The sequence below is a fragment of the Leguminivora glycinivorella genome, chromosome 12, assembly GCF_023078275.1.
Source record: "Leguminivora glycinivorella isolate SPB_JAAS2020 chromosome 12, LegGlyc_1.1, whole genome shotgun sequence".
In the NCBI taxonomy this organism is placed as follows: domain Eukaryota; kingdom Metazoa; phylum Arthropoda; class Insecta; order Lepidoptera; family Tortricidae; genus Leguminivora; species Leguminivora glycinivorella.
Window position 1 is genome coordinate 9,196,373 of NC_062982.1, and position 144,179 is coordinate 9,340,551.

A 144,179-nucleotide genomic window follows, 5' to 3' on the forward strand; every position below is an offset into this window, starting at 1 on the left:
GTAATTTCAAAAGTCGTCTAATTTCGAAACTTACATAAAAAATCACCATTATTTCCATCATATCAAGATTCCCCTTTCGAAATTACCCGTGCATTTCTGTGCTTCCAAGTTACCCGAATGCACCCCAATGCAAAAGGCATAGACGTTAAGTTTTCGTGAGACATATTCAAATTTCAAATATTTAGGAATATATGAAGAGGAACATAGGTATATATGAAGAGGGGCCTTCAAAATTGGCCCGAAATATGTCGCAGCAGTAGCGATGTAATAACGTGAGTATAATGCAAAAGTCATTTTAAGAAAATATACCTATGAACATTCCTTCAATGAGGAACTGGTCTGTAAATGTGCTGTAGATAATACTACCTACCCAGTTTATGCATAGTGTAGCAAACTGGATGTTTGCGGTCATTCTTCTAATGCCTTGTAATAGAAACAATAATATTCTTCAATGTAGGACAAATGTAGGAGCTCTCTTAAGCTGTTAAATATTAGGTACGCAGTTTATCAGAAATAATTACTAAACATGATGATTTGACAATGAGCACCGTAATTTTCAACGAGTGAGAAAATGAATAAATTTATTGCATTCGCTGTTTGTGAGTATCTCAGTTTACTTATATTTACAAACAATAACATACACTAAATTATTTATTTATTTATTTATTATTTATTTATTATTTATTAATAGCCTACATGGTGTCCCACTGCTGGGCAAAGGCCTCCCCCATGGATCTCCATCCGTCACGGTCTTGAGCAATCTCCGGCCAGTCGCTAAGATATGCGTCCAGGTCATCCCGCCATCTCCGCCTTGGTCTGCCAGATCCTCGCCCGTCTTGCGGCACCCAGACCGTGGCAATTTTTGCCCACCTCTGCGGATGCATGCGACAGACATGGCCGGCCCAGTCCCATTTCAGCTTGGCGGTCTTAACTCCAACATCAGTAATGCCTGTTTTAGACCTGTACACTAAATTATGTACTTATATAAAATAACTACCTTCACGGTCGCACATCTCCTTTATATTTGTTAAAAACTTATGAGAAAGATACATTTTTGGAGACAAATTTGGGTTTAATTTTAATATAGGTATAAAATTTTACAAAAAGTATTTCCTTTGCGTTTGTGTGGCGAGAAGTTTCGTTTCTAGTATTTTAGCACGTTCCATGAAGTTTAGGTACGAAACGCATAAAATACACTTTGAACCGTTCACGTTCTTGAGTAGTTAAATTATTTATAACTTTGCCCATCCCCCCTTTTTTAAAGGAATATGTTACGTGCTTACTTACTTCAAATATTCTTTATTTAATAAAATTGCAGGTGCAATATGTATCACAATATACCAGACTAATGGTCTAAACCTGATCGACGTACCAAAGGAATACATTAGCCGTTTGGATCTCCGACATCAACTCTACAGGAGATACAGGGTCAAACCTTTCAAAGCCTCCAGGTCTCTGCACCAGATCCAGGCTAGAAGACAAGGTGCTAACATGGAAGAAATTAATAAAGCTAAGGATAATACGTTGAAGGAAAAGATTGGATTTCTTATCGAGCAAACAATTAATGACGCGAAAAAGGAACTCCTTGCTGTAGATGAATATAAATCGCAGCATAATCGTACGGCGGAGTATCGAATAGGTAATTGGTTTATATTTATTACTCGTATAATGTAGCTACTGCCTGCTACTATCGTATCCGACAAAGGCGACTCCATCCAAATATTGTCCGGATAATGGATTGTTCTGATGTGACTCGCACTCGCAATTTGGCAGGCAGGCATGGTCGCGCGATTAATGATAAAACATCAGGCACAGGCAACTACACGCACTATTAGTAAGCGATAGAGACGGCCAGCAGGCCTAGCACATGATGGCCGCGGGAGTATGTCGCCGCGAGATAGACTACCTGTCCTTATGTCATTAATACAATTAGACAAAGACGTGGCATCTATCTCGCGGCGACATACTCCCGCGGCCATCATGTGCTAGGCCTACTGATGTTTTATCATTTATCGCGCAACCATGCTTACCTGCCTGACCTGACATAAACGATGACAATGACCGTAAAGTTTTTGATACGTAATGAAGAGCAAAAAAACTTTGTAGCTTCGTAAACGTGTATCGCAAATTTGAAAAAAATCAAACAGGGAATTTGCCATTCTTCTTTGTTACTGGTTCTTATGTCATTTCCATGTATATTATTCTTAAAGGTTTCCTCATGTACATGGTAAAGCGGTCTCGGGACGTGATGAACGAGCTGTTCACAGTAGCCGTAAACCACAAGGACGACTGGAAGGCCCTGGACCAGCTGAAGATCTTCGAGCTGATCATCCACACCAACGTGGACACCAGCAACCTCCTGCGGCAGCTGCTGGAGATTGCTGTACAGGAGACGCCCAAAAAGGACCAAACTGAAGAACGGCTGAGGAGATTGAGGGTCGCCTTGTTGTAACAAGTTTATAAATAAACGATAGACTTTATTCTTTTACTAACTTCTGTTTTACAGTCTGGCAAAAGAGAGTAAACGTCTTCAATTACTAAATTGTTTCGACATAAAATTACCTAGTCAAACATTTGAATACTCAATTTAGAGGTGTGTAAGCTCCTAGCTCTAGCTACTGGAAGCATGTGAGTGGCTATAAGAAAACGGGATGCCACTTCGATGTCACCTGTTTCACCTTTTTTTGCCAGGTTGGACTTTCGTACTAACTTTAAACCACCATTTTTTAAATCATTCAAAAAGTAGTATGCTGTCTAGGCGGTTTAACACAATTTGCGTTGACGCGCGCGAGTCCATAACGACGAATACGACGATCGATGATAACGACTTAACCGCCAGTGACCCATTTCTCAAAGCTGCAAGTTTCAAGTTTAACCCAGGTTTAGTTTTAATATGGCAGCCTCGTGGGCCTTTGCCAATAACAAGTGTATTACAGTATAGATATAAAAAAACACCGATGTGCGTATGTAAGTGATTAGGCCTTCACGTTGCACTGGAGGATAGCTGGAGCAGCAGTACAAAGCACGATGGCGGCCGGAACCACGAACTGCCGAGTGATGTCCGTAGAATTGGATATTCGCATCTCCAAACGAATTCTTCATCAACTGCACCCTTTGCGTAGGCTATTTACTGCATAATATCCTATCAAACTTATACATTAAACAGCAGAATGCAAAAATAAAAAATACATATTTGGAGAACGATCCGCCATGTCCCATGGATCAATCGAAAGTCCAAGTTTCAAGTTACAAGCGGACGTTTCTTTTCAATTTGTCACATTAGACATTGACTACCACTTTTAACTTGTAGCTTCGAGAAATAGGCCCGGTGTCCGGTGCTGACATGATCATACTTTTGAAATCGATTCCTTATATTTTGTACCATTTGGGACAATATATGCTTCAGCAGACAATGCTTCAACAATATCAACATGATGTATACACCGTGTGCAAGAGCCATTAGTGAGCTTTTCTAAATAAATAGGTTAGTAGTGTACCTACCTTTTTATATGGATATTATATGCCTTTATGCAATCTTTCAAAGTGACAACCATAGGTGACAACAATGTCTTGAAATCGATGTGAATAATAGAAGATTGTCCAAAGCCACCTTAGCCAAATTACTGTAGTTTTTACACCGAATGTCTACCCAAAAGCTAACGAAATGGTTACCTTCCGCCTTGAAAAAGTTTCGAGCGAACAGACGACCCATCGATTTGGTTGGTCACAATGTGCTGGGCATTGAAGACCTGATGCAACGAGAAAAGGTAAAAGGAATACGTAAGCAGTAGGTACTTAATAAAGATTAGATACTTGTAGTAAGTAGTAAGGCAGAACACAGACAAATCTTGCTCAGCGCGCAGCGTCTCTAGTAAGTCACCTAGCGACTAGATTCGTAAAAGGCTTGCGTCCATCGAAGTAAATAAACGTGTTTGATTTTTACAAGCTTTTATTCTACTTGCCTTGTTTGTATGTTAGTGTGCGTCAAAACGTAGAAGCTAAATTTGACCCACTTCCCGGTTTCCGATTGAGCTGAAATTTTGCACACATATGTAAATCACGTGACAATGTAATATTATGGTATCATGGAGCTGATCTGATGATGGATCAGAAAGGTGGTCATAGGAACTCTGTCATGAAACATCGTATCCCCATCGAGTAAGAGGTTTTTAGAAACGTCTCGGAGAGCAGCACTGTTGAAAGAAAGGCAATAAAAGCTTGTGCCAAAAATGTCATTTTTGCAAAAAACTTATTTGGGTACAGTTGAGTTCATAAATATGTGTACATTTTTACCGTATTGCAACGAGTTAAGGTGAAGAAATGTACACATATTTATGAACTCGACTGTATATACTGCAAGCCACTAGGTCTTATAGTAGGTATATAAGATTGGCGAGCCGGGATCTTAGTAGGCATAACCTAGCTAAGTTGATCCAAAAAAAATCTTAACTAATTTTGAAGCATGTGCCCGATTCTGATATTAAACCTGGTTATGGTTTTGATAAGAAGGCTTACGCTGATAAGAGCTCGCAAAATAACGTGAACGTGGATGAGTGTAGCTAATATGACGCGCGTCAATCAACAAAAAAAATATTAAAAGGTGATGTAGTCCGTAAAAGGTATTCCAGCTCGTGTCTGGTCCATGACGTCCATGACACATGTCATTGTTTAAAAAATGTATGTTACGAACAGAATAGGCCGTGAGCCTTTGTTATTTAATCAGAGACAAAATAATAAAAAACAATTATTATATCAAAAACATATTGAATCTGTGTTTCAGATCAGCAAGATCCTTATCGAGCCAATGGCAGTAGACCAACATCACCAAGCAGTACAAATACTTAAAGAGCATTACCTGAGAGAGCATGTTCTCATCCGTGCACATGGCATGAATGTGATGCATGACAATGCGCTTGATGAGTACCTCTACAATCTACTTAGGCAGGGTTCGTAGTATATTTAAAATAGGTCCTAAGATACAGGCAAGGAATAAAAAAAACCGGCCAAGAGCGTGTCGGGCCACGCTCAGTGTAGGGTTCCGTAGTTTTCCGTATTTTTCTCAAAAACTACTGAACCTATCAAGTTCAAAATAATTTTCCTAGAAAGTCTTTATAAAGTTCTACTTTTGTGATTTTTTTCATATTTTTTAAACATATGGTTCAAAAGTTAGAGGGGGGCGGACGCACTTTTATTTTTTCCTTTAGAAGTGATTATTTCCGAAAATATTAATATTATCAAAAAACCATCTTAGTAATCCCGTATTAATTTTTAAATACCTATCCAACAATATATCACACGTTGGGGTTAGAATGAAAAAAAAATTTTAGCCCCCACTTTACATGTAGGGCAGTGTACCCTAATAAAACATTTTTTTTCCATTTTTTATTTCTGCACTTTGTCGGCGTGATTGATATACATATTGGCACCAAATTTCAGCTTTCTAGTGCTAACGGTTACTGAGATTATCCGCGGACGGACGGACGGACGGACAGACAGACATGGCGAAACTATAAGGGTTCCTAGCGGGCAATTATGGTCGCTCGATAAATGATAAAACATCAGGCCGTCCCTATCGCACTATTTGTAAGTGCGATAGGGACGGCCCGATGTTTTATCATTTATCGCGCGACCATGATTGCCCTGCTGGTTGACTACGGAACCCTAAAAATGCTAAAGGGACTAACACGTAGACTAAGTGCGTTTTCACATTATCCGATCCGATATCGCATGTAGAAAGGATTTCAAAGATGGCTTCAATATATGGGATATCGGCCCAATCTGTTGAGCTCTGGCAGCCTTATACTCACCGGCAAGAACACAACACGATGAGTAGGGTCTAGTGCTATTTGGCTGTGGTCTTCTGTAAGGCGGATTTGAAGTCAAACCTTCTTCAACCTAGCGTTTTCCCGGCCTAGCGCCACGGTCCGCTTTCCTGGCCCCGTAGCCAAATGGCATTTCTCCGACGCGAAACGAACACGAAATTCTGTCGCGCCAATACGCAAGAGCGATAGAGATAGAAGATATCTACGAGCGTTTCGTTTCGTGAGCGTTTGTGCCATTCGGCTACGTACCCTGCTCAGTCTTCTCCACTTCACCTGGTCTTCGGTCTTCGCCAGGTACTATTTAAAGTTAAATGAATACAGATATTATAAGTAGATTATAACGACCATTCTAAGCTTACACGATTTACTATCATTTCAAACAGGAAACACCATATGCGCGAAAACCTATGATGGCACCCCGGTGGGCATTTGTGTGAACACCGTCAGCAATTCCGTCGACCCTAAGATTCTGAAAGACTATGCCCATTACAGACAGGTTAGTCTTTATTTAAGGCGATACACAGGAGGGTTCAATTCTCCATACAAACGCTCTCGACTATTTCCTCCCTGGTTTTTGAAGATAGAGCAATATTTTTTTCAACACAGATTATTATTATTTTAATCTGTGTGGAAACGTTTTGATGTTTTTGATATTTTTATTTCTAAAGACGATAGAGCCCATCAAAAATTTCCAAAAACGGCGTTATTGATTATGGCTTAAAAGGTGTAGTTTTCAATTTTTTTTCGATAAAATTAGTTAATAATACTAGTATATTAAAGTAGAATTCCAAAATTGAAAGGGAGGTTCCTTTCCATTTTAGCATTTTCGCTCCTGTAGCGTCTTAAAATTATGGAAAATAGGTCAACGTTAAAGCAATCCTTAAATTCTATTACTATGAGAAGTTCCATAGACGGCTGCTGCGTGACGATGATGTGTCTGTCCACAGATGTCATATATACCATAGATCAAGCAAACGTATCTACTTAGCGTGTCAAATGAACTCAGTGAAATCCACTGAGTTGTCCGTCTTTACTCGCAGCTTGCAGCTTTCGGGCGTCAATTTTTGTAAGTTGAAGTCAACCAAAACATAAAAAATGCCTCGTTACGTGATATTCAATTGCAACAACACAAAAATTATGAACAATCAAGAGCCTGAGACATATTTAAAATTACAGACAAGAATCAACTTCAGTACAAAATTTGACACGCTCGGCCCCTATACAAATATATGAATTTGTTTCTTCTATCTAAATTAAGTTCTGTGTGTCTGTCAAATGTGATTGACGCAACTGGCCCTTATTCTTAGAATGCCCGCAGAAGCATCAGTACCGATCAACTTGTAAACTATAAAATCTACAAATGAATATAGGTAGTTTACTCTATACTTATATGAATAAAAATATTTATAAGTATTTCTATATGCGCCATCCTTTCTTTTATAAATAGGCTTACTCTTGGCCACAGACTAGTCAAAAGCAACGACGTGTGATACTAAAATAATCAGAAATGTGATATACATACAGTCTGTTCAAAAAGAGTAGAAATTTTAAAGTGGCAACATTAGGGGCATCCCTTTCAAATCAATGTGTGAGAAAACAAGACGAAAATACGATGTTGTCACTTTTTAATTTATTTATACTTTTTTTGGTCAGACTTGTAGTATGTATGTAGCCGGTGGTTTATTATCGCTTACATCCTTTTGTACCATTTCCCACATTTCAAAACAAATCTAACCACTCTGTTTCTACAGGACCCCGCTACGAAGGAGTTCTTGAGCTTCATTGCCAAATTACAGGAGACCCCCAACCTTTGGGACGTGTTTAAGGTCCCCAAAATATTCGAGGTGAGGTTGTATAATGTGAAACTTTTTTACTTGAAAATCCCGTAAGTACCATATTATGTGACACATTATCTGGGTAAAGGGACCATATTGTTGTCGATGGCGCTTACAGCGTTATGAGCAATGTTAGTGTACAAATACGACGCCGCGGGGCGTAAGCACCATCGAAAATGAGGCAACTTTACCCAGACAACGTCACATATAAGAACATCAGCGATACGAACCGAGCGCCCACCTGGCGGGTTTATAGTACTGAATGCGTAGCACAACAGTAAATTTGGTATCATGAAAATTACACTATTTGACTTAAAACGACTTTTCCAGATTAAAATGCTGACAGTTATCCCAAAATACCGCCGACGGGGGTTAGCCACGATGCTAGCGGAGAGTTCCAATGAGATGGCAGACACGCAGGGCTATGACGTCGTTCGGATGGACTGCATCAACCCTCACGAGTAACCACCATATATTATTTTCTTACAACATAACCTGAAAGTTTCCATCCATGGTCATGTTTTTTTCTCTCAACCACAAACATACATAAGTCCCGAGTTGTGTCATTTGAGAAAGGAAATTTTCATTATAGGCTATGGGTCCGTACCCGTAGCCAAGGGTAGGTACAGTCAACCAATTGGAACCCTAGGTCACTCTACAACCATGTCAAAATGACAAACAGTAAGAGATTTCTTACAATTCGATTTATAACGTCACTATGACATAGTTCTACAGTGGCCTAGGGTTCCAATTGGTTGACTGTACACTCGTAAACGCTTCATAACGTATCTTAGCTACTGGAATCTCTCTTTCTATCGCTCTTCCGTATTGGTACATCAACATCACAGACAGTTACGCATCGTATGCCAGAACGCCTGAACGATTGTACTCTACCGGTCGCGTGATAAACGGTATCAGGACGTCCTTTACGCACTATTTCTAAGTGTGATAGGGACGCATCGATGCGATAGTTTGTCATACTAGAGTGCTACGCTGCGGCCGCAAATGTCAACGTCATCATCATTAACGTTTTTTTCAGTTACAAGATAGCGGAGCGCCTCCTCTTCCACTGCATGGCGAAGATCCCGCTAAAGGTTCTGCATGCACGCAACCAAATTGGCCACGGGTGTGTACCTACTGTGCCTATTAAACTCGATTGTGTTATCATTACATTATTCATCGATAAAGGTAACCTAAATACCTAAGATACCAAGTCAAAAATGTAATAAGTATTAAAATATGGGTGAGACTGCTTACTGCTTAACTAAGCGAGACTTGATCCGCTTTTTATACAGAGGCCGTGAGCTCAAGTTTAGGGCCGGTTGCATCAAACTGTCTGTCATCGTTCAAGCGTTAGTTAAATTTTATTGTATGGGAAGTTCCATAGACGTTTGCTGTATGACGATGATGTGTCTGTCAAAAGCGGTTGATGCAACTGGCCATTAGTCTCACTCACACTACTTAAGAATACATTACGTCAGATGCCGAGAAAGAAGGACTTACAGATAAATAAAAAGGTTAGTTTTTTAGCCTACTTCAATGCAAGGGAGTGTAAAAGTTTCTAATGGGTTGGCAACGCGCATGTGACATTTTTTTTAGTTGCAGGCGTTCATAGGTTACGGTGACCGCTTTCCAGGCGTACCGTATGCTTGTTTGCCACCGAAGTAGTATAAAAAAAATGTTAGAGAAAAGCACTATACGGCGAGCCGTGATAAGGGCTTACAGGCTTCATATCACTATCCTATAACCCCTTCTTTCCCGGCGTCTGACGTAATATACTATTATATCAAGCTAAACCAGAGGGCCGATTTCTGAAGCTCGGCCATTCGATTTCGTGAAATTCGTTCAATAATATCTCCACTACTAGCGATTTAATTTCTACTAACAGAATCGAAAACGAGTGGTCATTACCGCTAGTTTTAAAATTACTAGCCTTTTTTTTCAAAAATAGCATTACTTACGTCGTTTTCAACAGACTTTCGAACGGCGAATTCGTGCGTTCGAATTTCAAAAATCGATCCCCAGATCATTTGATGTTACAGCGATCATTACACACCCGTCGGTTACGTACGGGTGTACGTTGGCGCGCGCTCGCGCGACCATCCTGACTCCGAGCTCAAGAAGAAACGCAGGTACATACCGTAGTTACTTCGAGGCGTGCCTGGCTCCGGAGCCGAATAGCATTTCTGCGACGCCAGACGCCGCAGAAATGCAGTCTGGCTCTGTCGCGCAATAGCGATAGATTTGACAGAAATGCCATTCGGCTACGGGGCCCGCGTACAGTCAGCCAAAAAAGTGGTTTACCACTTTTCGACCTTATGTGTTTAAAATAGAGTCGAAAAGTGGTAGCTTTCTTAGCTGACTGTACCTATGCATGGTCGCGCGATAAATGATAAAACATCTGGCCGTGCCCATCGCACTTACAAATAGTGCGATAGGGACGACCTGGGCCCCATTTCTCGAAGTTACAAGTTACAATTTACAATTGGAGAGAGACTTCCGCTTGTAAAACTTGTAACTTTCAGTTTTGAGAAAAGGGCCCCTGATGTTTTATCATTTATCACGCGACCATGCTTGCCTGCCTGTTCGTGATCAGGCAAGCAAGCATGGTTGAGCGATAAATGATAAAACATCAGGCCGTCCCTATCACACTATTTTTAAGTGCCATGTGTGACCATGCTTGCCTACCAGGTTTCCATGACCACTCGCTCGATAACTTCGTAATTACAGTGGTAAATGGCCATGAGTATGAGGTAGAGGTATGTAACTGTGAGGCGATGGCTGAATTTTCATTTTTTGTACATGTTTTGGTGGGTCCGATTCCTCAACCCAGCAACAAAGCGTCAGCTGACGCTAATGAGGGTTAATTATTCAATCGTTAACCTAACCCTTAAAAAATGCATGACCTTGACAAAGATTTATTCAAATTTGAATTTTGGTATGCTGTCAATAAAATCAAAAATACATGATGCATATCAGCAGTTCTCGAAAAGTTTGTACAAAAATTAAGAAAAAAGTTAGATTTGTTTTTATTATTCTTATTTTGTTAGTGTACCAAGTTTTTTTGATGAACTGAGATTTTAGTAAGTTTTATTTCGTCATTAAGGTTCTCTAGTATCTATATTTTCTTAATTATAACAATTATCCTGTATATATCTTACGAAAGTCGACTTATATTACTAAATGTTGGTAACAAAATAGGATCAATTAAAATTTGCAGATATTTGTTTCTGAGTCATGGATGTTTTCTATGTATATAAAGTATTTGTATATTATATATATCGTTGTCTGAGTACCCACAACACAAGCATTCTTGAGCTTACCGTGGGACTCGGTCAATCTGTGTAAGAATGTCCTGTAATATTTATTTATTTGCTAACGTGGCTATGTACAAAGTATTCGGGAACTGCTCATATACCTATACATCACTATGCATTTAAGGGTTAACCACCATCCGAAGTATCACGCAGTGGAGACGATGGTTGGCGTTTGGCCCGCGGTCTTTTAGGAATAGTGCCATATTTATTTAGGTGCTATGATTGATAATTCTAACAGTGTTTTTTGTTTTTTTTTTTGCTTGTGTCGAAATTCTATACTGTCTTGAGTTAAGTTGGGTTATTTTTAACCACCGACGCAAAGACGACGGAGTGTTAGAAGTTTGACGTGTCTGTCTGTCTGTGTGTGTGTCTGTCTATGGCATCGTAGCTCCCGAACGGATGAACTGGTTTTGATTTAGTTTTTTTTTGTTTGAAAGCTGAATTAGTCGGGAGTGTTCTTATCCATGTTTCATGAAAAGCGGTCCACTATGTCTGGAGTTTTTTTTTTCAAAATTTTAATTTTGTGGTTAGGTTATAATGTAGGTATATTTTATTTTATTTTCAGGGAACTGGAGAGCCTCGTCGAGTAGCTATAGATTGTGGAATATTTATGAGTGATCGGTTCAATGGGTAGTTAATAAAGTAACGAAACTCGTATGCAACTTACATCGTCAATATTAGACACTAGCAGAGATCTGTGCCATGCGTCGACGTTAAATGTTAAAGTAGAAATTTATAATTTGGATGTTACCTATATTAAACACTATGGCAGCATATCTTTTGAAGTTTTACTGTGTAGTACTATACTGCTGAATTAAGACAGGTTTTAACTAGTATAGTCACAGAATTAGATTTAGAAGAAACAAGTTCATCTATTTGTATGGCGGCCGAGCGTGTCAGATTTTGTACTGAAGTTGTTACTTGCCTGTGATTTTAAATATGTCTCAGGCCCTTGAGTGTTAATAACTATTGTGTTATTGCTATTAAATATCACGTAACGAGGTATTTTTAACCGACTTCAAAAAAGGAGGAGGTTCTCAATTCGACTGAATGTTTTTTTTTTCTTTTGTATGTATGTTACTCGATATCTCCGAGAATCATGGACCGATTTTCAATTTTTTTTTTAATCGGTCAGGTATAACCCTGAGATGGTCCCATTGGCACCAAGTCGGGGTCTGATGATGGGATCTTGGAGAAATCGAGGGAACTCTTCAAATGTTATAGGCACATCTAATGTTTTTAGTGTATAATTTTTCAAAGGTACACCAGTATTTACGCCTGATGGTAATAATTTTATGTGGCTGAGCTGATGATGGAAGGTCAACTCCTCAATGGTTAGGAGTTAAAGGATAATTATTTCACTACTGTACATATATTCGGACTGATACATATAATATCAATATAAGGAACCACTAAAAATCAACAAATAAATAAACTTTAAACAAAAAAAAAACCGCCTTCAAAAATAAGCACGTTACAAAACACGGAAAAACTAAAAAGCAAAAAATAATAAACCTTTGAATTTAGATTTCTTATAGGATTGCAATAATCTAAACATCCAAATTATAAACAAATCAATTATTTTTGGAGTCGGGGCCAGCCTGCGTATGGTTAGGCCGTTTTCACATTATCCGATCCGATATCGGATGTCGGAAGGATATTTCAATAGAAAAAATCCAAGATGGCGCCTGTAATGTATGGGATATCGGTCCGACATCCGATATCGGATCGGATAATGTGAAAACGCACTTAGGTGGGGCAAACAGGAAATAGCAAGGCGACGAACAGGTCTGGTACCGACTACAAAAATAATTGATTTGTTTTATAATTTGAGTTATTTCCCAAGATTCCCAAGTGACAGCGTTAAACGTTTAACGTTCAGTGTTGCCAGCTCGAATTTCGAAATACCCCATTCCTATTTTAATTTCCTAAGTACGAAGTTTCACTTTTTTCCGCGAGGTGGGATTCCCACGCACTATTTTTTATGTACATAATTCTAAAATACCAGTAAGCTGATAAAAGCAGGTTACTTTCCGTTCATGGGGTCTCGGATAAGGGTATAATTGATATCAATGCATGCATGCATGATATACCTACAATTTATACATATATGTATGTGTGTTTGCCGTGTGGTGACGGGTTAAGAATTTCACCACCCCCTTTCTTCCCGTGGGTGTCGTAGAAGTCGACTGTGGGATATGGGTTAAATGTGGAGTAGGCGAGAGGCTGGCAACCTGTCACTGCAATGTCACAATTTGGATTTCTTTCCACCCCTTTTTGCCAAGAGTGGCACTGAAACTTAGTTCATGTGCTCTGCCTACCCCTTTATGGGATACAGGCGTGATTATATGTATGTATGTATGTATGTATGTATGTATGTATCTATCCAAATTAGGCCGTTTTCACATTATCCGATCCGATATCGGATGTCGGAAGGATTTCAATAGAAAAAATCCAAGATGGCGCCCGTAATGTATGGGATATCGGTCCGACATCCGATATCGGATCGGATAATGTGAAAACGCACTTACGCTTAGTCATCTCATATATTTATATGAAACTAGCTTTTGCCCGCGGCTTCGCTTGCGCGTTAGAAAGAGACAAAGTACCTAGCCTATGTCACTCTCCACCCCTTCAACTATCTTCACTTAAAAAAATCACGTCAATTCGTCGCTCCGTTTTGCCGTGAAAGACGGACAAACAAACAAACACACACACTTTCCCATTTATAATATTAGTGTGGATGACAATTAAGCGCGAAAATTACTCTCTACTAGTGGTAAAACTACCTAATTAAAACGAATAAAAAACTGGTAGGTTAACCATACATTATTCAACTCTTTTTAATAGCTAATTAAACTGATTCATTAAGAAGCTTATCTTATTCCAGATAAATTAAATTGTCAATCTCACCACAGATTACTCATTACCAGCTCCGATTTGTGCTCATTTAGGCTTCAATTGGTATCAATTTTGATATTAATTAATACATCGGCAGAAGTTCCATTATTTCGCTTATCAACGAGATATGGCACTATGTTTTCAAGCAACCATAGCTCGTCGAATTCAAGATGTTGGTTGGGGTGGGTTAGGAAAATGAGCTTGCCGGCTTTATCCATTTCTTGAAGTCCTAGACGATCCTAAAATGAAAATTGTCATTTTAAACTTAGGCCGATAGTCCACTATCATATGTTTATCATAGAAATATGATCATTGATCATACAGACCTATGATCATATTTATATGATAAACATATAATAGTGGACTATCGGTCTTGGAGTCAACCCGAATAAGGTGGCAACGATTTTGACAGACTTGTACTGATGAGCCTATCAACATCGCTAGTAACTTAGCCTGTGTGCGTAGCCGAATGAACAAACGCTCACGAAACGCTCACGATAATATATCTTTCGTAGCTATCTATCTCTACCGCTCTCGCGTATTGGCGCGAAAGAGCCAGACTACCTTTTTGCGGCGTTTCGGTATAACTCTCGTCGCCTAACTTTTAACGAATAGATCCAAATTTTTTTCAACACATGCCGTGCCAGCGCGTGCTACGCGCTACACTACGAGCGTAGCTGATGAAGTGATGACATGGGGAAATGCATATGTAGTAAAAAGCGCCCACGAACAGATAACCCGATAGCGGGTCAGCGGAAGTGAATGTGTTATTACGAAAATCCCAATATGGACTTCACTATTACCCGTGTTTGAAGTTAAAAAAAGCGACTTTGGCCACCAGCGCTGGTAGCCAAATGCACAAACGCTCACGTTATCGCTTTCGTAGCTAAGCTATCTCTTGCTCTTCCGTATTGGCGCGATAGAGCGCGACTGCGTTTCGATACGTGTCTGCCGTGAACGATTGCCATTCGGCTAGTCCGGTAGTTTCCTTCTAGAAACAATTGACCAAGTAGCTTACCTCCAGATAAATGCTAGACTGTTGTAGCGTCTGCAACTCCTTCTTCTGTCCCGGTGTGTAATATCCGAACCACGCCGACTCTGGAGGTTGAATCACACTTTCGTTCTTAAACTTCACCATTATGAAGCGCTGCAGCTGTTTGAGGTTCGACCTGCACGGGCAAAGTCAGATAGGAATTAAACATAGCATTCATGACGTCTACTGGCATTTTCAGAAATAGGACCCCCCAATTAGCGTAAGTTGTTAACAAAAATTAACTCGCTGTCAGTTTTGTGACGACAATTAAGCATAAAATCTGTCTAAAAATTTACTGTTTTCACATTCTGAATGTAGATTATTGCTTAAAGTTTATATACCTAAATTAACACAAAAACAATATTTTTATTGAAATTTCATGCTTAATTATCGTCACAAAACTGACAGTGAGTTAATTTTTGTTAACAACTTTCGCTAATTGGGGGGTCCCAAATTCTGAAAATGCCCATTTACTTGGGCAAAGTCTGTGTTCGACTGAGTCGGGAAGCGGTAACTTCGTTTAGCGCAGCGACCTGAAATTTGAAGCTTTCCTGCCGAAAGACAGAAAAAAATATTATTTTCATCTGATTGTGTGGATTTCTGCAAAGAAACGACATCCCCTATTATTTATTATAGGTTACCTATAGGTACTATACAAGTATACAATAATTATTTACCTGTACAATTCATTGATGACCTCCTCATTATTAATATCGGAGAGGAATGTGCTTCTCTTCTTATAGTCCTCGTTTCGAAGAGGGTCGTGCCAGTATGTCGCTGGTAAAATGGCGTGCTGGGTCATGCTGTGAATTGGGAAATATTATTGAGTAAGGTACAGCGGGGCTCATCTCGACTGGGCGGCCATTGTAGCTAATCCATTTTTTCCATTTATTACACTATGATGTTGAGTTCTACATGTATCCACTGAACACGCCTCCCCATACATAACTGGTGGACACTCTATTTAATAATGCAAACATTGTAAAACATGGAAAAAATGGACCAGTTACATTTGCCCGCCAGTCGAGATTTACCCCGCTGTACCTTACCTACTTACAAATAGAGGAGAGATGGCAGGCCCAACACAAGATGGTCGGACGACCTATGCAAAATAGCCAACTGTGGCAAAAACCAGAGGCTGGAGGAAACCTAAAGCTGGAGGAGGCCTTTACCCGAAAGGGGTCCAAACTAAATTACTTTTTGCAAGTATTTTTAATTTTTTTATATTTTAAGAGCATATTTTTCTGTAATTGTTGGTTCGGAATAAACAGGCTTTTTATTTTATTTAATTACACATATTTATTTGTAAAATTGTAATTGATTAACTAAATTGCTGGTTTTTGATATACATACATGAGTACTGAGCTACTGAGTAATACTTCGAAATGACTTTAATGGTGCTCCCACACTGGGCTGTCATAAATTTTATATTGTATAATAATAGGTATGGTGTGACAGAGACAGCGCGCAATCTCCCCATCGCACTGTCATTGCCAGTGTGGATGCACCATTTCTGATTCTAGGAAAGTTAAGGACTACTCCACGAAGTCAGAAGATTGTTAGGTACATCCCGAGGATGGTACAGTAATCCACTTAGGGAGGCAATCGCGAACACCGAAGTTCACTAATTGGGGGCATCTACCTCTGTCCCATAATTGGAGTAAAGAGGAAGATGCCCGCATTTTACCAACATCGATATCCACGATAGACTCTTTCAAATGACAAGCAGGCAATGGGTATAGGAGGTGCAAGCATCCACAGCTCGCCCTTAGTGCGTTTTCACATTATCCGATCCGTAATCGGATGTCGGCAGGATTTTAAAGGCAAAAATCAAAGATGGCGTCTTCAAAGTACACGATATCGGTCCTACATTCGATATCGGATCGGATAATGTGAAAACGCACTTAGAGTAACGCCTTGTAAGAGAACATACACCAGAGAATTTTCGACGGGTACCACGGCGTGAGCTGCAGACCCGGGTTTGACTCCCGATTCGGCCACCGGTGGATTTAGTCGCTTTTTTTTTGTTTACGGTATCTATTTCAATTGACAAGCAGGCAAGTTAACCTAAGTATTCTAATAAACTTACTAGTGATACGGTGCGAATTCGAGGAGCTCCCGCATAGAGCTGCAAGTTTGGTGAGACACCGCAGTGCAGTAGGGGAGGCCTGATATCCCCTGCTGCGGGCCTCCGAAGGAAATGTAGTTCTTGATCGGCGGCAGCTTGTGGCCACAGCGTTGAATTACAGCTCGTCTGCAATTATAGAGAAAAATTAATGCGTCGCCGCGTGTTCGTCTGAACTTAGCCTAAGGTTCACCTTTACTGCTGCAAGCATAAATACCGAAAACGGCAACTATACGGAAGCAGTGACGTGCCGTAGGTGGACTTTTTATAAAATAGAGGAGGAGAGTATAACACTTTTGGGTTCGATGAGAACGAAAGAAAGAAAGAAAAAGGCATTTATTCAGTACAGCACACATACACAGGACGAAATGGTGAAACTAAAAAAAAGAAACAGAGGACAGATGAGCTCTAAATCACTGATTCAACTCTAATGATATGCCATAAGCGTACAGAGGGCTCATGGGCATGAAAAAGTATAGCTACATACACCTACGTCTAGTACAGTCACCTGCAATAATATGTTACTCTTTGAAGGCCTTTTAAATTATAACATCTTTTTAATAAATAACCCTATTTCACCGGAATTCATAAACTGTTTCAACTCTCCTTGACGTCTGTTTCAAATTACCTCGGTATTAGGGGAGTTGAAACAAAATGACTTGTCTCGTTTAAGTGAATTTTTCATAAAAGTATTAACAATTACACTTTTATTATTCATCAAATATAAAAGTGAAAGAAATGAGCTATCGATTAGTACTAATTTTGAACGACTCTACGAATTAGATTTTTGTGTACGATACAAAATGACAAAATTGTTTCAACTCCCCTCGGTCACCCCTATGGCTCTACAAATAAGATCGTTTCAGAAGTCAAAATTAAATCTTAAGACAAGTCAGTGTCCATTTTACGATTTAACCCACAAACCGAATACCCTTTTGAAATATCTTGTGGGTGTGGGTGTGGGGAGTATCTACTTTTTAAACACATAGGGTACAGCGGGTCAAATTTCGACTGGGGCACAATTGTAACTAATCCATTTTTTTCGATTATTAGATTATTACCTACACTATGATGTTGAGTTCTACATGTATTCACTGAACACCGGTATACCATATAAGTATAACCGGTGGACACTGTATTTAAAAGCATATTCTTCAGTCACAGATTTTCTGAAAGACAGTTTTATTTAAATAACACAATGCCTATCTCATTTCCAAAAACTATTGTTAAGTGTATTTCATCTAACATATTATAATTTAATAATTGATTAAACTTAGCTTAAGGAAATATTTGCTATACCCTTATATAGGGTCCATGAGAGACTGCATGTACTACCTAATTGTAACATCTTTTGTATATTTACCATGGTGCAACAAATATTGATTGATTGATTAATGCAAACATTGAATAATGGACCAGTTACATTTGCCCCCCAGTCGAGATTTTCCCCGCTGTACCTTATGAAAATTCAAACTTACAGAAACAAACTGCCTTGCCCAAGCCCAATGACATTGAAACCGTTTCTCAAATTCTTATCTTCTCTCAGGACCACACAAGCATAGTCCACCTGCTGGTTAGGGTTCAGGAAGTAGCTATCCTGCAAGGATATTATGCTGTCGGAGCTGGTGTCTATGGATATGACGTGTATGTTCTTTATTTTTCCGTACAGGAAAAGTCTTAGGACCCCCGTACTGATGGGAAGGCAGCATGTGTCTCCTGTTACATGAAGAAAATTTGTAGGTATTTACATAATTATTTTAGGGCGTTATTAATTGGACTGTTAAAATGTTATAATAATGCATGCATCGTATTCACCAAGTTTGTAGCTATTTTTAAAGTTAAGGTATAAATGGCTTTTTTATTTATTTATTTATTTATTTATATAATATTTAAAATACTTTGATTAGTTAAATCTTAGTGAAATATAATTTACTTATTTAGATTTTTTTTATAAGGATCAATAACAAATATTTCGACGGCAAATATGACGCTCTAAAAGAAGAAACAAAATTACATTTAACCATAATAAAATCCCGAAAAAATTAAATATGAAAAACTTACCCAGTCCATGCCACAAAACAATAGGCAAAGCAGATTCATTCCTTAGTGCAAGTAGTGCAACTGCAATATGGATACATAATAATGAAACAAACAGTTTCATTGTAAAAAAATCAACCGTTAGAAATGTCGCACTACTATCAAAGGACAAGTGATTTTGTTCGTCGCTTGTTTGAAATTAAATCTTGCGCCGAATCGCATGCGCATTTTATGTCAAGAGGAAAGAGGACGATTCTCCACACTAAAACCTCACTAAAAATAGGTATTATGAGTATTAATGACTACGCTCCATGTCTCGCTTTTTTTTTGTCATAGTAGGGTGCGTTGGAGTAATTTCGAAAGGGGAATCTTGATATGATGGAAATAATGGTGGTTTTCATGTGACTTTTGAAATACATATGAGACTAACAGCGGTTTCTTATAACAATGCTCATAATAATATTCCTGGCCAGGCTTTAGTTCTCATTTGCCTCCCTGGCGGCCTGGATATTGGTATAACGAAGTATTTTTTTTTTTATTAAATTATGAGGCGATAGTTATGAACGTAGGTTAGGTATATAGTATATATATAGTATTTTATGCAACCGATGTTTAAGAGGCCAAACAAGACAAATTTGACCTCTCTTAAACATCGGTTAAACAACGTTGCATACAATAGGTATTTTTTGTTCTACAATGCACTTACTTTTATCAATACTTTTATAAAAGAGATTTCTTAAAATAGGTACATACTACAACACACTGAAGCGCTGGTGGCCTAGCGGTAAGAGCGTGCGACTTTCGATCCGGAGCTCGCGGGTTCAAACCCCAGCTCGTACCAATGAGTTTTTCGGAACTTATGTGCAAAATGTCATTTGATATTTGCCAGTCGCTTTTCGGTGAAGGAAAACACCGCGAGGAAACCGGACTAATTCCAATAAGGCCTAGTTACCCTTCAGGTTGGAAGGTTAGATGGCAGTCGCTTTCGTAAAACTAGTGCCTACGCCTAATCTTGGGATTAGTTGTCAAAGCGGACCCCAGGATCCCATGAGCCGTGACAAATGCCGGGATAACACAAGGAGGATGGATGGAAGTACATACTACACACTGTTTACTAGATGTTGCCTCGAAGTGTCAAAAAAACATGTATATTATTCATAGTAGGTATTTTTTTCTGGGTTGCAATGTAAAGTGGTCACATACATGGTCACATACACGCAGTAAAAGGTTAAAAGGTGCCAAAAATATACACTCAGCATACCCAAATGCGTTTTTGGGCCATTTTTTTTTCAAAGTTGTCCACCCCATTTTTTTTTTGAAGAGAAGAAATTTTGTACGGAACCCTCGGTGGGCGAGTCCGACTCGAACTTGGCCGGTTTTTTTTAACATTAATTGCTAGGACAATTTTATTTAGTCAAGCGTCGTAAAGGTCGAATGACATTAAATTTTCCACATTTCACATATCATATGACGTTGGGTAGGTATCTCATCTACCTTAGATACCTAACTAGTTTCAGAACGGAATTTAGATTGTCTACTTCAGCGGTTCTCAAACTTATTTTCTCATGGAACCCTTTTAGAAAGCAAACATATCTGACGGAACCCTCAAATTAAATTTAAAAAAAAATTGCAATCTTTATTTTAATAACTACATAATCATAATAGTAAAATCTAATTATAAGATTCTAATGTGAGGTTATTACATGAAATTGTTTTTTTTTTTACACTTGGTTTTATGCATATCAGTAGGCCTAGCACATGATGGCCGCGGGAGTATGTCGCCGCGAGATAGATCACACGTCTTCTTCTAACTGTATTAATGACATAAGGACGGGTAGTCTATCTCGCAGCGACATACTCTCGCGGCAGTCATGTGCTAGGCCTACAGGTAACCAAAATGCACACGGAGCCCCCAGAGAGGCTTTGCGGAGCCCTAGGGATCCGCGGAGCACACTTTGAGTATGGCTGGTCTACTTAGTGAATCAGGCTACAAAACGCGAAACGGAAACTTCTTTGTGTACACTACAACTTCAACCATGTAATATTAGAATAACAAAGAAAAATGTTTCATATTTATGTATATTTCGATTTTCTCAAGCTCACTTTATATTTCCTCAACGTTACCTTACCTCAGCTGTTCTCTAAAAGTTTGTAAGTATACAACTTCCCTTTTTTGAAAAGTGGTAGATCATGCTCAGCCGACGTACTTTACCAGCCTCCCAATTTTTATCCATATCTAAGACGTGATCAATATATAAAAACTTTTTGAGAATTGCTCTCCTAATAACCAAAGTTAATAGCATAGGGCTCATTTAGAGCGCACGCATTTACATGATATTATTGTACACATTTGACTGTGATATTGACATGAATACATTCGGATGTTGTCAAAAAAATATTTCGCATGTGTTCAATTTTATGTTTATATGTACATTTATAATAGGAAATATGCACGTAACTCCAAAATGGCCAAAACATTTTTATTTGTAATCTTTATTCCTAAAAAAAACATACGTTTACTAAATACTTTTGAAGTTTAAATATCGTAAGTTAATAGTGAAATTAATTTTTAAAAAGTGGCCTCTTTAAATTCCCGCACAAATTCTCAAAACGCAACGTGACAAATGCACATACTAGCATCATTTTATGGTGAATAAAACAATTCAATACATTGCGGACTGTTGCGGTTACATACAATTCAGTAAAAAAATACCGCAATGTAATGAAACGCCCGTGCACACACTGTGTATTTGGGCCCTTATTTTATTTTACTTAGGGCAACTTGCACCAACGAAAATGAAGGGTTAACCCGAGGGTTAACCCACCATTTTATATGGAATTTGACAGATGACAGCCCACTAACCCTGAGTTAAGTGGTTGGTGCAAGTGGGCCTTATAACATTAGTAGGAGGTGATTTTGACAGATAAGTGATAAAATTAAAGAATTACTTTTACTTACAAGAAAGTTTTAATCATTGATTAGATTTCATAGCTTTATCACAATTTTCTACATTTTATTTACCTACTTAGTGACACGATTGTTTTAGGACACGTTTATCTGATATCCTCAATGTCTACAAAATCTGTTTGCAAAAAAGTTTACATTTACAAAGTTCTTTTACACGTAGGTACGTACTTTAAGTTTACGATTGACAATGTGCAAATTGCGGAAACTTTCCAAAAAAATCTTTTGAAAAATTCACGAAACTTTCACGAAAAATAAAGGAAATTTAAATTTATGAAATGGAAAGTTTCCATCCATACAATTGTCCATACAAATTATGGAAAGTTTCCGAAGTTTTCCTATGTCAAAGCTTTCCGTCGGCACGTCAGTAGATCTGAGGCTTTCTTATTTAGCGAAAACTTTTCACGCTTTCCGACCGGAGGACAGAAAACGGCCTTCTTGCATTCGAAGCATTAGAACCCTTCTGAAAAGGATTCTTCTTTATAAAACAAATTATCACTGTTGCAGTACATCACAATTACAGTAGCTATTCATTACTTTACACTAAAATTTACTAATATTAATGCTTCAGGCAAACATCACATTTTGTTAAAAATAAAGTATTTATTTTAAAGTATATTCCTTACCTAATACATATTAAACTATGAGACAATAATTCGAATAACTCTTTTGCTACAGAAAAGAGATTCAGCCGTTCAGTCTCTGTTACCAAAGACATATATAACTCCGTATAGACAGATAAAGTCTAAGAAAAAAACGTACCTCAGTACCATACAGAAAAAGGTATGGTGGCCTAGATGGCATTACACCTTTGGGGTACGCTCAGCTAGATGGCGCTAATACTAATATTTGACATTTTAACACATATTAAGCTAACAACATGGGCCAAATTGTCAAAACTGAGGTTCAAAAGTTTTAAGCCTGTGTCAAGAGATGGCAGTCTATGCACTGTGATTACACATTTTACTTCGACAGTAACTCTCTATAATACTCGATCCTCTTTGCTGTTACTAAGGACACATAAGTTAGTAAAAATTTAATAGGTTATCAAGAGTTGTAGAAACACACTGCCCACTTAATGAAAATGCACACTGAAAGGTTAACGCATAATTGTGCCATTATCTGGGTAAAGGGACCTTGTTGTCGATGGCGCTTACGACGTTATGATCGACGTTAGTGACGTTCGTGTACAAATATGACGCCGCGGGACGTAAGCGCCATCTACAATAAGGTCCCTTTACCCAGATAACGTCACAATTATGTATAGTATATCCTCACTGCAACGTACATTATATGTACGTAAAAATCTTCGATAACACTTTTGTGATTTTTCAGTGACACAGTAGTCGGGTAAGTGGTACCAACTGCCTTAACAAAATGACAGTCATTAGCATTTAGAACTCTTCTTAACATATTCACTACCAGACAAAAAATGGCGCACAACGTCAGAAACCGGTCGTAATTTATAACCGGCCGCTTGTGAGGCGAGAGCCCGCTCAGCGGGTATTCCGGAATCTGAACAAAGTTTACGAGTGTCCACTAGGCGCGTTCTTGGTTCCGAAAGTGTTAAACTAATTGGTCGGTAAACACGGTCAGTAAATTTACTTAACCTCTCGTGTGCCGGAACGTGGATCCGCGTTCGTAGGTATTGAACTCTAATTTAAAATTAATTAGAATTCAATATCTAATTATCTACGAACGTGGATCCACGTTCCGGCCGATACGAGAGGTTAAAAAATCGCTTTGTTTCTTGGGAAAATATATTATTATTATTTATTTAACCAACTTACATTTACAGAGAATCCAGAAAAAATATGCTAATCAATGAAAACTATAGAAAGATTACTTTAAAAGATTATGAAGAGGGGTCAAATCGAGTTGTCTTATTAGTCAAGGGGATAAAAGTATTGAAAAGGTTAGGAATCACTACAGTAGTTGGTTACAGTAGCGCCACCTAGCGAGGTAAAATGTCAGTTTGCCATCTCATTAATAAGCTGGACGTTGTTACTATTTTTCCACTTGAGCGACAACTTCATTCAGCGCAGTGAGCTGAATGTTGACACTTTCCGGCTAGAGAGCAGAATATATACTCTTAAAGACATATATAACTCCGTATAGACAGATAAAGTGTAAGAAAAAAACGTACCTCAGTACCATACAGAAAAAGGTACGGTGGCCTAGATGGCATTACACCTTTGGGAGACGCTCAGCTAGATGGCGCTAATATTAATATTTGACATTTTAACACATATGAAGCTAAGAATATGGGCCAAATTGTCAAAACTGAGGTTCAAAAGTTTTAAGCCTGTGTCAAGAGATGGCCGTCTATGCACTGATTACACATTTTACTTCGACAGTAACTCTCTATAATACTCGATCCTCTTTGCTCTTAACTAAACAAGGTATTTGTTGATGATGTTATCGATGAACCACGTCTCGTCGAATTGTAGATGGTCACCGGGCTGGGACAGGAATGCGAGTTTGCCGGCGCGGTCCATTGCCTGCAGCCCAAGCCGGTCCTGGAATGTAACAAGCATACATCATTAGCGCGGGTGCAATCAATCACATAAAGAGCACATAAAACAGAATGTCTATTTGGTAGAAACGGACATATTATGCCTACAGCTACTAAGCATCTTAGAAGGTATATATGAAAAGTGTTTGACGGATGTATGGTTTTCCGAATTGAAACGTCGTTCCATAGAAGCTTTTCTTTGGGGAAAACTAACGTTGCACTTAGTGCAGAACAATTTTGCACCGCGAGCCTGTAATTCACAAATTCATCGAACGCTTTTTTCTTTGTGACATTTTTCAAATCACTCTGCAATAACTATTTTGTGAAAACAGTTTTAAGTAGGGATACATTGATCGAATGTCCTTTCTAATACGTGACAATGTCAAATAGGAAAAGTGAACAAGCAGTTTTGTAATATATGTAAGCGCATCACCCTGTCAAAACCAGTAATAAACTAGCTACAGAGCAGTACGGTTGTTTACTTTCCGACCCCGCGACATACCATCTGGCGACGAGTCCGTTCTACCTACATACGTAGTGCATTATTAAAATTAATTTTCGTTAACATAATTACGCATAATGGCTAACTTTGTCGGAAACATAGGAGTTTTTGATCATTAAGTGCAAGAATGGGACGTTTTTTTCGGAAGGTTATCGCAGTTCATAAAACTGAATAAGATTTCGGACGATAATAAGAGTGCAGTGTTACTAACTCATTTATCGGCATTGCAACAGCATAGTTAATGTGAATTGATACTCAAATCAATCATAGAAATAACTAATGTTGATACATTTTTAACTTATTATAAATATATATAGACTAGCTTTTGCCCGCGGCTTCGCACGCGTTAAATTTGAAAATTCCGGAGTGCTCCATACAAACTTCCACTCCCCATTTTATTACGGAAGCAGGAGCTTAGAAAGAGACAAAAAGTAGCCTATGTCACTCTTGATCATTTCAACAATTTCTACTTAAAAAATCACGTCAATACGTCGCTCCGTTTTGCCGTGAAAGACGGACAAACAAACAGACACACACACTTTCCCATTTATAACATTAGTATGGATAAATGTAAATATAGGTACTCATCAATAAGTACGTAAGTTCTACCAATATTCTAGAGCTCGGGTTTCCTAGGATAGCGGTGCAGTCATACGAGTAATAAAGTCATAATTACTCCATACTAATAGGTATAGTCAACCAATTGGAATTGTCAAAATGACAAGCAGTAAGAGATTTCTCACAATATGATTTATATCGTCACTATGACATAGTTCTACAGTGGCCTAGGGTTCCAATTGGTTGACTGTACGAATATGGAGACGGCCACTATACCCAGCCTAAGTGCATTTTCACATTATCCGATCCGATATCGGATGTAGGACCGGTATCTCTTACATTTAAGCCGGCATCTTTGATTTTTGCCTTTGAAATCCTTCCGATATCCGATATCGGATCGGATAGTGTAAAGACGCACTAAGACTTATTGACATGCTATGTGGCAACTTCACAACCGTATTGCGTTCCGGCTTTTTATTTTATTTTATGGGTTTACATACAATTCATAGTATCATTTCCTGGCTAGCGTAAGTTACCTACATTCTCAACGAACCAATACATGTTGTGCAATTTCGATTATGAGACGAGAATGCTGCTCGTGATAGACGGCCAGGGAATGCTTAACATCGTGTTTCTTACCTTAGGATCCTGGACCGCTGAAGAGTCTGTAGTTGAGACCCTTGTCCAGGTTTATAAAATCCGAACCATTCCGACTCAAATGACTTCACCACGCTATCGCTGCCAAACTTACGAAGTTTTCTAACTTCTTCCTTGAGACTTTCTTACCTCAGTATAGATTTTAGATTGCTGCAGCACCTATGTTTACAATTAGGGTAAATCTACGTAAAAGTAACGTGAGTCACGACTTCGTTTAGTGTTAATTTGAACTACAGCTGCAAATGAAAGGATCTATGCATATATCGGGGAAGTAACACTTATTTAGAGATAGATTATGACTTGAACTTGCATCGTGAGTAAATGGAACATGCCCTGAAATCGTGACTCATGTTACTCTTGCCGCGGATTACGAAGTTTTGTAACTTCTTCCCTGAGACTTTCTTACCTCAGTATAGATTTTAGATTGCTGCAGCGTCTGCAGCTGAGAGCCTTGTCCAGGTTTATAGAAGCAGAACTATTCGGATTCCTGGGGCTGCACCATACTGTCTCTGTCGAACTTTCCCTTTATGAAGTTTTCGTTTCGTTTATAGCCGAATAATTTTGAAACTAACAAATATCTACTATAAATTTAAATAGATATCATACACGAAAGAAAAAACGACCAGGCCCACTGGTGGCCGAGCCGGGAATCGAACCCGGGTCTTCAGCTTACGCCACTAGACCACCCGCCCGCCCGCGGCTAGGCGGGCGGGTGGTCTAGTGGTGAAGACGCTAGCCGCGTAAGCTGAAGACCCGGGTTCGATTCCCGGCTCGGCCACCAGTGGGCCTTGTCGTTTTTTCTTTCGTGTATGATATCTATTTAAATTTATAATTTATATATAGTAGTGTGACTCCTAAAAAAAAAAAAACAACTCAAAAAATATTCAATAAAATAATTTGATTTGTTCCCTAGTTGTAAATATCTACTAAGTAGAAGCATTTTTTTCGATAGTAACTGTTAAATTTACTAGCTTCCCTGGTGTACATCCTCACCTCAGTGTAGATTTTAGATTGCTGTAGAGTCTGCAGCTGAGAGGCTTGTCCAGGTTTATAGAATCCGAACCATTCCGACTCTCGCGGTTGCACCATACTGTCTCTGTCGAACTTCACCATAACGAAGCTCTCCAGTTTTTGCAAGTTTGATCTGTAAATACACAAAATAGGACATTACGTTTCTGGTATCATTTTTATTCTTCATGCAGGCTTCTATCGCTAATTATACCTACTTTTCGTTACAGGCAGTTATACTCATTGAGATATTTTTACCAACCCCAAATAGGTACCTACTACCGGTGTCGTGGCAATAGACCTTTAGGTGTGACTGGTGTGAGTCGTCAGCAATAGACCCGAAGATAACACATTCTGACAAAAAATGGCGCGCTACGTCAGAAACTGGTCGTAATTTATAACCGCTCGCTTGTATGCCGAGAACCCGCCCAGCGGGTTGTCCGGCATCTGAGCAAATTTCACGAGTGAGTTCTTGGTGTCGAACGTGTTACAAGGTCCATCCCATGTTTCTGTAGCTTGCTCTATTTGAATAAAGAGTTTTCATGGGTACCTCGCCCATTTACATTTTATGTCATCACTAGCTTCTGCCCGCGGCTACGCTTGCGATAAATTCTAAAATTGCGGAATGCTTCATACAAACTTCCTCCCCCCAGTTTAGGGAAGTGGGGGTTAAAAAGAGGCAAAAAGTAGCCTATGTCACTCTCTAACCCTTCTACTATCTCCACTTAAAAAAACACATCAACACGCCGCTCCATTTTGCCGTGAAAGACAGCCAAACAAACAGACACACACACTTTCCCGTTTATAATATCAGTATGGATATTGCTACTTTGTCATCCAATCTACATTATATGCAAAATTTCAGCTCAATCAGATATCGGGATGTGTTATGTGGGTCACATTTTACTTCTACCTATACTTTTTCTACATCTACACAAACACATCTACTGCTTTTGTAATAGGCTGAAGAAATTCAAGCCTTGGACCATTTGCAGAGGCGCGGCCCACGCATTTGCCCCCAAAACCGAACCCTTTGCCTCCGATATTTCTACATTTCTATTGACACGAAATCAGATTCCAAAACTTCCAATAGAAGCGAAATTTCATAACAAGTTAACATCTTTCGACATTTTAATATACCTACCATAAAATGAATTATTAAGCACGGACTAAAGTGTCATTCGTTTATCGATACTTAATCGTAAATTAAAAATATTTTTGAACTAAAAGTTTCACATTCCCACATTCCCAGTCATGATTTTACCTTTGAAACAGATCGCCTATTACGTAATATAGAGCAATAGCTGGGTACATTTTTTTGTTTGTTTTAAGCTTGTGTCGAGAGATAGCAGTCTATGCACTGTGATTACACATTTTACTTTGACAGTAACTTTCTATAATACTTGATTATCTTTGGTCTGAGTTATAATTAGGAGTTAAGCCTTTATTATAAGGCAGAGAGATTATAATTGTAAGAGAATGTAAAGGAACGGGTGCCGAGGTATCAACAAAAATGCATAAGATATGAATACACTTGCGTTTACTGTCACGGTTAAAATAAGAATGTGAATACAAATGATCTTATGATTAATTACAACCAGGTTATGTGGGAAATTGTCATGTGTATGCAAAATGACGTTCTACTTTTGGACAAAGTCCAGATGCATCAATTGCATTAAGATGTTTTTTTGGGGCACTAGTTTCAAAAATTTGTACAATAATATTTCCTATGTTGAACTAAAATTTCTGGCACGCTTATGCTTTTAATAAAATCTTGTAAACTAACAAGTAAATATTTCTTTTAAATGATGAAAAAGATATTACGAAAGAATGTGGAAGGTGGTGGAAGTAAAGGGAGAGGAAAACCGAAGAAGTGGCGGATGGACTGTGTGAGACATGATATGGAACTTAAACAAGTTAATGATGAAATGACAAGTGATAGAGATGTATGGAAAAGGAAGACATGCTGTGCCGACCCCAAGTGACTGGGATAAGGGCAAGAGAATAAAATAAAATAAATCCATACTAATATTACAAATGGGAAAGTGTGTGTGTCTGTTTGTTTGTCAGTCTTTCACGGCAAAACGGAGCGACGAATTGACGTGATTTTTAAAGTGGAGGTTAGAGATGGGCGCTGACGGGTAAATACCGGGAAAATACCCATATCTACCCAATCTACCCGGTATTTACCCGTATCTACCCAAATGAGCGGGTATAAAAAATAATCTAATGAAATTAAAGATTATTCTTAATTTACATGACTGAAATATATTTTTCTACTAAAATAAATATATATATTTGACTAACTAATATTAAAATGTTAACAGAGATTCCAAATATTCCATATATCATGTGTAATTTACCACATTCAATTAAAAAGTTGTATTCCCCAGATGTTTTAGGCCCACTAAATATTCAAATAACTTACTTAACTTAAACACGGTGGACAGACAAATTCAAATTCATTAGCCAATTAGGTCACAGCTTTGCAAAACGCCAGGTAGTTGCATCCGTATTGAAAGGGTGCAATAAGTCACTTGACCGGTCAGTTACTTTTTTTTATTTTTATTTATGGGATACTTATAATTTAGTTTGTACTTAGTTAAACAAGCGTCACGTCCATGTGTGATTTTAATTAACACTTGCTTTGAATTCGGACTGTAATAATGCCTTCTATGTGACTTCGGCTAGATACTGGACTTCGGCTAGATAGTAGGCTTTACCAAACAAACAGCAAGTAACATTTTAGTGCTATAATTTTGGTTTTCGACGCTAAAAGCTACTATAGATGTCGTATAAAGGTTTTCGGCGTGACCGCCTGTCGTATAAAAGCCTCCAGTCACACCTTTTAGCTCTATAAGCTTGTACCGCTAAAAGGTGTTATTAGGAAGTGATGTAAACGTTTATATCACCATTTTATAGAGCCGCTATAGTCCTGGTCTATAACAGGATCAAATATGACTACTATAGGTCTATATTATTGTATAATAGTGTTAGGAATCACTGCTATGCAATCAATTTGCGCTACTAAGGTTCCCGACAAGCCGCTATAGTTGTTGCGTTATACAGCTAAAAGGTGTTATTAGGAAGTGATGCAAACGTTTATATCACCATTTTATAGAGCCGCTATAGGCCTGGTCTATAACAGGATCAAATATGACTATTATAGAACAATATTACTGTATATTGGTGTTAGAAATCACTGTTATGCAATCAATTTGCGCTATTAAGGTTACCAACAAGCCGCTTATAGTATTTTTAGTAGTTGTGTTTTAACAGATTTAAAACCTAACTATACCACTATTTTGGGATATAGTGGCTTTGGAAAACACTGCTATAGTATTTAACACTGTATAGTGGTGATATGAATACCATTATAGAGCTATTTTTATAATGAAGTTTTCAGGATACGTTTATATAGCTTTGAAAAGGTTATAGTCGTTTTCTAATGCCTTTGATATCTCATCGCCGTATACGCCACAATGACTATTTAAATATCACAGACCTGTTGAATAATGATTTCGGTATCTCTTTTAAAACACAATAGCGTTATAGCTGAGTTTACTATATATTTTATAAACCAAATCAGATATATAAGAGTAGAAAACGATTACTTTTAAATGACAATTTTGACCTTAAAAGGCTGCTTTATGGTGTTTATACATCTTAATTATGAAATCAGGCCAAAGATGCGGTATCTGGTTCCGTACAGTGTTTTTCTAGAAATTAACTTTAAAAATACACATAGCGACCAATTGTAGTTTAGATTTGTCATACTAAAAAGAAAACAACATTTATTAATACTGTTTAAAAGATCTTTCTACAGTAAAACATTGAAAACAAGTATTGTTTTCTATATAAAGAACTTATAAGTTAAACTGAATCATAGTTAAATTCTCATGCAACCCTAATTGAATCCACGATGGCGGGCTCATGGCAGTGAATGCGTATGATAAGTGATATAGTCGAACTATAAAAGCGTATGTTTTACTTCTTGGATCCATAGTAGAAACTATGGTGCCAATAATTTTATTGTATTAAATTATATTTATTTATTTTATTCAAAACATGGTATAAATCGAGGGCGCATTTAAAATACTCCATTAAACTAATATTCTTTTAACGGTAAAATTTCCATCGCATACCTTTTTGCAGTAATGATGGAAGTATACGAAATCCAAATTATGTTAATTGACACTAAACTTCACAAGTTCACACGCCACTTTTCGTTAAGTTCCTCGTTTAGAACAGTTTTTGTTAAATATTACACACATTAAATTATTTTAGAAATTTCGCATTAAAAGGGACGGCAACTGCTATTATAGAACAAAATAACCTGTATAACGGAATCTCAAATGCTACTATAGCATACATTGATACTATAATAGCGTTACTGTGTCCTCTATGTCAACAAATTAGCACAATAGTCATCATTCCTACAACAAATTATAGCACAATAGTCATCAAAACTAGAAAGTCTGTGCATGTAATGGGTATCAGACTTTACAATATACTGCATGATGACATAAAGCAAGCTTCTAGCGATGCAATATTTGTCCGCAAACTAAAATCCATCCTACTTGAAATGGCTTGCTATACTTTGGATGAGTTCCTTGATACCTACGGGTCATTGACTGGATCGTGTACCTACTAATGTAATATGTGTGTCTGCATTACTTAGAATACCCAATGTGAAATGTGATTTTTTTTTTCTAAATAATCATTGTATGTAAATAATTGACGTGTAAATGTGAATAATTTACCAATAAACATCTATATCTATATCTATTACATCACCATTATAGACCTTAAACGTCACTGATGATACTGCTATTATAGGCCTATTATATCACTAAATGGCTGCATAATTGCGCCAAATCGGCTCTACAGTACCAATATAGACTATTTATAGGACCATTTAGTGTGATTTAATTTGGTGTCCTCGACCACTATAGGACGAGAAATTGTTACTTGAGAGGAACTATAATAAGCACACAAAATTTCATCCCCATCGGTTCAGCCGTTTAGGAGGAGGAGGTAACAAACACACAAGCATGTCAATGATATTTAACAAATTCCTTATTCAATACAAATACTTCGATATATGTTTATAGAACTATGTATATTAATAAAATATAAATATATTATACAATACCAAGAAAACATTTTTTCACGATTAAATTCAATTTATGACCCATTTTATTACAATATTTATTTATACCCACCCATTAGGGTAGAAAAGGTAAATATCGGGTAGATTGGGTAAATACCCGGTAAATACCCGATAGATACCCCGGGTATTTTCCCGCCGCCCATCTCTAGTGGAGGTAGTTGAAGGGATGGAGAGTGACATAGGCTACTTTTTGTCTCTTTCTAACGCAAGCGAAACCGCGAGCTAGTAATACATAAATAAATATTGGGGACACCTTACACAGATCAACTTAGCCCCAAACTAAGCAAAGCTTTTACTATGGGTGCACGTGCTAAGCGACGATATACATACTTAAATAGATAAATACATACATATATACATAGAAAACATCCATGGCTCGGGAACAAATATATGTGCTCATCACACAAATAAATGCCTTTACCGGGATTCGAACCCAGGACCGCGGCTTAGCAGGCTGAGCCAGACCGGTCGTCAAATGATTTCGAATGACGATGATGATGATACCTGTATGTCTCGTTGATCGTCAACTCGTTGTTGATATCAGCGAGGAAGATGCTCTTCCTCTTGTATTCTTCCTCACTGAGCGGATCGTGCCAGTAAGTAGCTTGGACCAAAGATAACTGGAGCCATCTGAAAGTAAGATATGAAAATGTAAGAAATAAAATTCTGTATAACCTAACCACAAAATTAAAATTTTGATAAACCCCCGACCGCGACATAGTGGAACGATTTTCATGAAATATGGTTAAACACTCCCGACTAGCTCAGCTTTCAGACAAAAATAACTAAATCTAAATCGGTTCATCCGTTCGGGAGCTACGATGCCACAGACAGACACACACACACAGCCAGACAGACAAACAGACAGACAGACACGTCAAACTTATAACACCCCGTCGGTTTTTGCGTCGGGGGTTAAAAATACATCATCAGACTTTTAGTCGCAAAACAATTAATCAAGTTAATTCGACATATCATTGGTACCTAAATAAGTAAGGGCCCTATAATACTAACGAGACGCAAGTGAGTCGAAACGAGGCGAGCGCGCAATGAGGTATTTTTCAACTAGTTAGTATGACAGGGCTTTAGGGCGCTATCAATCTCCACATTGAATACATTTTAAAGGTCTAAGCGTGAAGAGGTATAGATATACAGAATTATCTCCATTTGCATCCATACTAATATTATAAATGGGAAAGTGTGTGTGTCTGTTTGTTTCTCCGTCTTTCACGGCACAACGGAGCTACGAATTGACGTGATTTTTTAAGTGGAGATAGTTGAAGGGATGGAGAGTGACATAGGCTGTTTTTTGTCTCTTTCTAACGCGAGCGAAGCAGAGGGCAAAAGCTAGTTTATACTATTTGTAGATTAAGGACACACGACACGAGTAGGTACCTACTTTGAACTTTCTCCAAATCTTACTTGTTTTCATCAACTTATCTGCTTAATTGTTTCATAGCTTACTAAAAGGTCAAACGGTCGTTTTCCCCGCTTATCTTATCTTTAGGTACACAAACCCTCGTGCCCGTTCCAGTAAATAATATAGCAGTAGCAGTAATAGCAGCAAATAAATCCATACTAATATTATAATTATAAAAATATTACAAATGGGAAAGTGTCTGTGTCTGTTTGTTTGTCCGTCTTTCACGGCAAAACGGAGCGACGAATTGACGCGATTTTTTAAGTGGAGATAGTTGAAGGAATAGAGAGTGACAAAGGCTAATTTTTGTCTCTTTCTAACCCCCCACTTCCCTAAAATGGGGGGGTGGAATTTTTTATGGAGAATTCCGCAATTTTCGAATTTAACGCGAGCGATGCGAGCAAAAGCTATAGTAATGTATAGTATTTGTTTATATCCAAGGTCTGTGTACTGATCGTGATCGAGTATGGAAATCAAATGCAAATACTGGCGGCTAATACAAACATCGCCTAGTTAGAAACAGCATCTTACAACAGAAGTGTACCTAAAGGTAAGTAAATAATAGGTATTTCGTGTTTGGATACTTGTCACTGAATATCTAAATACTAATTGCGAAAAGATTACGTTTCGAAACTTTTCAAGGCTGAAATCGTAAGCACGGAAGGATATGGCACGCTAGACGGTAAGCAGTCAACATAGTCTATGGACACCTGCAACTCCAACATGAGCGTTGCTGATGCTAATACACTCGCTAATACCTTCGTTTTGTATAAATAAATAAAAAGTTTCAGTAGCTACTTTGTATATATAAAAAAAAATTGTATAAAATCTCAACCTATACAGGGTTTTATTTATTAGGTATGATCAAAGAGGATCGAGTTTTATAGAGAGTTACTGTCAAAGTAAAACTTGTAATCACAGTGCAAAGACTGCCATCTCTCGACAGAAGCTAAAAACTTTTGAACCTCAGTTTTGACAATTTGGCCCATATTGTTAGCTTGATGTGTTAAAATGTCAAATATTAATATTAGAGCCATCTAGCCGAGCGTTCCCCAAAAGTGTAACGCCATCTAGGCCACCGTACCTTTTTCTCTATGTATGGCTATGAGGCACGTCTTTTATTCTTAGACTTTATCCGTCTATACGGAGTTCCATATGTCTTTGGTATGATCAATGGGCAAGAACAATCTAGAGCTAGTGAGACCAATAAGTAGGTAGTTAGGGAGTAGGTAACTGTGTAAGTACCTAATAATAATCTATTAAAACTGTGCCTATTGTCAAGTAGCATCGCACAAGCTGTAATTTAAACTGGATATGGCAATAAATAATAAAGTATTACGAAGGTCACCCAAGGTCAACCTACACTGAAGGATCAATAACAATTCCATATGTACTTCCATATCCATATTGGATGGCAGTTGCGTGACAGGAATGTTAAGTGAGAATGAATTAGTTATAGTGGTGTTGGTGATAAATATCGTCGTTAAATGTGAACCTCGTCCCTAACCCCTACAGATACATAGGCTAAATACAACAATATATAATTTTTAAGAGAAAAAAAACCGCCTTCCTTTGGGGTTCTGGTGATAAATACTTTCAAATGTTGGATTATGTTATCAATTCGTCTGTATATTTTTTAATGTTTGTTATTCGATATCTCCGTCATTTCTGATCCAATTTTGAAATTTGGATGATTCTGAAGTACTTACAGATGAGAATGATTATCAGAACGGAACTCTAACCAGGGGCGGCTCACTCTTCATCAGCAGTTCCACTGCACCAAATGTCACTGTTCTGGACGTAAGTGCATGCTGTTCTTATAAAAATACCAAAGTCACTATAAGTGTGCCGTTCAGATTTGAGGAGTTCCGTTCTGACCATCATCAGCAGTTCCACTGCACCAAATGTCACTGTTCTGGACGTAAGTGCATGCTGTTCTTATAAAAATACCAAAGTCACTATAAGTGTGCCGTTCAGATTTGAGGAATTCCATTCTGACCATCATCAGGAGTTCCACTGCACCAAATGTCACTGTTCCGTACGTAAATGCATGCTGTTCCTTTAAAAACACAAAAATCACCATATGTATGCCTTTCAGGGGACCAATCTGAATGCATATACATTCAATAAAAAAAAATTTTTCAAAATCGGTCCAGTAACGACGGAGATATCGAGGAACAAACATAAAAAAAAACAGACGAATTGAGAACCCCTTCCCTTGAGATTTGGAAGGCGGTTAAAAATATAAGCGAATAATACCTATTAGTGATTTTGTATGTAATAAATATTATGTGACTAATCGCGTCATCAGCGCGATACCTGTTCGCCACGGGCACACTACACCTGCCAGAGTTGTGGTCGTGTTTGTCGCTCCTGTATTGGCTTACACAGCCATGAGAAAGCCCCACTTGACACTGCTTGTATAGGTACTCTGTTATAGACTTAAAGGCCAATGATGATGATGACTAATATCATTCACAGGAATCACAGGTTTTATGTGACAAGGCCGTATGATATGAAGATCTTGCCTGCAGATAGTTTGTGACGGGGAAAAATCGTCAACTTACCTCTGATAAGCCGCATAGTTTAGTAGCTCTCTGATATAGTCACAGGTTTTATGTGACACCGCCATGCAGTGAGGAAGTCCGTAGACGCCTTGGTGTTGCCCACCAAGGGAAATGAAGCTCTTGATTGGAGGCAACTTGTGGCCGCAACGTTGGATCATGCCTCGCCTAAAATAGGAAATAGTTGGAGTTAAATTAAAACCGATTTTTGTCAACTGAAATAGGTAGATACCATAAAGTAATCAAGTCTAGAGATTTGTATAGCCTACAAACGTGTTTTTTATTTCTGAATTTCTTACGTATGAAAACAAACAATAATAATAATAATATGTCTAAGCTTTTGATTGATATTTCAAAATTGGTCTCTTAATGCACCGCCTACAATCTTCTCTGCTTTGCCCAAAGGTTGACTGGTAGAGAATGCCTCATGGCATTAAGTTCACCTTTTGTACATTAAGTTGTTCTTTTGTGCAATAAAGTTTAAATAAATAAATAAATAAATAACACAATTTAACCAAAAGCGATATACCACTGTAACTTCTGTTTAGTCTAACGACGTATCAAATTTAATGGAAATCTAAATCTAATATCTGGTTTTTTTTTTTTGCGATTTCAGCATTGGTCCATCTTGTTCATTATGACCTCAAAAGTCACTATTATCTATACAATATAGAAGCGTGACTAGGAACAATTTCAAAACAAATAAAAATATATTACAAAATAATTTGTTTTATTTACTACTTAAATTAGGTTTTTGTGCTCCACTGTGTGTAAAGAAGGGTAATGTGTTAGTCAATTTTAAATGTGTGTTGATTAGTGGCACTCCAGATACCAAACGCGTGGGTTCGATTTCGATGATTCTTGCGTCAATCGATTAGTCGTAATTGCCCGTTACAAAAAGCATGTATATTAAAGGCTACATTATAAAAAATAAGGTTTTTTGTACGAATCCGCTGTATCGTTCGCGATAACGTGCCAATTTGTTAAATCTTACCTTTAATGGTATAACAATTAACAATACGAACCATGACACGATCCATGATTTGTAGTTTGTATCATCAACAACACAGCTCTGAATATCTACAGATAAAGTGCCAAAAATATGTAAGTATACAGAACTTTATTGCCTGTACATTGAGATGTGCATATATATTTTTGGCATTTTGTATACAACTCAGCTGTGTTGTTGACTGTACCTACACTCGGTACGCTATACGCTTGACACTGCGGCAAAATAGGCACATAGCCAGCGATTAGAAATTTACTTTTACTTGTACTATTATATATTCTGTGCTTTTACTGCCCAGGAAAAATCATTGTACCTACATACTACAAGCTATAGTTATCTAACATTCTTGCCATTGCTGGTTTTATGTCTGACATTATCACTTGACTAAGTTTTATGACTGTGATTTTTGTTGAGTGTGTTAACAATAAAAAAAGTTTTTTTGGCTCAATGGTTGACTGATTAAAAATGCTTTTCGATATTAAGCCTGCCTTCTGCCATTTGTGCTTCCTAAAAGTATATATAATAGGTACAATAAAGGCAAAATAAAAACCAAATATTGCCAGCCATCCAAAGATCTAAGACATATAAAATGGGACTATTATGTAATTAATGTATTTTGTTTGAAAAGCAACTATTCTTGATAATAGTAATGGATGTGTTGTGTCATATCATTGTGGTCAAAGAGCAGACATAAACAACAGATAAATTGAGGACAAATAATATTTACCTCTTTAATTAGTATTAACATAAATTAATCAGCAACTTTATACAATTCAACCTATAGAGCTTAGTAATTTTAGTACTTACCACAAATCCACAATACAGAAGTTCTCAAAAAGTTTGTACAAAAATTAAGGAAAAAGTTAAATTTGTTTTTATTATTCCTATTTTTTTACCAAGATTTTTTTGATGAATTGAAATTATAGTAAGTTTTATTTCGTCATTAAGGTTCTCTAGTATCTATATTTTCTTAATTATAACAATTACCCTGTATATGTATATCTCATGAAAGTCGACTTATATTACTAAATGTTGGTAACAAAATAGGATCAATTAAAATTTGCTGACATGGCTATGTACAAACTTTTTGATAACTGCTCAATAATTCAAAAAATTCTAATATGGCACAGTCTACATCAGACATCTCTATTAAAACTTATTGGTAACTTGTAGGTAATTTATGGGTGGTAACTTTACTAACTTTTAACTCATTGTTTTGTGATAATTTTACAATTGACAAAATTATGAATCTTACAAAAAAACCAACATACTGCTGTACCCAAAACATCCATATAGGTCAACTATAAAAATACTTACAAAAACTGGCATCCCTGTGAAAAACCAATCACATGAAAGCCCTTTTCTAATTTAGGGTCTGCCGCAAGTATTCTGCAGGCATACTCCACTTGGTCGTTAGGGTTCATGAAGAAACCACTCTCCCGGTCCTCAATAGTGTTGTTCCCAAACCGTAGGGACGTGACATATACATTTGGTATCTGTTTTTCTAGGAATGTTTTGAAGCCACCAAGACTGTAGTACGCACAGCAGGTGTCACCTAAAAATAAATAAAAAATGTAGTATCCTCAAAGTACTTTAATGCACAGTTTCATATATCTCATATTTGGACTGAAATTGATGTTTTATATGAAAGAAAAGTAACCATTGACCAGCACTGTACTGAAATCAATATGCGTGCTACAGAGCGCATGCACAGAAGCATTTTTTTTAGTACCCAAAATAAAACTAACATCCCACCAAAAACATTCTGGGTAGCGGTTTTGGCGACAGATTGGTGCAATGGTGTCATGGAGCACCTGGTTTTGTACCCTTGTGTACCCTTCAACGGCCAAGTCACACAACATTAACTATAATAATAAAGAAATTGCAGTAAGGAACCTTACACTTGGCACAACTTTGTCTAGATTTCATTACTTTTTGAGATATACAAGCAGCTCCATCGAGACTTGGTTAGCTTTTTACAGAATGTTTTTGGTGGGATTTCACTTCTTTTTGTAGAAACGTGGGCATGAAATGAAGCGGCCCACCAAGTTGAATATTTTTTGTAAAGGCGGCATGTCAATCTCTAATAGTTTGGTAGGGCTCTTGTGTTTTCTAATCAGAGTCACCAGGTACTCCTGATCTATGATTATCCTAGTTTTTATAGTTTTCCCTATATGTGGCCATTAAACCCTAACCCCCTTATTCATAAACGTAAATTAAAGTTATCAAGCCAATATAGTTTGTTTGTCCCTTTCCGACGTATCAGTGTTATCACACTTTCTATCAAAAGGGACAAACAAACTTTATCGGCTTGATAACTTTAGTGTACGTTTATGAATAAGGGGGTAACTCTGTAACAAATTTCTGAGTTGTTGTTGGGAAGTAATAGTTTTTATTCTGATGATCATGAGTGAGTGTCATAATTGCGAAACTTTGGTTTTGCTTAACTTCGGAACTAAATGACCTACAGACTTGAAATTTTAATTTTATGTATGTGATTATAGCTTAATTACTGGATGACGAAAATTTCTGCGTTCTGGTATTATCCAGAGGTTCTCAAATGCCTGAAAATGCGGCGAAATGGTTCCAGTAAAGGATGGTACGGCAGTGTTTGCTTCGCGCTCGACTTGGCGGGGCACTACCGTGCCCCCTGATATGATTTGACAATAACTCATATTGCACGGAAAAAATCTTACCCATTCCATGCCATAACACAATCGGTGTCGGTGTTTGACCAGCTCCAACAATTATAACGTGAATTAAACTAACTAACGATATCAACAGCTTCATTGTTTATAGCAGATCGTGACACCAAAATACCAAATAATTTTATGAAACCGCTTTGGAACTATGCAATCACAGTCACATTGAATTTATACTGAACTGAATTATACTTAAACACGGATTTTATTCGAAATCAACAGTTTTTCTTATTTATTACATTCCGAAAGACACGAAATAAGACCGGACACCACAAGCGTAATATTGAAATGAATAATTTAATAATAAATTCAATAACAAAGAACTGTCATCGTCTGTCAGTAACGTGCCAAAAATTGAAAAAAGCGCCATTGCGCGCGCATGTCTTGGGGATTGACTCCAAAACAAGTAATAAAGCTTCGTAGTCTTATGTCAAGTACGGTTTGCTAAAAAATCTATAAAATATGTTATACTCTGGCACACGTACTTTTTCAGCACGAAAAGCTATAAATGTAAAAAAATGTAGGCGCAAAAACAGAATATTTAACAGGATATGTCTGAATATGAACATTATAAAAAAGACGAGCTTAAATGTGCATTTAAAAAAATCATGATCAAATGCAAAAGCGATTTAAGTGTGTACGAAGTACGAACAAGCACGAGCCGCTATGCTTTACTTCATTCCTTAGGAACGATACCCTGTCAAAGTTGTCAGACTGTTATGGCGGTTTCGTCAAATCGCCATTATCTGTACAAAACAGAACGAAATAATTGAATTTCTCGTATTTAATATGTTTCACGTAATTAAATATGTTGATATCTGTACCTGTGTTTATATTATTTCAGATAGGTATTTCACATAGAGGTTGTCCATTAGCAGATCTCAAGGGAAACTGTTATGCCTGAAGTTTTATTGTAGGCGTTAAATTGGTAAGTACCTTTGTAATTATAATTATCTTTTCCTTTATTGCATTTTGGTAATTATCATTTTTACTATTTCAATCAATAGTTCCTAGGTATATTTTCTTCGTCGGGCACTCTTTTAGGAATCAGGGAAGGCAGATGACTTTTCCTCAAGTTGCTGTAAACTACACGCCTATAAGAAAGTACCTACATAATAGTGATGCTTCACTTATTCACCAATTCGGAACACCAATGAAATACCGTAATGTATTGAAACTCGCATGTGAGTTCTAGCATCGGATAATTGAACACTTAGGATAAGGGATACCTATTACAGTAGTACATATTACCTACTCAATGGCTTGGGCAAGTCAATGGTGTCAAAGTCGAAGAATTAATTACAAAAAATAGTACGAAAAAAAAAACAACTGAATAACATTTTATCAATTTATTAATCGTTTAAAAAAACAAATTAAAACTGAAACTGTAGCCTTCCTAATTCGTGTTAATACAATCTTAGGTCTTTTCAGATCAAAAAAATTACGAGGTAACATTATGTTCGTTTTTAGGGTTCCGTAGTCAACTAGGAACCCTTATAGTTTCGCCATGTCTGTCTGTCCGTCCGTCCGTCCGTCCGTCCGTCCGTCCGTCCGTCCGCGGATAATCTCAGTAACCGTTAGCACTAGAAAGCTGCAATTTGGTACCAATATGTAAATCAATCACGCCAACAAAGTGCAAAAATAAAAAATGGAAAAAAATGTTTTATTAGGGTACCCCCCCTACATGTAAAGTGGGGGCTGATATTTTTTTTCAATCCAACCCCAACGTGTGATATATTGTTGGATAGGTATCTAAAAATGAATAAGGGTTTACTAAGATCATTTTTTGATAATATTAATATTTTCGGAAATAATCGCTCTTAAAGGAAAAAAAAAAGTGCGTCCCCCCCCCTCTAACTTTTGAACCATATGTTTAAAAAATATGAAAAAAATCACAAAAGTAGAACTTTATAAATACTTTCTAGGAAAATTGTTTTGAACTTGATAGGTTTAGTAGTTTTTTAGAAAAATACGGAAAACTACGGAACCCTACACTGAGCGTGGCCCGACACGCTCTTGGCCGGTTTTTTTATAGAAGGCCAAGATATATTTTGCATGACACAGATCATATTCAATGTCATCAAAATAGATATTTGTGACCTGTAGCAAGCACAACTTGCGTTCTTGCCCTAAAGTCCATACTACATCAAGCGCGACTGCAAGTATGGACTCGCGGGCGAAAGTGCAACTTGTGTTAGACTGCCTGATATGCATTTTTTGATATGTTTATTTTTAGAGTCCTTATAATAAGGCACAAGCAGAAGTCAATATTCCGAAATAATACTTCTTTCACATGCAATTTTCAAAGTTTGGCTGGAATCAGTGTTGGAAAGGCATATAAAGGGCTAAGTACCTCATTTTTGTTGCTCCAACACTCACTTTAATGTTAAACGGCGCTCCCTGGGCTGTTATAAATGTGCCATTGCGTCATCGCGCTGTCCCTGTCACACCATGTTATATGTAAGAACATTTAGAACGGCCAAGCCAGTGTGGGAGCACCATAAGAAAAAGGCAAAGTGAAAAACTTATTGTCTATTTTCCTTGGGCCTTCAATGGGTGAGAGTTAAATCTACCACCGCGAAACATCGGCCTTCCGGGATATCAACTAAGCTGTTTGCAATGAGATTTTCCGCTTTTCCTTTCTTCCAAATACAAAAGCACGGGTCATAGCTAAGTGTGGCAGCTGACTATTGAGACTTTAGCTCAGAAATCCATTAACACAATATCAGGGATAAACCTCTTTATAATAAATATATCAATCCATCTTTCGTAAATAAGACTCGATAAGTTTCAGCATAACGTTACCTCTTCATTTAAAATATATGTATAGGATAGGTAGCTGCAACGGCTGGTCCATACAAGCCGATTCCCAACGGTTTGCCTAAAATAGATTACTAGTAAAGTAGGTATCTAATGTTAAGGTAGGTTCCCTTTTGCTCTCTTTGCTTAGCAGAAATTGTCACCAGCCGCCACTGATAGGTAGGTAGTAGAATAGTATTAATATCATCCAAACTCTTATCCTACAAGGCACGTGGTCACTATTTTTCATATCTTTGATATACTTATCTAGTTTATAAGTACCTACCTATCACTACCACGAAATAATATTTTTGTTATAAGTAGCTATATAGATAAAAAGATTAGAACTTCTGAATTACACAGGTAAATTTAATGATCTAGATATAATTAGAGATCTTAAGAAAACAAAATCCTTTATTATGGTCGTCTTGTTTTTGATGAACTAATGACAATCAGTTCGGTTAACACTAATTAAATAACTTTATTTCAAGATATTCGACTATACAGTCAGCTGCATATAATTCTGCTTCCGTTCTGTGTAAAATATTTTAAGCCTGACTAATCCATGGCACCATACAATTATTCGCTATATGTAGCTGACTATACCCGATAATACCATATTTTTTGGCATGTAAACATATTATTTAAGGGAGCATTCAAAAGAAAACTGTATCTAAGTAAGACATTGCTTTAGCAAAACAAACATAAAATTATTTCACAGAAGTAGGTACATACCAAACGTTTTGAAAATTATATAAAATTGTACATGGCACATTAATCTAAAGCTTCCATCGAACTTTTAAGATATGAATTACAATCCGTCTAGTATTGAAATAACCAAGTGAAATGAAATGAAACTTTTCAGTTTATCTCATTTATGAAAAAATATCTAAATTTTTAGAGGACATCTGTGTTATGTATTAAACTTCTATACAATCATTTGATTTAACACCATCCTTAAATATTATCATCATAAAAAAATGGTATCACTATCATACTCCCTAAATCACATCATCGGTATTCTATTAGAATACTTATCCTTACTGACTTAACTTAGAACTAACTAGTCTACCTCATCACAGTCTCATAAAAGGAATCACAAAAGTCTATTCCATAGAATCACGCCGGTTTCGTTTGTGCAGCACATCTATCCAGTCCTATAGAACACAGTGCGTCCGACATGATCCCAATCTAGTGTAACTAGACGGTACAGCCTCAACGTAAAATTAATCAGATCCTATAGGATTCTCATCGAATCTGTGTGCTTAAGTATGTTGTGTTCTATGCTTCGGAGTTTCCTCGGTTCCACATAGTCGCTGGAATCGGAGGACTCCTGCTGTTTGTGGAGGTTGTAGGAGCGGATCCGCCGCGCCCTTGTGTCGGAGTCGTACATGAGAGTGTGAGTGCTGCCCTGTCTCGACCTGAAGGCTAGCTTGTAGGGTGTACTGCTCTGCACGTCGGACATGGACCGGATGTGACGTCTGAATTTGGACTCCTTTGTGAGAGGTGCCACTGTGAATATCGTTTCTTTCTTCGAGTCTTCTACGGATCTGGAAAGAAGGAAAAATAAGATTAGTATTTTGCGTGGATACACAATCGCGAAAGAGTTTCCTTTAAAATAGATAACGATTGTCTGTGTCATAGATGTAAATGCGGGTAAACTATTAGATATCGATTAGATGTAGTGCAGCCTCTAGAAGCATAATTTCTGTAGAAATCGGCTGAAGTGGATAGATTCGGATTTCACAAGGGATTAATAAATTCAATAGGTAGGTATATTTTACACGAGTTTATTCAAATAGAATAGAACAGCGTCACTGTTTACGAATTCGAGTTGAACCTGTCATACACGTGGGAGACATTTGTTTGAATCGATCCTCGGACTAATAATATACTCGCTACACGGACAAGAGTTCAGTAATTGAGACAAGAAATAGATACCTATGCATTTAAAAAATTGGAGTAACTTATAAGTACCTTTGTTTGCCAAAAAAGGGTCATATTTTATTCGGCTATAAACTGCTTTAACAGTTGCCTAAAGGAATGGATACCTATCTATATTAATTGTTTCAGTCACTTTCAGCTGAATCCATCGGATATAGCTAGTAATTAATTGCCAATTTCCTGCAAAATCGGAGGCATGCACAAACAAACCAGCAGCATAAGTAACTACTGTTTAAAATTAAACATGTGGCTTAAAATAAACATCATTTATTTGAAGCGGTAATAAAATCCTTGCAGCGAGAGTAACTATCTAACCTAACCGCTTTGTTCTTACAATTTTGAACTATATTACTTTAAAAAAAGTGTTTTAACACTTAACCCTCCATTCGTCCTTTGATAGCATCAAAACCGTTCCCGACGCCTTCAATGATAAAGAACAGTTCAAGGCTAAACCTTGAAATAATAAGATAATTGTAAAGTGCACAATATTAATGACTTGTAGGTAAAGTTGTTTTGATTGTTAACGACGGACATTGTCAATAAAATATCCATTAAAGATTGTGCTGATCATGTTGCAACTGCCAATTAATTGTAAGTAAACCCTGGCGAGGTCATATGCAATGTTTCCTCGGTCGTCTTCATTTAAATGTTTTCTTGTTTGTTTGCTATTCATTAATTATTTGTTTGCCCTTACACACTGTCGCTTGGGGTCAGCGCTGCACATGTTTTTCTTCATACAACATATACCTACTACGTCTATCACAGTTACATATATAAAGTAGGCAGCGTCTTTCACACAGAACCTTTTGATTTCCTTGAATCGTTTATTACTGCACTTAAGATCAATAGTTTCGTTCCACGATAAGATTTTTTTTGTTAATTCGTTTAGATACAATAAAATTTGCAAACAAGATTTTAACCACTTGGCGAGATATCAAAAGATCTGAGATCTGTATTGATTACCTTATAAATATTACCTTATAAATTATCTACATATAGCCAGAGCTCGTTAAAATTGTTTTGATCAGTAGCAGACATTAATCCTAAAATATATTTTACCAAGATTTTACGATATTATCCTGTACCTATCTACGTCATTGTAAGTATTCCGGACAGCCCAACAACAATTACTTAAGAGGTATATCTCCTCATTGTCACATAACAGGTACCTAATATGTTTTCCCTATTACGGGTATTATGACACAAAGTAATTAATAGTATTATGATTCTTTGTTCTCGTCGGATCTACATCTGCAGTCGATTCTTGCGCCATTTAACTCGCTATACCTATAACAGCTAGGTACTTAGTAGATAAGTTACTTGTCGCCCGTCGTTGAACAAGCACCTCAATACCCAACAGTTCTAGAAACAGAGAGCCTTTCAATGCCAACACATGTCATCATATGATAAGACTTTCAAACATGAAACTAGCTCATTCCAAATACCGATGACAGAATTAGACTGACGTCGACATCTCATTTCAGTCCCACTATTTATAAATAGATCATATAATATTTGTTATCAGTCTGCAAATAGTTGCACAAGAGTAATTATCTGTGTCGCGACTTATAGAAATTTTCCTTTACGCAGACCATCGACCCACTGTGATTAAATATTGCGAAAGACTTCAGTTTATTTAATGTTTAGTTATGAATTATTGTAGTAGTACGAGGTTACAACTCTTTTGTGCCATTATCAAATAAGAAAAACTAAATATTTCCGAGTAAAATGGCTGACAGACATTCATGACGACATTGGCAATACATACCTATGAGTTATTATTATTAATCGTAAGTTGGTAGCAATTTTTGTTGCCTCGAATGTGCAAGGGTTAATTGTCATATGTAATTTCACATAAGTTTGATGTTAACGCTTAAATGCATGGTGATGTATTTGATGGCCCATGGCTCGATATGAAGCTATCCACAATCACATTGATTGCTTAATTATTATTCATTATTTTTTACTATTTAATAAACAATTAAATAAATTAAATAATGGCGGAAAAGTGTAAAAAAACAGGATCATGGCGATTTTTAGTATGTGATTTAGGCTGATTTTTTCGAAGTTAATAATTAGTTTATGTTTAAACATTTTATCATAGGGGTTTCACAAATAGTGTACCTTTTTAATAGTAGTAATTTTTTTTAAATAAAACTTACCAATAACGATATATTTATATAAATAAGATTTGGCCTATTTAACTTCTAACACTGATTTAGTATAAAAATCGATCTTAAATATTTTTTTTATTATTTTTCCCAGAGTCAGAAAACCATTGTCTATAGCATATATATTCATATCTCGTTAAAATTAAAATTCATGCATTTAAGGGTTAAAATAGTTACTGTCAACTTAATTTGGGGCGACTTTCACACTCTTTGGATATCGACAGTACATAAGTTTTGAAAAACAGGTCATAGGGTTCATAACAGAACCCTTAATGTTTCTAGTATCTAAGTGGAGTATTTTCTTAGTCATACATCTTTCTTTCAGAATGTTTTCATATAATAGCACTCTGTCAGCACGTTCAACTATTAAAATACCAGCGATTGCGGATGTGAGGAAGTAAATATACAAACACGGGCAATATGTTTCCTATCAAGCTGAGGAATTTAGTCTACTCATATATCTAGTACACTTGCGTACCCGTCAGCGGAAACGATGCGATATTTCAAGCGCGTTTTCAAATGGTTAAGCAGTTTTTTGATAATAAATAATTTGCTGACAAAAGTGATAAATAATAACTAGTTTTTTGGTTACAAATTGCTCTTTGGAAATGTCTTACCAGGGTTTTTCTCAACGATCATGACAAACTAAAGGTATCGTATCATATATTATAGAAATCCCTAGATGATGCACCACTTTTTCATTACGATAAGATAAGACACAGTTGGTCACCAAACATTCATGTAGTAATGCTCATAATCAAGTAGGGGGGAGGGGGGCAGTTTTAACGGGTATAGGTTAATACCAATACACCTAAACTACACATGGAAGAGTACCAATTTCAAGAGTATCTATTACTTCGGGAGAGGCTAACGAGCAACTCTGAACTAGCCAGATGCCCGTCAATATTTATTATTTTTATTAGGTTATAGAGAAGCTTTTGAGGAGATTTGAAAAGTGCGTTGTAACAGAGGAAGAATATAAATAAAATTGTAAAGATATTTTTATGTATTAAGCCCATTTCTTTGTTAAGCCGGAAACTTTTGGACCGCACCTCGTATATGGCATTTTTCATGAGAGTTTACAGGTACAGGTGACGTAAATTTATCACCTGCTTAAAATGATAGGTATACCTACTGGCATGTTTACCGACACTAGAACATATGGTACCTACTAAGTAAAATGAAATGTACTTATCTATTATCTATTATAAGTAATAAAATTTAAAGATGTTCAAGCCTTGCTTTGATTAACCTTCTACAACTATATGTCAATAGAAATGAGATTACACAGGAAGCAGGCTAAATTTAATTTTAACTTATTATTTATCAATTTCATAATAAGTCGGATATTTACACCGACGCTAAAGTAGAGTTTGGAGCATATATAACATAAGTACATACATCCATTCCATACTAATATTATAAATGGGAAAGTGTGTGTGTCAGTTTGTTTGCCAGTCTTTCACGGCAAAACGGAGCGACGAATTGACGTGATTTTTTAAGTGGAGATAGTTGAAGGGATGGAGAGTGACATAGGCTACTTTTTGTTTCTGTCTAACGCGAGCGAAGCCGCGGGCAAACGCTAGTATATTATAAACGTTTTTTGTTACTTTGATGGAATCAGATCAAGCTAAATTGACAACGACTTTGATACCACAAACTGCGGAATGCTACGATATATCTTATGAACACGTTCATTCTTGACTACGTTACTGATAGAGTTAACATAAGGAAAATGATACCTATGTAATTTTTCAGTCACTAGGGGTGCTCTTTACTTTCTCCATACGATTATTGATTATATTAATATGTAATATAATAAAAAAGTGACGTTTGCCCTATCGAGTAATTGACGGCAGCCACAGAGCGTACCTAATTGAAATGAATGAATGAATGAATGAAATGAAAATGAAATTGGAAATTAGGCCTACATTTTAACTCGATTTGCTTTTGTATGTGCGGGTTTTCTCCTCTACAGGTCGCAATGCTCAACCTAATCTATGATTAACGTTTTTTTTGTCGATCCACTTTTGGGAGATTTTTGACATGCGGAAATTTCCATAAAGGGCTTAAGTGCCACCAGCGTATAGGGCGCTTGACTTAAGGACAAAGTATTTCTCACTTTTGCGTTTTCTAAGCATGTCGTGAAGGTCTACAGCTCCCCGAGCCACTAGTTAACGTCAAAGACTCGTCATAAAGGCTCGCGCTTGGTGTGACTCTACATTTGTAGAATATTCGTATTAACATTGTTATTTTCCTTCCCAAATGTTTAATGACGTGAGGGCTATTTCGAGATGTAACCACCATTTGCGCAGTGTGGGCGTAAATAAGTGTATGTAATAACCGTTCTTATAACTAGCATATAACGGGTACGTGCCAAATGGAACACCGAGGGGATTTAATTAAATACATTAGCTGGCTGGCTGTAACAAATATCTTCATAAAATGAGTAAAGCTAATTTAGCTTAAAGCTGTATAACAGTTACAATTTATTATTCAGAGCAAGAAATATATGTTTGAACATTTTGCCAAGTACTGACAACACCGATTAAAGGCAAATATTAATTAGTAATTAAGAATAATTTATGAAATAAAACTATGGAAACGGATTAAATCGCGTATAATGAATTTAAAATACATCCCGACGTTTCGAACTCTTTACAGCGTTCGTGGTCAACGGGTGACTGAGGAAAAATTAAAATGTGCAAAAGCTACCCACTTACAAGAAATATTAACGAACCATAACCACAAATAATATAGATTTCTAAGGCAGGTTCACACACTATTAATAAAGCTAGAAACGTCGTTCGAAACGTCGGGATGTATTTTAAATTCATTATACGCGATTTAATCCGTTTCCATAGTTTTATTTCATGAGTAACTATCGCGGTAACCGAAGACAATATTAAGAATAATTTATTAGATTTTTTACTATAAATATAGGTAGGTAACGAGGAGGCACACTCAAAGGTTATGACTGATGGCGCCACCCTATTAGTCCATACGTGAGAGCGAGAAGATGATATGTTTTTTCTCTCTCACACATATGAATGACAGTGACATGCCTAGACACTTGCACCATAGGCATCCATCGATGTCTCAGTTATTGATAAAATACAAAGATTAGGAATAGTAGGACAACGACATACAATATTGTATAGGTAAGTAACACATTAATTATCTCTTAGGTACCGTCAACCGGGGTGGCTTTAGGAAAATTTGGGGTTACTTTGATGGTATTTGAACGGCTTTAAAATTAACATTATTCATTATTTACTGAAACTGTTCATGTAACTACCTAGTTAGATTAATAAATATTGTAGTAAATCTACCATAGAAAATCGCGAATTTACTTACGATATGACTTTAAAACTAAATTTTCAAAGTCGCCCCTGCGTTTTAAAGCTACCCTGGTTGACCGTACATGATAAAGTTATGCCTAATAATAACCCTACACGAGAATAGAAAAGGCATATACACTTTTTATTTTGTGAAGTCAAACGTCATTAATTTTAATTTATTCTTATTTTTATTTGGGTCATCAACAGCAATACAAAAGAGAAATTTATGACATAAGGAACAATTAACATAGCCAATAACAGATGTCCACGAGTAGGTTTTAATTACTTTATACCATTAAGTTTTAGCGAGAACTTTTAAGGGGCCTAAGGGGGTTTGATCGATACACACTCGAATTGTAGAATTTTATTGTTTGTTTTATGTTATTTTCATTCCTGTTTGTTTCTCGAATAAAAAAACATAATATAAATAAAAAGAGAAAAGATGATAGGGTCTCCAAGAGAACGTATACCAAATTTTTCTCCCACAATTCTTTTTATATATTTTTTGGATTTTTGGTAATTGTAAAAATTAAGACTGCTGCTATGTACAATTGCCACACACCACAATGAAAATAAGATTAAATATAAATGCGCAATTAAGTAAAGTATGTAATGAAACACACGTTCTTATAATATTATCTGACACGTGTTTAGTCTAGACAAAGACTATTAACTGGGAATATTCGTATTTTCTCAGATGACACAAGTTATCGGGTGATGTCGCGTTCTTAGCATATAGGGTTACCAGTAACAGTATAATATGGTAAGTTTTAATATTTACGTCTATATTTGTACGCATTATCTCCCAAATTTAAAAATAAATATTTATTTTAGGTAGGTAGATGGAAGGAAACTTACGTTGCAGGAAAGTGTTTTTTCCCCTCACTCGCTCGGAAATACGCGTTTTGTCCTTTAATACCAGCGGGTAAAAACGCATTTTATCCACTAGTGGGTAAAGTAATTTGACCTTGAATAAAGTCAAATTAACTGCATTAAAATTGATAAAAGTAGGTGAATCTAGTAATAAAGATGATTTACCACCTGTGGAACTACTGGAAGCAGTGATAAACGCATTTTTTGCGTTGTAGCTTCCTCGCCATAGTGAGGAGAAATGTTTTGTGTTACACTTGGGTGCAAATGTATTTTACTTCTCGTGTGTTAAAAAACAACTTTGCCCCCTTGTATAACAAATAACTATACTGTATAACAAATAAGTTACTCGAGCGTGTCAATATGTTGTAGTTACCTACTAAATATTCTATAGGTACTGTACTGGTTTTATTTTGAGTTCCTTAAGTACTCGTAGGTACCTACTGAAAATAATAATAGTTACATGAAAGTTTAAGTGACAGGTGGATGAGCCACCTACAACTGTTAAAGACGAATAAAGATTGTAGACAGATCACAAATACTTACGTAATACAGTGAGTGAAATATAATACAGATGATAAGAATAGGAGACCCGCGATCAGGAAGACTCGATAGATAACCCTATTAGCCCCAGGGCCTAGGGCTTGCATTCCGGAATTCCGGAATCTCGAAATTCCGGAATTTCGGACAATTTTTCCGATATTACAGTTCCGGAATTGAAACACATAATCTCGAAAATTCCGGAATTGAAAAAAGATATATTTTTGAACGAAAACGTGTAATATCAGCCTAGTTATTTTACAAAACTACTACCGCGTCTATAAAAGATATGTAAATTCATTAAGTTAGACACTCCTCGGATTCAGGTAGTGCCTATTTTATGATCAAAGGGTTGCATCCAGGGCTAGTTAGAGCGAGATAGTGTAGTTTTAACCCGCTAATATTATACCATTGTCACTTTCTAGTTTTGCTCTCAATTGTTTTAGCTAATAAGTGAAATATATAATCATTTTAAAGTAAATATTTGTTGTAGAAAGTTTTGTTTTGTGATAATTTAAAATTACTAGCCGGGAGTTGAGTGTTATGCTCGAATACTGAAGGACAATTAAACATAAATAACATTAGGTACATTATTAATATTATTATTTTATTGTCGTTATTTATGCTCAATTTATTAGATCGAACTTATATTTCAGTAATAATCTAAATTAAGGGTCCCCCACATCTAGCGTCTCGCGAGCGTCGCGTCGGGCCAACTGTATGGAAAAAGACGTCGCGTCGACGCGACGTCGACGCGGCGTCATGCTTTGCCCATACAGTTGGCCCGACGCGACGCTCGCGAGACGCTAGATGTGGGGGGACCCTAAAGCGGCATAAACTCAAAAATTTACTTTTTTTCTCATAGCACTGAATATTTTAGGCATACAGTCTTAAGTTCAGAAGCAAATCGTAGTATTTAGTATTACATTCATTCACAAGCATAACGTCGTAGTTACTTTATACACTTTTCACAAAGACGTGTGCATAATTTACTAAACTCTATTTAAGTCTATTACCACTTACCACAAAATCAAAAGATTTGAGAAGCAAATGTATGGAAAATTATGTATATAAAAGAATGATTTATTTTTTTACAAAAAATTAAGGTGTAGGTACATGTAGGTACCTAGGAATAAATCATAAAATCTGTCTTTTTGGGCTAGCTTGGATATCTTTTGTCCCTACTCGAGTCTGATAAAGGTAATTCAATATTTATTTTATTATAGTTATGTGAACAAGACGTTATACAATTCTTGTAAATTATTATTTTTATATTATTTCGATGCTCAATGGATAAAAAAATAACTTTAACGTTGACCACTATCACAAAACTGGCACTAAAACCTCGTTTGTATCGTTAACTGTATTAGTTCGAAATACCTTGCAAGACCGATTTTGACGCAAAATGGGCTTTCCTGTAAAATTACTAAAACTAAAACAAATTTCAGTTTAAAATTGTATTATTCATCAAAAATCCACCAGAAAACCAAACCAAAAAAAATTGTTCAATTCCGGAACTAGTTCCGGAATTCCGGAATTGAAGTCCAATCTCGAAAACCAGTTCCGGAATTGAAAACCGTCCGATATTGCAAGCCCTACAGGGCCCCAAAACCTTTGCTTGACTCAAGCCGCTGTATATTTATGTATCTTTATCGCCTTATGGGACGATTTCATTCCGCGTATGGCCATCACACACGGATCTGAAATGGTTGTAATCAATGTATTTAATCACTGAAAAATAAACATGCATATCAGAATGTCACACCAATCTTGAATCAGGGCCGTAGCTAGCGGTGACAACGTGGGGCAATGCCCTACCTTAAAACCTCATTGGCCTACTCTTAATTAATGTAGTGCTACATTATTGCAGTGTTACAATCTACCTGTAGTACCTAATTAGGGCGACGGCCCTGTGAAAAATAAGTAAAAATCAGAGTTTATTTCTATTTAATAATTTATTATCAGAGGCATCCAATTTTTCTCACATCAGGACTCCCGTAAAAAATATTTTAGTAATACTGCAGGATTGCATGGGAGTCTTGGTTTTTTTTACGTGTTCGAGCGTATCAGGTATATCTACCGAAGTCATTAAAATGATATGAAATATTTTGCTACTTGTGGAGTCTAACATAACCATTTTTAGCCAGCTACGAGTATGTTCATAGGTTTTAGTTAGTTTTGTCCATGTTGACTCGTTGACGCTCATTAACTCATTGTCTGAGATTTTTATAGAGTCAGAACAAGTTCCAACTATTTTGACAGCTTAGACCGTGAAAGTAATATTTTCATAGAAGTTTGACGTTCAAATAACATTTGCATATTCTGCTCCACCAAGATCGTGCAATACTTGTTTTTAATAAAATGTAAAATATGTTTATGATTGTCATCTTAGCTTGGTCTGAAGCATTTTCTAAGAACTATAATTGTATTTCAAAGCTATAACCCTCAAGGGGCTCCAAGTATACCTACACTCTCAATTAGATGTAAATCGCACCCGATCCCATGTCCCCACACGTGCCTTTGAAAAAACATAGCGAGTGTAATTTTACAATTCGAACACGACGTGTTAACGTGAAACATTTTTATGCCTGTTTTGTTCCAATGGCAGATTTTTATCAGTTTCATGCCGTCATGGAACGTGGCCGCATTCAAGTTGACTGCAATGAACAGCTATATCTATACGCTTTAGAATCTTTTTCATTCGGGAATAAAACAAATGAAAAATATACGATGTAGGTATTGTACTCGTATGTTGGTACTTGTGAAAATCAGAAAATATTCTGCATAAAGTATCTGTAAACTACGACTAGACAAGACAGACAGACATGATGAAAGTAGCTATAAGGACTTGCTTTTTTTACGGTCTCTAATTATTAACATACGTATGTATGGAAGTAACGAAAATACATTGACGAGACATATTATTGCATAAGTATTACCTACAATTAAAAACTCCATAAGTATTTATACGACTGTTCTGTAATAAAATGTTACTTATTTTACATAAATCTAATGCAGTAATAGCTACGAGTACACAAGTACAAGTGCAAATTATTTATAGACTAGTTATAATGAGTGCTGTTTTGATACGAACAGGCACTTACTTAAGATATGCCCATACTAATGCACTGTCAAGTAGATACAGTAGCGATTGAATGCTAATATCCTATACGGAGGTTACGTTACTTTCAGCGCTCGCGTTCTAAAAATGTAGACCGTACATTTTAACATCAATACTATCAATAGCATGAACTTATGTTTGACGACCGGTATGGCCTAGCGGGGTTCGAATCCCGGTAAGGGGCTTTATTTGTGCGATGAACTCATAATTTGTTCCTGAGTCAAGTGTTTTCTAAGTATGTATATAATTAAAATATTAAGGTAAAATACCCCATAATGGACGGTGATGCCATTATGGACAAAAAAAACACAAATCCTTAAAAACAGGTATCTAAAATAAGATCCTAAAAACTGACGGCTATGTACCATAAACTAGAGTTGTAGAGCTGTTTAATTTTGAAGTTTCAATTAATTCGGTTATTTCTGAAGGATTTGGAGACAAGATAAAATTCACCAGTTTACTGAAAAAAATATCAAGACGAATTCTTAGTAATGTTGCTAAGAGAGATGAGTTCATGTATAAAATAATAAAAAAATAACGCACGGTGTAATCTTGAATGCGTTTTACTTACTGCATTAAGCATGAGATAAGGTATAAAACATACTAGTTTGTTGCTCCAAAGATATAAAGAAATGACGTTATTTTGCGAGTGTCCATTACTGGACCCGAAAAACTGCCTACCTCCTATTATGGACAAGGAACAATTTACAAAACCAAAATTTACAAGAAACAATCCTATGTTAAAATAACCCAAACTAATTGTATTTATGGTGTATAAAATTGACTCATTGCGTATCAGTTGGCTTTAAAAGTAAAATTTTAAACTTATTTCACTGTCCATAATGGGGGAGGGGATCCATTACTGGAGAACTGCCGTCCATAATTGGAGAAAAAACACCTAGTTTTAATTTGTTGACTATGAAGAAACCAATAGGAGTATCTATTCTGCAATACGCTTGAAATGTAGAAGAAGGATAGGACATTCAAGATTTAACACGCTTGGCGGTAGAATTTTTACATTTATCAGTGAAATATCAAAAACAGGCGAATTTTGTTCTTAAACTGTCCATGATTGGGTCCGTCACCTTATGTATCGTTGTTTGAGTATACCCAAAACACAAGCGTTCTTGAGCTCACCGTGGGACAATAAATCGGTATAAGAATGTCCTTTACTATTTATTATTTATGTTACCAATTTGAGAATGTTATGTATATTACAGCGACTTTTTCATGGGATTCTTATACGAAAGAGTCTAAGGTTTATTTTCTTACGTTTTAAACTGTACATTTGTAAGCTATTGTATTCTGGTTATCTTATCTTGTATTTTCTTTGTTCTTATTTACTGACAGACTTGTTTGACAGAGTATATTATTATTATTTGGGACATTTGAGCCAGGTAGGGAACAATTCGGGGGTAGTCGGTAGTCCTTGGCGGGATTATTTGTAATATTATTTTTCTCAATATTTGTTTAATTATACTGTTTATATAAGTATAGATACATTTAGGTTTACTTATTTAGTTTAATTTGTTATTTTATTTTAAGATACCTATGTAGTTCTTAATAGTAATTGTATTTTTTCCTGTAATAAAATATTAATAATTATTATTATTCATAACATAATATAATAGGTAAGTAGGTTAATTAAAAACACAATTTTGTATTACGTATTTAGGAAAACACGTACCGTACCTACTGATTCATTTTCTTTACATCAATGTTACTTAGTCATTGTTTAATGACGGTGGTTGCTTATTGTTTTATCAAACTTGGTGTGCAAAGACAATGCCAATTTTTGTAATTTACCCACGCTCCAGTTATTATTTGCCAGCCATACAATACATACTTGCAGCCGAAAGACAAATAAAAATTTAAAACTTTTAAATAGTTTAGTTTTTGTTATGCTTCAAATATGGATCTTCATCCATTATTATCTGCTCTTCACTTTACTTAGCTCCTTTATAAATATTTTTAGCTAATTTAAAGTTAAAAGTTAAATATTTAAAAAATGTCGTGGCATAAATGTTTCGGTAATATTTTCGTTGTCATATTATGAATGCACAAACAAAGTGAGCTCATCGGTAATTGTATGTAAAATACCTATTATAAAATGCCTGAAATCAACTCAAAAATCAACATTGCGCAATCTGTGGTATCAAAATCTTTAAGTCTGATTGTAACTAGTCTCTGATATAGCTAAAGTCCAATCAATCGCGTGTCAGTAATGCTTAAACAACATTTTATCAAAGACTAACCGCGTTGATTAAGTACCTATCAGTTTCATAACCTAATGTAAACAAACTTGAATTGTACTTTGGACTGATCAACCTACGCACGAGCCAACATTCTGTGGGTGAATCGAATGCAAATCTAATTTCAATAGCTATGAATGCATTTTACGCGCTAGAAAGGCTCGGGGAGCCGATTTTTGCATTTGAGGTGTTCGATTTTGTAACTCGGATCTGTATAAAACCACATTTTTTACGAGCGATAGAAATAGGGATTTAGTAAATTGGAAATTCTATTAGTAAAATTAGGTACAATGACTTATAATAGCGAAACGTGAAATTGGGGAGTCGACATTAAAAAAATTGACGTCCGATTAGATTGACAGTCCGTGACTTGGCTCATTCCCCAGCGTTTTAGGTTTTGTATTACAGAATAAAATTAAAAAAATATATACATATATCAATTTGAACTGACAACTCAGTCGCTTAGAGACATTGGCACACACTTTGCCAACGAACACAAATAATTGATACATTTTGGTGACGTCACGGCGGCCATGATATTGCCGATGTCGGTACGGTGCGCATTTTATATGAGGTTTTATGCAGTCACGATGCCTGCGAAGCTTGTCAAACACGTTATGCTGTTTATTCTATATTAAGCATTGGGTCCTTTATTTCTACAACGCAAAAAATAATAGACGATTGCGACGCAAAATATTTGTGTAGGTTATCTTACCAATTTATATGATTTAAACGTAACAAAAATAGCGATTAAAATTTTTATTTTAACATTCAGTACCACAAGACCTTTTCAAGTTTAAGTGAAAAAAAAAAGATATCTTGTAAATTCATATAGGTATATTAGGTATGCAATAACTATATCATCCATTAGTGACAATGACAATGTTAGTGTCATAATCATTTAATGTTATATAATGAAAATAAATATCTAAGCACCAAGCGAACACGTCAGTGTTTGTTGATAAGTATTTTATCGATGCAACTGATGCATTGCATGAAGCATTTCATATTACGTGTCATGTTGCATTGCTTGGCTTACTAATCTTTACCATAATATTTGCTAACAGAATTGACATTGCGACCAAGGTGGTAATTTACTTTGCAAAATAATTGTAGATTATATAAGGCCTACCTGTCCGGCTTGCACCAAACAAAACCAAAGACCTTCTACTTATGGCCCTATTTTTAGATTACTAAACCAATAGAGTGGTAAAACCAAGTTACAAAAATTCACGCTTATTTTATTTTAAATAAAAGTAAATGGATCTTATTTCTAGCAAAAACAACTATAGATACAAATAATATAGGCAGTGCAACATGCAGCATATCTATTATTGAAATTGTATAATTATGTCCGATGCAGTCCCAAGTTCTGTATCTAAATAAACAAAGGAGCAAAGTACTGAATTTACAGCATCAATTCCGATCTTCTGCCAACTATTCGGGCAAGGTATAATCATCCGTTTGCATTCTGACATAAAATTCAGATACATTTGCTGCTTGTTTTGGCTATACTAAGGTCAGTTCGAGGTAGACACGCACGCACGTTTTATTGGGACACGGCTAAGGTCCATCACCATAGTATAGGTACAGCAGCTTGCGTAATAGCTTATCAAATGAAGCAATCAGTCATAAAGAATGCTATTAGATGGCAGCAAATGCAATGTTATTATAACCTAAGTAGGAAGTAATCTCTAAGCGGAAGGAAACCAGAATAACAGAATGGCAAACATCTTATCTTGGCGTTGAACGAGTCTAAGGTTTCTCCTATAATTTGCAACGCTAATCTTGGAGGCCTTGATTAAAAACATAATTTCATAACAAATATCACAAGTATAATAAATGTTATTTAATATCTATTGGATTGATTCGTGAATTTGGCATTTGTTTTGTTGAATATGACGTCGAAGCGTCAACATCTGTATTTAATGTTTGCAATCTGCAAATACTCCGAAGGAATGTTAACGATAGATGTTAATATCTGGGCGACCGAGCTTCGCTCGGTTCTATTTTAATATATCACGTCTTTAGATAAAAAAAAACTCTTATAAATACAAAAACAAAAAAAAAGACAAAAAACAAAAACTTAATTTCTGGCCGGGATTCGAAACCCTGACACCTACGATCTATCTGCGTACATTAGACCGACCTCGTGCGACTGAGCTACGCGGAATCGATGCGCGCGCGGCGAAATTAAGGACCATATTTTACGTTTACAAATGCGAAAGAAAAACTCAAGAAAACTCGAAAATTCGCGTTTTCCGGGATCTAAGGCTACGCTAGATCGATTTTTCACCCCCGAAAACCCCCACAAAACAAATTTCAGCGAAATCGTTAGAGCGGTTTCCGAGATCGTCGGTATATATAAATAAATAAATAAATAAATAAATAAATAAATAAATATACAAGAATTGCTCGTTTAATAGTATAAGATATGTACCTGTCTACTTTATCTACGAGTAGTTTATGTTCAAATTGTAAATTTATTATGACTAGTTTTTATTTTATTTCATAACGTATATTATAGTAACGTATATTTTTGCAATTGTGTTGTAGAAACATTGTAGGTAAGCCACGCACCAAAGTTAAATTATTTTTATCAAATTTCTATGTGGGAGGCAAGGGAATGTAGCTGTAATAGATGTATACTCGTAAAAGTCTTCAAAACAGTAGGTTCGCATAAAATAAAAATTCTCTGGCTGAAAAAGCACATTTGTTACACCAAATGGGAAGTTTATTTTAGACTTTCTATCGGCCGTCTGTTGCCTAGGAGTGGCTATTGATAGATACCACGTTTTCGTGTAATTTTGATAAATTATTTGATATCTAACAGTCATTATTTTTTGTTCCTTTTTGTAGATGTGAAAATGTAGATAGATAGATAGTATGGTTTATAGTGGTACCTATCTTAGACATTATGTTTTTTTAGGGTTCCGTAGTCAACTAGGAACCCTTATAGTTTCGCCATGTCTGTCTGTCCGTCCGTCCGTCCGTCCGTCCGTCCGTCCGCGGATAATCTCAGTGACGGTTAGTACTAGAAAGCTGAAATTTGGTATCAATATGTATATAAATCACGCCGACAAAGTGCAAAAATAAAAAGTGGAAAAAAATGTTTTATTAGGGTACCCCCCCTACATGTAAAGTAGGGGCTGATTTTTTTTTTCATTCCTACCTCAACGTGTGATATATTGTTGGATAGGTATTTAAAAATGAATATGGGTTTACTAAAACCATTTTTTGATAATATTAATATTTTCGGAAATAATCGCTCCTAAACGAAAAAAAGTGTGTCCCCCCCTCTAACTTTTGAACCATATGTTTAAAAAATATGAAAAAAATCACAAAAGTAGAACTTTATAAAGACTTTCCCGCTCGTTTTTGCCCAGAACGTGTAAGTTGTGGAATGAGCTACCTTCTGAGGTGTTTCCCTTGCGCTATGACATGGGGTTCTTCAAGAAGCAGGTATTTAGGGTTCTCAAAGGTCGGCAACGCATAAGTGGCTCCCCTGATGTTGCTTATGTCCATGGGCGGCGATGACTGCTTACCATCAGGCGGCTCGTCTGCTCGTTTGCTGCCTATTTTCAAAAAAAAAAAAAAAAAAAAAAAAAAAAAAAAAAAACTTTCTAGGAAAATTATTTTCAACTTGATAGGTTCAGTAGTTTTTGAGAAAAATACGGAAAACTACGGAACCCTACACTGAGCGTGGCCCGACACGCTCTTGACCGGTTTTTTATTTATGTCTCGTAGGTTGACATGCGCTGTATTTAGTATCCTAATTATCTTGACTAAAACATAAATATTCATTGATGATAATACTTATTTAAAATCTATTTTATCGGTGCATTATAGGTTACATGCACGTCAAAACGTGCAAATGAACATCAGTAACAATCAAATGCGTTATTCAAAGCCAATCAAGAGTTTTCTTAGTAATTTATAAAATATGCCAAACATCTTGCAGTTTCTCTCGAACCCTTTATCTAATCTAGATGATTATCCTAATCTAACATTATTCGAATTCTGTGCCTATTGTTCACTTGGCAATGCATTTACTATTGTCAGATCTTGTTTTTAGTTATTGTGCTGTGACAATGGGACAAAAGAGAATCTAATGATACGAAGTCATGCCGATATTAGAATAAGAATTGAGGAATTAGATTGACCGACATACGACCGGTATGTAGATCATCCCCCTCTATACAATATAAATGTTCTAGAAAGTTCGGCAGAAGCCTGGAAGCATATTCTACTCGTCACAATTATAAGCATGACGTTTATAAATGTTTCTTACATTAAAAACAGTAGAGGTAACCGCCTTATCAATATCAGTAAACCCAAGGGGCCCAGTTGACTAGATATACGTACTTAATTTATTCTACCAATAATATTCACCAGGGGCCCATTTCTCGAACGACATTTGACTAATATTATTAGTCCGCGAACTATCAAATCGTATGGGTTGCCATGGCAACACACTAATATTTATACTAATATTTATTAATATTTAATTATTAGACTAATGTATCTTTTGAGAAATGGGCCCCTGTATACTTTCTCTTTACAAATTAAAGGGGTCTTTATTATTTTTTATTTTAATAATCACAGCTTTTAAATCAGTTTTGGATTTAACAGAAATGTGAATAAGAAAAGCCAATTACAGTTTTTCTCGTGTACTGTCATTTGTCCCTATCATAACCTATCTATTTCTCAAAAGATGGCTCAGCAAATATTCGAAAAATTTTCAGTTTGATAATATTGATGACTAGTACAGTCAACAACACAGCTGTGTATACAGACAAAGTGCCAAAAATATGTATACAGAACTTTATTACCTGTACATAAAGGTGTGTATACATATTTTTGGCACTTTGTCTGTATACACAGCTGTGTTGTTGACTATACCTAAAAAGTGCGAATGTTCTTGAATGTACGAATCGATTGTCCCGTCGTAATACCTAAACGCCTAGCACCGTCTGACCAATTCGTCTAGATAAACAAATATAGAGGCCTATAGCAACAGATAGATCTAGGTAGTAGGTAGTATTTTCTAAACATTCAAGTAACAGCGTTACTCTAGGGGCCTATTCTTAACTTCAACTGCTCGATTTCGTGAATTTGTTTCAATAATTTCACCATTAGGTACTCGCTATTTAAATCTACTAATTCAGTTGAGAACGAGTGGTAAATAACACTACAATACATCCCCTCGTATTTAAAAACTAGCATTTCGTCAATTTACTCAGGTTCCGAGCTTCCGAGTGACGAAATACTGCGCTCAAAATTAAAAATCGTTTACGGTCTAGTTATAAATAGGTAGTCATTTGTTTTAAAGCTCGGCCACACCTGCGCGTTTTGATAGCGTAGGCGGAGCGGTAGCGGAGCGTCAGCGGAGCGCAACGATAGCGGTGAGCCGGACGAACGCGCACCGCTATCATTGCGTTCCGCTACGCTTTATGTATGGTGGAGGCTTTACGAGGTTGTTGTTTAACCAAAAGATAAAAATATTGAACCAAGAGCGTAGCGAGTGGTCCGAAAAGTGGAATCTTGGGTGTTTGTTGCAAGGGTTTCAATTGTTTCATGGCACGAAGGTTAAACAGATTTTGCCACCCAGTGAAACACAACTTTTCACCACTCCAACAATAGGCAAATACTAACTGTAAGTCATCAAAATACATCAAATCAAATACATTAATTTAATAAGCATTTATGTAACTTTCTCACCCGTTTCCGAAGAATCAAGAGATCATTTACCAGTTGGTGTTGTGGAGCGAATGTTTGCAATGCCATTAGATTGTAATTACTTACCTACTTCATTTATGGTACTGTTTAGAACTTTAGATTGATTATGTAAGTAATTAGCTAGTCATTTATTAATGATCACTAGGCCACTGTTGTAAAAATAGGTCTCATTGTACGTCTGCTATGTTTAGACTGATGCAAGTAGATAACAGACAGGCGGCACAGAATTGATGGATGAGAATTTATTTTTAGCTACCTGCCGTACGGAGTTAGCTTAGCATTTAGATTGAGTCTAGGTTATCATCAAATATAATCAAAATAGTCTAACGTCTCACATTTGCAATAGGACATGAATTCTATTAGATATTTGTTTAAGAAATACCAACAGCTATCACGTAAGCAATAAGCGTTAAACATGAAAACAAAGATCCAATTACAACTTATTAAAATAGGTATGGTATTAAACGCAAAACAACTTCAAAAACCAAACAGAAAAGAAAACAATTCAAATAGTAGATGGATTTTATTAAATATTATATTCGCAAAGGTACATGTTTATAGACGTGTTATAATAGTACATTACTACAGAGGCCGGGACAAATGGGGTTGCCGGCCGAAGACATATAGACGCCGAGGTATGTATAGTGCTTTTCTCAAACATGGTATGAAATAAATAAAGTCTACTGAAAATAGTAACTTTGGATGGCTGTATCTCCTAAACGGTGCATCGTAGCGTAAAAATAATCGAATTTTCGTTCCCCTTTACTGCCCCGTATACGCCTATAAAAAAACAAAAAATTAAAAAAAATTAAAAAAAAAACGAAAAAAATTTTTTTTGTATGAAAACGGACCCAAAATCAAATATGAGGGCCCGTACCAGTTGCAGTCGGCACGTCTATAAAGCCCCTTATAGTTTTTTTTTTTAATTGGCTAAATGCCTGGATGTTATGTCACAATTATCTGTGTTTGGAAATTAAAAAAGAAGGCTTTGCCGGCCTTGGCCTGCAAAGTTTGTATGAAATTCCATTATCTATCAATCGTCCTAGCCGCACCTGCAACGTCATACTTCGCTACCAATTATAAGGCACATAACATCAATATTTCATACCATGTTTGAGAAAATATAGTCTTCCTATCTCTTGTCAGTCTGTATTTTCGCGATAAATTGAAACTAAGAAATGGATTTTTGTTCGTGTGGCTTTCACTTTTAATGGAGTGATTCTTAAGGATTTACCAGCAATCAGCATTTCATCACTACTTTGAAATAATCTCGTATCTCACACTGCTCCTCAAAGTTAAAACGCATTAAGTCTATATGCATTCCATACACACTTACATTTTTCTTTTCATTGACAGAAGAAGAAACAAGTTTTTTTCAAAGTAGTGACGATTTGTTAAGTTTGTGTATAACCCTTTCGAAGCTGGGGTCGTTATAATTTGTAGCTTTTACGATACGATAACCAATAATTAAAAAAACACTTAAGGTTTTAAATCAGACCTATTCACAGCTAACAAATTATTGAATGAAACTAGAAATCAATGGATTAAAATGTGAACGGATCCATTCTAAAAGAATGTTTACTATCGCACCATTGTATTCAGTTTTATTATGAAATTACAAAGAACCGTTGTGATTGGCTAAGGACTTGATAGATAATATTATCAAAGTAGTCCGTAGAAATTGAATTACAAGACGCTCTTATCGAGATTCTATTTAAGGAACAAGTTTAATAAGTATTTTAAAATGTGGAATGGAATAGACACTTTCGCCCATGTCACTGAAGGCAAAAAGTCGCTAAGTTGCTACCTCACATACCATCTGTTTAAATTGCAAATCTAGCAACTTGATAAACATATAAAATTATTCAAAGTGAACCACATATCTACACCTCTCGTATTTTTTTTATCGAATAAGAATATTGATGGCGGTTTGGCGGTTATAAACAAAAATGAATAAACTAAATTAATTTTAGTATTTATAGCTACCTGTTCAGATCGAGGAGACGCTGACTTAATTAAATTCATTTAACTTTTATCCTCAATTACGAGGAATGTGAATAGATAATAAATCCCTATTACAGTCACTTGATAATGTTGAAACGACATTGATAAAAGGGCAATTCCGAGAGCGTGGGTACTCACTTTTCTTTGAAATAGTCCGATATCTGGCTCATCTTCCAGAAGATCTGAAGCAGCAGCATCAGCAACGTGTGATTGATCCAAGTGTATAGCTTATAACAACTCTCCATGGCACCTTCCTCACGCTCCCACAGCTTAGACAACGAAAACTCACTCATCCGTCACTATTTAAAAGTATAATTCGAAAAAAATACCCGACAGTTTCGAGTAAGGAGCGCACGAATACGAAATTCAAATTGTTGAATGTGGTCCGGAAAACTCGAGCGAGTCGAGTGAAATTGAACTGCCGAATGCCGGCTTATCGAGTTTATCAGCGTAAGTGCCGAGGAGCGATAGGTTTGACCGCGCTCGGTCGCCGGTGCACGCGAACTGGGATCGAACTGGCGGCCATGAGAATACTACCGCGGTTGTGACGAAAGATGACTCAGTTGTATCGGTGTTTGTTTCATACGATCTCGACTGAGGAAAGGAATGCGACCCGCGGCGCGAGCCCTCCACTCGTCTCCTTGTTTTTTTTTCTGGTTGACAACGATGCGTTGGTCTCAATTGCAGAGCATGCAGCTGAGGGTTACTTTAGCTATATGAGTTTGAATTAAAGCGTTAGAGACGACTAACGAATCTCCACACTCCACTTATTTATGTAGCTTTAAGTTTCCGGCACTATTACAAAATTCTTTAAAAATGTCTGATATAATAATATTTATAAACTAAAATACCTACATAGTAGCATACACTAGATACCATACTTATTTACCAATTTACATGAATTTTTACTCAATGATCGATATGTAATAGCCATACTTATAGCATTAATAAGTTATGTGCAGGTACCTACCTATAATATGTAGGTGGTAAGTGCTAGTCTATAGGGATGTACAAGAGTTAAATGGACACTGTCACACTTTCCCATCATTATAACAGCACATAACAACCCCGAGTTCCATTTGAAAACTCATTCAATTGTTTATTGAATTCTAAATCTCACGCAATACAGTGAATACCTAAAGTATGTAGTTCTAGACCAACTACTAACTGTTATATTTTAGAACTACATTTTTTTCATCTTCATTATCATCATTTATTTTTAAACTTCAAACTGCTGATGAGATCTATAAGTAATAAAGTAGTGTATTTATATTTATATAAGCAACTTAACATAATATTCCGGTTCTGGGCTAGTCTCATCCAGAAGAGCTCCCCGATTTTTCTGATGTCATCCATCTAATGAGACAACGAGTCTATTTAACATAATTATAACTAGACAATAATATATTACTATCATTTATTACGCACATATTTTTGTCACGTCACGCAATTAACCTACAGTAATTAATAGTTATTTGTTTTACAAGGGGGCAAAGTAGTTGTTTAACCGCACGTGCCAATATTGATACCTGAGCAAGCGAAAGATTCCAATATTGAACCGCGAGCGTAGCGAGTGGTTCAAAAAGTGGAATCTTGAGCGTTGCGAGGGTATCAAGGCACGAAGGTTAAACAAACTTTGCCACCGAGTGAAACACAAAATTTTTCACCACACCAACACGAACAAAATACTGACTATAAAACATCAAAATAAATCAAATTCATCAATTTATTCAATATTTTTGATTCAAAATCATCATTTATAGGGTAAAATCTAGCAGACATATTAAGACATCGGGTTAAAATTTGCATGAAATTACTTTGCCCCCTTGTGGATAAAATGCAATTTTGCTATCTGTTTTCGAATAGCAAAGAATGCCTTTACCAGTTGGTGTGGTGAAAAATACTTACTTAATTTTTTACGCACGTTTTGTTAGGTACGTCATGATATCTAGTACAAAGTAAAAAGGTATAACTTAAGTTATTATCACGAGTCGAAACGTAGTCCTCCATTTAAATATTTTACCCATAAAACTACGATTTGTGTAAACACTCGTGCTTATAGTAGGTACGGCAAATAAATAAATAGGTACCTACTGAAAGGCGTCTAATTATTGTAATTATAGAAAAAGAATGCGATTAATATTTATTTTACTTGAAACGGATCCTAAAAATAATTAATCGTCATAACATATGATAACCCTCCTCTCATACTTATCTGGAAATTACTCAGCGCTTATCTGGTTCACTGTGCACATACAAAAACAACTTATTCCACATATGGAAACTTGATACTGACTCATCTCATTTTGCTTTTTAAATAATCTGTTGTTCGGTTTTTACACTTAAGTATATGTATATGGTGAATTATTTATTTGTACACGTTTATTTTCATATGTCATACATAATATTATGCAGAATTAATGTTAACAATAATATGGTAACTGTGGAAATTAAAACACTTAATTTCAATTTTCACATTAGTTTAGCAAGTATAGTATAAAATATACCTCGTGTGTTCATAAGTTTTGAGATTGAATTTGAAATAAGAACATGCCCGCAGCTTGCATCCAGTGTTTCAAATTTTGAATTTGGAACCTTTTAATTTTAAAAAGGATATTTTATTCGATTATTTGTCATTCTTTATCGAGATGGCGGGAAAGAAACAGTTACGGTCAACGGTGATTTCGTTGTATGAAGCCGGTGCAAAACCTATGGAGATTTTCAATCAGATTAAAAGTATTGGAGCTAGTCGCAATTTTGTATATTATAACTTGAAGAGGTACAGGGACACCCAATCAATTGCTGATCGACCAAGAACCGGCCGTCCGCGATCGGTAAGGATTCCAGCAAATATTAAATTGATCAGGGAACGACTCCGTCGTAATCCGTGCACGTTCACGTATATCGGTAAACAGAATTCTTAAATATGATCTTAAAGTAAAGGCCTACGGTCGGAGAAAAGTTCATTATTTAAATGATCGCCTTCGAAAAATGCGGCGTGTTCGATGTCGGATGCTGCTAAGGACACACGATCCTAAAAAAATTTATTCACTGATGAAAAAATATTTACAGTTGAAGAAAAATTTAACAGACAAAATAACAAAATCTATGCAAAAAGCTCGAAGGACATCCCGGCTAACGTGCGAAACGTCCAACGTACCCATCACCCTGCTAGCGTCATGGTATGGTGGGGCGTTTCGTATGAAGGTGTTACTCTGCTACATTTCTGTCAACAGGGGGTCAAAGTCAAGGCACAAAATTATCAGAATGACATACTAGAGAAAGTTGTAAAACCCTTATCTAGCACCTTATTCACTGGAAAAGACTGGATTTTCCAACAAGATTCTGCCCCGTCTCATAAAGCGAAATCTACCCAGAAGTGGCTAAAAGACAAATTGTATAAATTACCCAGCTTTATTAGGACTGACGAATGGCCTTCGTCAAGCAAGTTGGATTATGCTTTGTGGACAGAGTTGGAGCTAAGAGCATGCCAAAAAACACATCCGAACCTTCAGTCCCTAAAACGCACGCTAGTGAGAGAATCGAAACGAATCCCCATAGAAAAGGTGCGTGCCGCTATTGACGAGTGGCCAGCCCGCTTAAAGGCCTGTATAAAAAAACGAGGCGGTCATTTCGAGTTAATTTTATTTATTTATTAATTATTTATTGTATATAGATAGTCCTATGTTTGACATATTACAATAAATTACAATATTAATAATCTTTATTGTATACATATAATAAATTGTTTCAGTTTTTTATAGTGTCAGTTTTTTCTCGTCTCAAAACTTATGAACACACGAGGTAATTAGTTAAAAGAAGAAATTTTGTTCCAATAACGCATTAATTTAGAAATAAAATATGAGTTTATACAAATTAAATACATTGTATTATTATTAAACGATTACTCAATAAAATATCCGCAATAAGCATTTAAATCTTTATAAATTGGAAACATTCAACTTGGTTATTATAGTATGAATTTTTTGAAACGAACGTTTCTAAACAAAGGTATTGTTCCTTTTGTGTTGAGCGGGAGCTTCTGTATTTGCACGCGCTAAGACAACAAGAAGCGACTGTATCCTCATAATTGTAAGGTTCAAATCTGTACAGCAGCAAATTTGAGATAGATTATTTTGGAAATGTGAAGCGATAGACCACACCGCTATAGGTGCGAAAATACAGCGCTTCTAATACTTTGATACTTGGTGGTGGTGCTGTAAGCTGTAAGTAATGAAACACGTATATTATCACTGTTATTTTTTATTAATGATTTTGTTAACAATCACCAATTGTATATAGCAATATATAAATAGTAATTACATAAATATTAGGTACAAGTCTTGATATATAAAATACATAACATAAATAACTAAACAAACCGTAAACCGTATTTATAACAAAACATAACAATGGCGGTCAGATTGAAAAACCTTATCAGTGTTTATTGTCACTTTGCGATGACACCTTAAGGTGCCAGGTGCTTATCAACCTTTTAATCTGGCAGTTTCGCTGTTTAAACGTGTTATTTTTATTATACAGACTGACATATTACCGATGATTATTATAACTATATGTACTATACTTACACCATCAAGTATCAAAGTATTAGAAGCGCTGTATTTTCGCACCTATAGCGGTGTGGTCTATCGCTTCGCATTTCCAAAATAATCTATCTCAAATTTGCTGCTGTACAGATTTGAACCTTACAATTATCAGGATACAGTTGCTTCTTGTTGTCTTAGCGCGTGCAAATACAGAAGCTCCCGCTCAACACAAAAGGAACAATACCTTTGTTTAGAAACGTTCGTTTCAAAAAATTCATACTATACGTATACCCATTAACTTACACATATTTACTGAACCTACTTAAACAGACTGGTTTTGGCAAATTCCTCGTACTGCGGCCACTGTGTCGATATGAATGATAACATTCAATAAATTCTTTGCTGTTCGAAAAAGGAAATATGTCGTTAAAAAAGATTTACTTAATTTGGGCAATTTATCTTTTAAGTATGTTTTTATCTGCAAGTTCTGTTTACGCATAAGAATATTGACATAATTATATTATTTAATTAAGTACTATTATAAGGTTGGTTAGTTTGAAACTGCAAAATTATATAATAAAATATCAAGATACTTAAGTATATAAATTATTTTTACTGCAACGATAAGAAATCTTTAATAACTTAACATAGATAGTGCTGAATTTTACGATACTTACACAATATTTTTTATGTTCACAGTCCGCCAATTAAAAACTTGTTACTGTTTTATGGAGATTTAAGATAAAAATCATTTGCGGAAATCGAATTGATCGAATCAAATTTTTAATGTGGCTGTATTGTATGTTCAGATTCAGAACTAGTGCGGCTGAGACAGCCAGTCTTTATGTCATTTCTCTGTAAACGATTTTGTACTTGGCTAGATCCCCTGCACGGGTAGCATGGTCGCGCGATAGACGATAAAATATCAGGCCATCCCTATCGCACTATTAGTAAGTGCGATAGGGACGGCCAGATGTTTTATCATTTATCGCGCGACCATAATTGCCTGCCTGCAGTTTAAAATCAAGTGCAACTGGTGTCGATATTGGCTGAGGTCATCCTTTCTGAAGAGTGAGGACAGTCAATGACTTTCAGTTCGAGTCTTCCGGATCGCTCTGCGATACACTTAATATTATTGCGAATTTTATTTCGATGGTTATCGATACATGGAATTTGAATTTGAAGATTTTGAAGCACCGTTTTACGGAAAAAGAACATCTTACGGAAAAACAAGATTTTTATGAAGAGCACAGAAAGATATTACTTATAAGGAAAAAATCTTATACATACTATTTGTTTAAACAATATAAATAATACCTATAACTGACTCAACTTCATATACCCAATTTCATATGTAGGTATTTATTTATATAAAAACTACTCTCCTCCTTGCGTTATCCCGGCATTTGCCACGGCTCACGGGAGCCTGGGGTCCGCTTTGACAACTAATCCCAAGATTTGGCGTATGCACTAGTTTTATGAAAGCGACTGCCATCTAACCTTCCAACTCGAAGGGTAACTAGGCCTTATTGGAATTAGTCCGGTTTCCTCACGATGCTTTCCTTCACCGAAAAGCGACTGGCAAATATCAAATGACATTTCGCACATAAGTTCCGAAAAACTTATATAAAAACTACTATAAGTCATAAGTAGGTACCTACTTATACATATTTCACTTACTTTTGCACACTTATTTATTAGACGGCCACGACCCTCTTCTATTTCATTCTATCATAATCTAGTTAAGAGGAAAACGTTAGATAATATTTGTTTGATTGCCAATAAAAAACCTACCACGGGAAATCCTATACTAGTAGGTATTACACCTCATTCACACTGCGACAGACCTACTAAATTATTGAACAACGTCAATGTCGCAGATTACCAATAGCTCTAATTATTATATAATCGTGTTTTCGTGTCAACCAGTTTTCGTATAGGTACGATGTATGTTTTATTAAATATCTTGTTTAGAGACACTACAACCACGATTGGCCGGTTTAGGCCAAGAGCTGGCTCGAGTTTCGCTTGGACTACCGGTTCGTCAAGTCTAGACATTTTTTTAGTTATTCTTCATAATCTCGTAAGTTCTAGAAATCATGAGACGTTATTCTCAGTCCGTCGGTGTATTCCAAACATGTACACTACTAATCGTTACTAATTTGGCTGGCACTTATGACGCAAATCTTACTTCTTTGGTATCGCTAAACGATATACTTTCAAAACAATTTAACAGACATATAAGGCACCATATAGTCGCAAGCCGTCTGAATTTGGTCTATTGGCTTCGTGCGAAGTGCATGGAGGGGGTAAACAAAGCGATCGCAGCGCTTGCGGTGGTCAAAATCGACACTGATTGTGGTTGTCATCTATCAAAACTCATAAAATATAATACAATGTGGTGTAATGTTTGATATGGGGTATCAATGTTGTTTCGTTGTTAATTGTAAAAATAATGGCATAAATAGTCGTTGCACGTTCTATGCGTTTATTAGCGCACATTGGAAATTGGATCAAAAAACTAAATGGATAGCTACGGTGAAAAGAAAACGTAAGTGACATGTCAAAACAAAACATTATAATAAATTATATTTAAGCTTTCTTTACCTAATATTGTTCAATACGCTGTTAGTATTTTTTCTACTGTAAAAGATTATGCTTAAAGATTCAGGCCTAGCCTGGGAATAGGCCCGTGTCGGATATTTCTGCGGCCGCGGACATGACTACGTACTTACGTTTAGATTTATTTTATATGGCATTAACGGGACGGAGGTTTAGCGAATACCATATCACTAGCTCGAAAAACTTGTACCATTACTCCTATGTTCTTCAAGATTCCCTATATGCCCTGCCAGCACCAATTTATTGACTCTTTCTGTAGTCTGGGGTTGGAAGTTTATACCGTGAGTAATGCTTTGGAAACTGATTTTTGGTATTATATCCTTGTCTTTATAATCTATCTACCTAAATTACACTTTAAATAGTAGCTCTTGTTATTCGATTTATTTAAAATTAACGAAAAATCGTTAAAATATAGTGTTTGTTTACATGTCATTTTTTGACATTTTCCACTTCAAATTCACATGGTAGTGGGCGTAATTGTCGTGCACGTAGCCAATACCGTAGGGTAAACTCGCCTCATTCGGTGACACGTCTAATTCGGTGATACAAGCTTTGAAGCACTAAAATTCCGAAAGACGATTTTTGGTTGTTTCACCGAATTAGGCGTGTCACCGAATGAGGCGAGTTTACCCTGTGCCTTCCAAAAATGTTTCTCCCAATTTTCTTTTCTCAGTTCAATCTCCCGGTGGTAAGTTCATTATTAATTATTAAAGATAGTTCTATACGGTTCGTGAATTTGAAATCAGCCCATTGAAGACAGTAGATACCCACGTCATTCACAGTACTGAAAATATAAAGGTTAATTGTTAAATAAATATTTACAGATGCGTGCCAGCTTTCTGTTTTGGGGACACGAGGTCATGTCTTAGCATTGCCTTCGGCCTAATATCGAGCTATCATTTATAAAAGAAACTAGGTTTCCAACTTTTCATTAGAAAACCTTATTATTGATAGTTAGATAGGTAACGAAATCACTTGCAGGTGCGCTCATAAAATTTGTAAAAAGATAGAAGCGATCTATAAAATGGAAGGCGGAGTAAAAAGAAATATCCATTATGTCTATAATGAACGGAATGTGTATACTTATACTTATATGATATGTGTATAGATAACGTGGTCAACGTGCTTTCTTTTAAAATGTTTATGAGAAATACATGTCAAGGTCGATATTTCTACTAACAGGTACGTAGGTACATACCTATACTTTTACCAATTAGCTATGGTAATTTCTATGATGTAAAGAGGTACGGCTTTGTAACCAAATATGGAGCGGGTTTGGTTTTCTATGTGGTTGTTTACGAACTCATTTGCGGATTTGACTGCCCGCTTCTACGGAATGCACATACAATTTTATCGCTTTAGTTTATATCGGAAATATGTATATTGCGGAGGACGTAATAAGTAGCATGATCAAGGAAAAATATAATATAATAAACACCGGGTTAAAGGTTGTTCACCTACTTTAAACAAGTGATATTATAGATTTAACGTATTAAACAGGTACAAATTACTTTTAATTATATTAACCCTTTTAACACCACTAACACTGACCACTAAAAGGGTCGTCGTCTGTCGCGCCTGCTGCAGCGCCAATGACCACTAAGGGCCACTTGCACCAACGAAAATGGAGGGTTAACCCGAGGGTTAACCCACCATTTTATATGGAATTTGACAGCTGACAGTCCACTAACCCTGAGTTAAGTGGTTGGTGCAAGTGGGCTTAAGAGTCACTTACACCACCGAAAATGGAGGGTTAACCCGAGGGTTAACCCACAATTTTATATGTAATTTGACAGTTGACAGCCCACTAACCTTGAGTTAAGCGGGTGGTGCAAGTGGCCCTAAGGCCCACTGAATTTGTTAAAGACTGTCAGTTAAGTTTTTTGTTTTATATTCCCTCTGTCGCCATTTTGGTGTCTACGCCATTTTTGACACGGGAGGAAGCATTCAAGAGGTTAAAATGTTTACGGAGATTTTTCCTGATATCATAAATTGACTCAAGATTTATTTTTTAAATGATTTATGTGATTTCTCGACTGCACAGTTCACGTCCAAGGCTGGAGCCGTTTATTCGTTTACTGCAGTTTATTTTGTTACAGACATTTGTGCTCGTGCCAAAACCTATCGCATTCCATGATTTATTTGTGTGGATCAAAAATAAGAAGACGCTGTATATAATACTAGCTTTTGCCCGCGGCTTCGCTCGCGTTAGACAGAGACAAAAAGTAGCCTATGTCACTCTCCACCCATTCAACTATCTCCACCTAAAAAATCTCGACAATTCGTCGCTCCGTTTTGCCGTGAAAGACGGACAAACAAACAGACACACACACTTTCCCATTTATAATATTAGTATGGATTTTCATTCTAAGAGAAGCTTAGAAAATTCGACAGTTCTCTTGGTTGTAACTGATTAAATAATAACCCTACCAAATCATTTTGCATCTAAAAACAACTTGCCTGGCTCGTCTGTCGAAAACTTCTGCTAAAGCTTCTAACTCTAAATAGTATTTTATAGGGTACGTATCACAATGTCTAAAATGAAAAAACCTAACGTTAAATGACCTACGTTCAAAATACCTAAAATCAAAATACCTAATGATTTTAAATACCTAAGCAAGTTACACCTACGCACGAATTACCGAAATTTAAAATACCTATTGGACTAAATACCAAATGTTTGAAATACCAAAAACAATGTCACCTAAATTTTATACACCAAAATTTGAAATACCCTATGGTCAAAATACCTAAAATAATAGATATTAGAGTAGGTTTAGGTTAGGTTTGAACTCCGCCCTAACACAACAACGAACCGCTTTTAAAGTAGGTTTAGGTTAGGTTAGAACTGTGACCACGCGCAAAAACAAACAGTTTACAGATTAGCTTTAGGTTAGGTTAGTACCGTGACCACACAAAAAAAAAAAAAACAAACAGTTTACAGAGTAGGTTTAGGTTAGGTTAGAACTGCGATCACACAGAAAAGATCGACTTACAGAGTAGGGTTAGGTTAGGTTAGGTTAGGTTCCCCCCGCAGCCCCTTCGACGTGTTGCCACCTTGCCGTGGTGAAGGGGCTTGCGTGCCTCCAGGACCCTCAGGGCTATGCCGGACAGGGCCTCCCAAACCGGACAGGCCTGAGGCGAGAGGCCAGACTAAGAGCAGCACACGGGGGGCGGCTCCGCGTGTCCCTCTGAAGTCAGCAGAGGGCACAGTGCGAGCTGCCAGGTGTCCCCCCGGGATGGAGTCGGGGCTCTATGAGCCACCGGAGGCGTGCCCAGGCCGCCAGGCGCGGCGTCGTGGCTACGGCCACCGTCGGGCAACCCGCAACCCGCACTGAGCGGACCGGGGGCCTCCCTCACTGAGAGGAAGGCCAAGTGGAGTAAACCACTATAAAAATCCCCAATCCCAAGGTTTGCGGCGTGCCGATGGGATGCGTGGCTGGGGGAGCCCAGTCACAAGCGCCGCACAAGGGGGCATACCCCTTAAAAATAGCAAAAAATGAGTGGCCAAGACATTGTAAGATTACCCCAGGAGGTCCCAATCCTCCGTGTCACCACAGAACGGGCATCCGCACTGGATGCCCGTACTGTGGTGACATGCTGCCCGTCGTATTCTGGGGGGCACACCACTCGAGGACCAATTCCAACGACACTGGCAAGCGATCAACGGACGCCGATGCTAACGATTTGGGTTTGTTGCTAAGATTACGAGGAGGAGGTGATGCGGAGGAGGCTGTGACCGAGCCCTCCCCGAAACCAGCACACGGAGGAGGAGATTCGGTCAGCGAGGAGGCGGCGGGCACCCCGTCCTCACCCGGGCTTGCCCTGCCCTCGCCTAAGCCCGTCCCGGCGGGGTTCCGCCCACTGCGGGACGCGCTTGGGCGCTATATTCGCTACACCGTGCCTGACACACAAACGGGAGCGGAGGATGCGCCTGTGCTCCCAGGATATAGGCAGTTCGTGCGTCCTTCGACTCCGAACCGAACGAGAGTTTTTACCCAGAGGAACGCCGGCATCCGCGGAGTGGAAGCGACGCAGTCGCCTGAGAGAGAAGAGGAGAGAGAAGAGTACTTCTCCCCCTCAAGGCTGGACAGACGTGACCTGTTCGGCGAGGGGGAGGCCGACACCGGCGACTCGGAGGGCTCGGTGGAAATGGGTCCCCCAAAGGCGCAAGCGGAGCCCTCGACCACAGAAATGTGCAGGAAGTTTTGGGGCTCGAGGCCCGACAAACGGCCCGCGGATGACCTAGCACTTTCCTCCGGCTCAGAAAGCGACGCGGGAGTCGGGACACTGCTGTCAGGCACTGCCAAAAGAGGCAAGAAAGCAAAAGGGGGGCGTAAAATTGGTCCTTTTAGCAAGACCGATCCGCTGGGCCGAACACCCGTCGTCCTGGTGGAGCGCATCCGGCTCGGCTCCGGTTCGCGCTTACCGCATGAGACGGAAGTAACCGAGGACACTGCATCCCAACTACACACTACAGGGGATTACTTAAAGGCCCGCGAGGCCACCAATAAGGAGAAACGTGAAGAGCTGCGGCTTCGCGAGGAAAAGGAAGCAGAGAACTTTTGTCGGTCTGTCGCAACCCGCCAAAAAAGACTCTCTGAAACGTCCACCGAGGATCAGGAGGGGAATCTCAATGACCGAGTAGATGCCAATCTGAAAGCCATCAAGATGGTGGCCGACAAGTCGAGCCATCTTAAGGGCACCTTCCAAAAGGCCCTAAAAGATTCGGTCAAGGCGTTAAAGGAAGTTTTTGAGGAGCTCAGGACACACTCCGTGTCTGATGAAACGCGACAATTAGAGGCCGCAAATAAGCGCCTCAAAGCGGAGCTAGCAGATGTGCGTTGCGAGCTTCGCAAAATTCGCGAGGACATGGAACGGCTCCAAATGCCGCGTTGGGACTCACCTCCCTCAAAGGCAATAGACAGGGAGGCGCCGCAGCCCGCCGCTGCCCTCGGACGTCCCCATGTGGACGACCTGATCGGGGCAATCACAGTTAAGGTGGGACGTATCCTTGACGACAGACTCGGAGCCTTGGAGCGAGATGGCAGGCTTCTGCCAAACAAAACAGGACAGACCCCACTGGCAGTAGACCGGGGACGACAGGCCGCGCAAACGGTCACACCGGGGAAAGCGGCAGGGGTCAGGCCTTCCCGGGGCCCCCAAATTTTACGGTCGAGCCCCAAAAGGGCGAAAAGTCAAAGAAGAAGAGAAAGAAGGCGAAATCACAGCCCACTGCTGTCGCTGGACCGTCGGCCCCAAGCGGTCAGCAGCCGCCACCCCCTGCACCTGGGTCCTCGGACCAGCAATGGACTTCAGTGGTGAGTAGGAGCGCGAGGAGGAGGGCCGCTGCACAGTCGAAGACGCAGCCCCAGGCAAACACAAAAAGGAAGGCAGCGAACGAGAAGGCTCAGGCAAAGGCAAAGACACGTAGTAGAGGTCTTCGCCCGCCGCGATCGGCAGCTGTGGTGCTGACGCTGCAACCGGAAGCGGAGGCAAACGGCGCAACGTATGCCAAGGTGCTGGCCGTAGCAAAGGAGAAGGTCAAGCTATCTGATCTGGGCATTTCCGATTTGCGTTTTCGGCGGGCAGCCACTGGCGCACGGATCCTGCAGCTGCCGGGTGTGAACAGCGGTGAGAAGGCCGATAAGCTGGCAAGGGAGCTGGCGGAAAAACTGGGAGAGGAAGTCCGAGTGTCCAGGCCGACAAAGTGTGCGGAGTTGCGACTATCCAACCTGGATGACTCTGTGACGTCGGAGGAGGTAGTCGCCGCCGTTGCTCGAGCCGGGGAATGTACTCAGGATCAGGTCAAGGCAGGGGAAATCCACCGGGATCACACTGGTCTTGGTACAGTCTGGGTACGCTGCCCGGTCACGGCGGCAAAGAAGGTGTCCGACGGTGGTCGTTTCCTGGTTGGATGGTCTTCGGCACAGGTGAAGCTGCTGGAGCCCAGAATATTACGCTGCTACCGCTGCCTGGAGGTTGGGCATGTCAGGGCGCAATGCCAAGCGCAAATAGATCGCGGCAGTCTGTGCTACCGATGTGGAAAGCCGGACCACAAGGCGGCACAATGCTCGGCCGAGCCCCACTGTGCAGTGTGCGAGGCATCGGGTAAGTCGGCAAGCCATGCCCTGGGTTCCAAGGCGTGCACTGCCCGAGGACAGAGGAAGGATAGGAAGACTCGCGATGGCCCCCCGGCCCCCTCGCAGTCCTCCCAGCCGGCCGCAACAACACCCGCGGCCAGCAATGCGTTGGGGGAAGCAATGGCCGCTGAATAAATAATGGCCATCAGCTTCCTGCAGGGGAACATCAACCATTCCGCCAGAGAACAGGACCTTGTGTACCAGAGCCTGGCGGAATGGCAGATTAGTGTGGGGGTTATTGCCGAGCCCTACTCTGTCCCACCTAGGGACAACTGGGCTGGCGACTTAGACGGCCTAGTGGCTATTGTCACCAATTCGCCCGCCGGTCCCACGCCGCCCCAAAGAATAGAAAGGGGCCGTGGATACGTTGCGGCCTGGGTTGGTGACATTATGCTGGTGGGAGCGTACTTCTCGCCGAACCGGACTCTGGCCGAATTCGAACAGTTTCTGATCGAGGTCGGAGCTCCGATCGGCAGAAGGCGGCCGGGCATGGTGCTCGTAGCTGGGGACCTTAACGCGAAATCCACTGCGTGGGGATCGCCGGCAACGGACGCCCGCGGGGCTGAATTAGAGGAGTGGGCAATATCGACTGGGCTGGTCGTCCTCAACCGAGGGTCGGTCAACACGTGTGTGCGGCAACAGGGTGGCTCCATCGTGGACGTCACGTTCGCGAACGCTGCCCTGGCGCGCCGTGTTCGAGGCTGGGAAGTGTTGGAAGATGTGGAGACGTTGTCGGATCACCGATACATTCGGTTTGAAGTCTCCACACTTCCAGTCAACCCGATCGGTCTGAACCGGCCTTTGCAAGGGGACGGCCCGCGTTGGGCAGTCAAACGCTTAGACCGGGAGGTATTGCTCGAAGCAGCCGTGGTGAAAGCCTGGCTGCCAGCCGTCGAAGCCCCAGTGGAGGTTGACGCGGAAGCCGAGAGGATGGGGAGTGCCATGGTCGAGGTGTGCGATGCTGCGATGCCGCGAGTGGGCCCGATACCTCCTAAACGTGCTGTGTACTGGTGGTCCGCTGAACTTGCGCAACTGCGCGAGTCGTGTGTTGCTGCGAGACGCCAGTACACTCATTACCGAAGGCGGCGTATCCGAGACGCGCCAGAGGAGGAGCGGCTGTATGCAGCGTACACGACGGCCGTCAAAGTACTGCAGGGGGCAATCGGCAGAGCGAAGGATCTGGCAGAGAAGGAGATGTTGGAGACTCTCAACAACGATCCGTGGGGTAGGCCGTACAAGATGGTGAGGCGCAAGCTTCGCCCTTGGGCGCCACCGCTCATGCAGAGTCTCCAACCACAGCTCCTGGAGCAGATCGTTGATGCCCTGTTCCCAACAACAACAGACGAGCACACACCTCCACCCATGATACCCCCCAGAGGGAGGGTGGCAGACGAGGGAGACGCGCCGGAAGTAACGGAGGCTGAACTGGGGGCGGCGGTTTTACGACTCCGAGCGAAAAGCCACACTACCCCTGGCCCTGACGGAGTCCCCGGCCGGGCCTGGGTCCTGGCTCTGGGCCCACTTGAGCCGCGTCTGAGGGCGCTATTCAGCAGCTGCCTGGCGCAGGGGCGGTTCCCTCGTTCCTGGAAATCAGGAAAGCTGGTCCTCTTGCGCAAAGAGGGGCGGCCGGCTGACTCGCCCTCAGCTTACAGGCCGATAGTGCTCCTGGACGAGGCCAGCAAATTGTTCGAGCGCGTGGTGGCGGCTCGTCTAAACCGGCACCTCGAGGACCCTCAGCAGCCACAACATCGCTCAACTGCGGAGACCGCAAAGAGCAATGGCGCTGAGGGTAATCCGAGGGTACCGCACTGTGGGCGCGGATGCCGCATGCGCGTTAGCCGGGTGCCTGCCCTGGGACCTCGACGCGCGAGCCCACGCAGCACTGTTCCGCTGGCGTGCGGAGGCACGAGCAGGGGACAACCCACCGGCGCCACCGGAGGTGGAAAAGCGGCGCGAGGAGCTCCAGGGCGAGGCGATGCAGATGTGGGTGCACCGGCTGGAACGGCCGAGGCACCATAGAGGCGGTTCGCCCAGTCCTCCACGACTGGGTCGAAAGGCGCTCCGGGGTTCTCTCTTTCCGACTGACGCAGGTGCTGTCGGGGCATGGCTGTTTCGGCAGCTACCTGCACAAAGTCGCTCAAAGAGAACCGACTACGGAGTGCCACGCGTGCGGAGCTGGCGTAGACTCGGCCCAGCACCCGGCATGGGAGGAGGAGCGGCAGGAGCTGATGGCCCAGGTGGGGCCAGACCTCTCGCTGCCGGCGGTGGTGCGGGCCATGGTGGCCAGCGAGGAAGGGTGGGAGGCTCTGCTCTCCTTCAGCGAGCACGTCCTTAAGGAGAAGGAGGCGGCGGAGCGCGAACGGGAAACCCAGGCCGAGGCAGACCCGATGCGCCGCCGCCGCACAGGCCGCAGACGTGCCGCCCACGAGCGGAACCTGCCACCCTAACGACAGCTAGCGGGCGAGGGAGGCATGAGAGCGCCCTCGCCCACAAACGCTAGCTCTCGAGCTGGAGAGCGCGACCCTGTGTCCGGGAAGCGCTCCGAAGGCGAGGATCGGTCGGCTTAAAAAGCCGACCTGGCGACGGATCCTGATGCAGGATGGCCGCTGCGGGGCCGCGGACGCATTGCGCGAGCTTCCCCGGGACCCCGCACACAAAGCGGTGAGAGGACACCGTGGGGTTTAGTGGGTAGGGGGGCCTCTTTACAGCCTCGAGCCCCACATAACCGACCGGGTCGCCCACCACCTCAGACCCGGCGGTATGCGTAAACGCATTCCCCACGTAAAAAAAAAAAAAAAAAAAGGTTCCCCCCGCAGGTTGCTCACCTTGTCGTGGTGGAGGGGCTTAGTAACCGTGGCTTGGTCACCCACGGTGAAGCGAAGAAGCAACCAGGGCCGGCTTGTTGATGGGCGAGCTGGCCCGAGGAGGACGCTCCAAGTGGGCTTGTAAAGCCCACTTGAGATGCTTCTAGGAGGACTGCCGTGGGAGGGAAGATCCGGCAGTATGGGATGCCGCTCTGTGCCCTCCCACGGTAGCCGAGGTGGGATCGCAGGGGGAGAGGCGTGATGGTATAACGGTGCGCCACTCTCCCTACCCCCTGCGACCTTGGCGGGGCCGCTCAGCTGTAGCGGCATTGGTGGGGCCGCAAGGGAAGAGGAGTGCCGGTATTACGGTGCGCCGTTCTCCCTATCCTTTGCGGTCGCCTTGGTTAGCGGTGGAACCAGAGACCATTCCCGCCGCCGGGCGCCGGAACTCTTCTGGCGCTCATGGCCTCTTTGTGGCGGACTCGAGGGGGTCCGTCACTGTACCCATAAGTGGCCGAGGAGGAGGGTGCGCCCTGTCATCTGGCGCACTCATTGTGGAGGGCCGTTGGGCATCCACGGAAGAGCTGCAAGTGGGCGGCTGCCGCCGGCGGGGTCGCCGTTGTGAGCGTAAGTGTTCCGGTAACCCCGCCAACAACGCGGCGAGGTGGCATGTGGGGGGGTTTTTAGTGGGTATACCGTGGCCTCATTAGCCAATACGGGAGTCCCACATAACCACTAGGGTCCCCCTCGCACCCTAGTGGTATGCGGAACGCATTTTCCCCCCCTAAACAAAAAAAAAAAAGGTTAGGTTAGGTTAGGTTAGAACTGCGACCCGACACATCAACGCACGACCTTTAAAATAGGTTTAGGTTAGGTTAGAAGAAGGTTAGGTTAGTTGTGACCAAACATAAAAACAAATAATTTACAAATTGTAAAACTTTAGAATAAATAACAATTGAAATAGGTATACAAAATTGAAATATTATTATGCGTAATAAATTTTATTTAATGTAAAACAAAATGAAATGAAAAAACACAAAACAAAATACCACGATATAAAGTATACTCGGAATAAGTTATTTACGAAGTAAAAGTCCACGGTTTAATTTGACTTGTATCGATCATTCTACGATATGAACTGTCGATGAAATGAAATTATTTCAAACGTTGTCTTTGAAATAATATTCGATTAATTGTCTATCGACGATTCAAGGGTAAACCGGTTGTTTAAGCCCCATTTATTAGACATTTTTGCTTTTCGGATTTAATCATTAAGTATTTCAATTTTAGGTATTTTGAATGTAGGTCATTTAACGTTAGTTTTTTTAATTTTAGGTATTTTGAACGTAGGTCATTTAACGTAATTTTTTTTATTTTAGACATTATAATATGCACCTTTTTAAACTTTAGGTATTTTGAATTTCGGTCGAAACACCATTATGTATTTTGATTTTAGGTATTTTGAACGTAGGTCATTTAACGTTAGGTTTTTTAACTTTAGACATTGTGATACGTACCCATTTTATACCATCGTGATATAATACAAAGCTTTTCAGTCGAGTACCATGTTTAGGCCACGAAGCTTGCTGAGTGGCCTAATAGTACGGTACGAGAGTGAAAAGCTTAATTATATCACTATTGTATACAATAATTTTTCTACGAGTCATCATCTTCATCATCAATGGACGGAAATATCATCATTCATGCAAGTTAAAATTGATGTTAATAGCGTCGTTCACCGCGACAGATAAAAAAAATGTGTTTCAGATGCAGAAAAATTTGCCAGGTATCGCAAATTAGTATAGAAATTGTATGAATTTTTGAAATTATTACAATTAACTAAAGTCAACTATAATGAGATTATTATAATTGAGTCGGAACTGCCATAGAGTATCCAACACTGAAAAGTTAGCACTTATAGTTTAGTCTGTGGTGTCCTAATTGACAGATTACAGTCGACGAGTAGAAAAACTAACTTTACAAACTCTACAGTCTACACCTTCGTCAAAATACAGATACATCTAATATGTATTAGGTACTTATTATACAAAAAATTACTTACTGGTAATTCCCTACCTACTTATAAGTAAATACTTACTATTTTGGTTGCAAACTTACAAGTTGCAATACAATGCTGCTAATGTGAACTATTTTTTTATTAAATATCATCATCCTCCTTGCCTTATCCTGGCATTTTGCCACGGCTCATGGGAACGTGGCTCGCTTTGACAACTAATCCCATGATTTAGCGTAGGCGGAACTACTTTTTAGGGTTCCGTAGTCAACTAGGAACCCTTATAGTTTCGCCATGTCTGTCTGTCCATCCGTCCGTCCGTCCGTCCGTCCGTCCGCGGATAATCTCTGTAACCGTTTGCACTAGAAAGCTGAAATTTGGTACCAATATGTATATCAATCACGCCAACAAAGTGCAAAAATAAAAAATCGAAAAAAATGTTTTATTAGGGTACTCCCCCTACATGTAAAGTGGGGGCTAATATTTTTTTTTCATTCCAACCCTAATGTGTGATATATTGTTGAACAGGTATTTAAAAATGAATAAAGGTTTACTAACATCGTTTTTTGATAATATTAATATTTTCGGAAATAATCGCTCCTAAAGGAAAAAAAAGTGCGTCTCCCCCCCTCTAACTTTTGAATCATATGTTTAAAAAATATGAAAAAAATCACAAAAGTAGAACTTTATAAAGACTTTCTAGGAAAATTGTTTTGAACTTGATAGGTTTAGTAGTTTTTAAGAAAAATACGGAAAACTACGGAACCCTACACTGAGCGTGGCCCGACACGCTCTTGGCCGGTTTTTTTTCTGAAAGCGACCGCCATCTGACCTTCCGAACTTCGGGTAACTAGGCCTTATTGGGATCAGCCCGGTCTCCTCACGTTCCTTCACCGAAATGCGACTGGCGAATATCAAATCACATTTCGCACGTATCTAAAACGCACGTTCCGAAAGCTCAATTGGTACGTACGAGCCGGAGTTCGAACCCGCGACCTCCAGATTGAAAGTCGCGCGCACTTACCGCTAGGCCACCAGCGCTTTTTTTTTTTCTATTACATACGTATATTATATTCTAATTGAGCATTATAGCTTGACCTTACGATTGTCCCATTATACCTAATGTCAGTGAAAATAATTGTACAAGGAGCGCATACACAATGAGATACCTACATAATCGTTAATCCATTATTATTCCAGTACAACGTTTGTAAGTAAGTATTTAAGTATTGTGTAGACACTTTCTAATTAGCATTACTAAGGTGGCCGTATTAAACTGCGTAGCTATTGGTTTCAGTACATTAGGTTCAGAAACTGCTTATATTAAATACAATATAATATCTACCTATATATATATAGTCCTCCACATCGATTTCGATGACGGCGACCTCAGCAGTCAAGATTTTTCCCTCTTGTGAGCTCTTATGTGGCTAGCCAGGCCAAACTTGCTCTTAAAAATTCGATCACACTCACGGCAGTACAGTTGACCAGCTGTGTTGTATGTATACACGTAGGAGGGCTTAGGTGTTTCCTTACGTAATTGGCGTTTTGTGTCTAACGTCGTGAGGCGATTTTTCTCAAACAATTTGATGGATTCGAAGATGGTAGACCGCCAAGATGACCGGTTAACAGCGAGCTCCTCCCAACGTGCAGGATCGATAGCACACGCATTCAGGTGACGTTTCAGCACGTCCTTATAGCGAAGATGCTGACCGCCGTGCTTCCGCTTACCCTCTGCTAATTCTGAGTAGAAAATAGCTTTAGGTAAGCGGCGATCGTCCATTCGAAGATCATGCCCACACCACCTGAGTTGGCGCTGCATCAATAGCGCCTCCATGCCTAACATCCCAGAGCGGCGCAGAACCTCGGTGTTTGGAATTCGGTCTTGCCACTTAATCCTCAGTATGGACCTTAGATATCTTAGATGATACGTGTCTAGTCTTTTGTACCTATATATACCGGGTTACAACCATAGGCCGTTTAGGTAATGAAAATTTCTCTTCTTTTACACTTAATTGCTTTTAAGCTGTAAAAAAAATATAGCTAATAATCGTAATTACCTACAAATATACCTAAGTGTAAGTATGTAGGTATGTATTGTGAACGAGGCTACGGTAATACAGTGCTTTTGTGTAAAGGAGTCGGTTCAAAATATAATAAGCAAAATGAACATAAATAAATAAAATAAATAAATATTGGGGGACACCTTACACAGATCAACCTAGCGCCAAACTAAGCAAAGCTTGTACTATGGGTGCTAGGCGACGATATACTTACTTATATAGATAAATACACACTTATATACATAGAAAACATCCATGACTCAGGAACAAATATCTGTGTTCATCACACAAATAAATGCCCTTGCCGGGATTTGAACCCGGGACCGCGGCGTAGCAGGCAGGCATGGTACCTATAGCAGAAAATGATTTGGAATTTGGGAAAAAAAATTAAAAACGAATAGAACGCTTCTTTAAAACAAAAACCTTACAACGCCCAACATGACAACTATGTTACTAAAAATACAGTGTCCGTGCATTTTAAAGCCTTCAGTATATTTGTCCATTAAGGCACACGGGGCGAGGCATGTCACCCCCGTAAACCTAATGTGGAGCAGCCCGAACAATGAATACCTTTACCTGATTAAAGTCTTGCATGAAATGGCTCTCAATAGGCAAATTGGGACTTAGGGACTCTATTCGACATTGTTTTCAGGCATGAACACTATTTGTGTTTTTTGATAGAATTACGGAATAGCATAAATGGATGATTTAATGTCATCTAAAAGTTTACTAGGTACTAAAACTAAAAGTACCTATTCACAGCACAGTCCTATTCATCTTGCTCAATATTTTTTTCTATTTCGAAATTTGCATTAAGTAATTAGAGATCTAGAAATAGTTTGGTATCGGGGTATATCGTGGTCAAGATAATATCGACATTGTTGTACTACGCCACTTATTTCATGCTTAGTGTGTGTTCTACAGTAGTATGGTTGCTATGTCACAAGTTGTTTTTGACCAAAGTCGAATACAGTTTTGGGTGTGGTGTCACGGAAGTGTGCGTGCCAGTTTCAATTGTTCTCTGTTGATATCAATATTAATCTCATATTGTAGAATGGTTGACTTCCAAAACGTTTGACCTGTCAAACAAGGGGTGTACCTACTTATGAGGTTAACGAAACACCACGGGTACACCTACCTTTTGAATTTTAAATTGTAACAAATTTAGCTTCCACATAATGGTTTTTTCTTGCTTCGATTTGATTGATTATGTTTAATTTCTTCAAATGTCGTCTACATACAACTGTCGTCTCGTCTGTCGTCCGTATTCAATTCAAGTCGTGTGAATTTCCGCTGTAAAAAATTGGCATGAGTGCAAAAATCGTCATATAAATAACACAGTATAAATTAAGAATGTAATGACCACTAAAAAGATATCTCAGTCACCTCTGAAATAAATCGCGGATCTCAATATAGCAAGACACATGCAATCAGATTGTAAGTCCCAAAAGTAATAATAACTTGTTTATTTCGACGTAGCTCGATTAATCGATGATCTCACCGCAGTGTCTGTCAAGGTTTGCGATGCATTTTATATTCGCCCACTCCACGTGTTTAGGAACAAGAAGTCTAAAAGCACTGCACAAGCTTTGGTACCTACTCGAACTACGAAATACATCAGGGGTGTCCAGACCCGGCCCGCCAAGCGTTCCAATCCGACACGGTGTCTTTGACAAAAGGGTTTTGGTCCAGGCAATCGAAAGTTGGTTCCTTTTCTCCTATATTTAATTACGATTAGAAGTATATAATACCTACTGCTTACACCGCAGGTATAGTGAAGCTTTACATTATTTACCGTTCCCTTAAAAGTTTGCTCAGTTTTTTGCAATGACGTCAATTGATTCATCAACTTCCTTGTTAATATTATTCGAGAGGATGTTTTCTATGTCTGTAACGTCTTCGTTAAAATGTCAAAAGTTTCACATACTATTTAATTTAACATTTTTAAGTGGAAAATTGGGGGTGAGACTTGAGATTCGCTGAGCGAAATATTGGCAGTCCTCCCTCTGGTCACCAGAAGCATCTATGAGGCGCAACCCATAATTATACTCGTATAATTAGGCTAAATTTAAATAAAAATCGAGTTGTACTCGTTGAGAGACTTGAGAGACTGGGCGCCAACAAGGAAGCAGTTGACTCCTCTTGACCCGACGATTGGCGTGATTCGACAATAATGCTCAACACCAAATTACTTTGAAAAGGATGTATGTAACTACAAAAAAATAGCGTTATATGACTTTTTTCTAATTTATCAGTGGTGAGAATGGGTAACGTAGAGGGATGCGTATATCATATGTGTCACATCCTTTACCCATTATCAGCTTTATTGCGTGTAGTAGGTAATTTATTAAAAAAAAATCAACGAAATAATTAAGGTACTAGGTACACTACAAAAGCACATCACTAGTTTGATGTAGTTTTTACATCTCATCGATCTCATCATTGTCTAAAAAGCCACTACACCGCTTCAGCTCCGAGTAGGTCAAATGTCAAAGACACCATCATTTCGTGATGGATGAAGAGTTAAAGACGAAGATAATAATGCTGCAGATTTTTTTTTATTATGAACAGATCGACGATTGACACTAGCCACACCTATGGAAAGTGAAGACAGCCAGAGTCTGAAATGGAGCTCATCAGTTCAGTAATAGTTTCCTCTTGCTTTAAAGAGGCCGAGGTCGTATTTTTCACGGAACACCGATGTGATATGTTGTACGTTCGCTATTCTTCATACGCCTAGGCCGTCTAGAAGTCATATTTTCATTGTGGCGTTTTACGGCCTCCGCGACGATCGTAAACAATTTATTTCAGACTTACTGATTTAGACGCGGCGTAGGTAAGTAGCTTTATTAAAATTGGCTCTATTCGAACCTAAAGATGCTTTAGATATTAGCTCTGGATACGATATGTTTCGGATGATATAATAAAAAGTGCAAAAAAAAATTGTTTGTTCGAACAAAACCGTATTCGTCTCTAACATAACATATCGTATCTAGAGCTAATATTTGATATATTTTAATGTTCGAATAGAACCGAATATGGTGTTTAGGTACCAGTGGCGGCTGGAGAAAATTTCTGCTATTATGCAACACGGAGCAAAAAGAAACCTACCTTAACATTAGGTACTTACTAGTAATCAATTTTAGGCAAGCCGGTGGGAATCGGCTTGTATGGACCAGCCGCTGCTGTTAGGTACAGTACAGCCATCGTCAAAACTAACATAGCATACGCATTAAAATGTCTAAACAAACTGCAATTGATATGGTAGTTCACGTTGAAACTGTGTACAGTTTCCATACAAATTTTCACTTGCAGCCCGGTTAGGATGGATGATGATTAATTGATTATACATACTTAGTTATAGTTTTTTAACGTTTAGGTATTTATTGGGAACTTATTCGCCATTGAAGTCGTGCGAAAAATTAGTACAAATGTAAATTATATTTTTTCAATTAAGTCTTCTCTCACATGTTGATGCTTATAATAGTTATAATATAATCAACAGGCTTGTTTTAGAATAACAAGAAATACAAATTGATGATTCATCAATTAAAAATGACGAAATATGTACTTAGTTAATTCATAATTTAAAAACGATTCAATCCAAGCATATGACAACTCAATAAGTAGTATAGATTACATATAGGTGTGTGTACACAACATTTTATTGTTTACCGCAAAGGAAATTCCAGCTAGGTAGGTAAGTATTGTCATTTAAGTACACATGCTAGTTTATTTTATTACATTTCCGATAAATTCTTTGGTATTTTGAACCACGTTTATCACCGTATTGATTTATTACTTTCATTAGGTATTTTGTAATACTATTGGGTTGGTAAGAAAGTAATGAGCGATCGATTGAATTCCACATAAAATTTTTGAGAGAGTTCTAGAATCTTCTATGGTCGAAAGTATATAAAGGGCGAGTCGCACAGTTTCTCGTCAGTCATTCACTAGCTGTCGCCGAGCTAATATAAGGAAGAAAATGGACGAATTAAAAGTGCATGTAAGGCATTGCTTACTATATGAATTTCAGTCTGGCCATTCAGCCGCCGAAGCAGTGCGTCATTTATATGTCAGCGTGTTGCTCCTAAAGTTGTGTCTGAGGCCACGGCGAAACGATGGTTCCAGCGGTTTCGTAGTGGCGACTTTTCATTATCAGATCAACCTAAGTCTGGTCGACCGGTGAAGATTGATGTAGCCAAATTAAAAACCTTAATTGTAGGAGATCCGAGGCTAACGAGTCGTACTCTTGCTACCGAGTTAGGCTGCTCTCATGTCACCATAGAAACACATTTACACGAGTTGGGAAAAAACTACAAATACAGTGTTTGGATACTGCACGAACTTGATAGAGATCAACTAAACCGCCGTGCCGATATCTGCATACAACTTCTGTCTTATCGCCGCACATTCAACTGGTTGGACCATCTTATCACTGGAGATGAAAAATGGGTCTTATATATAAATCACACACGCAAACGTCAGTGGCTAGCTCCAAACGAAAAAGGAATAGAGGCACCAAAAACAGAGCCTCACCCGAAAAAAGTTATGCTGTCCGTTTGGTGGGATATTCATGGTATTATTCACTGTGAATTCCTACCAAGTGGAATGACTGTTACCGCATCAGTATACTGTAATCAGCTTGAAAATTTAAACCAAAAAATCTGTCAGAATCGTCCACAGCATGCTAAAGTTTTTTTCTTACACGACAATGCTCGCCCACACATTGCAAAAGTGACTCGGCTAAAGCTATTGGAGCTAGGTTGGAAAGTGATACCTCATCCACCGTACTCTCCAGACTTGGCACCTACGGATTACGCATTGTTCAGATCGCTAAGCAATGCCTTGAATGAAAAAAAGTTCGATGATCAAGCCCATCTACGACAGTACATAGCTGAGTTTTTTAAATCTAAACCTAAGAACTTCTTCGCCGATGCTATTCATTCTTTACCAGAACGATGGAGACAAGTAGTAGATAACGAAGGCCGTTATATTTTTGATAAATGATTAAAATAATAAATGAAATAAAAATTACAATATTGGTTATGATTCGCTCATTACTTTCTTACCAACCCAATACTTTACCTTTAGGTACAGTCACAGATCAAATAATACTAGTACAGATACCTAACCCCATACTAAAAATGGGCGCCGTCCTAAGTATTCTAGACCTGTGTACTAAATTTAATCCACACTCAAAGAGCTAGATGGAGCCAGTAGCCACGCGTGGCCAACAAAACTCTTATCAGTATCCTACGTCGAAATAGTCATCAAACTGCAACATCTTGCGACATCTGTTTTAGCTTTCACGCACTAAACATACAACGTCATGTGCACGTTTAAAGTCAGACATTACTAGATGGCGTTGTAGACATAGCCTACCAGTGGATTGTATGCCGCGCGGTTTGTATGTGTGCGTGCAGGTGGTGCGCAATGTACGTACGCGCTGGGTCCGCTCATCAGTGTGCGTAGTCGAATGCACACGTGCTCACGTAATATTTGTTTCGTTGTATCTATCTACCTCTAATTATAGCTCTTGCGTACTTGCGCGACAGAGCTAGACTACATTTCTGTCGGCATATGGTGTCAACAATTGCCATTCGGCTACGCCGGCTGCTGAGTAAAATATAGCACGCACCTATTATTATTGGTATTATTTTTAACCGTCGCCTCATCTCTCAAGAAGGACGGTTATCAAGTCGTCTGTATGTTTTATTTTTTTATTTTTTTTAATGTTTGTTCCTCGATATCTCCGTCGCTTCTGGACCGATTTTGAAAAATTTTTTTTTGATTGAATGTATATGCATACAGATTGGTCCCATTTTTCTCAGAACCCAGTTCTGAAGATGGGATCCTGGACAAATCGAGGGAACTCCTCGAATCTAAAAGGCATACATATGCTGATTTTTGTGTTTTTAAAGGAACAGCATGCATTTAGGTACGGAAAAGTGACATTTGGAGCAGTGGAACTGCTGATGATGGCCAGAACGGAACTCTTCATATCTGAACGGCACGCTTATAGTGACTTTGGTATTTTTATAAGAACAGCATGCACTTTCGTCCAGAACAGTGACATTTGGTGCAGTGGAATTGCTGATGATGGTCAGAACCGAACTCCTCAAATCTGAACGGCACGCTTATAGTGACTTTGGTATTTTAATAAGAACAGCATGCACTTTCGTCCAGAACAGTGACATTTGGTGCAGTGGAACTGCTGATGATGGCCAGAACCTAAACTCCTCAAATCTGAACGGCACGCTTATAGTGACTTTGCCATTTTTAGGGTAGTTTCGCCATGTCTGCCTGTCCGTCTGTCCGTCCGTCCGTCCGTCCGTCCGTCCGTCCGTCCGTCTGTCCGTCCGTCCGTCCGTCCGCGGATAATCTCAGTAACCGTCAGCACTAGAAAGCTGAAATTTGGTACCAATATGTATATCAATCACGCCAACAAAGTGCAAAAATGAAAAATGGAAAAAAATGTTTTATTAGGGTACCCCCCCCCCCTCTACATGTAAAGTGGGGGCTGATATTTTTTTATTCCAACCCCAACGTGTAATATATTGTTGGATAGGTATTTAAAAATGAATAAGGGTTCACTGAGATCGTTTTTTGATAATATTAATATTTTCGGAAATAATCGCTCCTAAAGGAAAAACAAGTGCGTCCCCCCCCCCCCCCTCTCTAACTTTTGAACCATATGTTTAAAAAATATGAAAAAAATCACAAAAGTAGAACTTTATAAAGACTTTCTAGGAAAATTATTTTGATTTTGATAGGTTCAGTAGTTTTTGAGAAAAATACGGAAAACTACGGAACCCTACACTGAGCGTGGCCCGACTCGCTCTTGGCCGGTTTTTTATAAGAAAAGCATGCGCTTACGTCTAGAACAGTGACATTTGGTACAGTGGAACTGCTGATGATGGTCAGAACCGAACTCCTCAAATCTGAACGGCACGCTTATAGTGACTTTGGTATTTTTATAAGAACAGCATGCACTTACGTCCAGAACAGTAACATTTGGTGCAGTGGAACTGCTGATGATAGTCAGAACCGAACTCCTCAAATCTGAACGGCACACTCATAGTGACTTTGGTATTTTTGGAAGAAAAGCTTGCATTTAAGTCCAAAGCAGTGACATTTATTTAGTTATGTTTGTTAAGCATATTGAGTTTTCAAGTCAAAGTTTGTCAAGCTTCGATTTCTTATAATGTAATCGGATTCATGAGGAATTGAGGAAACTCCTCAAACCTTAACGTTATACGTATATTCATTTGTGTTGTCATCTAATAATTAAAGCATTAAAAGCAGTTTTAAAAAATACTTACACATTTCTAACATAATCCAACATTCGCAAGTAGCTTTCACCAGAACCCGAAAGGCGACGGTTTTTTTTTCTTAAAAATTATGTTGAGCCGTTTTATTATGAGTCCTGTGGCACATTGTTGTTGATATAACCTCGTAAGGACGTCTTGTTAAACCAAATGTTAAAACCCCAGTTTTAAGTAGGTAACATGAATAACAAATTATTTAGTTTCACTAATCAAATTGATTGCTCTATAAATTGATATAATCTGTCAAACAAGTCTGTCAGTAAATAAGAACAAAGAAAACTATAGGTATCCTTTTCTATAGCACCCTAAAGAAAAGGACGCGTGGTGACCTGGTGACGTCTTAGAAAAGTTACTTCGTTGGGTTAGTATCGACACAGATCGACTAGAGAGGTAGTTTATCGATACAATATGTTCGAGAACAGCATATTAATGCAAGTTAAAATAAATCATGTAAATAAAATTGTTATTTGTTATACACACTGTTTTTATTGAATTCCGTTAACTTTAAGGGAAGATCAAATGAATTTAATGTCTCTAAGAAACTTAACTCTTACGGTTATCGAGTTATTAAAAAAATAAAGATAATTACTGAACATGTGTGTGACTGCCTTTACCAAAGATAATTACTGAACACGTGTGTGACCAATTCCTAATGTTTTTTTGTTTTGACATGTGCAGTCAATCACTTGACACTAACTTGAATGTTATTCGTAAGGGTCTCTCACACTAATCAATTCATTTAGGTACATAGAGGTATACATCAGGGTGGCAAACGGCCTCCGCGCGGTTAGTATGTGTGCTCGCCGCTTACGTTCTCGCTCTATCCGCGACACATGCAAGCGGATGTGAAGGAACAAGATTTAGTCGCGGCCCCGCGCCCCGCGCCCCTACCTACCTATACTAGTACCTATTCTACGCATCACATTTGCACTGACCTTGAGAGGCCCGAGCCCCCAATCAAAGAATGCGTTGGTTTATTAAAATTTAAAGGACTCGAAAGCAGGCGCGTAGTTAATTAGAAATGTGGGAAAAAAACCGTCGTCGGTGTCGTTTTTCCTTTCGTGTATGATATCTATTTCAATGTATAAATATGGAAATGTATATTATCCGAGTTTCTTGCCGGTCCCATAGTGGATACGGGTCATTCTCCGAGCAAGGAATTTACCATGGCCCCGGCCATAAAGCACAGTTCTAATGTTATATTAATTCTGCAAAAAATACGATAACATAATTGCAATGTTCTCTACCTGGAGAGCATATAATGTATATTAAATATCAAATGGATCGTACTTAAAAAAAATCTTGAAGCGGTAAAATCTGACAACCGTGCCGTGTCCCTAACCCAGAATTCAAGAAATCATAGCAGATTACTTAAAACCTATTAACATTTCAAGAAGTCAATGTATGTTTTCATATACCTAATTAGTCGACTAAACATATTTACAATTCTTTATTACGAAATATTAACTAAAAATAATATAAAGGTATTTTTTTTTACTTGTCTCAAAGACAAGCCTGAGAATCATGCTTATTTGAAACCACACTAATACCTCGCCAATGAATCGACGTAGCGGTATCTAATGTCCTTCAACGTCAAGTGTCAATCGCGGCGTATTAGCCGAACAGGCAACACGTCGTCTTCACGCGGGATTTTCGGAGCACGAAAGGTAAGATCGCCAATATTTCGTTTTGGTTTAGGCTGATTTCTGAATGTCATGATAAAGATATTTCCAAAACCTCACGTCCATTGTTTATGTAAAAATTCCTACAGTACACTCAGATGGCCTATTTAAAGTAACCTTGAGCTTGTTTAAAAAAATCGTAATGTTAAAGAGTTATTTTGAGATTTGTTATTAATTCTGATTATCGTGCATCTGACTTTCATGGATTTTTGTGACATGAAAGTCAGAAATCATGCATGATAATCAGAACTATTCATATAATAGTCATAAGTTCGTCATAATTGTTATTCGTATTACTATTGTTTCTCCTGTTCATGGTAAAATCCCGGTATTTAGTCATATACATATAATATGATATAAAGTGTAGGTATAAATATCATACCCTACGCAAAAAACACCCTGTTAATGTTATTATTAAATGGAAACTGATTTAACAAGTTCTAGTTCCTGTTTTACGTACCACTTTACTGGTTACTTCAAAATTAAATACTTCACTGTCAATGTCATTTTATTTTCCGTTTGATTGTGTCGTTTGAAAATAAATTTAATTTTAAAATGCCTTCCCGTTACACAAATGATGGTTACCATAACATGGTAACGTGTTATCACGATGCACACTACAGTAAGGCGAGAGCTGCCACTGTTGCCAGGCTCACATGGTGATTTTTTTTAGGCTATATTCCTCCTCCTCCTCCTCTGTGTACTTAACACAGCAAAAGGGAGTGTACAAGTTTCTAATGGGGTGGCAACGCGCATGTGACACTGTTAGAGTTGCAGGCGTCCATAGGTTACGGTGACCGCTTTACATCAGGCGGACCGTATACTTGTTTGCCACCGACGTAGTATTAAAAAAAAAAAAAAAAATTTTGTTAGGTAAATGAAGTCAAAAAAGTTACATGAAAAGATTTCTTAATTTCTATTTAAAGTTATTTTTGTAATGTAAAGTATCATGTGTTAAAACATCTACAACTAATACATAGGAATTACGTAAAAGACTTACATAATTGATTGTTAATAACTGATTGTTAAATTTATTATCATTTAAGAGTTGAGGAGGTCACACTTTCTCTTCTTTAGCCAAGAACGGTTTTTTTTTAAATAATAAATAACATTTAAAATCATTTAATTAATTATTTAGTTTTATTTTTTCCTTCTATCAATAATCAAATCTGACTTTCATGTATTCAAATCTGACTCTCATGCCCTCATGATGTGATTTTCGTGACCCCTGATTTTCATGCACCACATAACTACGATTCTTCTAGATATCCAGATGGGCCTTCAATAGAATAGCATATAGGCAAAGGTTTTTAATAGCTTTATTAATTAGGTATCTTCCTAAAATAGTTATAAAAATCGAGCACGAAAGTCAGACAAAAAAGCATGTCTTGGAGAACTGCCCATACCCCCCTCCCAACTGAGGGGGGACTGAAATCTTCTCGAGGCTGAGGCGTAGGGTTAGAGCCGGCGTAGCTTTATTTGACGTTCATATGCGCATTGTAATATGCCTACTTGAAAAATAAATATTTCATTTTCATTTTTCATTTTATTAAGGAAACAAATACATGTACTTAATATAAAAAATAAAAGGTAATGTAGCTAGATTACGAGTTTGTCAAATACCTGTATTTGACAAAACATTTTCTAGAGTAATATTGTCTTCGGTTACCGCGATAGTTACTCATGAAATAAAATTATGGAAACGGATTAATTAACGTTTCTATAGTTTTATTTCATTGTCTAGAGTAATTTTTACTCATGAAATTGAGAAAAACACCGAAATTAGTTATTTACTGAAACTTGACGTTCACATGTTCATTGTAATATGCCTACTTGAAAAATAAATATTTCATTTTCATTTCATTTCAACACATAATTACTATTATCTGTTATGGCCTTATGGCTGCCGGCCAGATGAGCCATTTTTTTTAAAGTTGTTCACCCCTGTTTTTTTGTAACATGGGTGTTTTTTACGCGATTCATACTCAGAATCTCAAGGTGTTTCGATCCTGCCTGATAGGAAGTAAAAACAATGTCTTAAGATATCCATACATTTTTCAAACCTTCCATTCCGTTACTGCCATACAAAATGTATGAAAAAAATGGTAACGATATGGGAAAAAACTTGGGAGACTTTTTTTTCCTATTAGGAGTGAAAGAGCTCACGATTCAGAGTGGAAACCACATAAAAATTTCCAAATTCAAAAAAAGTCGGGTGGACGTACAACTTTGACAAAAATAAAAATGTCCCAGATAACAGTTCTGATCAACATTCAACAATTAAAATGATTTATTAATAATGAAGAACTAACACGATAAGGTAGGCAAGCACGAATTCAAATTTGTGATTTTTGTGATTATTGCCATCGCGCAGTCGGGGGCGGTGCCGCTCGGCTGCCCGCAGAAAGCCAGAAGTCCGAAACTAGAGAAATATAGAGAGCGCTCGATCGCGAGTAGCTACTTGCGCCGGCGGCGGACGCGGTTGTGTGCGTGCGCCACGCGCACGCACACAGGGCCTCTCTGTGGGTTCCACCCCCGGGCCCCGTCAGCGCGACGGCGATAAAGACCTAAAAATCTCAAATTTGAATTCGTGCTTCAGTATCGTATCCTCTTAAGGGTTAATTCGCCTTCTGAATTTGTTATGAAAGTGCGTGCATTAGTGACGAATCGCTTAGTGGACGCCAGGCTTCACATATTGCTTTTCGTTTTACCAACAACGCCATTCATTCATAAGTTTCATTAACGATACCATGTGGTTACGGAGTGCACACGAGTTGAATACGGCTACGTAACCAGTCTAAAATGTGCCGTCCAGACGCGTAAGAAGATCATGGTTCCGGAGAGCGCCCTTACACTGGTTTTTTGAGCGTATAACTAGCCCGCACTCAAGTGGCTATTCTAATTATATCACGTACGTTATGCACATTCACTCCATCTAGTGACGAGAGGCAATAATACTTAGACGACTCAATAACGTTCAATGCGAGTTTGCTGATGTTGTATTCGTGTAATAAATTTTAGATTCGAATTTTGAAAAATATTGCATTGAATTCGTGTTTTTGTGGATTTGTGTATTAAATTAATGATATTCTTAATGCATGAGACTAAAATAATACCTTTGAGACCTTTAAATTTATTGAATAAATAGGTCATAATGGCTAATCGTGGCACGTAGCGCCATCTATGATTTTGGTTTGACATTAATTATACGATGTTCCGGATGAGACCCCATGGTACAGTCAACCAATTGGAACCCTAGGCTACTGTAGAACTATGTCATAGTGGCGTTATAAATCAGGTTGTAAGGAATCTCTTACTGCTTGTCATTTTGACATGGCTGTATTGTGGCCTAGGGTTCCAATGGGTTGGTTGTACATACTTAAAAATATGCTACCGTCAACCAGGGTGATAAAGGTGAGACAGCTGAAGGTAAATGTGATTTACCTGACAATGTCTTAAACATTACAAATTATTCCATCCGAGATCTACGTATTATTTTCAATCGAATGATAAAATTTGCGTACCTATACATTTTGAAGAGAAACTTCTAATGCGACTTCCAACTGACAGCTCGTAACACTCAGTCGTTGTTACTTTGCGTGGAATGCCACTCACTCAGAGCGTAACATTATGTCTCAACGCGACTCACTCATTCCATTCATTCACTTCACAGAGAACCTCCTATAGAGTGGCAGTCTTGTATATTTGGTTCGCGATACGAGTCACCAGTGTTTGGGGTGCGAGGAGCGGGCGGGGAATGTGTTAAGCGCGCTGTGATTGGCCGTTTCAAGGACGGCGGGCAGTCGCGCCAGATGAAAAGGGACAGAAGTATGACTGTCCCTCTACTGACGCGTAAGTGGCCAATGTAAGTTGACCTATGCCGGCTCTGAATAAATTATAAATATGACTTATTTGTGGAATGTAATGCCGTCTGTTTTTAAATTTGAGCTTCTTGTTACCTTTCCACACCATTTCACACTACAGGTGGACATCTTTAAGGCATCAAAATACCCTTTTCCAATTTTTTTGTGCGAAAAACACGCGCTGCTTTCGGGTCTGTTACTTGGTCGATACTGATCGGGCACGGCGAGCGCCCGCGCTTATATCAGTGCAAATACTAGGAAGGCTGGCGACCGCGAGTCGTCTTGTAATAGATGTCTATAGGGGTTGGTCTGTGATTCACTTATTCACTCAGTCAGTGACAGAACAGAATGGTTTTGAATGGTGGAGTGGTTGGTTGGAATGTGTGTTTTATATTTAGATCGAGTGCAAAATGAGTTTGTTTGTTTTTTCAAAAGTTTGAGCAAATAGCAATGTAAAATATTTAAAGATGGACGTAACTAAAACAAAAACCTAATGGTCACTTGACAAAATGTTTTTGAGGTTATGTTAGGAAGTTTCACTTCTTCCGCGAGGAGGGACTCTACGCACTGTTTTTTATTTGTAAAAATGTAATTTCACGCCATTATTGAAAGTAGCAGTAGAAAGGAAGATGACGACATAAATAAGACTATTATGCATTTGCTTCTTACTCAATCATTAGCAACATACCAAGCCCTACATGACGTCACAGCCCGTGAGCTTAGATCGAAAACTCACTCCTTACCTCGCGGAGCGAGGCTAGTCGTCGGTGCAGCTGGTGCTCGAGCACTCGGCATATATTCCGATAGCTTACATCGACAAAGCTAGTTAAAACTAAATTTGACCTCAAGATCAGAAAGAAAGATGTCTAGAGTTGAAAATCTTTTAGAACTTACATTTTCGTTTACTGGTGCAGTAGCTGTGCAAAAGAAGCATAGCAAATGTGGTTATTTGAGACATAAAGGTAACAGTAATTTGAGGGCAGGTAGGTCGTGGGACTCGTGGGCTCCATAAATAACATACATAAGGTAGCTGTGGTTCTGGCGATCTATCTAGCCAAGAAAAGGTTTAAATTATTTTTATTAAGCAGAAACGTCTGCTAACGATTCTAAACATTTTTATATTAAAGGAAAAAATGGAAAAATTTACGCTTCCGGCGGGACTTGAACCCGCATCCTTTTTGCAATCCGTGCAATGCTCTTACCAATTATTATGCGCTGGAAGCGTAAATTTTTCCATTTTTTCCTTTAATATAAGAAAAGGTTTGATTCGAAAACGCGTCACTCTTCTCCAAATATGTTATTTTAGTGCTGCGACTATATCTAAAGTGAATCAACAACAGAATCAGTTCTCGTTTGCTGATTATCTTGTTGATTTAATCAGACCTACTCCAAAAATTGCTTGTAAGACAATAATAATACTTAAACTTCATCGATCACATAACAAGGATCACTGTAAACTGTCCATATTGAGGCGACACACACGGCAAGCAATGAGGATATCAGAACTAAATCAACTAAATGATTCACGACCGGTAAGTGGCCGACTCACAAACGTATCCAATACAAATAGACGTATGTAACATAGGACTTATATGCATTTAGCTTCTTCTGAAGTTGTTTAGCGTTTGCGTCGCTATGCCTTTGGGCTACTGTGATACCTAATCGACGAACCATTTGAGCATCGATCTTTTGATTGTTGGATATGCTTCTGAAGATACATATCGTCCCATTAATGCAAATACCGACTAAGTGACTTTTTGACGAAATCGAGTTTTTAGCACCTATAGAATAAGGTTTTCAAGGGCTACAATATGTTAAAACCCATGTATTGATACGACGCTGCATTCAAAAGATAGCTTCCGCATAAAGTTACTTAATGGTCAATTTGTTGCATTATAAACTGCCAGAATGTAATATGAATATTTAATATAAACTTTTATGCTTTATCCGCCAAGTAGAACCTTTTAATGGTGTATAGTGTTTTTTTGCATTTAAACATTTTGTTAAAGTAGCCATCTTATGTTCTACAAAAAAGTTTAATGTGTACATATTTGATTTTTGCAAATAAAACTATCAACAAAATTCTTTATTTTAAGCCAGGCTAAATACACCAAATGTCTTTAAGATGTTTTTCCAGAAGATGTTTGTTTACAAACATCAGCAATTTCATTCTACCAAAAAGTTGTATAGGGACTATAATTGGTTTTGCATGTGGTGTGACGAAGGAAAGGATAACGGTCTATTACTGCAAATACCGACTATGTGTAAATAGGCGATTTTGAGATAATGCGGTTTGAAAGTTTGAAGGCACGTTTTATATGAAAACATTAAGGAATTTACGTTATGTGTATGGCATTTTAAACCCTATATTTTTTTGTTTACTACTTTGTCGTATATATATTCAGAATGTATTTAGTTGACGATCAAATACAATTTAATGAAACAGTCGAATACCTACTTAGTTGGTTTTTCCTGTAGAAATAAATGTTTGCATATTTCTCTTCTTTATACATAATTATAACCCATTGTTTGTCTTAAATAAAGCTTCGTTTTTCATACGATGTTCTACAACCTAAATGAGTTTTTTCTGAAATATACCGGGTAATAATTATAAGTTAGCCAGTAAGCTAATATAGTCAGTAGTTTTTAAGAATATTGTACGCTCGAAATGGGCACTGTTGATACTGTATTTCCTGTATATCATACCATCTTATGTACACAGTTAACAATGAATAAACTTTACTTTACTTACTAGCATACCTACGGTACGAGTAGACTTCAGATGTCACAACTGTGTACCACTTCACCAACTGCAGTATTAAGTGGTTGAAACCACTCATGGTACCCTTTAGGTATTAAATCTCTGCCACAAAGGCTGAATAAAGTCTTGAGGACACTTAGGTGGAGTCGAGGCACGTCGAATCGAGCCCTGCATACATTTACAATGAACGATGAATCCGATTCGACGCGTCGCTAATGGACGTAGTTTCATAAGAAATGCAGAAGGCGAATTAATGAGATTCGACTCGGCGAGCTTAGTGGGCACTAGGCTTAAGTTCATGTCGAGATCTGGACGTAGCACAAGGCAAGAAAATCAACGCCACAAATTAAACTCCAGTTCAGTAGAACCACCTCAAACCTCTTAATGTATCATATCATATTTCTATCTCGGTCTAAAGCTCGATAAACAACTAGCTATCTCTGCGTTCAAGAAAATGGACTTACGCAGACTTTTTGACAAAGGTATCGTAACTAAATAGTACCATGAGTGCTTACAATCACTTAATACCTAGTTAGTCTAGCATTGTCAGCCGTGTTACGGACGTGTTTGTATCCAATTCCACCAGCGATGAAGATGTTGTTTAATAACTTTTTATCACTCTTGCGCAGTAAGTGTGCAATCGCACGAAGGCGTATCAGGAGTAAAAGAAAAAACTTTTTCCCAAAAGAGTGTTTAAATTTGTATTTTGGACTACCATAAATACTTTTTTATCTTTTTATTGCAAGTGTGATGAAAAACACTGCGTGTAACTGGGGGCGTAAGAATATTGCAAACATGATTGCTTTAAATCGCCCCAGAAACCTATGTAATTACCGTTACACATTACTTTTTCTTACTTATTACCTCATCTACGCCTACATTTTAGTGACTTTGGCGAATAGTACAAAACTTTAAATAAACTATTCCTTCAGGTTATTGAGCGTACAAAAACTATTTACCTATACTAAATGTAACAGTGTAGATAGTGAAATTTCGAACATAAATTATGGCGGACTTCGGATTGCTGAGACAGTGAACTAGTATGTAGTAAGTACCTATGCATATTATGCTATTACCCAAAAACGCATTAACCGATTTGTAAAATTCTTTTTGTGATTTCAAGGGAATGCTATTGCGTTACTTCTTGTTAAATTTTACTGAAATCGGTTAAAGTATTTTGTGAAAAATCTCCTAAAACCGGTTGAAGAGGATTTTTTTAAAAATTTTTTTTTTTGAGAATAACTCTTCAAAACCATAAATAAAGTATTATTAATGGTTAGTAATGTTAAAAAACTTTTAATTACAAATGTACCAGTTAAATTAACAATGATAAGTGAAGTTTTGTAACATAAAATTAGAGCAGCTATATTTCCTGCAACTAAAACCGCCTATGTCATTGAGAATATTTAATATATTTTGAAATAAGTTCAAAACTTTTGTATATTTTTTCTTTTTTTGCAAATCATAAGTAAAGTGTATTAAAAGCAAAGCTTAATCAAAGGGAAACACTGCTTTATATGTATTAATAAGAGAAATATACAAATTTTTATTTCTACAGGAAAAACCAACTAAGTTTGCTACTATTTTTTTTAAATCGTAGTTTTATCGGCAATCAAATCAAGCCTGGATATTGTTTATGATTAAGTATTAAACAACACAATACGGGCTGTAGAATGCTGTATACAAATAGTAATTTTTTTCATGTTTTCATATGAAATCGTACCTTCAAACATTAAAATCGCATTATCTCAAAATCACTTTTTTGCACATAGTCGGTATTTGCAGTAAGGGGACGATATCTCTTTCGTAGCTATCTATCTCTACCGCTCTTGCATATTGGCGCGACAGAGCCAGACTACATTTCTGCGGCGTTTGGCGTCGCAGAAATTCCATTCGGCTACGGGGCCTGAAAACTCGTTGTGGTCCGGCAAACTTATAAACAGTACGCGCCTTTAGTTATATTTACACCTAGCTAAATAGGTAACTACTTATAGATGTATGTAAACAAGTTTAGCACTCATTATCAACTCATCCATCCATTCTAAGTAAAAAGAGTCTTAAATGCTGTAGAATTCTTATACAGTTACGCGTTTTTTGCACGGTGTCTGGGCAAGCAGGTGTCTTGCCTCGAGGCAGGATCACAACAAGTGATGTAATGGCAAAGTCGTGCACAACTGTAATTAGTCAGCAGATAACATACTGCTGTAAAATTTTAGACTGGGTATTTTTTCGGTTTGCTCTCCTAAGTCCAGATTCCAGCGTTCATAGCCACTTACGAAACGAAACGCTCATAGATATCTATCTCTATCGCTCTTGCGTATTGGCGCGACAGAGCCAGACTACCTTTCGCGGCGTTTCGTTTACGTTTCGCGTCGTAGAAATACTATTCGGCTACGGGGCCAGAACGGTTTAAAACACAAGCTTAATTCGAATTTTGAACTACAGTGGGATATAAAAACTTATAAAATGAGTCAAAACTGCAAAAATGAGTGTGGATCTTAGGAGGGTACTACCAACGGCGAATTTACACCTACTAATATTGGCTGTAGACCTCAGATAAGATACAGTGGAGACAAAACAAATTATTATAAATAGAGGCAGACAACAGGCGCAGGCGGGGGGGAATGTTGGGAAAATCTTGCACGATAAGAATATTAAAAAGCATTCCATTGACTGTCCCATAGAATCATATTGTTTATCAGAGATCGGTCAGAGTTTATTTTTTAATATTTTATGGCGATGAATGCGATGGTTAAATAACAAGCTAATAAGCTAAATTTGTTATTGATTCAAAAAGGCACGTATTTAACCGGTCGACAAAATAACCATATTTATTAACAAATCGATCAAATCACGAAATTTTATAATGACATGATACCTATGTTGAAAAAAATGACCTATAGGTAAACTACGAAAACCTATCTTCTTGGTACCACAAACTTAATAGCCTACATTTGCGTGACAGTATGTTCCGTAGGGACCTATAAAATATCAATAATAATTTTGAGCACTAAGGTAGGGCACTACAATAAATTGATACTATCCTCACAACACAATAGACTACAAAGCCAAAAATAAAGGTGACCTCAGTACACGACCTTTGAATGTTAGGTAGGTATCTACGTCTAAATATTCATTCTGGCATCGAACAATATGATTTTACACTTTTCAATTAACGGGACCAAGAAGTAATCCCATTAATTTATCTGTCTCAATTGTTTGTAAGGACAGGCATATTGACTAAATACTATTTTGCCCTAATTAATTACATATAATATACAGGGCGGCTCATTCAAATCGGTCAGTATGGGAAAGACATGAAACTATAAGACATACGAAGATCTGTTCTTGGGAACCATGTCATCGATTTTAATAAAAATAAAAACTGCATTAATACATTTGAAAAAAAAACTGTAGTACCCAGCTGGGGTATTGAACCTAGTTGTTTGGGTAAAAAAAATTAATTACATTTTTTCTATTCAAATATCGATTGTTAAGACGGCTAAGACGGATAAGCTACCTTAAGACGATGATACGGTAGCGAAAATGCTAAAATGGAAAGGCCCCCTTTCAACTTGGGAATTTAAGTTAAATTTACAAGTGTTATTAACTAGATTTATCGAAATAAAATTGTCCATCATCACAACTCAGTCAAAAGATATTTCAAAAAAATCTTTAAAATCGAGGTTTCGCTCTCGACTCTTTCGTCCTTCAAAACTTAATCAATCGGAACGAAATTTGAGAATCTGAATAACAATGAAATAATCTATGTCGGACCGTTTAGCTTTTTTGGTTATTTGTTACCAATCTTGAGTATCACACCTTTTTTTGCGCCACACTGAAAAAGGCCGTTTTTGGAATTTTTTGATTGGCTCTAGAATCTTTAAAAAGCAGAATATAAAAAAATCAAAAGGGTCCGACACAGATAAAAATAATAACAATCTGTGTTGAAAAAATCATTGCTCCATCTTCAAAAACCAGGGAGGAAATAGTCGAGAGCGTTTGTATGAAGAATTGACCCCTACCGTATCGTCTTAAGTAGTACATGTCTCTATGAAACATGATGTCTAAAATAAATAAAATGCATTATTTTTAATTTTAACATTATTATTTTTTTATTTTTTCAAATCAACTGGGTTCGATTCCCCAGCTGGGAAAAGTTTTTTTTTTTTCAAATGTATGAGTGCAGATTTTCTTTTTATTAAAATCGATGACATGGTTCCTAAGAACACATCTTCGTATGTCTTATAGTTTCAGACTTTCCCATACCTACTGACCGATCAGAATGAGCCACCCTGTATTTCTATTTACTAGTGTTTCCCCCTGCAATCAGAAAACCGAGCTACAATTATGAATATTACTAACAAACAATGAAATATTAATAGCTATTGAGCAATAACATTTGTGTGATGAGTAATTCATAGTAAACGCGTTGAATTTGCTCTACAGGAAGCCTATACTGTACTTGGTATTTATGTAGGATTGGGCATTTCTCAGAGCGTTTCAACTTTTTTGATTTCGGTGGCAGCATTATAACCCGAACCCCGTAAGCGTAGCATGAGTTTTCTTTGTTTCTGGTAGAAATCCGCGAAATCTATTTAAATTGACAAAATTTCATGTGACTCTTACAGGATTCACGTAAAAATGTTGCCACCGAAATCAAAAAAATGTAAACGCCCTGAGAAATGCCCGATTGTGTTCTGTTACAATACCCCAACTAATGAATTATGTGATTTATGTGTCATTCACTCATTAGCATTACTGTACAAATTACTTATTACTTTGTAATTTGTATATTTTACGAATGACAAGACAAACAGTAGGTATGATTCATGATTCCCTTCTAATTAACATTAGGTATCTTTCATTGTTCATTGTTGTATTGCTGAGGTTCATCCCAATATCATTTAAATACCTACCTACCTCGAATCTATTCATAACACACTAAAACTGAGTGAAATTAATGATTATTTGTGTCCAAGCTGTCGGAAATGGTGGTACCCAACGTAATTTTTGATGGAACAATTATCCCATTTTCCGCTACAGTGAAAAACTTGGGTATCACCATAGATCAAACTTTGTCCTGGTCAGCCCACGTCGCTGATGTTAGCAATAAAGTGTTTGCGTCTCTCCACTCGCTGAGGCGTTTACAAAATTTTCTTCCATTTCAAACAAAAATAACACTTTCTTCGTCATTGTTGCTTCCTTTGTTAGATTACGGTGATATCGCTTTTCTGGACCTTAGTGAGGAGTTGCTTGACAAACTCGAGCGGTTGCAAAACTTGTGTATCCGTTACATCTATGGTTTGCGTAAGTTTGATCGCGTATCCCAGTTCCGATCTCAGCTTGGCTGGCTGCCGATTCGCCGTCGTCGAGACGTGCATGTCCTGTCACTGCTTTTTAATGTCTTATTTAATCCGTCTTCGCCACGTTACCTTTCCGAAAGATTTAGTTACTTGGCTGCTGGCAGTAATCACCGTTTGCGATCTAGCGCCAATCTTGCTCTTGCAATTCCACCCAATAAGACGCGGACATACAGAAAATCCTTTTCTGTCTATGCCGCTAAATTGTGGAATGAGATACCGGTGTCCGTGAGGCAATCCCAATCTGTAGCAGCACTCAAGAATAACCTTAAAAAACTATGGCTTTCCGACACTTAATTTTTTTTTTTTTTTATCGGATTGTTTTTTTTTCTTTTCTCTCTTTTTCTTTTTCTTTAATTTTTATCTATTTTTTTTTTAATGGTCGTCTTGCTTTGTGGTTCGAATTAATATCCATATACTTTTTGGTCTAAGTACCTATATAAATATATATTTTATGAGTATTTGTTTATTCTCTTTATTTATTTTCTTTCTTAGGCTAGGCTGTTTATAATATGAATATAAAAGTAAAATACAAAAACACATACAAAACAATATAAAACACATATAAACACATTATAAAAAACCTAACCTAGGGTGCCGCCAGCAGCGGGGCAGGGCCCAAGCTGCCGGTGGTTAGGGCTGCAGAGAGAGGAACCGTCGAACTATCCGTGCTGTGTCCAAGATCACCGCCTTCTGCATCTGGCCCTTGATCCAGCCACCTAGCGAGAGTCTCTTAAGATGTTGGTCGAGACTCTTCGCTATGAGACCGTTCGCTGAAACGACTATCGGAACAATGATCGTTGATTCAACATCCCACATGGCGGTTATCTCGTGAGCCAAGTCTAGGTACTTACTGGACTTGTCCTTCTCGGCTTTCACGAGATTCTCATCATGGGGGATGGTGATGTCAACGAGCACTGCCCGGCGTTGCAGTCGATCTATTATCACAATGTCAGGTTTATTGGCTACAATAGTCCTGTCAGTGATAATAGATCGATCCCAATAGAGCGTGGCACGACCATTTTCGAGAACTGGCGCAGGTAAGTACTTGTAGTACGGTACTTCGCGGTCCACAAGGCCGTATTGAAGAGCAAGTTGCTGGTGAATAATCCTGGCTACGAGATTATGTCTGTGCAAGTACTCGCCGTTAGCAAGATGAGAACAACCGGAAATAATATGCCTGAGTGACTCTCCGGGACGGCGGCATGCCCGACAAATGTCGACCGTACCGTCCTTCAGGATATATTTCCGGTAGTTGTTCGTCATCATAACTTCGTCCGCAATTGCACAGGCAAAACCCTCGGTTTCTCCGAAGAGGTCCCCGAATCGTAACCAGTTCACCGATGCGAGCAGATCTACATCGGGTCCCGTGAGGGCCTTGTAGAACCGCCCGTGTAGCTGCTTGCTCTCCCATACCGCCTTGCGGTCCGCAGTACTTAGTACCACAGGTTTGCGCCAGTTCTGTTTCGCCAAGGAGAGCGGCGTGAGGTTTCCGTCCACTGCCACCACATCACGATGCATCCCGCACTCGTTGTTAAGGAAGTAATTCCTGAGATTGTACACCTCACGGTTGTGGAGATCTTTGGCGTTTAGGAAGCCTCGACCTCCGCACTTCCGTGGGATGTACAATCTCATAACAGACGAGCGCGGGTGTAACATACGGTGTGTGGTAAGCAGTGAGCGGACCCTCCGATCCAGGGCGTCCAGCTCAGTCTGGGTCCACCGTAGTATGCCAAAGGAGTATATGAGTAGAGGCATTACCCAGGCGTTAAAGGCGCGCACTTTGTTGCCTCCTGACAAAAGACTGTTAAGGACTTTTGTCAGCCGACTGAAAAAGCGCTCCTTCACCGACCGTCTAATGCCAACATCCTCAACACCCAACGACTGTGACATACCAAGGTACTTATAGGTTTCTGATTCAGAGATAGATCTGAACGACATCGTCTCAGAAAGTTGTAAATTTTCTGAATTTACAACCTCCCCCCGCTGCACATGCATGACCGCACACTTATCGACACCAAACTCCATTCTGATGGCGGTACTGAAAACTTCTGTGGTTTTCAATAGCACCATCAGGTCTTGGGTGTTCGGTGCAAATAGTTTGAGATCGTCCATGTACAGAAGGTGAGAGATGACTTTACCCTCTCTCCGAAGCCGGCAACCTAGCCCAGAATCCTTCAGCAGCGTGCTGAGGGGATTCAGAGCTAGGCAGAACCATAATGGACTCAAACTGTCACCCTGGAATATTCCTCGCTCAATCCTTATGAAGTCCTGCGGGCCAGGGGGGCCATCCCTGCCTCCTGGTTGACGAAGGACTGTGGTCCACTGCCTCATACATGCAGCCAGGAAGGATATTAAAGCTGCATCAAGTTTATACAGCTCCAATACCCTTCTCAGCCATGAATGAGGCACCGAATCATAGGCCTTCTTATAGTCAATCCAAGCGGCCGAAATGGCCCCCTTGTTCCGCCGAACTTGTTGGCAGATGGTCATGTCTATGAGGAGGAGCTCTTTAGTACCACGGGACCCAACCCTACATCCATTTTGAGCGGGAGCCAGAATGTTGTTAGCGACAATATGCGCGTTAATTTTTGCTCTCAAAATGGATGTAAGGAGCTTGTAAAGTGTAGGCAAGCACGTGATGGGTCTGTAGTTTTTTGCTTCCGTGGTACTACCGGACTTATAGAGCAGGAAAGTAACACCAGTTGTTAGGGAAGGTGGGAGAGAACCAAGATCGAGGGCTTGTTGAAATTGCGTTGCCAAATGCGAGTGCGAGCATCGAAACCATTTTAGCCAGAAGTTGTGCAATCCGTCCGGTCCAGGACTTTTCCAGTTCTGGGCCGTACGGGTAGCACAACTTACGTCGTCGGGGCTGATGGTGATAGCCCCCATAGGCTCGATGCTCTCGCACTCGCGTTCGACAACGGTCATCCACTCACCCTCCGTGTGTTCGACGGGCACCGACCAGATGCTACGCCAGAAATCAGACATGGCAGTAGCATCCGGCAGCCGCACGTCAGACACACGAGGGTCGGTTTCCTCCCACCTTCGGTATACTTTCCTTTGGTCGCTTTGAAAAAGACGATTCTGCTGGAATCGGTCCACACGCTTTCTGTAGCGGCGAATACGGCTTGCCCATGCATAGACTTTCTGCTTCAGGAAGTCGATGCGCTCTGTGACATTGGCCAAATAGTCGCGGGGCCTGATGTCCGTCCCCGCGAACGCCTGGTTCACAAAGCGCATTAATTACTCGGGGGCGATTATTACCCCCTCTGAAGCAGATCAGCTTTGCAATGAGAGTCCTAAACGAGTTGATACGACGCTCGATCCGTACTTGCCATGCAGGGACACCTTCGGCGGTCCTAGTTGCACGGTCAGCGTCCGGAAACTTGACTCGAGCAACGCGGCACGCCGCGATGGCCCCGCAGTACATGATCGAGTGTGTATCATCTATGTATCATTTGTTTATTTATTATTATATTATTATATATGTATATATTGGTGTATTAATGTAATTGTATATGTATATATTTGTTACCATGTGTATACAAAATTTGCATTTAATTCTTTTAGTGGTTGTACATTTTTGAATTCGTCACTCATCGTTAATTCGCTTCTACTCATTTCCTCAAAGGTTGACTGGAAGAGATCCCATTAAGGGATAAGTCCGCCTACATTGTATATTACTGACTCTGTAACTGTGTCTCTTTTGTTTCCTTTATGTACAATAAAGCTTATACATACATACATACATACATTATTCTATTTCGACCTATAATTAATTTTCTTCGCAAGGAAATTAATAACCCCTCTATTCATTGAGTTTAATTAAATAAATATGAACAACACAATATGATAACCTTAACAAACATAATTCTAAGTTTCTAGTACAGTTACCGGCACGGCATAAAGAAGTGATGATTTCTGTAGGTACAGTCACCGGCAGAAATAAGTAATGATTTCTATAACCTTGTCACTTTAAGGTCGTGTTTGAAATGTCATACGAAATTGTCAGACGATTGAAAGCGACAACGTACAGAAATCATCATTTATTTATGCCGGTGACTGTAGCTTGTCGCTTTTAATCGTTTGACAATTTCGTATGACATTTCAAACAAGACGTTAATATGACAAAGGTGCAGAAATAATCACTTATTTATACCGGTGACTGTACAGCTGCAATCAGATATATCTAAGCGGTCAAGGTGCTCGCAAATATCTGAACACGCCTCTATTGTCAAGGCGTTAGAGTGCTCAGATATTTTTCAGCACAACAACTCCGGATCTGATGGCGACTGTACCTAGTAACAGGAAAGTTATTAAAAATATATTCTATCTGACATTACGTCATTAGGCATGAGGCAAGGCAACCGGGCTGTATAATCCCACGGGTTATTATGAATCTAACTTGTCTACGACTATTAAATTTACTGCTTGGAGCTTGGGAATTGATAATTAATTGATTATACATAAATATAATTATTTATTTATTTAGGGGCCCGGCAAGGACAAAGGTCGCAGGTTGGAGTCCAGCCCGAGGTGTGAATTTTATACTCCAAGCACTCCGTGTACTCCGAATACTCGATAAAGTCACACATGCAAAGAAGATTTTTGTCGAAACATGAAGTAACACACGCACATATGAATAAAAATTAACTCATTCTCATTTAGTTTAGGCGTTGGATAGGGCACGTGCTACGCAGAGCAGACAACCACCTGTCCAAGCAGGGTCTCTGCTGGCAATCACCTGGCAGTAGACGGTCGGGACGGCCTTGTATGGAGGCTGGCGCAAGTGGACTAGGCTGGAAGGATTTGGAACGAGTCGCCCAGGATCGTGAAAAGTAGAAGATTCTTCTAAGAGACCTATGTCCCTAGGGATAGCAGGAATACATCATCATCATCATCATCATCATTCTCATTTTGACGCACAATAAAATTATGCAAAAATGTCACTATCAAAAACAACTAAACAAAGGACAATAAGTGATAGTGCATCGAACTAATCGCAGTGTTTTCATCGGTACCTACCTATAGTTCAGAGTAAAAACATTGTGAATAATATTTACTTAATTAATTTTAGCTAACCTTTGTATGTAAATTATTGTGCAATTCAATGTCAGTAAATTTCATGCTCAAACTAATCATAGGTTAGGTACCTAATTAAAACTCATCATCTCTATGGTATTAGAAATGGCATAAAATATTGATTTAAACTAACACGATCTTCACTCATTATGATTACTTAATCGCGCTTTACGCGATTAAGTCCCGTTTTAGTTTAATAATTTCAATGGCATAAAATTACCAACAAGATTTTCTGGTCAGTGTGCGTAGCTGAATGCACAAACGCTCACTAATCGTGAACAAATCGTGAACGAATCGTGAGCGAATCGTGAACGGATCGTGAGCGAATCGTGAACAAATCGTGAGCGAATCGTGAACAAATCGTGAGCGAATCGTGAACGAATCGTGAGCGAATCGAGAAGCGTTTGGGTATTCGGCTACGCACACTGGACCCAGTTGAAATGTATCTCGATATATGTCTGCAAAGTACACATAAGGACTTCTCGCATAAGAAGTGTTTGTTGTAGAGGTCAGGCATTATCTTGTTAAGACCTTATAAGCTTCTTCCGGTGCTAGTTCAGTGCTCGTGCACTGAGGACCTTCTATTATTACATTGCCCAAGTGCCCAATTTAAAATAACGAGAAGGTGTACCAGTTTCTGCAAACCTTTTTGTATGTACCCAGCTAACCCTTATTTCTGCCTGTTGCGTCCCACTGCTGGGCAAAGGCCTCTCTCTTTCTTCCACACGTCTCGTTCTATGGCAACCAATTTTTTTTTAATATGCCAAGAACATGGCACCATCTCAAAGATATGATCGTGCCGTCACATTTATCAATGCCTGTTAAATTATACTTTATTCTCCCTTATATAAATCGTAATGTAATCAAGGAAGGAGCTTATTATAGTCATCGGAAATCAATAAAAAATGCGTATAAATCTTAATCCAGCTGCGTTCTGTAATAAGACGGAATTGTCTCGTTAACTTTATAGATATCTTCCGGTGCGACAAGTGCGCTTGCACTGACCACCGCTTTTTTAATGCTTTGTATAAAAACCATATGTAAAAATAAAGACTCGTTTAATTTTGTAGCTTGTTCCGATGTAATAAAGTTTAAGCTTGACCTAGTTTTCGAATAGATATAGGACGTTATTAATGTTATAATGAGCGAGGTAGTTAATCTGATTAATCTAATGATACGCTTTGAGTGGTCAATCGTCAATCAACTAACTGATAAAATACTTCTATTGCATTACAATTGTCACACAAAATAGGTAAAGAAAAAAAAAAGTCAAATACCTAACTAATTTTTTCCACATTAGACATATTCATTTCGATGACTAACGACCGATAGCTTAGGTAAAATTAAGCCGGCCTAGTCGAAGTGACAATAATCGTTGAAGTTACGTTGTGATCGAAACGCATTCTGGCTCTGTCGCGCCACTGCAGAAGAGCGACAACAGGGACAGAGCTAGCCACGATACGCTTACAGATGTAGTCCGAAAAGATTTTTCTTCGTATTTTCACGGACGAACATAGTCTGCTCCGAGACCACGGGAACAATGCCGTCCTTGAAGCGTCGGAGGTCAGTGTTAAATTACAATACGCGATTAAGTCCCGTTTGCAATTTTAAATACTTACCTAAAAAAAGTGTGTCAAATCAGTAGATTCTAATTTCTAGATAAATATACCTGTTTATATATTTAACTATTTAACTAAGTTTTTTTTATTACTTATAATGGGTTTATCATGGATATAGATTAGCATAGGCGAAGACTTGGCCTACGATGGAGTGACCACACCTCAAAGGTGCATGATGTTCTATGCTAGGGCATTTTCATTTAAGTAATTCAGTAATAATTGTGTCTATGCTAGGGCATTTTCATTTAAGTAATTCAGTAATAATTCAGTAAGTTGTTAACAAAAATTTACTGGCTGTCAGTTTTGTGACGACAATCTTTCCCGGCAACCTTCAAATCAAGAGTGAACAGGCATCTTCTGGGCGAGCTCACTCCATCGTAGGCCACGTCTTTGCCTTTGGCTAGTCTGTGGCCAAGAGTAAGCCCATTTATAATAATAATAATAAAAAAGCATAAAATCTGTTTAAAAATTTACTTTTTTCACATTCTGAATGTAGATCATCGCTTAAAGTTTATGTTATTAATACAAAAACAATATTTTTATAGAAATTTCATGCTTAATTTATCGTCACAAAACTGACAGTGAATTAATTTTCGTTAACAATTTACGCTAATTGGGGGTACCAAATTCTGAAAATGTCGGCTAGGACACCGCCACCGTCTAGCCAAAATTACAATTGTTGACACTAGACACCATCGAGACGCAGTCTGGCTCTGTCGCTCGCTCCAATACGAAAGTGCATTAATAAATAATATAAAATAAAAATAAAAAGCCTGTTTATTCCGAAACCAAAGACCTTATAACAAATATAAAAAATAAATTAAAAATACTTAAAAAAACTAATTTGGTTTGGACCCCTTTCGGGTAAAGGCACAAACTACTAAGAAGATACTACCTCCAGCTCTAGCCATCTGTCTCTGGTTTTTGCCACAGTTGGCCAATCTGTGGCTATTTTGCATATGTCGTCCGACCATCTTGTGTTGGGTCTGCCATCTCTCCTCTTGCCACTAAGGCCCCTTCCAAAGTGCATTAGTGGAGCCAAATGCACTTGGCTACGTAGTTAGAGGTGCATATTAAGGCCTCCACCAGATCCATCCACACTTTTCTGACTCGAGCTACCGCAAGAATACCATCATCCTCCTTGCGCCATCCCGGCATTTGCCACGGCTCATGGGAGCCTGGGGTCCGCTTTGGCAACTAATCCCAAGATTTGGCGTAGGCACTAGTTTTACGAATGACCTTCCAACCCGAAGGGTAACTAGGCCTTATTGGAATCAGTCCGGTCACGATGTTTTCCTTTCACCGAAAAGCGACTGGCAAATATCAAATGACATTTCGCACATAAGTTCCGAAAAACTCATTGGTACGAGCCGGGGTTCGAACCCGCGATCTCGGGATCGAAAGTCGCACGATCTAACCGCTAGGCCACCAGCGCTTTTGAATACCAGAATATCAGGGTCTGATCGATACTAATATTATAAATGGGAAAGTGTGTATGTCTGTTTGTTTGTCCGTCTTTCACGGCAAAACGGAGTGACGAATTGACGTGATTTTTTAAGTGGAGATAGTTGAAGGGATGGAGAGTGACATAGGAAATTTTTTGTCTCTTTCTAACCCCCCACTTCCCTAAAAACGGGGGTGGAAATTTGTATGGAGTATTCCGAAACTTTTAAATTTAGCGCGAGCGAAGCCGCGGGTTAAGCTAGTATAGTATAAACACGAGAATAATGAATTAAGGCCATCTAAGCAATCCACAATGACGTCAAAGCGTAGTAGATAGTAGTTCAATATTGATCTGCGCTTCGACAAACAGACAATGGCTAAAGATAGTCTGTAATGTCTACGAGTAATAGACGCAGAACTATAATCTGTCAAACAAGTCTGTCAGTAAATAAGAACAAAGAAAACTATAGGTATCCTTTTCATTAGCATCCTAAAGAAAAGGATGCATATAGTTTTCTTTGTTCGTATTTACTGACAGACTTGTTTGACAGAGTATAGCTATTGTAGTCGTTAGTCAGGAATACATCACCTACTGAAACTATAGGATTTACACTTGGTAACAAATGTGAGTGTGCACGGAAAAACGTCCCACTTTGTCGATTGCTATAAAGCCGCTTTGTCAGTTTATTCATATAAAGATACAAGTAAATCTCGCCTTAACCCTTAAATGCATAGTGATGTATATATGCATCATGCATTTTTGACTCTATTGACAGCATGTCAAAATTCAATTTAAATGAAGCTTTGTCAAGGTCATGCATTTAAGGGTTAATGGTAACCGACAAAGTGGGACGTTTTACTAAATACACACAAATATTCTACTACAAGTGGTAACAAATGCATAATTAGCTACTTAGTGTACCTAAATAGTCGCTCTACATAAGCTTAAAAACGTAAAAATTTAAATTACTATTTTCGTCGAGTCGCTAGGTTAGGTTAGCCATCAGATACCTGTATCGGAGCTACCAAATATAGGACCGCACACTCTAACTTCCCTACAATAGCCTCGTCCTGCCTAGGGTTGCAAATAGAAAAAAAACCAAATGTTTTTTTAAGAATAATTATGAAAAAAAAAATGAAAAAATACGGAGCACCATTGTTTTTTCTTTCTAAATATGTTTTTTTTTTTCATATAATAAATAATTCGACAATAACGGTTTTTCGTGAGTTGTAACGTGTTTCACTAACAATAACGTACATTTTAATTCGATTAACATTCAGTATACAAACGTTTTTTGGGGAATCCCCGATGCGGCGTGTAGCGTTGAGAGGCGGTGGTGTTGCCAACAGTAAATAGTGATAACTACCAAGTACAGATTTCGTAAATGTTACTTTTATAAGACCAGAAATTAAAGTTATTTGATTAAATTCCTTTAATAGTAGTTAACATTAAGTCTAAAAAACCGTATAAAAGTATTAACTGCTTTATAAATTTTAATATTTCGTACTTCAGAAAAAAACATACTTACTCCAGAAAAAAAAACCGTTTTTTTTTCAGGGTTTTTTTTCATGTTTTTTTAAGCCAGAAAACCATTTTTTTGCAACCCTAGTCCTGCCCAATGTGATTTAAAAAGGACATATTCCATTTTTTGGAGATTATGAACTAAAAGCCTGGATGGGTAAAAAATATCTATTGTTTTCTTGTTTTACCTAAATCGTGGTACAAAGGAAAATCTACCCTATTTATCCAATAATTTGGTTTAAATTTCAATGTCTCTAGCTGTATATGGTGGGCAGGACGAGGATGAGAGCTTTGGCAGCTCCGATATAGATAGGTATTTGATGGCGACTGTACTCGATATCACAGTGAACGTACAATGTCAGTGAGTGTCATGGACTCTATATACACTAATCAAAAACATGTTTTTTGACACATACACATATAGAATAGAATAGAATTCATTTATTCAGCCAATACATCACTACAAACATCAGAAATAGAAATACAAAGACTTAAAACACATCGTCTCTAATCCAATTCAAATTAGTAAAACATATAAATTTTATAGTTATCATTTTAAATTTGAACATGTCTGTAACTCTACCACAATGAACGATCGAAAAAGAAAAACGCAGAAAAAATCTATTATCCATACTAATATTATAAATGGGAAAGTGTGTGTGTGTCTATTTTGTTTGTCAGTCCTTAACGGCAAAACGAAGCGACGAATTGTGATTTTTTAAGTGTAGATAGTTGAAGGGATGGAGAGTGACATAGGCTAATTTTTGTCTCTTTCTAACGGGAGCGAAGCCACGGGCAAAAGCTAGTATTATATACAACATTTCTGCTGAAACTGTAAGAGATACTGGTAATGACTCCCTATTTCTACTATATTAATGCGAACGCACTTGTGATGCATATGATGATAGGCTGGCCCCTAATAAACGCACAGACTGGGAAATAAAAACAAAGTTTTCAATAACACGCGATTGATTCATTAACACAACTAACATAAACAATACATTCTTATGTTAATAAATAATGCAAACAAACGCTATTAAACAACGCAGTTAGCCACGGAACATTACAAACAATACCATATTCTTCTTTTGTAGCGCAAATCGATGTGATGGTCATGCTAATCGACTGACTAGATGCGAAAACATGATGTTTGTACCTGTATATGGCACCTGGAATAACACCGAACTGGTTTTTGTGGCGATCAATCTTTTATCTGTATTGGTGTAATTAAGTATAAGCCTAAACAATTTTTGTAGGTGTTCCGAATGAGGTTTAGTACGAGCTTAAGTACCTGCCTATTTAGAGTATCGACGAGCGAGGACGAGGAGGGAAGGGGGACGTCCACCCACAAGATGGACAGATGGCCTTGTAAAGGTCGCTGGAAGACGCTGGATGCAGGTCGCTTCCAACCGGTATATATTATGGAGGTCCAAAGGGGAGGCCTATGTTCAGCAGTGGACGTCCTATGGCTGATATGATGATGATAATGATGATGATGAAAGGGAAGCGCTGGTGATCTAGCGGTAAAAGTTCAATACAAATGTCGCGGTTGCGAACTCCGGATCGTACCAATGAGTTTTACGGAACTTAAATTATATCATTCGATACTTGCCAGTCGTTTTTAGGTGAAGGAAAAAATCGTGAGGAAACCAGACTGAACTCAATAAGGTCTAGTTACTCCTCGAGTCAGATGGCAGTCGCTTGCGTAAAACTAGTGCCTACGACAAGTGCCTCTCTATCACTCTTCGGTATTGGTGCGACAGAGCAAGTTGCGTCGTGGTCACTGAGTGTCAACGATTGTACTTTTGACTACAAGGGTGCGTAGCCGAATGGCACAAACGCTCACGAAACGAAACGCTCGTAGATATCTATCTCTATCGCTCTTGCATATTGGCGCGACAGAGCCAGACTACCTTTCGCGACATTTCGTGTCGTAGAAATGCCATTCGGCTACGGGGCCAGGTCCTGCTGCATGCTGATGGTTTGCTAAACTGCAAGAGAGCGTGAGTGATATAGGGTATACGATGTATTCTTGTAACTGTAGTGACTGGCAATGTGTCTCCGCTCTACAAGTGATCCACAACCAGTGAGAATGTTATCAATCGACCACATATGCCTGCACTGACAAACCGTGCGTCAACCTGTGCATGACTTTATGATAATCCAGCCACACTATCAAAACACGTTTCCATTCTCTAAATAACTATTCTTCTAAGGTTCCCATTGACTCAACTGTGAAAATATTTCAATATTTACTTAAGTAGGTGTACTTGCCTGTGAGCTGTAGATCTCTTGGTTCTCACAACTTCATTGAACCTTTTGAAAAACAAAACATACTTCGACAAGGCAACATAATACCCACGAGTACCTACAGATGTAAGTGCGAAAAGGGTTTCCTTCGTATTTTCTGGAAACGTTCGTATTTGTCAGGCTAGTTCAGTCAATAATATGTCAGTACATCTTGTACTGATACTGACTGCATGACACGTTCGTACGTTTCCGTAACATTACAATACAAAGACAAATCTTTTCGCACTACACCTTTAAGTACCTTCTAAGTTACCTAGATAAGTATATTCTATTAGAGTTGGATTGCTGGACAGCTAATTAGACATAAAATTTATGAAACATAGACGCCTCTTGCTCAAACTTTACAGAGCGTTTTGACATTACCCGATCTGATATACGATGATGTCAAAGCCGTCAAAGGCAAATGTTAAAGATGGCGCTTAATGTACCTAGGTATAGGGTCCTAAATCCCATATCTGATGGGAAAATGTGAAAAAACACTAGTTTACGCTCGCTAGATCAGGATACCTAACCGAATCGCACAAACGCTCACGAAACGAAGCGCTCGTAGATATCTATCTCTATCGCTCTTGCGTATTAGCGCGACAGAGCCAGACTACATTTCGCGGCGTTTCGTTTTCGTTTCGCGTCGCAGAAATGCGATTCGGCTACGGCATCACGGCCCGCAGCCACGAGTACGATCGATCACGATCCGTGGCGTATTGTTAGGTATAATCTTCGTAAGGTGAGTGGGGTAATTTCGAATCAATGAAATGCTCGGGTAATTTCGAATATCGAATTCTTGATATGATGGAAATAATGGTTATTTTTATGACTTTAGAAATTATCCCACTGCACTATAATTTACTGTAGGATTTATGCTTGAATACAAAGTAAACACAACCTTAATTGCAGCAATGAGGTGACTTAAAAGATTTGAAAGACAAACATCGCTTCAATTTGAAATGCAAACGTCCAGATTAGGCGACGCGAGCCTTTTAAAAACAACAATTTAGAACAACCGACTTATCTTCAAAAGGTTAATGACAAACAATACATAGCCATCAACGTTACAAACATACAAAATAAATGAAGTAGCTGACCATATTATGACTTACACAATAAATTGTTGTCTGGTGACAAGTAGTTAAACTAATTACCTACCGAATAATTTAAGGCATTTGTAACGACAAGTTCATTTGCAGTTCGCAATAATAGGTAATTATTCAGGGCCCGTGACTTCCATGCCGATGACATAAATTTGACGTCACGCTGCATATAGGACAGGGATCGGAACCGGTTTCAAAATATCGGTTAATATTGTTCGTAAACAGTTCAAATTTCTGTTCTGTCATTAACCGGTAATCTACAATAACGTTTTGACAGAGAACAAATCAATTTCGGTTACCTGTATTCAAGATGAACAGAATTTATTTCGTTCCGTGAAGTTTATTGAACGGGTTAATAAAATGACATGCTGTGTCAAGTTTGACAATAAATTTATTTACATATCTATAACAGCCTCTTCAACCAGCAATACACTGATATTGCACCTTTTTATTGTGAAGTTATAAATCGGTATGTCAGACATTGACTATCCCACATTGAGTAATTATTAACATAATTACTAAAAGTTATCCCACCAGGCGGCGCCTGTGCAAGTGTCTAGCCATGTCACTGTCATTCATATGTGAGAGAGAAAACAAATATCATCTTCTCTCTCTCACGTATGAAATTCTTCATCTGTGCAATGGAAGGACGGGACGGCGCCATCTGTCATAACTTTTGAGTGTGCCTCCTCATTAAATGCAATAATTGATACCTTTAGCCAGAGACTTCGGTAGAAAGAGGTTATATTCATTTATTACATTTTAACTCGAAATTATGAAAATAAAAAACATATTTTTTTATTTGGCCAGAAATAGCACTAGACAGAGAAGATTGGAAAAAGAGGGGGGAGGCCTTTGCCCAGCAGTGGGACACAGTGGGCTCTGAATAATAATAATAATATATTTTATTGTACAAGAAAAGAAAATAAACACCGTGGGCCTGAATAACCCGAAAGATTTTAACCACATGCATTTTTGATGTAAAAACGAAAAATATTCTATGACTTTTTTATTTTTTTGTGTTTTTTTACTCTTTTTGAATGTATTTTCACATAAAAAAGTAAATGTTAATTTTTGGAAATGTTTTACTTGTCACATAATCTGCTTAAAACTACTAGGAATCACATTACACAGTGTAACAACATTAATTTTTAAAATCTAAATTATAAAATGCAAACATGGAAAAAGCTTGCCCACTACGAGGATCGAACCCGGTACCTCCATATTCCTAGTCCATGTCCCAGACCGCTAGACTACGGAGAGAGATTACTGACCGGACCAAATTATTGAACCGTATCGGAGTGCATTTACCTACACCGAAAGATACGCCTTATATACATAACTATAAGGTCCATTTCAAAGATACTTTTAACATAATAGTTTGTAGCTTGACGTCATAAAATTGTCATTCGCACCAAAGTTTCGCTGCCTGCAAATGAGAAAAGAGTCGTTGTATCTCTGACGTTGACATCTCTGACGTAGAAACCGGTTAATTTCGTTCAACAGAAACAGATCTGCTGAAGAACAGTTCTCTCATATTAACCGGTTAAAAACCGGTAACCGAAAACAAGAACACTATTTTTTCGGTTTGACGTCTAGAGCCAAAACCGGTTTGGTTGAAAATACCGGTATCCGATCCCTGATATAGGATGATTCAAGAGTTTTATTTCATAATTAATCATTATTCATAAATAATTTTAATCATTAATTCAAAACTAATCTATTCATATGTGAAATAATTAATACCTACTTGATACTTGAAAAATAAATTAAATTATTTGTTTATTTTTATACATACATTCTATTAAACAGTTTTGTTACCATATTTCAATAAATTATAAAAACAAAACAAATTGTTTCCTTTTCGTTCGTTTCACGTATCGAGTAGGTATAAATAGCTTACTTTTGAAGTCATTTCTAATCGATTAAATTGATTAATGAATAATAATTATTACTTACACCATTCATTCAGATTTAACAAAACAAGATCAATCAAGTCTGTACTCATGGGCCAATGCAGCCATGTGGCGCCCACTGGCTATCAGTTTTGCAAGATGGCACCGGGCTCAGTCACAGTCACAGATGTCATATATACCATAGATCAAGCAAACGTATCTACTTAGCGTGTCAAATGAACTCAGTGAAATCCACTGAGTTGTCCGTCTTTACTCGCAGCTTGCAGCTTTCGGGCGTCAATTTTTGTAAGTTGAAGTCAACCAAAACATAAAAAATGCCTCGTTACGTGATATTCAATTGCAACAACACAAAAATTATGAACAATCAAGAGCCTGAGACATATTTAAAATTACAGGCAAGAATCAACTTCAGTACAAAATTTGACACGCTCGGCCCCTATACAAATATATGAATTTGTTTCTTCTATCTAAATTAAGTTCCGTGGTCACAGTCAGTTACTCAGTACCTACCTACTGACATTTTTTCTGACAGACCAGGATGCGTAGCCGAATGGCACAAACGCTTACGAAACGCTCACGAAACGAAACGCTAGTAGATATCTATCGCTCTTGCGTATTGGCGTGACAGAGCCAGACTCCCTTTCGCGGCGTTTTCGTTTCGCGTCGGAGAAATGCCATTCGGCTACGGGACCAGGCCCCGTAGCCGAATGGCATTTCTCCGACGCCAAACGAAAACGAAACGTAGTCCGGCTCTGTCGCGCCAATACGCAAGAGCGATAGGGATAGATATCTACTAGCGTTTCGTTTCGTGAGCGTTTCGTGAGCGTTTGTACCATTCGGCTACGCACCCAGGGTGGCTAGCCGAATGGCACAATCGCTCACGAAACGCTCACGAAACGAAACGCTAGTAGATATCTATCTCTATCGCTCTTGCGTATTGGCGCGACAGAGCCAGACTGCGTTTCGTTTTCGTTTCGCGTCGGAGAAATGGCATTCGGCTACGGGGCCAGGTACCTTCCGGCGAACTGTCAAGTATATGCTAGGTAGGCCAATGGATATCGGGATCTGTAGCGACTGTAGCCAAGAGTGTAACCGTTGACGCTCCGTGGCGAATGATAGGAAGACCTATATAGAGAAACTAGCTTTTACCCGCGGCTTCGCTCGCGTTAAATTCGAAAATTGCGGAACGCTCCATTCTAACTTCCACCCCCCATTTTAGGGAAGTGAGGGGTTAGAAAGAGACAAAAAGTAGCCTATGGTCACTCTCCGTCCCTTCAACTATATCCACTTAAAAAATTACTTACGTCAATTCGTCGCTCCGTTTTGCCGTGAAAGACGGACAAACAAACAGACACACACACTTCCCCATTAATAATATTAAGTAGTATGGATAGCTATCTTACAGGCTCAGGTCCCAGTTGTAAGTATTTTGTTAGGCGCTTAGGCCTCTGAATAGAGAGTATCATTTTGTTCTGCAATGATCTGCATCGAAATGCAGCACTGGCAATGTCTGCCAATACTTTAAAACGTAAACTATAGATTAGTACCTGTACCTACACCTTTTTATACTAGGTACAGTACTGGACAAAATTCTTCATACACCGACATAAAAAAATAAACTTTCTATCATAATTTCTCTACCCTTAAACTTAACATCACAGTTGTGTTGAAAACTTTTGGCTAATTTCATGGCGTACAACATACAGACAACAATATATCAATGATTGTACAATTATTATTTTACATGGGTATAAATATAAATATTAGTACTTTTGGCTCTGGACAAATTTGATCATACAGTAATTAAAATACGAATGAAATGCAATGTATTAGTGTGTATGGCTTTCATCTGCTTTAGATATGGCTGCTTGTCTCGGAGGAACATTTTCAGGTACAAACTGAAGGTATTTATCTAACCCAAGCTTTTTCCTGTGTGCCTACTAAAGTAGGCAAAGTGGGTATAATTCAGAATAACATTTGATATTTTCTTTGTTTTTCCAAAAACTTCCTTAAATTTTGGCTAGGATTGATAACATGAGACTATGTCAGCCATTGAAGCTACTTAATCCTATGAATCACAACGAACGCATGAAATAGACATACTAGTATTTTCTTTCAGTCATCTTTTCATATATATTCAGACGGGCGATGGCTGAAAGATAATACCAGTATGTATATTTCATGCGTTTGTTATGATTAATAGGAATGAATAGCTTGAATGGCTAACATAGTCTCATGTAATCAATCCAAGCCAAAATTTAAGGAAGTTTTTGGAAAAATAAAGAAAATATCAAATGTCATTCTGAATTATACCCACTTTGCCTACTTCAGTAGACACATAGGAAAAAGCTTGGGTTAGATAAATACTTTCAGTTTCTAACATAAAATGTTCCTCCGAGACAATCAGCGATATCTAAAGCAGATGAAAGCCATACACACTACTACATTGCATTTCATTCGTATTTTAATTACTGTATGATCAAATTCGTCCAGAGCCAAAAGTACTGATATTTATATTTTATACTCATGTAAAAAAATAATTGTACGATCATTGATATGTTATTGTCTGTATGTTGTACGCCATGAAATTAGTTAAAAGTTTTCCAATACAACTGTGATGTTAAGTTGGGTAAAGAAATTATGATAGAAAGTTTATTTTATATGTCGGTGTATGAAGACTTTTGTCCAGTACTGTACGTCGGTGGTAAGCAGTTATCGTAGCCTATTAGCTATGGACTTCTTATCATATTCGTCCTTGCTTTCTTGATTTCCATACGAAAAAGGTACAAAAGGGACCCTTATGATGCGACCACAGTGGATGCGACTGTCCGTCCGTCTATCTGTATGTCACATTACTAAATATTTTCCTCTAAAATTCCAAGACTGGGAAACCCCCAATGGAATAGGTAATTAAATAATATTTGCCCGAGTGACATACATCATTTTATTGACAAGCCTTTGTTTAAAATCAGATAAAATTAATGCCAACTTTCTAAGTAGTCACGATGGCGAAAAAATGGAGATAATTCTGTTAGACATTGTAAATATCTTTATCCGCGGGTAATCCGCCGGGCACGTATACTTGCTGATATGATATTTATAAATCAGATAGCGAAATTCTTTACTTTAAGTCTTCGTACGTCATAGTTACATCATCTAAAGCCCGTAGGTGCGTAACTCCCCGTGCGAAGAAATTGTAGGGAGGTAGGTATTAGATAGTAAGTATGAGAGGCCAAAACACTAAATTTTTAGTTATACCTAACATTTTTTCAGAGCAAAACAAGTCTGCCGTCATCTCGCATGAAGTTACTTTAGTTACTTATTTCAAATCGCGTACCAGTCACTGGATTTTAGTTTATAATTTTTTTTTATTCACTTTATTTACATGAACATATTTACATAATTATATAAGAAACTAAGACTAAACTTAAAAGCTAGCTAATGTCTAAAATAGGCCCTTGAGGCATTGTACCAAGGATACTGGCGACATTTCCTCGCTGTATCGCAATGCTGATACGTTGTGCGAGGAAGTCGCCAGCTCTTCGGTCACCAGTTACCTCAACCAGACGCTTCGCGATTTCTGTGAACAACTTGTTCGCGCTGGGGCCCCATGGACCTAGAGTTTCTACACCAAAGGGTACAAAAAGGTATTCTTTGCCAAGACTTTTGTATTTATTACGTTTCAAAATTTCGGCACTTTCTGCCGCTGCGCCCGCTTTTATCTTGGTCCGTTGGAGGTGAGACGGTGCCAATGTGTCTACGTAGGTAGCATCCCACACTAACATTCGTCCCATACTCCAAGGGACCAAGGACACTCCATCAGGCCTCTTGCCATCATCTCTGATTATGCCAGTCGGCTCAAGGAGAGCAGGCACATTGATGGTTGCAAGGGACCGACGGATAATGTCATTAAGCGACGCATGTCTCGAAAAACGGCCTGCACTTTTTTGACAAGATAATCCATGGTGTCCCAGTCGGTCCACGTCCGTGCCACAAGAGCATATGTGTGGCGTACACACCGAAACCCCAAGTCGCAGACCGATCGCCAGTCTAAGGGAGGTCGGATCCAAGAAAGTACCAGTGTTTGGTGAGGGATGGGCATGTAGCCGGCTTCCCGGGCTCCGACCGCCAAAAGCCTCGCGTGTTCTGGACCTGTGAAGTTGTTTAGAAGAGTATTGTAAGCTAAATCACAATAAATATTATCCCAACTCCTTTGTGATTTTGGATTGTCTGGAAAGTTTTTGCCTGGGCAGGCAATTTTGAAAGCATTTCTGGCATCCTCAAAACCCGCAATCTCATAGTTTGTGGGCAAAGCCCTTAAGAGGGCTTTCGTGTTAAAAATAGTGAAATCGCAACCGAGCGCTCGATCATACTGTGTGTGGTATCAAATTAAAGGACTTTGCGAGTAGTTTATAAATATATATCACATTATAGGAGTTTTTCTACTTGGTCTAACAAAATATGAGAAAATGTCCAAAAGTGGTAATAATTGTACCGGTGAAGGCTCGTTTTCAAAAAATTGGCAAAAATCAATAATAGCAATTTATAATCACTAAGGTATAACAGCAATTTAAGTAAACGTTGCAGATTAATTTAGTGCAAAACTTACTTCGATGTGATGTAGATTTTCAATGAAATTGTCACTTAACTTTAGGTAATTTCTGAAAAAAATTGAATTCGCCTTAGGCTAGTTTACTCTTTTTCAAAAACTTAAAATAAAAATCTAGTCTGAAATGATTGTGGTACAGGATATACGAATTATAAATTTACCCGTTTTAATATTCAAAATTGTCCAAATTTTACAAATAAGATCGACTGATTCAGCTCTATACGTGCGTTTTTCGAAACGTGCATTAGAGAAAAATTCATAATTAATTTAGTGAGTTAGTTTTCAAAAATCCAGTCTTATAAAAATCAAGATAATAAGATGCTCTAACTGGAACTTGAATTAAATAAATCTATTGGATAACGGAAAGTGTAGTATTTCACCGACTAAAACTATCAATTTTACATTCTTTTGACGTTTTTTTTGAAAGCAGCCTTAAGATATTTCCTATGAGATTTGACGCGCCATGAGTAGATGCCAAAAAGGCTGGGGAAGCGATACTGGTAATTTTGCGAATACCTAAACCACCAAACCGAATAGGAAGGGATGCTTGAGACCAGGAGGCCTCACTCAAATGAATATTTAGGATTGTCTCTAAACTAATTTTGATTAAATCATCTGTGGGTGACAGTAAATTTTGATGTTTCCAGAAAGGACAGCAACGGAGCACATATGTAAATTTAGGGACAAAAAGACAGAATTTAAGAATTACGAGAGCATAATGAGGGCTAATTTCGAGTAACCGATCAGTGTGACTTTTGAATTTAGATATGGAATTAGAAACGTAACCGGGAAAAAATTCTTCAAATACGGGAGAACCCAGGAGGCTAAGGGAATACTTGTCTACTATTTTGATATTGGGGGCCAGAACGTCAAATTTTGGTTTAAAATCAGTGAACGTATAAGAAGGCTTATAATATATATTAGTATAATTATGTAGTGTGACATGCGAAGGGATGAAAATCATGTGAAGAGAAAGGTATTACGAATGAATGTTGAAGGAAGTAACGGGAGAGGAAAACCGAGGAAAGTTGGATGGACTGTGGGAAAGATGATATGAAACGGAAACAAGTGAATGATGAGATGACGGGTGATAGAGAGGCATGGAAGAGAAGGACAGCTGCGCCGACCCCAAATGACTGGGATAAGGGCAGGTGAATGAAGTGACTGTGCATGAATACCTACCAACTTTTAAACACGAAACATAATTCAATTGCTCTCAAAGCTGCGGAATTATTGCAGTAGCATATAGGTGAAAAACTTAAGAAAGTCACCTATTGTATGTGTGAGTGACGTGTTCGAATAGAGAACACATATTTAAAATTAGTAACACAAACAAAACAAACGCCTATTCGAACACGTCACTCCCACATACAACAGGTGACTTTCTTAAGTTTTTCACCTATATACGGAGGAACTCTGATATTTGAAATACTCTAAAGTACCTACTTACTTCTTTAAAAATAAATAAAACAAACAACTGGGAAAATATAATTATATTACGAATACACTAAAATATAATGAGATTGAGACATGATGATAACATTTATACCTAAACTAAACTAAAATAAAACAAAACAATACTGGAAGTCAACTTTGACAAACTAAAACACTTTTACATAAAGATGTACGTAAAATGAGGAAAACTACTAAGAAATTAGAATGTAGGTAAAAAAATCTTAAAATGCAATTAATTGTTGTGGTTTTTCTCACTTTCCTGTGCGGCTAAGCTAAGTGCGGAATAATTCAAATGACGACGTTCAGAGTTCTTAAAAAATATTAACAGACGTCGATATCGGGTAAGCAACAGTGGTGTCACAAGGGAGCAAAACGCTATAATCTCGAACGAAGCGAAGATTTCTAAAATAGAATCCTGACCTAGGAATATCTAAAATTACGTAGCTGAAAGGTTTTTGACATTTCATAAACTTAGTGAAGTCAGCGACTGTTTCAAAAATTGATGAACGGTCGTCAGTTCAATTATTTCGCAATACAATGTTATATCACGTTAAAAAAATGCAATGTATTAAAAAAAAATCCAGTTTTTGGATAAAACAGGGATTATCCAGGACAGTAACAGCGAGGAAATTTGAAGTCCCTCGGGTTAGTAACTATTTTGGTGACAGAACTTTAAAGAAAAGAATTCCGTACTTTTTAAATAGTCTGCCCGAGAATATTAGGCATGAGCCAAATAAGAAAAAATTTAAAAACGCATTAAAACTGTACCTCTTGCAAACACTTAAATGACAGTTACAAACGTGTAAATGTCATTTAAGTGTTTAAATATGTAATTAATATTGTTTAAATTATAAGTACATACATAAGTAGTTTAATCTACATATCTGCTAAATAGAGACTCATACCTGCAGACAAACTGTAGATGCAGTTTTGCAGGGATATGTTTTAATTATAAGTCCTATACTGTAACTAATAATAATAACAATAAATAAAAATAAAAAATCCACTCTTTATGCTGTAACGTAACGTCAAATTGTACGATTTCAAAGATAAAATATTGATATCTGTCCTAAAAATCATCTTTCGCTTTTAACAACAAATTTAAAATAACCTACAGCGCCTCGACAATATAACCCCATTTAGATAGATCTATCAGCAACGACTGGTCCATACAAGCCGATTCCCACCGGCTTGCCTAAAATTTATTAATAGTAAAGTACATAATTTTAAGGTAGGTTTCTTTTTGCTCAGTGTTGTCTAGCAGAAATTTTCACCAGCAGCTACTGAGATCTATAGAAGTTATAAGTGACAACTGCGGACTGCCGACTTGCCGAGGCACTTTGTCCAGCATTAGCCTATGTGGCTATAGCTCTATGTTTCAGAAGAAAGCAGCTGAGAAAATACGTACGAGGTCCAAGCTTAATTATAAATAAGTGCTCATGAAAACAAAATAAGTTACCTACGTACTCTATTTTGTTCAAGATACCGAAGATTTGTACACAGATAGGCCGATTTATCCAACTCAGATTTAGTGTTGTCTTGTGGAAAAAGACTTCAGGAATCTATTAAAATAAGTATATATTTTTTAATAAGAGCCTAACAGGTCCCGTATATGGCTTAACTATTTTGGGCCATCATATAAACACACATATTAGTTTATTTAAGAAAAAGGAAATGCGTTTTCAGTATAATACGCGGGACTTTGTCGAATGACCCCATAGCAGATATACTCAACAACTTTATCGTGACGCGGTGAGACTTAAATCGAACGGAGGCGGTATCTATCGGTTGGATGCGACATCTCAGGCCCTGATCTAAGGGAAGCTAGCCGGGGCCCTTTTCCAAGAGGGGCGCCAAATTCGAACTTCGTTAAGTCCTGGGGCGCCACATTTGACATTTTTAGAGTTTTTAGTTTTTGCCTCTCTCGAAAAAAGTCTAGAACTGGTATTGCGACGTCTACGACGTTACTCTCAATAGTCTCAATAAAGACCTCGAATATATAACGGAACAAATAATAAATCCTCAGCTGCTTCCTACATCCAAAACTCATAAAAATCCCGCTAGCAAGCCAGCCCGCCGCCCTCATTCCTGTCAATCTCCGTCCTCACATACTCGGCCTGCTTCTCACTGAGGCCTAGTCGCGCCAGTTCAGCCTCAAACTGGGCCTTACCGCCCACACCTACGAGGTAGCCGTTGAGCCGGGCCGCGAGGTGCGAGGTCTGGAGTTTAGCGGAGTCCAGGCCGAGGCTGCGGCAGAGGTCCTTGTGACCTTGGAGCCGGTATTTTTGGTGGTAGCTGGAAAAGATTGTGGAAGTTATTTAATTAGTTAGTTTCGTTTGCGATGTATGATATTTTGAAAAGGTGACATTTAGAGTTGTACTATTTATTGTGGAACAAAGTTTAAGATTTGGTGTTTCAATGTTTCCTTTCTTGGGCTTCAAGATTTACCTACTAAGCTTTTAGTATTAGTAGTACCTAATGACTTTATCGTGTACAAAAGGTGGACATAGAAATAATTTACAGTATTAGATGTACAAAGGCGAACTTATCCTTAGAAGAGATTTCTTACAGATAATCTAATAAGTGAAAGGAAAATCCGAGTAAGAAGGTAAGAAAGAAGGTAAGTTTATTGGAAATATCTTTGATAATTTAATGTATAAATTCTCCGCCCAAATAGGATAACAAAATACCAGCGCAACGCCTGATAATTTATTCAATGCAAATACCTCTATATGATCTGAATCTAGTCGCAATAACATTCGTCCCAATGATTGCTTCTAATAATAAACCAACCACAAAAATCTAAGGATAAATTAATCAAAGAATACTAACAAAGAGATGTCATATCAATGCAAAGGTCAAACTATTCTTTATAGAGTAGGTAGGTACGTGTTGGATTTCACCCTGACACGAAAAATTCGCATTATATATTCTGTTGCTATGCCGACACTGCGTGCTAATATTACGAGGACAAGGCGAATTGACTTCAATTACTTATTAGACTATGAATATAACCATTCTCGCATAAATGGAAATGTCAAGTCAATAACAAATTGCGATCATTTGTTATGAATTGACGGAAAACCAAAAATATGGATTCGTTTATAGTTTTTATTTTATTTTTAGTCTAATATCTATGTTGCAGGTACCTATGTGTCACTTAACCCTTCTGATGTCGCCTGTCAATTTTTATTATTGAAAAAGTGACCTTGACATTTAAAATAATAGATTAAAATTCCCACGCACTGATCAGTGCTTAGACATACGAAAGGTTAAGAGCTATGCAGCCTAGAAGAACAGAAATATAGGTAGAAGTCTGGTAAAACTACGAGTTGTAAACTCTCTCTGCCTATTGCAAACAACACTCTCCGCCGCTTAGGATTAGGATTCAATTCTCGACTACATAGCCTGGAGCATCGTCGGAAGGTTGCCAGCTTATCGGTATTTTACTGAATATATTTCGGAGAGTGCGCTGACGAACTGTACAACCTTGTTCCTCCGTCCCCAATTCACCACAGGACCACCAGACAATCGGCAATGCGGCATCGCTTCACCGTTAGTTTTCCAAAAATACGCACTTAGGCGTTTCGCTTCAATATTTATTTTGCGAACCGCCAAGGAGTGGAATGCCCTGCCTGAGTCTGTGTTTCCGCATGAGTACAATCCAGGTCTCTTTAAAGCAAGAATAAATAGGTATTTCATAGGTAAGCGTGCTCCACCGTAGACCGCATCATCACTTGCCATCAGGTGTGATCGTGGTCAAACGTCTACCTATTCATACTAAAAAAAAAGGATACCGCTATTAACGACATGTGTGGAGGATGCCTTGCCCTTGCACATCATGAAACCATAATGCCAATGCCTTTTTTTAGTGCCGAACTTGACGCCTCGGTTTCTTCATATTGAAGCAATTAGATTCATGAATCTTTTTAATCGAGAGGTACTTACTCTTCAGCTGGGTAGAACATGGACGCCGGTGCTATCTCAGTGCGTAGCTGGCCGAACCGTGTTGTCATCTCCTTGTAAGACGCCTCGGCCGCTTCACGCTGCTCCTCGTCGTGGTATAGGATCATGGATTGGTACTGAAATTGAGAGATCAGAATGTCAGCTTTGAGGCTACGTATCTACAGTGAAATGTAAAAAAAGGGTAAGTGCCTATACGTTGTACTTTTGGCTGTTGAAAAAAGTGTAAACAAACCCAAGCTGTCAAATTTGAGGGTCGTTTATTAGATAACGTTTGGTTTCTGATTTTTTTTCCTTATTTAAATATAATTGAGCTCACTACTATTTTCCATTTCATTCCACTAACATGTAAAATAGTTTAATTTGACGAAACATATACACCTTCATAAATACTAACATATCTTCATTACGTTTAATGAATATTATTCTTTTCTTCTGTGAATCATCTACCAAAAAGTGTCGAGGGTTAAAAATCAGACAAGAGAGGTACCTAATTACCTAGATTTAGATTTAGATTTTATTTATTTCTTGATGAAAATTACATGTTATTTTAACTTAAAAATAGCACCAATTCACAAAAAGATCGTCACAACATAATAATAAGAAAATAATTGATACAAACAATAATAATCATCAAATTAAAAAGTAAACCAATAATAATATGTCATAATAAAGCAATAAAATAAAAAATAAAATTATACTGTTAAAGTACTTATATCAAAATACTCTCGTTGTTTTAGATTAAGAGAATTTATATTATACTCGTAGTGTTTCGCTCTCAATCTTTGCCTTTCAATAACCCACAAAGTAAACAAAACATCACCAATAAACAAGATAATATGCAACAAATAAAAATTATTTATAGTCAACTATGAATAGTAAACGACTGATTATATTTAAAATGTCCAGTTTTATGAGGAGATATTTCCAGACTGGAACTCCTACGTGCAATCTTTTCTTGCCCGTACAATGTCAATGTCACCTAGACCTATGTCAAAAAAAAAAAAATGTCAATGTCACCTAGGAGTAGGTATTCTAGGTTGTAAAAAATAATAGCTGACGTAAACATATTTTTGAACTATAACTCTACATTATTTTTGTAAAAAGCGGTTTATTTTGTGCAGAAGCAAAGAAAATGACGGGTTGGAACCGTCGCCTGATCTTAAAACCATAAAAAAAAAAGATAGTACTCCCATCTTGAAAAACGACCAGCCATTTACAACCCTGCTTACAGTTTCGGGTGTCCAAGGGTAACGATAAATACCTACGATGATCACTTAACATCGCAATAAGTGATTTCGACTGGATTTTCCTCATGTGTAGGTACCTAACTAAAATGCCTTTATCCTGTTTATGTAGGTATGCATGTAATGCCGGTTTTGGACTTTTTAAGTTATTTATTTAGTCTAAAGTCCAAAATTGTAAGTAATATTACCTGTTCGGATAAAACAAGTCTTACAAAAAAAACATGTAACAAATGGATTTTGATAAAACGCCCCTCCAGGCTCAGTTGATTGGCAAGTCTTGATTTTTAACCCCCGACGCAAAAACGATGGGGTGTTATAAGTTTGACGTGTCTTGTCTGTCTGTGAGTGTGTCTGTCTATGGCATCGTAGCTCCCGAACGAATGAACCGATTTTGATTTAGTTTTGTTTTGTATGAAAGCTGAATTAGTCGGGAGTGTTCTTAGCCATGTTTCATGAAAATCGGTCCACTATGTCGAGGATTTTTTTTTAATTTAAATTTTGTTGTTAGGTTATAGTAAGACTGAGCAGTACTTCCCGGCCTACCTACGCTCTAAGTTGTGTAGTAAGTACCTACTAGCCGCCCCTTTCTCATTCATCATCGTCATGTCTACAATCCGCCTTTTAATATTTTTCCCCTCACTAGCTCGGAAACACGTGTTTTGTCCTTTAATACCAGCGGCTAAAAACGCATTTTATCCACTAGTGGGTAAAGTAATTTGACCTTGAATAAAGTCAAATTAACTGCTTTAAAATTGATAAAAGTAGGTGAATCTAGTAATAAAGATGATTTACCACCTGTGGAACTACTGGAAGCAGTGATAAATGCATTTTTTGCGTTGTAGTTTTCTCGCTTTAGTAAGGGGAAAAGTTTTGTGTTGCACTCGGGTGCAAATGTATTATACTTCTCGTGTGTTAAAAAACTCGCAAGTTCAGGATTCTATTCTCGAACCACTCGCTTCGCTCGTGGTTCAACTATAGGATCCTTTCACTTGCTCGTTTTTCAATTTCACACTCGGCGTTAAAATACAACTTTGCCCCCTTGTATAACAAATAACTATTGCCGTTCTATTAGACCCTGACCTACTTAGCCTTACAGAAAATCCACCAAGGATTGAAAGCTTTCACATTATTGCAGATTCGTATTAATATGTAGACGGTCAACCAAATCTTAGCACTAAAAATAGCGCGTAGCCTATAGAAAATATTAATATAGGTTATTAATATTTTCTATAGGAATTAAATCTTCGCTCCTACATTTTCAATATTTATGTGTGTTATGGCTCGTCCATGATTCCACTGGTTTTGGAAGGCACGCGTTTCATGAAGACAATTTGCCGGTGAGCCCTACATTTTTCAAATTTGCCGCCTTTTTTTAGTGCCAAGATTTGGTTGACCATCATAGTTTAGTTCATAAAATAGATGTTGAGAGACCATTGCTTCGCTTCAAAGACTGCGCCAAGAGGGACATGGCAGCCTTTCAAATCGACTACCAAAACTGGGAGAAGCTTGCGGAGAAGCGGACGGAGTGGCGAAAGTGCGTTGGAGATGGTCGCAAGTTCGTCGATGAGACCAGGTTTGCGGCACTTGCTGACAAAAGGGAAAGAAGACATGGTGGAAACGTCGCAATCGGTTGCAAGCTTCCCTTGTCAGCTATGTGGCAAAATATGTCGCTCTCGCATAGGTCTCTTTAGTCATCAAAAGCGATATCTCTCGGACATTGCACCACAAATCGTCTGAAGTAGACGCTAAGGCCAATAGTAGTAGTATATCTTAGTTTAGTTCTATAATACCTGTCTCTTTAGCTTGGTGGTTAGTCCGTACTCGTGGTTGGCCCAGAACATGTCGAGAAGCTCTTCAAAAGTGACGGATTTGGGGTCGAAGTCTAGCTCGATCACCTCTGTATGGTCGCCGCTGTAATATACAATAATAATGTGTTGAGTCATTTATTTTTCATAAAAATACGCGTACAGTCAGCTGCAGAGAAAAGTAGAACCCCCTGCATACAAATTTGTAGGCAAGGGGGTTTGTAGGTACTTTTCATTCCAGCTGACTGTACCTACATTACATGATCTATTTATTTATTTTTCTTATTCCACCTCCCGTGGCCGACACCCTGATAATAAATAGGTTCATTGTATCGCCACCAAATTGTCATTTCGTCACTAATTTAAAAAAAACTTGTATCTGCGTCTGTCAATTAAATGAAAATTGTAGTAAGTATGTATGGAATGCATATAGACTTACTGCGTTTCAACTTTGAGGAGCAGCGTGATACGAGATTTTTTTCAAAGTAGTGACGATTTGTAGATATATTAAACGTAGGCGTAGGTGAAATTATAGTTCAAGCAATTTATAGGAAGTGGGTCGAATTTCGTTTTTTAAAACTTGACCCAAACATAAGATAAATACTTATCTTACTTTTAAGTAAAATTTTCCAAGTTCAAGTTTGCAATACATTTTTAAAGACGTTGCTAAGTACTAGTGGCGGCTAGTGAAAATTTCTGCTAGGCAACACTGAGCAAAAATAAACATACCTTAAATTTAAATTAGGTAGTAATCAATTTTAGGCAAGCCGGTGGGAATCGGCTTGTATGGACCAGCCGCTGCTGGTAAGTACCTAATCGATTTTCAAAAAGCGGAGAGACTATTACCATCAGTTATTTTATTTAGAAAGCTACCTGAAGCTATCAAGGAAGGCATACTTATAGTTGCGATAAAGAAACCAATTGAACTGTTGCTGTTGAAGATCTTGAGCATAAAATATATGTGTGACTGATCTTAGTGATCCTTTAACAGTTTAATGACTTTATGGTTAAATATATGAAAGAGCTTAGTAGTCACGTTTAGACACCATCACAATTTACCGTGACACGGAATTGAATATGGTTGTCACGATCATAAACATTAAAGAAGCGATTTATCTTCACGTGTTACCGTTTTTCTTACAATATATAGAGGTATATATATATATATATTTTACAGTTGCTGAAAAACTTCTACCATTAGGTAATTACTTATTATGTTGCATGAATGCCCTTATAGCTGATCATAAAACAAATGAGTAAGTAGGTACCTAATTATGAATTTGAAATAGGTAAAAAGGAATGCATGAAATGACAGAGACTGTTATGGTCCTCACTTGTTCACTCTACACTAGGTATCTTATACAGTATAGGTAGCATAGGTTTAGTAGGTTAGGTATCCATACTAAACTTTTCTCACTTTTCTTATCTTACTAATATTATGAATGGGAAAGTGTGTGTGTCTGTTTGCTTGGCCGTCTTTCAGGGCAAAACGGAGCGACGAATTGACGTGATTTTTTAAGTGGAGATAGTTGAAGGGATGGAGAGTGACATAGGCTACTTTTTGTCTCTTTCTAACCCCCCACTTCCGTAAATTGGGAGAGTGGAAGTTTGTATGGAGCATTCCGCAATTTCGGTCTTTGTAATCTTATCTTGGTATGTCTAGTTATTTTCAAGCTAAAATGTAGGTATCTACATATATTCCGAGGTGTCTGATCTGGGGGGTTACCATGACGTACCTACTAAAGAAGTTCAGTTTAGGTTGAGAGAATGGGACACAGCTATAGCAGTTACATAGCTCCGTCCCTCTCTCTCAACATAAACTGAACGGCTTTAGCACGTCATGGTAACCCCCCTGATTAATAAACTACTCATTTTAACTATCAACTAGGCAAAACAAGAGCGGCAGTGATTAATAACCTAATTTAATCATATGGGAACATACAAACATTACCAATTATTAATATGTAATTTGTAAGTTAATATAAATTAACGGAAATTTAAATCAGTTCCTGCTAAAGCATTACCACATTTATGTGTATAACTAGGATGTGCACACGCAATAATCATCATCGTATTCAAAATGGCGATTAAAACCAGCCAGTATAAGTCTGGCCTTCCATATAATATCATAGATTATATCATAAATTAAATATAACAAGATCATACCACCCCATACATTAAAATGCGACCGCCTACGAACGCGCTTACACTCCACCACACATAGATGGCGCCACAAAAAATGCCTTGTTGCCACAGATTATTTGTAGATTGGCATTAAGTGTCAATTCCGAGCCGTAAATCTATGTCAAAAGTGACACTTAACGCCATCTACAAGTATAATCGAAAGCTACAAGACATTTTTTTTGTGGCGCCATCTATGTGTGGTGGAGTGTAAGCGCGGTCTTAGGCGGTCGCATTTTAATGTATGGGATGGTATGATCTTGTTATATTTAATTTATGATTATATAGACCATCTTTTACAGTGGCTATGCTCAAATTACGCGTACATTTTTTGTGCATTATGCCTATTGCCTACCGGTGTCTTGGCCTTGCAAGGTAACCTTGGTTTGAACACCGAATTTTAATCGCCTCCATACTGGTTTATCTTCGATCTAACATGTCTGTGTGACTTGATAATAAAACAATGATTTGCAGAATGTGCCACGCGGCCATCGCACATTTGCACGTGATCACTATTTATTGATAGTACTATCACTATTTATTGATGATACGATTTGATACAGTCGTTTTGGAAACATGACATTAAGGGCCGGTTGCATCAAACCGACTGTCACCGTTAAAGCACTCGTTAAATTTTATTGTATGGGAAGTTCCATAGACGTCTGCTGCGTGACGATGATGTATCTGTCAAATGTGGTTGATGCAAGTGGCCCTAAGGCACAGATGTCATTATACATATTTTGACAATAAGAATCCGCGAGAAAAGTTTTTAAAACTACTAAGGGCCACTTGCACCAACGAAAATGGAGGGTTAACCCACTATTTTATATGGAATTTGACAGATGACAGCCCACTAACCCTGAGTTAAGTGGTTGGTGCATGTGGGCCTAGTAAAATTATTTCTCGACGAGTCTTTAAAAAATCGATTATAGCTAATGATCGATAGTAAACTAAGTATTTGATGCTATAACATAACTTTACGATGAGTAATCCCATTCATATCTGCGTTACGCTACGTCAACGTAACTACGCTTACACGTTTACGCAATTGTTTACAATTGATACGATATAACTTTTTAAAGAAATATACCACTGAGTTCATTCTTTAGAATATTATCTTTCATATATAACATACTAGCTTTTGCTCGCGGCTTCGCTCGCGTTAAATTTGAAAATTTAGGAAAGTAGGGGGTTAGAAAGAGACAAAAAGTAGCCTATGTCACTCTTCATCTCTTCAACTATCTGCACTTAAAAAATCACGTCAATTCGTCGCTCCGTTTTACCGTGAAAGACGGACAAACAAACAGACACACACACTTTCCCATTTATAATATTCAGTCATAGGGCAGGAACCATCAGAGTTGTGCCATTCTCGAGATATTCTCGTGAAGAACATTTTCCATACAAACGGGAGAATGCTCTCGGGAAGAGCTAAATAAACTCTGGGAACCATCAAGAACTCTTGTGTGAGTTGTGTCCTACTTACATACTTACTTTGTTCAAACACTGTATGCAAAAAAGAGTATCGCTCCTCCGCTATATGTACATACCTACTTACTTTTATTTCAAGTGAATTTTTATATAAACAAACGAGTTAATATACTATTATAAAGAGCTTGTCTTTACTAAGTAACGTTCTCATTATGATTACTATAGACATACTTATAGAGAAATATTGTCATACCTACCGTTGCTATTTTAGGCGCGACCACGTAAACGCTAAAGAAATAAGATTGGCACATTTCTCTTATTGAAAGTGAAATCCTTTAGATATACATAGCCCACTGACCTATGAATAGTAATTAAACTAATTTGAATCTGTTGCTAGGCTTCAAATGACTGGAGAAATTTTATTATAATAGTTATTTACAAATATTCACCTTTTATCTAAATATACAGCGTCATATTTAATCTTTTAAATGCCGTTAAATTATTTAATCTTTAGACACTGCGTTATACTACTGACACACCATGACTTGGTATTTTAATTAATAAGCCCTAACAGATAAATAGTTTATCTTAATCTAAATACCATCAATTAGATATCAGGAATAATTATTGTGGACCAGGGGACCGATTTTTGAGTCTCACGGCTTTCGAATTCAGAAAATTGTCACTGAAAATAGTAGGCAATTCACCGTTTTCAACCGGTATTTTAGTGAAAGTGAGACTTAAAAATCGGCCCCCAGCAGTCCAGCAACCAGCCACTGCAATATCATAATTTAGGTTCCTTTCAACCCCTTAATAGCCAAGATTGGCAGTGGCAAGTTGAGCAGTTTCAGGTACTTGCGTACCCTTTTTATATAGGCGTGAATTCTTGTATACGTAAATATGTGTGTCGATTTATTTAATATCAAGTCACTTTTCCTAAAACTGCAATCCAATATGAATCCCAAAAGTAACTCATATTTATGGTTGAAATTTTGTTGGCACTTAAGCACATAAGGAAAAGGGCTAAACTTTGCAGTGCAGTCAACCCCAAAACCTGCATCTTTAGACTTTTAAAGACATATCAAATATAATTTGGATCTTGCACACGATTGTATTTAATCGTTCCATTTACGGTGTCTACGTTCCATTTTGCGTATAAGATGGCATGCGTAAATGCATTACTCCACGAAAAAAAAGGATCATGTCCCCAACACTGAAGTACTTCGTCGCTGCAAGATGCCTGGCATGGAGGCGCTATTGATGAAGGGTCAGCTAATGTGGTGTGGGCATATTCTACTCCCAGCTATCAGCTGGTAAACGGAAACAAGGTGGGCAGCACCTTACAAGGACGTGCTTAAACACCATCTAACTGCCTGCAGAATACCACCTGAAAAATGGGAGGAGTATGCTTCTCAGCGACCAGAATGGCGCTCTCGTATTAAAAGCAGCGTCATGGACTGAAGACGCTCGTCTCATTGAGCTTGATGCGAAGCGTCAGCTGACAGCTACGAAAATCCCGGCCGAAACCCTCCTATAATTATACGTAGGTACAATGATTCTGGACAACTTTACTGCCCCACCTGCGACAGAGTCTTCAAGACCAAGTTCGGCTTTGCAAACCATATCTGAGCACACGCTCGTAATTAGTTAGGGTCGCCGTTGCCGACTACAGCATGGATAGCTATAATTTAATCGTAAACGAGCTTGCATCATCAACGTTTTAAAGTAGTAAGAAATTACTTAATTACTGAATAAATCTGTTAGTAATCCATTCGTTGGTTTTCCAGAAGTCCGTTTCATAACACTTTCTACGCCGTAGACGAGTATCGATCCCTTTCCTCGGAGAACCTTGAACTCTATTGTACTGCGCTAGCTTCAGTTAAGAGGTAAACCTATATTTGCTGCCAGTTGATACTTAATGGTATGCAAATAACAGACCCATAGCGTTGATCCCTATATTTTCTAAAGTTTTCGAAAGAGTCATATATATAAATCTATACGATTACTTGGAAAAATATAATATTTTATGTGACCAACAAAAAGGATTTAGGAGGAATAAAACAATAAATATGGCGATTTTTGAACTTATTGAAATAATTGTAAGAAATGTAGATACAAGAACACCGATATGTGCAATATACACAGACATGACCAAAGCATTTGATCACGTGGATCACGAACTATTGCTTCACAAGCTTAACGCTTATGGTATAAGAGGCAATGTATTGAACTTGATTAAATCCTATCTGACGAATAGAGTGCAATATACCGAAATAAGTCGTATTTGTATAAAACGAAGATTTGACTATAAATACAGTTCAGATCCTCGAGTAGTAAGGTACGGCGTCCCACAAGGCAGCGTATTAGGGCCTTTACTGTTCCTGATTTACATTAACGACCTGCCAAAAGCCACACCCCACCCCATGATACTTTTTGCTGACGACAGTACCGCTATAATAAAATGTAATGATAGAAGTAGTTATGAAAATGATATAAATAACGCACTTAAAGGTATTGTAACATGGCTTGATAGCAATAATCTAATTATCAATTTAAGTAAGACAAATATTATGCATTTCTACCAAAAGATTACACCGGACTGCCTAAACATAAACTACAGAGGTATTGAGATAAACTACGTCAATGAATGTAAATTTTTGGGTATCATAATGGACAGTAACTTGAAATGGCAAGCTCAAAGTCTAGAGATTTGTAAAAAAATTAACAAGGCAGCGTTCGCACTTCGCAACCTATCCAAACTTGTAAATCGTAAAGCCCTAATAAGTGCTTATTACGGATTAGTCGACTCCGTATTAAGATATGGAGTCATTTTCTGGGGCATCTCTACTTATACCTATGATGTATTTAAAGCACAAAAAGCATGTATTCGTGCTATGGAAAATTTAAATATTGATGAAAGCTGTGTGCCTGCATTTAATTCACTAAAAATATTGACATTTCCTTCACTGTATATTCTAGAAATGGCCCTATTTGTTAAAAATAATCTGAATCGGTTTACACTGGTGTCTCATGGACGACAGCGTGCTGTGCGGCCGCAACACACTTACAAACTGCGAATTCCAGCTGGTAACACCGCTCTCTTTAACAAGAGCGTGCTAAAGATGGCCACTATCATTTATAATCGACTGCCGAATGACATCCTACAGCTAAATGCTAAACTATTTAAGAGAGAACTAATTAAATTATTGCTACAAAAATGTTATTATTCGATTAAAGACTATATAAATGACCAAATGCTATAAATAATGAACTTGTATTTTTTTTTCTTTATTCATTTCTTATATTAATTGCACTTAAAGTCGACATCTGTAATTGAATTAAATTTTCAATAATTATTTGTCATTTTTTTTTGCAGTGAAAATACTAAGTGTAATACTTTGTGTGTAATAGTTTATCAATTTGTATAGTTATGAAAATTATGTGATTATTTGGTTTAATAATTTTATAATTATGTTATCAGCACTGTTAACTGGGTGTGATTTATGCTGTATATAAATTGCTACTCTATAGTTAAGCTGCACGCTGCATGCAATCAAAAAATTTGTATACCTGCACTCGCGGGTAAAACATAGAGAAACAACATGTACTGTTACCACCTAAAAAATGTACCTATGTTTTCACAAATAAAGAGATTCTGATTCTGATTCTGAAATAATATTTACTTACTCGAAAAATGTTTATGATAGGCACATGCCAAAATCATACGTTATAATAATAGGTACGAGTTATCGTTTTATTATTTGCTATGTCATTTATTCTTGCTATACTTAAATACTTATTACGCATAACAAAGAATATCAAGCTAAGCCTTCGAATAATTTGTATTTTTATGATTGTTTATAAACCAATAAGCGCTATAATTAAATTGCACTTTGACAATGAGCTGCTTTGCTAATGATAACTCATAATCTTTAGGATTACGATGGCTCTGCAATGACGTAAGTATTTAGAAGATTCTTACTATTTATTACTGTCTACTTCATAATTTTACACTGTACATTACTTCATAATGCACATGAATATGGGGTAAGCAGACACTTTTATCACCAATACCTTGTGCAACGAAGACGAGAAACAAAAAATCTAAGTTATTGTTCCTCTGTTTTCTCAAAACCTCAAAGCTGTCAGATGCACATGAGCAAGGCTCGTCCGTATCTTTGACTCGGTCCTTGCGTACGAGACCTGTGCACGTCTTCACCACAATAAAAAACTTACAGGCTTCTGTAGTGTGGGTTCTTGGTGGTGCCGCCAGAGTATCCTACTCTGGTCCGGATGACGCCCGGTGTGGCTCCGAACAGTGAGTCGTTGGACCAGAAACATCCCATACCGAATGTGGCTTTCTTGGTCGGGATGTCGACATCGTGCAGGAGAGTGGCCTGTGGACAACATACGTAAATTATTAGAGGGAGAAACCTTTAGAAAAATATCTTCTGTCGTTATGGTAGACATACCTATACCTACACGTTACTTAAATAATCGAACCAGTAGCAAGAACATATTCCATCTAGGTATTCCTTTATTTTTCGGACCTATCATGAACAAAGCATACAACTCTTTGGAGCCACAGAGTTTCGTTACATGTGTTCCATATTTCTCTTATTAAGTAATTTGAAGAATTTTGTTTGTTAAAAAGTCACCTAAAAAGATTTCACGGAGTACACATTGACCTGTAAGGATCCTAAAGTTTACAAACTTTCCTACTTACCTACTGCTTTCTACGTACCATATCTCTCGATCAAAAAAAGGTAAGCTACGTACGTTAGTTAGATACTTATGGTTTGTTAGAACAATCTTTATGGAGTGGATTCTCAACGAATGTAAGTTTCACGTCATCTTACTTGTTCCAATAGACGTAGTAACCTTTCAAGCACATAACTGAACTCGACTAATACAGCGCAGTAGTCATAGATGCACCCATTACCAGGGACCCGTTATCAGGCGAGTCAAGAGGCCATTACGAAATAAGATGATCCTTTAAAAGCTCACCCAGATCATGGTCGGGTTATCTTATCGGCCCCCTCGTTAAGTCGATATTTCTATTGTTCGTTCTCTTGCGCAGTATGAAGACACGTGGCCCGCTCGCGGGTGATAAAGTGATAAAGAAAGAGCGTTGTCACGATTTTTTATCTACGTTCTTCTTATATTTTATTGTTATTGGTTCGGGTGACAGTTTCCGTGTTTAGTCCAGACTGGGCCAGCTAAACATCAAAATCCGTGGTTTCTAAACAGGGAGACTCGATATGTCCGGTACGTTGTCTTAGAAATATACCTAAAGCTTGGCAAAAAAGAGAGAGATCTACTTATTTGCCAGATTCTACAGACCTGGAATTGACATGTTCACAATCATCGTTACATTAAAGCTACAATCGATCACGATCATCATTCATGTTACTACGAAAACCCCAAATAATGGTAGTCCTTGGAACGGTTAGAATTATCAACAATCATTTTTAGATGGGATAAATTTAATGACAGAGACGATAGCGATTAAGTTTTCTGAAAAATCGAAGAAGAATATAATTACCTATGACAGATAGCAACACATGCAGGATCAATATTGAGTGAAATCAATTAGGGGCTTCAGACAAACGGCGTCGTTCAATAGATTGATTGTCTCTACAACTTCTATTTCGGTCTCATAAAAGCGACAACTGTCTTGAGAAACCAATTTAAACTAATAACGCCAACACGTGCCCAGAATCGAATCAATGATCGATCGAAATCAATTGGCCATCAGTGGCAATGGAGAACAAAGTGCATAGGCATCTTATTAGGAACGCGGCATTGGACCCTTTGCAGCAATGATGTTTGGTTCAAATCAGATTCTTTCCGTATGGGTTTAAAAATAATATACCTGTAAGGCACTGGTCCCACCGGCTATAAAAACGAACAAAAGATAAGCACTCCGGTGTAAACAAAAGAGACACGGCGATGTTATAGTTACTCGCCCAGAGGTGAGCTATCAAAATCTCCGTGTCTCTTTTATTTGCACGGGAGTGCTTATCTCTTGTTCGTTTTTATAGCCGATAGCTCGTAGCTTACTAGCTCGCGGTCGGACCAGTGCCTAAATCTGACGTCTAGCAGATTCGATTCATGTGATCTAACCTAGATTGAGATAACCCCAAAATGTAGGTCGTTATAAAAAAAATCGAAAAGAAATGGAACACTTAATACAATTTGAGAAAAGCCAGTTACATAAAATGGGAGTTCAAAAAAAAATATGCGTGGAGTCCGTCCGCGCGGAAGACGTGAAACTTCGTAATCATCATCATCCTCCTTGCGTTATCCCGGCATTAGCCACGGCTCATGGAGCCTGGGGTCCGCTTTGACAACTGTTCCCAAGATTTGGCGTAGGCACTAGTTTTTA

General features: G+C 38.2%; 5 protein-coding genes across 6 annotated transcripts in view; 2 read left to right on the plus strand and 3 right to left on the minus strand.

Moving 5' to 3' along the window:
- Nucleotides 1-516: 516 nt before the first annotated feature.
- LOC125232249 lies at nt 517-2,480 on the plus strand. The gene is made up of 3 exons (XM_048137896.1): nt 517-599; nt 1,319-1,639; nt 2,211-2,480. Exons 1-3 carry the CDS (start codon nt 572-574, stop codon nt 2,450-2,452), a joined length of 591 nt encoding a protein of 196 aa, XP_047993853.1. The 5' UTR covers nt 517-571; the 3' UTR covers nt 2,453-2,480.
- A 1,073-nt stretch (nt 2,481-3,553) lies between these two features.
- On the plus strand, nt 3,554-11,744 carry LOC125231981. Its single transcript, XM_048137589.1, has 8 exons — nt 3,554-3,767; nt 4,781-4,946; nt 6,206-6,318; nt 7,574-7,666; nt 7,988-8,118; nt 8,697-8,783; nt 9,700-9,789; nt 11,540-11,744. The coding sequence occupies exons 1-8, from the start codon at nt 3,642-3,644 to the stop codon at nt 11,562-11,564; spliced, it is 831 nt and encodes a 276-aa protein (XP_047993546.1). The 5' UTR covers nt 3,554-3,641; the 3' UTR covers nt 11,565-11,744.
- A 2,048-nt stretch (nt 11,745-13,792) lies between these two features.
- Nucleotides 13,793-19,256, minus strand: LOC125232182 (palmitoyl-protein thioesterase 1-like). The gene is made up of 6 exons (XM_048137812.1): nt 19,095-19,256; nt 18,512-18,749; nt 16,998-17,162; nt 15,586-15,711; nt 14,894-15,044; nt 13,793-14,114 (listed from the first exon to the last, which is right to left on the minus strand). The coding sequence occupies exons 1-6, from the start codon at nt 19,192-19,194 to the stop codon at nt 13,932-13,934; spliced, it is 963 nt and encodes a 320-aa protein (XP_047993769.1). The 5' UTR covers nt 19,195-19,256; the 3' UTR covers nt 13,793-13,931.
- A 5,043-nt stretch (nt 19,257-24,299) lies between these two features.
- LOC125231719 (palmitoyl-protein thioesterase 1-like) lies at nt 24,300-65,469 on the minus strand. Of its 2 annotated transcripts, XM_048137261.1 has the most exons (6): nt 40,138-40,436; nt 38,759-38,996; nt 36,436-36,600; nt 32,953-33,078; nt 27,261-27,411; nt 24,300-24,554 (listed from the first exon to the last, which is right to left on the minus strand). In XM_048137261.1, the coding sequence occupies exons 1-6, from the start codon at nt 40,229-40,231 to the stop codon at nt 24,429-24,431; spliced, it is 900 nt and encodes a 299-aa protein (XP_047993218.1). In that variant the 5' UTR covers nt 40,232-40,436; the 3' UTR covers nt 24,300-24,428. The 2 variants fall into 2 exon arrangements, with proteins under 2 accessions (XP_047993218.1, XP_047993219.1); XM_048137262.1 differs by lacking the exons at nt 38,759-38,996; nt 40,138-40,436 and adding an exon at nt 65,063-65,469.
- A 62,819-nt stretch (nt 65,470-128,288) lies between these two features.
- The window catches only part of LOC125231549 (peptide methionine sulfoxide reductase), an 18,521-nt gene continuing 2,630 nt past the window's right edge, over nt 128,289-144,179 (minus strand). The window contains exons 2-5 of the mRNA XM_048137006.1: nt 142,028-142,188; nt 134,165-134,285; nt 131,113-131,246; nt 128,289-129,459 (exon numbers count right to left, since the gene is read on the minus strand). Coding sequence (XP_047992963.1) covers nt 129,225-129,459; nt 131,113-131,246; nt 134,165-134,285; nt 142,028-142,188 — 651 coding nt within the window. The 3' untranslated portion in view covers nt 128,289-129,224. The remainder of the gene's footprint in view (nt 129,460-131,112; nt 131,247-134,164; nt 134,286-142,027; nt 142,189-144,179) is intronic.

Coding starts and splice junctions, on each gene's coding strand:
- LOC125232249 (XM_048137896.1), top strand. CDS start 572: ATGAATAAATTTATTGCATTCGCTGTTT. Junction 600..1,318: donor ATTTATTGCATTCGCTGTTT/GTGAGTATCTCA, acceptor ATAAAATTGCAG/GTGCAATATGTATCACAATA. Junction 1,640..2,210: donor TACGGCGGAGTATCGAATAG/GTAATTGGTTTA, acceptor TTATTCTTAAAG/GTTTCCTCATGTACATGGTA.
- LOC125231981 (XM_048137589.1), top strand. CDS start 3,642: ATGTCTACCCAAAAGCTAACGAAATGGTTACCTTCCGCCTTGAAAAAG. Junction 3,768..4,780: donor ACCTGATGCAACGAGAAAAG/GTAAAAGGAATA, acceptor TCTGTGTTTCAG/ATCAGCAAGATCCTTATCGA. Junction 4,947..6,205: donor CTACAATCTACTTAGGCAGG/GTTCGTAGTATA, acceptor CATTTCAAACAG/GAAACACCATATGCGCGAAA.
- LOC125232182 (XM_048137812.1), bottom strand. CDS start 19,194: ATGAAACTGTTTGTTTCATTATTATGTATCCATATTGCAGTTGCACTA. Junction 17,163..18,511: donor GGGCAAGGCAGTTTGTTTCT/GTAAGTTTGAAT, acceptor CTATAATTGCAG/ACGAGCTGTAATTCAACGCT. Junction 15,712..16,997: donor GAATTCGCACCGTATCACTA/GTAAGTTTATTA, acceptor CCCAATTCACAG/CATGACCCAGCACGCCATTT.
- LOC125231719 (XM_048137261.1), bottom strand. CDS start 40,231: ATGAAGCTGTTGATATCGTTAGTTAGTTTAATTCACGTTATAATTGTT. Junction 33,079..36,435: donor AACTATGCGGCTTATCAGAG/GTAAGTTGACGA, acceptor TCTTACTTTCAG/ATGGCTCCAGTTATCTTTGG. Junction 27,412..32,952: donor ACGATCAACGAGACATACAG/GTATCATCATCA, acceptor GTGTATTTACAG/ATCAAACTTGCAAAAACTGG.